Source organism: Amblyomma maculatum, chromosome 6 (genome assembly GCF_055883805.1).
Source record: "Amblyomma maculatum isolate TAMU_Amacu chromosome 6, ASM5588380v1, whole genome shotgun sequence".
Taxonomy (NCBI): domain Eukaryota; kingdom Metazoa; phylum Arthropoda; class Arachnida; order Ixodida; family Ixodidae; genus Amblyomma; species Amblyomma maculatum.
In genome coordinates, this window is record NC_139349.1 from 141,037,614 (window position 1) to 141,181,792 (window position 144,179).

The 144,179-nt window shown below is 46.3% G+C and overlaps 2 protein-coding genes and 1 pseudogene across 5 annotated transcripts; 1 reads left to right on the forward strand and 2 right to left on the reverse strand.

Moving 5' to 3' along the window:
- Positions 1-20,873: 20,873 nt before the first annotated feature.
- Positions 20,874-29,767, reverse strand: LOC146186901 (uncharacterized). The gene is made up of 12 exons (XM_084608141.1): positions 29,702-29,767; positions 27,519-27,587; positions 27,251-27,319; positions 25,704-26,023; positions 24,906-25,086; positions 24,341-24,514; positions 24,161-24,263; positions 23,813-23,896; positions 23,516-23,752; positions 22,844-23,015; positions 22,638-22,786; positions 20,874-21,052 (listed from the first exon to the last, which is right to left on the reverse strand). The coding sequence occupies exons 1-12, from the start codon at positions 29,765-29,767 to the stop codon at positions 20,874-20,876; spliced, it is 1,803 nt and encodes a 600-aa protein (XP_084464267.1).
- Positions 29,768-44,317: 14,550 nt separating this feature from the next.
- On the reverse strand, positions 44,318-97,629 carry LOC146186902 (E3 ubiquitin-protein ligase MARCHF11-like). Of its 4 annotated transcripts, XM_084607487.1 has the most exons (4): positions 97,472-97,629; positions 96,446-96,799; positions 59,283-59,638; positions 44,318-45,107 (listed from the first exon to the last, which is right to left on the reverse strand). In XM_084607487.1, the coding sequence occupies exons 2-4, from the start codon at positions 96,549-96,551 to the stop codon at positions 44,946-44,948; spliced, it is 624 nt and encodes a 207-aa protein (XP_084463613.1). In that variant the 5' UTR covers positions 96,552-96,799; positions 97,472-97,629; the 3' UTR covers positions 44,318-44,945. The 4 variants fall into 4 exon arrangements, with proteins under 4 accessions (XP_084463613.1, XP_084463617.1, XP_084463615.1 ...); XM_084607491.1 differs by lacking the exon at positions 96,446-96,799; XM_084607489.1 differs by lacking the exons at positions 96,446-96,799; positions 97,472-97,629 and adding an exon at positions 68,992-69,584.
- Positions 85,364-88,176, forward strand: LOC146186903 (uncharacterized; annotated as a pseudogene).
- Positions 97,630-144,179: the final 46,550 nt, after the last annotated feature.

The following is a 144,179-nucleotide window of genomic DNA, read 5'->3' on the forward strand; positions in this document are numbered from 1 at the left end:
GTTTAACTGAAACTGTATAGTTTCATTTGCAACAATTTTAGATACGATGGTGCGTGCGCCATTATCATCATCATCGCCCCCTCCGCTAAATTATTTTGAGTTGCGGCGCGTTACATGAAACGTTTTGAAAACATGTTTGACGCGTTATTGACTCTGGTTATTCTCCTTCCAGTGCTTTGCGGAGCCTGTGTTGCGCTTTATCTATTTGTTGCTAATGCTAACGAACCATAAAATGGCTGTGTTCTGTGTTTATACAGCACAGGCGACGCACTTCGCGATGCACGACGCGCTTCTGTCCTTTTGTGTCTTTCTTCCTGTGGTGTTTCTTCAGCGCTATAAGAATCAAGATCATGTACCAACTAACCCGTCAAAAGGTCCTACTTCGCACGGTGAGCATCACTTTGGTAAGTTGAGTAGAAAGCCCGCTGATTGCTTTTTGGAAGGAAATGAGTTAATATATTTGAGTGCCATGTTGGTAAGCACGGTGCCTGTGCTAGAACCGCGATTCTTCCGCGAATCGCTGTGTGAAATTAGCTGGGAACGATTTGTTTCAGGACGTTTAACTGTGTATAACTAGGTTACTTTCTTGCTGCACTTGAGGTTGTCTGAGCGAAGTTCTGAGCTTGCCTGCGCAGAAATAAATAAAGCGCTCCGCTAAAAGTGTTTAGGCATTGTGACTACAGAGACATCGAAGGCTTACGTTTGTGTCAGAAGTGCTTTGAATTAATTTTTAGTGTGACTGTGAGGCATGTAGCTTTCCCTAGCAGTCGTAAGATCATCGAGGCAAACGTCAGTTTTGCACTTGCATCGGACGCGCCTTTTCAGCACATGCTGCATGTATGCGCCTGTTGTTGCTTTTATGCATGAAGACTGTGGTAATAGTTTGCAGACTGCAAACTATAACTGAATATAGAACTGTTTCAAGTGTGTTGACCGCTACTTAATAGTGTGTCATGTTGATTTACTAGAAATTATGCTTCGCTTTTTTTGGCAAATGATAAGGGCCTGACACGCTGTCCGTCAGCCCCAGACGAGTGGTACGCTGTACAGCAAAGTAAATGTACTGCATTACCGAACGGGGTCGCGTACTCGTTAGCTATGATTTTTATTTTTATAACTGTAGTGCACAACGTAGATGTAATGTGGGATCGCTTGGTTCTTTCCTAGTGTATTCTTGTAAAACAAATAAACTGGTCAGAACAGCATAGAGATATGACTTTAGGGAATGCATCGAAACAGGCTTGCCAAATGGCTTGCCTCTGTTCTCATTCTTGCTCAGATCCAAAGGCAGTACATTTCATTTATCAACATAATTTTTTTTGTAAATTCAGTGTTTGACTTTACTGTAGTTGTCTGCATGTTAGGTAATCTGCCCAAGTATAGATGACTTGCAGCACTGTCACATTGCTGGTGGACCAGAGCCATGGACGAACCTTGTTTGCCTGCCTAGCCTGCTACTAGCTACCTGTCCCATGGAAGATACCTATACCTGATTTACTATCATGGAGTATGTGTGACAGCCACCTGATAGCTCGAAACTGCAGCCATGTTGTTTTTATGTTCTACACCTGTGCACTGCAGTGTAACGCTCTATCACGCATTTTAAAAAGGACAGTATTTAATGGCTACATTTTCAACTACAATAATCTGTCACGGTTCCATCCACCAAGGCTGCATGACATTCATAGGTGCCCTTGTGAGGCTCAGAGGAGTTTTGAAAATTCTTGTGCAATATTGTTGTATTATTACTTACAAAATATTGTCCAGTGAACCAGTTATAACTGTGAATGTATTTATTTTTTTCTAAATTACTATCCACGCAATGTTATTACGGCATTGCGAATGCACAAGATTGTTAGTCTGCTAGAGTTTCCAGTTTGTACAACCCATAGCCATTTAAACAAGAATTGCAATGGTGGCGCTGAATGGCAGCACTTATCTGCGAGATGGCTGATGCATTGTGAGGGCACCAGACATTCCCCTCATCATCTGCGGCGACTGTCATTGATACTACGAAATCACAGTGGTTGCCAGTGTTCACGTGCGAACTGCTCGGGGTCGCAGTCGTCAACAATTTCAAGCCACTACAAAAAGTGTGAATTGCATTGATTACATCTTTGCATGACAGCCGATGTAACCAGCACGAACTATGTCTTATTACAGGTACCATATGCTGTTACTTGCTGTGATGTACGACAGCACAGAGCGCATGTGTGATTAGTGGGGTAAATAAAATAAATAAATCCTCTCTCCTCTGGGAATCAAACCTCCATCCCTTGTATTCCTCACATACTTTACTTTGTTTATGGCAACAGAACATGAGTCAGCACATATGCATTCTTGCAGTGGAATTATCTAGGCATAGCACTGCTAGTTTTTGTTCTAATGTGGCACCTTTTATGGAGTTCACCGATTTTTTTTTTGCACTGTTCATATAATAAACACATAAAAACCCTGCAGCACCATGAAAATTTACCCGGAGCATTCAACTCGTGTTACAGTATGTGCAGTAAAGCTACCTTTGTCTTTGTGTGCAAAATGAAAATTTTTACGAAAGATTTAGATTTTGCATGTTGATTTGATCAGAATATATTGGTTTTGAACATGATTGGAAGAGGCTTTTCAATATCTGAGCTGTTTCATGTGCATGGTTGTTAACTACCATGCTGAACTTTGTAGTCAAGTAAAATATGTGCATAGTGCCTATATGCATACAATATATGGATAGAGGCAGGTAGAGTGATTGTTTAGGTGTACTGTAATTATCAGGCTGTGCTAGTATCGTTACAGCTATGATATAAAAATTCGCATCAGGTTTGTAGAACTTGTATTGCGAACAGTGGTTATATGGTGTCTGTGTATTTTATTTTAGTATAGCCGTAATATTGGTGCAAGTTCTGTCAAGTTTGGTTTTGTTTTGATTTTAACAACTTTGTTTATTGCCACTTGTGGACAGCCTTATCACACAGCGCTACTCAGATTCTACTAGTGTCGAAGATCATTGATTTCACTTTCTTTAATAGACACTGAGGGTTCACTGACAGATACGCTACCAATTTTTTTTGTTTCAACTGCTTCAATTGTTTTCCTTCCCAGTGGTGTTGCACATTTTCACAAAAATTTGCTTTCGAAGTGCAGTTGTCGACTTTCTTCCAAGTTGTGTGATATGCTGTGAAAAATGGCATGCATGTCATAAAACTTGTTCCAGATTTTTTTATCTCATTCTGCATGTACGAGTTTTTTCAACCTTCTATGAATGCTTTGTCTAAAAAATATTAAGTATGCAGGCTAACGTAGGATTAGGTTGCATTCTGGGTTCTGTTGGGCCGGGTAGCAGCTCAGAAGTCAGATTCTTTTACTGGACTTGCCTGAGGGTACGCGTTGTGTGAAGCCTGCACAGACCCATATCATGCCATTTGACGCAAACTTTACGTTCGACCGCCTTCAGTTCAGAAAAGGACTGTATTGGGTTACTACGACAAACATTACCTCAGCTTGTTATAGGCGGAAAAAAAAAGTTTTTGCCATGGTCGCCATCTTGCATGTTCTCATACACTTTAATCTCAAATTTGTAAAATTTGCTGTTCTCATCATAGGTGTTCCAATAATATCCCAAGTTTTCTAGAAGTAAATGAACCCAAGAAAATTGTTTTGGAGATTAGAGAATATAAGCCATGCCAGAATAAAATTCTCAAGTTTAGAAAATTTGCTTTTTGCAGCATCTACAGCTGTCAAATACAGAGTAAGGTTGTTCTAGTAAGGGTAGATACTTGGGCTTGTTGGTACATGATCGAAGGGAACAAAATGTAGCGCACCAAGACAAGGACAGAGAAAGAAGACACACACAGCGCTGTGTGTGTCTTCTTTCTCTGTCCTTGTCTTGGTGCGCTACATTTTGTTCCCTTTGTTCTAGTAAATGTATGACCTGTATTAAGAAAAAGTACCACTCGGTGGTATTTATTTTGGGAAGTTAAATCACAGCACTCAGTTCCTTGCTCGTGTACAGCCGCCCAAATCTTTAACTAGACTGCACAACGCCCACTTTCAACAGTGATGCTGTTTAAGCTGGAGGTTGTTTCATCTATTGTGCGCAGCTTAATGTGTTCGCAGTAATGTCACCATGACTGGATGTGACATCATCATGACGTCACATCCAGTCATGTCTACTAAACAGAACTGAGGTCACCACATGACATCACGTCCAGTCATGACCGATGACTTCACCGTGCGATTTACGCATATATGAAGCTAACCTTGCCAGGCATCCAATCCAGGCATCCGTGCTGCGCCTTTAATTTGTCGCTTCCTCAAACGCCGTACCACACAGGAATCAGCGGTGTTTTAAATTGGTTTACAGGAAAGAAAAGGCATTATATCTGTCACACTTGTCCGCCGACAACAGATAGCCACGATGAGTCTCGAAGTATAATCACGGATAACTTGAGGCAAACAGAAACAACATCATTGTGTCATCAGTTTTATAAACGAGTGCAATCTGCCTTTATTTTTTTCTTTACCCCTGTGCCTTGGCAGGGATCAAACTTACAGAGAGGTAAGAATAAGGCAAGGCCTCTTGAGCCTCTGGTTAGACTTAATCTTTTCGCAAGTTAGCTCTTTTTCAATGTGCAGAAGAGAAAAGGCGGCCATTGTGCACATTAGTAAAGAGTTCGGCAGCTATACATGCACTCTCCTAATCACTAATCCCTTACTTTGTACAATCTTTGCCAAAAGTAACCAGCTTTTAGCTTGTATCCTAAGGTCAACATGAATTCCTAAAGGATCACAACTTGAGCAGTGAGGACTGCAGCTTGCCTTTACTACTTTGCACAGATTTACAGTTTCAGAAGTGGTACGAATTATCTGGTACTTGGCTGAAAAGTGGAACATGCAGCCTGGTTATTTTCGGCAAAGGTTGTACCTCCATTATCTTATACATACTCTTTAGCATAGAGTCATGAACAACCACATTATATGAAAGACTGCCTGACACTAATATAAAGCCTCCCTTAACCTAGCCGTATGAAGTGCCTTTGTGGCCTACGGGTAGCATGTCTGACTTGAAATGCAAGTCCTGGGGGGTTCGATTCCTTTCACCCATCCATCTGATTCGAGAAGCTTGAGTTGGCAGCTCCTGCCAAATCTGCCATATCATATGATCAAGTGACATTGCACAACCCTGCAACCAATCAATTCCCGGCTATCACCTGCCGGCTATCACCCACAATTTTTCATTCACAACCCTGATACCAAATTTTCTGGTGAATGGCAGCCTTTAACGCTGTCATATTAAAATGTAACCAAAATTTGGTGTCCTTCAAGTGGTGGCTTTAGACAGCTTGTGCTGTTCGTCCCTTTGAGACACTGATTGGCAGGTGGCAAAGTAGAGACAAGAGGGATGATGAAGAGAAGGTAGGAGGCAGAGGGTGGAGAACGGGTACAATGTGGCGCACTGTGATTTGTAGATTAGGTGGCACAACCTGCTTGCATGGTCGTAACCCAGCAGTGGCATTGAGAACAGCAATGCTAACTCCTAGCACATACTCCCCTGCACAGATCGTATTGATTGTCTGTACTTTTTCCTGGACAAGTTTTTCTGAATATCTCGTAGGAGGTCACTGTTAAGATTTTTGCACGACCCCTGAAGACTAGGTATTGCTGCAAAGCACCTTCTCCAGAAAACGGAAACATAGAATGACCAGCTTGTTCAGCTTGTTTCTGCAATGGACACAAAACTGGACTCCATTCCACTCGTGAAATATGGAGGAGTCTCTATGACCGGTTATCATTGTACAGTAGAACCCTGCTATAGTAAAGTAAAACAGAAGTCCCATCATAGTAAAGGTGTTCTTGGTAAAACTAGGTTATACTAAACAACGTCTGGCCGCGGCGTCGACTTCCCACGAAATGACATTGCAGCACACGCATTACTTAGAATCGCGAGGAAATGTTTTTCTTAACAAAAAAAATAAGTGGGGCTTTTTTTTATGGTTTTACCGCTAGGCTCATCATCCCTGAGAAGAAGCCAACTTTAGGCCTTGGAGCCGTGAGGGAAAGCATGCAGCGCGTAGGGGGAAAAATGTAAAGCTGACTACAAACACAAAAAGAAGACGGCCGGTCACTTAAATATAGAGTAAAAGTGCAGCAAGAAAAAGGGAAGCTAAGAAACGGCCGAACATTCACACAACACTGTTCAGCACGAAGGAGTAGTGGCAAGAATTGGAGGCGTGGCTTATGCGGTTTTGCAGTGCTGGACTGTTGCGCATTTCTCATCTATTGCCTCTTAAAAGATGGAAACAGCGGAAGATGATGCCGCGCTCACGCAATACTTTGGTTCTCAGCTGAAATCAAGCTCGGCTGTATTCGTATCCATGTTGCATTCATGCTAAACAGGTACTTCTACAAGCTGTAAAAAAAATGAAAAAGGAAATGGCACAAAGACGATGAGAGAGATGGAAGTCATTTTAGAGTGTTCTTTTCATAAAGCAACAAGATGTGCTTAGTAAGCAGACTTTAATTACAAGATAGTATCTTCAGGACCATGTCATCACTAACTGATATAGTAAGCTTTTGGCCGGCCCCGGTGACTTTACTATAATGGGGTTCTACTGTACTTATCAGTTCGCAAAGAGCACTTCCTGGCAGAAGGGCAGCTCAACACTGTTAATGTGGAAAACTCTGCTTGTGCTCAAACTGAAACCCACATCTGAATTTGATTATGCTTCCTGCAGGAACGACCTTTAGTCTGCATCTCAAGTGAGCATGCGGGGTATCTTGATGCTTATTTTTATTTTTTGTAACCACAACCTCGAGCAGACTAATTCGCCAAAGCTGGCAGCGCTGGTTATGTATACGTTTGCTGCTGGCTCAAGCCTGCACTGCAGTGAAGTGCAGGCACAGAGCAACGCTGGAGAAGAGCATAGGCGTTCAAATTGCGAAACTTTCCTGCCCGAGTCAAAAAGAATTCCATTTAAGCTTCCGGGAAAAAAATATGCTAGAGTGGCCCTGCGCAATATAATACCATTTACCATATACCAGCTAGTACCACATCACTACTCTCTACAGTGACTTTCTGTTAGCTAGAGCAAAGTTACTGTATATCTGGCAGAACCACATGAATGGTTTGTGTTGTTTAACGTTCCAAAGCGACTCACGCTATGAGAGACGCTGTAGTGGAGGACTCCGGAAATTTCGACCACCTGGGGTTGTTTAACGTGCACTGACATTCCACAGCGCACAGTCTCCTTGCTTTTCGCCTCCATCGAAAAGCGGTCGCCGAGGCCAGGATTCGATCCCGCATCCTTAGGAAGTGAACCACTGCGCCACCCCGGCGGGTAACACATTAATGTGTCATGACAAACACAAAATAACATAAAAGTAACAAAGGTCGTAATGAGCGACTGCAGGTGACAAATGCATCGGTCCCTGGTACTCGTGCTTTTTTAACATCACACTATGCAGCACTGAACTGAATGCTCATATGAGCAAAAAGAAAAACTCTAGGGGCACTTTGGACCACTAAAGAGCAATGACGTGAAAGCCTTTATTGCACGGTAGTCTGATGCCCTCCACTATGGCACCTCCTTCCTAGTTTTCCTTATGGCTCGATTCAGGTGTTCGCAGAGAAGTGTGAGATACGCCTTTTCTTTCCTGTAAGCCAATTTGAAATGCCGCTGATGCTTGCTGTACTGCGTCTGCTTTTGTATGCTGTGTCATGTGGCGTTTGAGCAAACGCCAAATGAAAGGCGCTGCACTGACTGGATCGGGTTAACCTTCACATATGCTCAAGTCGCCTGGTAACGTCATGACTGAATGTGATGTCACCATGGTGTGTTTCGGCCATGACATCATTGTAATCTCTGTTATTATCATCACTGTCACTATCATTATCAATCAGTATCTATCACTAAGTTCTTCACTGACAGATTTAAAGGTAAACAGCACAACCATGCAACTGCTCGCAAGATTCCAATGACAGCTCTCGCATGTTGGAATGGGGACGGAGGAAAGCAGTGGCAATGTGAGGTGCAAGTACGTATTTCCTGGGGCGGCTGTGCTGGGCAGACAGAGCGGGAACATACGTGAAGACACGGGTGCCTTCACGGCCGGTCAAGCTCAAGCAGTGGTGGCATGACTGCACAATTTCCCAGGTGAGGTGTCTCTGGCCACCCTCCTCACACCTCTCATAACCATGTTGCGCGAAATTCAGCGGAGATGGTGGAGGCTGCTGCCACAGTTGCCCTATCAGTGCAATTGCAAAATGTTTTTTCCCAAGTTTATGACTACGAGAAATAGGGGTTTGCTGTAAACATTCCCACGGTGATTTCACTTATATGTACTCCTTATTTTGGTTTCCACTCTTCTTTACGCAAAAATTTCGCAGAACCAAGAAGTAAAACTGCAGACCTGTCTTAGTTAGGTTATAACTGGGTTTAAATGTATTCAATGAGGTAATCACCGATAGATTAAGAGGAAACCTAGACCTTAGTGAACAAAAAGGCCAGGCTGGATTTCAGGCACACCACCTGACCACAGCCGATGTTCACGGCATTAATCAGGTGTAAGAGGAACCACAGAATATACTGTATATACAGGTAAACAATTCCGTAATGAATATATGATGCGAGGGAAGAGTTTGTGTCGAGAATAAAAAGAAAAAAATTCTGTCACCATTCCAACACAAGCTCACAATTATAACATGAAATGGTAACATTAAAAGGCAACCATAGCTGGGGATGTGACAATAAAGGAGACTGCATTTAAAAATCCAAAAGAAAAGTATCAGAGTGGTTTATTCACTGTCACTACTCACTTTCTTATCGCTGTTCATGAACATGCCCCCACTCGTTTTCCCTTCTCTTGATTAGACAAGATTTGCTAAGCACTACATGATTTCTTCTCTCGCTTAGAGCCCCGCATCGCTCCCTGCATGTTTTGCCCATTGGCCATGATCTAATGATATTAAACAGGAGAATTCGAGCCCTCAATAACTACACCTTTTTATTATTTTCTTTTTCACTTCCACCTTCTGCTCATTCTCCATGGGTACCTTTTTTTTAACCTTGCCTCATTTTACAGCCTCGAAGTTGCCAGAAATTTGCCTTCTCCTCGCAACTGGCTTACCTGGTGGTAAAGCTATCTTGATGACCAGCAAAAAAAGAAAAGTGTTAAATTCAGATATTGCTTCTAAACATAGCATGAAGTGCCGTTTTAGTTATGCAATTTCTAAAAAAGTAACTCGTGCTATAATCGTATAACTACGGTAAGCAACCCCTACATACAACCTGCTTATATTACAAGCATTTGATTCAGTCTAAGCATCAATCATGCATGCATTACATAACCATGGCATAGGAAAGGCATATGTAGAAATGCTGTTAATAGTATATGAAAACCGCACAGCAGCCACAAGCCTTCTGCAGAAAACGCTAACCCTGATCAGGAATGGTGGTAGTTCCCCCCAACCCCATAGTTCATCCTGTGTTTTTTGCACCCCTAATCCCGCGAATTTAGCGGTGAGGGGCAGGGCAGAAGAGTTCAGGATTTCGTGACAGAATGGCTATTCAGCTCTAACCGAGGATGGCGACATTACCGTAGAAGCAAGGAACAATAATTTCAGAGATATCATTACTGAGTGCACGTTAGAAGTAGGCGGTAGGATAAGAGAGGATACCGGTAAGCTGTCTAAGGAGACGAAAGATTTCATTAAGAAACGCCAGACTATGAAAGCTTTCAATCAAACAGAACAGATCGAATTGGCTGAGATATCAAAGCTAATCAATAAGCGCAAGGTGGCCGATATAAGGAAGTATAACATGGAGAAAATTGAGCATGCTGTAAAGAACGGGGGAAGCCTTAAAGCGGTAAAGAAGAAATTGGGCATAGGCAAAAACCAGATGTATGCGATAAGGGAAAAGGCGGGCAACGTCATCACGAACATGGACAAGATATTCAAAGTAGCCGAGGAGTTCTATACAGATCTCTACAGTAGCCAAAGTAGTCAGGACCGTAATGAGATTGGTAGTAGGGAAAACAGTCAGACGTTCCATCAGTGATGAAGGTCGAGGTCTAGAAAGCACTAAATACTATGAAAAGGGGGAAATCAGCTAGAGAGGATCAGATAACTACAGATTTGCTGAAGGACGGGGGGGGATATCGTGCTAGAAAAACTGGCCACCCTGTATACGCAGTGCCTGGTGTCATCAACGGTACCGGAACCATGGAAGAATGCAAACATTATCCTCATTCATAGGAAAGGGAAGGACCTTAAAAATTACAGACCAATCAGCTTTCTCTCTGTTACGTATAAGGTGTTTAATAAGGTAATCGCTAATAGAATCAGGGCAACCTTAGACTGCAATCAAGCAAAAGATCAAGCAGGGTTTCGGAAACGGTACTCTACTATCGATCATATCCATACCATCAATCAGGTGATAGAAAAATGCTCGGAACATAACCAGCCCTTATACATAGCATTCATTGATTACGAAAAAGCATTTGACTCATTTGAAACCTCGGCGGTGATGTAGGCATTGCGAAATCAGGGGGTAGACGAGCCGTACGTGAAAGTGCTGGAAGATCTAGTGGCTGCACAGCAACCATAGTTCTGCATAAAGAAAGTAACAAAATTCCGATAAAGAAAGGTGTTAGGCAAGGAGACACAATCTCCCCAGTACTATTCACAGCTTGCTTAGAGGAAGTATTCAGAGACTTGGAATGGGAGCAGTTATGGATAAGGGTAGATGGAGAATACCTCAGTAAACTGCGATTTGCTGATGACATTGCCTTGCTAAGCAACTCGGGGATGAACTTCAAATAATGATGACCTAGACAGGAAAAGTAGAAAGGTGAGCTTGAAAATCAATATGCAGAAGACTCCCAAGTGCAGCTACCGGCTATAGCTGTTAACAATGTTGCGTCATACGCTTAAACGCAGAGCTTATGTGTATCCCTGACATATATCGCACTAAGTAGTGACACACAAGCGATCTTTATCTGATGAATGGTGGCAGTTTAGATGGAGAAATGTTCATGTCAGGCCGCTCAACAAAAAAACACTGAAATTGTGTGATTCGGCAACTTCAGCTACAGAATTTTGTTATCGCACTAGCAGCAAAGAAGCCAGAAGAGTCAGTCAGAAGCAGCTCTGATTTCAGCCTTTAGCGATTCAGGTACTACAACCACCTGTAATGCCAACTAGTGGCCAAAGGTGCACACAGTTTCCGTACCCACTTGCTTTTGAGTATGTACACATGATCGCTGCATGTTCTCAGTTTTATCTCTGTTTAGGAGGGTGTCCACAATCGTTAGCAACGATCTGCTGACACTGGCACACAAGCGTGTAGTTTTCACGTAGATAGGAACGTAGTGTATACTTGAGTGAAGGCTCTCCAGCTCATTATACAAACTATTTGTAAAAATAAAAATAAATATGATTGTACAGGGATTTTGGGGAAACCCAACAGGTTGCTTGTTTTGACGGATGTTTGGAAGAAATGACTAAGTGAAATACTCAAGTTCATAGGCCTCCTGTTCGTCCAACACGGGCATCGTGAAACTTCACTGGCTGAAGCTGCATTGGAATGAGGGAAACATCTACAGTGGTTTGCTTCCACCAGGAACAATGCTGTGAATCTGCTTCATAGCAGTGCTGGTGCTCCTCAAAGTGGCAGTCCTGTACAATGTAGACCAGCTGCCACAAGTAAAGCGCCGGTAAATCAATCAAGTGCGAAGCCCTCAAGCCACATTAGGCAGGATTTGCATGTAGCTTTCCGAGAAGAATTCAATAAACATGTTTAACCTTCGTGGCACACCAGCTCCAATTTTGTCACCCTCTGCAAAATGTGCCAACTATAAACCACAAAAAGTTGACAAATGCACGAAATGAGTTGTGCTATGAGCAAAAAAAGACCAGGCTTAAAAATAATGTTTCTAGCAATTTGGCAAAGTTACGAGAATGGCAAGCCTTCACAATGAACCACATGACACATTGGTTCCTGGTATTTGGCTTCACTGCATTTTATTGGTGTAGTCGGGAGAATAGGAATTTCCAACTCGCAACAACCATCCCCTCTTGATACATCAAGGCAACTGCTGCAGACATACAACAGATCCGAAGGCATGTCGCCTACCACACATTACAATAGATGCTGTCAAGAGAGTGCAAGAAGTGGCCGATTCCATGCAAAGTTACTTAAGACAATGCCATGTTTCGGACACCATCACAAACAGAGAACTTTTGCTCAGATAACCACAGCTGTGGTATCCCCGCAAGGGTCAAGTGTTGTTGTATATGACAAACTCTTTAATCCATGCCAGGCCTGTTCACATACCAATCTGTTGCTTTAATTGTAAAGGCTGAAAACTAGAGAGGCAAAAAATTGCAGTCACACATTTGTGCTTCTCCACCTCCCGCCACGGCAAATCATGCGTCCAAAATCACTCCGAATGCTTTCCAAATAATAACATATCAGCAAATGCAAGGGTGACAATATTCCACAACAAGATTAAATACATTGCAAGCAAGGTATTTTAAACTTAAATAGGAGCACGCTCTAAACCAGTAGAAGGAGTGAAAGTATTCATTTGGTCACATCAGTCGCAGCTCACTGCACTACCGAGGTAGCAGAGGAATCCAACTGGTGCAAGAAACTCGTACGTCGGCCCCGAGTATTCCTTGCCTCTGCAAATGTAAATAAATGAGAGCAATACTGCAATTACATTTAGTTTGCATAAATTCAGCAAACTCACTCACAGTAGAATTTGATACGAGTAAAGCAAGTGAGAGTGCCTGCCGCAGAAGGAAAAATGCAGCAACAAGACTGGCAGTCAATGCTAGCACAAATACAAATATTTAGGACACTTGCAAAACACTGAAATAGCAACAAAGAGACTAAGTTAAATCATGTGTGCAGTAAGTGCGGAATATGCTGCGGCTTGCATGGAATTGTAATGAAGAGTGCTTACAGCAACTTACAAGCTCTTTGACAGGATTACGAGGTAGTACATGCAACGGTGCCTCACTCTTCTCAACAAAACGTACCACCTCATGTTAATTATTGCTTTGTTTTCAAATAAGCTGTCAATGGCCTTGACAGGAGCTTGAAGCGAAGCACTGCCCACTATTTATGGGGGCATTATTTCTGCTATCATTCCCAGTTTTCTCAAAGTGATGACGCTGTTGGAGCAGGCAAAAGATATATATTAGGGAACTCGGCGGTAGCGAGAGCGAGTTCTACCAATGCAGTTATTTTGGTAGTAAAAGGGCAGATACTCTCATGGGCAAGAACCTATGATAGCCGAACAGTCACCCTCATTGCTGCATGCACCCATGTGAGTACTCGACAGTTAACGTGTGAGCATATAAGCACAATAAATTCGTGCGGGTATACGCCCGTATCTTGTAACCATTTCGTGCTGAGCAGTAGGCTCGTTTCACTCCGGGCCTCATTTCGCACTGGGCCAGTTTACATTTATACTATCTCTCAGCTGGCCAGCAACTCCCCTTCTTTAGCACTTTGTCGACACTGCAAAGAAGCTGACCTCTTGCACTGCAGCACCACGTATGGGCCGCATGGATGAATACCTTACGAGTTTTTAGACAGAAGCACGACCGTTTCCCTGGAACCAGCCACTCTATCTGCTGAAGCTGCGAGGAAGGCAATAAAACCTCCTGATCATAAACCAGCGCTTTCACGCTGGCGCACACCAAAATGCCTGCTACTGCCCAAACAAACTAGTCCACAAACGAAGAATCTTAAAAAAAAAAGCAAATTACGAACTTCCGTGACTATCGACTCACAAATAGTTTCACATCATCTGTAAGTCGCCGCGTACGTCCCAATACCCCAGTGCAACCCGAAGACAATAGCAACCGGCGACCGATCGGTGCACAGCAGCAGGTATGCAACGATTGTTTCAAGCGCGAAGAAACGGAATCGACGCCATTATGCAGTCTCCACATGCCTTCGCCCGGAGACTGTCGCGTGATTACGCCTCAGTAATTGTGACTACCGCATAGCTGCACTGCCGTGTAAAAACTCGTTAAAAAAGCTGCGAGACGGTAGCAGAACGCCGACAAATGCTTTACCTAGAGCTCGCGGGCATGTACGAAACACCATCATTCGCGTACGACTCACCGTAGTCGGAGGCTGCAGGCAGAACAGGGACAGGACCGAAGGCTGCGCTGTTCAATTTAGGGCAACAATCCACGAACTGAATCAGATTTTCACCGAATTTGCATCTATCGGGATGATTCCCCGCAAACTACAACAAGTCGACGCATGAAAAGCTACCTAGGGCTCGCAAGGCGCGAGCACCCGTTGCCCAAAAGCGCGCCAGCTTTTGCTCGGGTGGCTCGGGCGCTGCGGCCGCTGTGAAACGGGGTAATTGGCATCTGGGTTTGAGGTTTATTTCCAGAAAAAAGCAAATACTAAAAAATATTGGACGATCCGTCGAGAGAATCAACGCATTCTCCTTTCCACATTGGTTTTGGGCGCGCATGCGCAGTTCGCGGAGCCGGCTCTCTGGAAGTTCAGGTGGGCAGGACTATCGAGAAAAATGGCGGAAGACGGCAGCGGTGGCGTTCGGCCGGCGGATACGGGCAACGCAAGCACGGGAAAAGTTTGATCACATGACGCCTGATGTAACGCGCTCCGCCTCGGTACGCTGCTCTCCGAGCAGCGTGAATGTTCCATTGGGGAGACGAGAACGCGCGTCCCCAGTGCTTTCGTACGCTGCTCTGGCTGCTCGTTGCTCCTGTTCGCCCAATGGAAACCGGTATTAAAGGGACCAAGTAACGCGTAAAACGGTGTTGACAAAATCAGACGAGCGATAGGTACTCCCTCAGTAATCAACCTATCGCAAGAATTTTTGAGCTAGCTTCATTAACACCGGAGATATCAGCGATTAAAAATGGCGATCCTCCTCTCTCCCCTCAACTCAACACTCCGAGGCACCAAACAAAAATAAAGAAAACATATAGAGGGCTGCGCCCCGCCATGGCCCCACCCATGAAGTGTCATCTGATGACGTTTCAATGCCAACTTCCGGTTGTCGCCGGGAGTAGGGAAGCAGCGGCAAGCCGGCCGAAGCCCATGCGGAGCCGATTTCCTTTCTCTCTTTCGCAGTCCGTCCGTCGTTGCCTTTCCTTCTCATCTACATAGTCACTGTACAACAATGGATCCTGATCTAGAAGCGCGATTGATCGCGATTACCGCTGCCATGGGCATTGAGCCCTATAAATTCACCCCGTACCAGGGGAACGGCGGCGACGACAACGGCGATGACAGCAGCGACTCGTCGGCGGGCTCACCGTAGTCTCCTGGCAGCGGCGGAGACGACGGCCTCCCGTGGTGAGTGACAGATGCATGATTATATTCTCCACCGTAATTTGTTATTTCGCGGGCCAAGGCTGATAGCAGTTCTTGCAACTGTCAACTTGAACTATCATTTAATATCTGCAAGTCTGCGCGGTGGAAGATTGGACAGAGCAGACACGATCCATGGCCTTCGCTTATTGTGCATACGTAGGTGCAGTTGCGGCCGCTGTGAGGAGATGCCGACGCAGGAAGAGCGACTCTGCTGTCGTGGCGTGCCAGAGGCCGTACAAGAACAGGCAAACGGCTGTATAACAGCCAATGCCACATTCCTTAGTATGTGCTGCAATGCACAGGTACTCAATGTTGTATATATGGAGTTCATCGACGGAGTAGAAGTTGAGCAGGACGACGATTTGAACAGGTAGTAGCGCAGAAGCGTCACGCGACAGAAGCGCGCTTTCACGTTCTACCGAGTGTTTACGCAGTGGATCTGGGGAAAACTCGGAAGAGGAAACCGAGTGGTGCTGCCAGCATGCGTCATTGCACGCATTATACGCCATTTCCCGTCTGCCAGCTATGTAGGCTTCAGGCACCCTCCTTTTTAATTCTAGGTGATTATCGGTTTTCTGTGTGTTAGCATCTATATTTCATCACATGTGCTCGGCGTCCAGCATATAGCGGTACATGTTGGCGCTTTTTATTTTTATGATGCCCCAAGAACGAGAAATTCAGATTTTCTTCATAAACTGGTCTTCAGTGTTTTTTTTAAGCATAGATATACAAGAGTTTAATTTCTTAAAGTGCCACAATACATTGTGGGACTGTCACAGAATAGAGGTAGAACGAGAGAAAGAAGATGGTTTACACAGTATGAAGGAGCACTGAACAAGGGTGAACGGGGTATGCTTCTGTTCGCAGTTCGAGCCAACGCTTCGATCTTCGTCTGGGCCACAAGTCCACTTGTCAAAACGTTGACTCGTCCAGCGAACTGACGCGTACCCCATTTACCCTTGTTCAGTGCTCCTTCATACCGTGTCACAGAATAGGTACTACTCGTTTCGGTGTGGATGCTTATAAATTTGTCTCTCTTCACCGCCGTTGCCAAGGCAGTTGAGGAGCAGCAACATCTTTTGCTATCAACTCCGGGATTTGATTAACCACTTACTACTTCTGTGATGGATCGTCCCAAAGCAGACATTGTCTACGAGTAAAAAATTTAGTCTAGAAATTTCTTACTCGTATTTATTTTTTACTTGTTATGCGTAACTGGAAAATTTCAGTTTATTTGCAGTCTGGTGCAGCTGCACTTGCTGTACACAACTCTTGTGATTTCGGATAGTAAATGCAGGGGAAATGAGGGGCTCGTTTGAGATACATACGAAGCCGACCAACAGTCATTGACACCATGGAAACATAGCGGAATATTATTTGTTGTTTATCAATGGCAAGCAGTAATGTAACAATGGAGATAATTAGAAAGTAGTAGAAGAAGAGTAACATTTAACTGGTATGTGTTTTTTTTGTCTACTTTGTAATTATCTCCATGATTACCATACTGTTTCCATTGCTCAAAACCAAATAAAAATTACCTTATTCTTTCTGTGATGTCAGTGGCTGTTTGTTGCCTTTACATATATTCTCATCTCTGTGTGAGAAAATGGGTTTTGATTGCAATGAAAGGCACAGTGATTGTCTTACTTTTCAGTGAGCTCTTCAACTATGCGAGAAGGGAGGAAGACGCGAGGGAAAAATTGAGTGTAGAGCTGCGGGAAAAATTTTAACCAGCTCAGGATCTTAAATGTGCACTGACATTGCACAGCACACTGGTGCCTTTTATTTTCACCTCCATCAAAAGGTGGCCACTGCAGCACGGTAGCCGTATTTTGAAGGAGTTAAAACATACTAACGGCCTGTGTGCTGTTCAATGTCAGTGCATATTTAAGATCCCGAGCTGGTTAAAAGTTTTTTTCAGTCCTACACTCCATCTTTCCCTCCTCCCTTCTTGCAAGGTTGAAGAGTTCACTGAGAAGTAAGACAGTTACTGGGCACTCCAGCTCAGTAGCCAAGTGCTCTAACCACTGAACCGAAGCAGTGGGTCTGAGTGGGAGTAGCTGGAACTTTGTAGCTGCATTCTCAGTGTAGGAACATAACTGCAGGCTTTCAAAGCGATTTATTTTTGCTGCTACCTTGACTGCCGCCCATGTACTAGCTGCCTCTTCTGGCTGTCACACCCTAGTATCCTTCCTCAACTGCCAACTCTACTTCTGCTGGGTGCTTGTAGTGGTGCATTGGCCTTTGCTTCATCTTTTGAGGCCCACGCTAAACAATGAGTTGGCTGCGTTCAGTGCCAGGGACCTTTCGTCGCTTAGGTGCTTGGTCCTGAGATAACCAGTGCATCTTGTTCTGTCACTTCGTTACACGGGGCTCTGTGGCAGTCTCTCTTTGAATGTTTTCTGTTCAATATGCCGACAGTCCACTTGTTTCTTGGGCAAGATTGCCTTCAGAGGCAGATCACTGTTGACCCCAGAGGCTTTTTGATGTGTCATACATGTTTTGGTACCATTCAATCCAGCTTACCAGGATCCCCATTATCATTATCTCTGCTGGCAGTAGTGCTGTAATGCTATTGCCTTCCCCCTTTGTAATTTCTAGAAGCTGAGGCCTGAATACTTCTGATAGCTCAGTCAGTTTGCTCTGTTACACGAGCACCTGGTCACCCATGGAGAGGTTTTGCATCCTCTTTTTTGTCTGGTGTTCATATTCATTCCTGGTTTCCTTTCATAATCCCTATTTGCAGTTTTGGTGTCACTTTCCCCCTTTGCAGTGATGAAGCCATCAGTTTTGTTGTTCTCAATGCTGTCTCCTTTTTATTACTTCAGCCTTGATCGCTTGTAGTACAGCTGCATGCCTGCCAACTCTTCTGACCTTCTTATAAAAGGTACAAATATAGACCTGTCTGAGGGTTTCGCCAATGTTGCCCCAATTTTGCTTAAGGTACTTTCTGTTTACGAGAAATTATTCGAATTATACTAACAGAACACCTCCCTAATGGTATCGTTTGCCAGCACAAAAGCACACTGCGAACCATCTGTGAAATCACTATCAGCAGCCGTAGCGTTGCAGTGACTTTCACCATGTATCCTTGGGGGCACAATACGTCATCTAAAACTCGATAGCTGTTCGCGGAATTATTGAAGTATTAATGTCACTGCATGGCGGCCACTTTTGCTAGCCTTTTGATTTCGGGTTCGGGCTTTCGGATTAGTCTTGCCTTCTTTCTCTTCTGTGACCAGCTGCTGTGTCTGATGCAATGCGACTCTTGTGTTTCGCAGCCATATAGCAGCTTCATGGCTGCTCAAAGCCTGGACAGCACTTTCAAGTGTTTTTAAAAGCTGTGCACTCCAAAATTTCAGTTCTTCGTGCGATTAGAGAAGGGGTATAATTTCCGGTTCTGAGCCACGCATATCTGTGATGTAAACATTTTGCATGGTAGCAAGGATGGCATCGAGGTTTACATCACATTGAATACATATGCCGGGGATATGAGCAAGCAGCGGATAACTAGACAAGCCTGGCGCTTACGGTTGTAAAAGCACAGGCATTCTTGTCACAAAAACGTATAACTTTGGAATTTAAAAAAGAAAATGAATGATTGAAAGCAACCCCCCCCCCAGCCAGCCAGGGTTAACAAACTTCAAAAAGGTCGTGTTGGCAAGTATGCTGGTGTACAGTACGGTCCACTGCTAAAAGGACCGTGAGATTACGTGGCCTAAACACTTTGCAAAGTGCCACCGCCGGCTTGAATAGATAGCATCAAGTGCATAGGCGGCGGGAAGAGCGGTCGGCTGTGATTGCTGCACAATAACTTTGTACGATCGTTTATTGCTGGCTCTCGTGGGATTGCTTTGTAAAGAACGGCAGCAACGCATTGTCTTGCAGAGCATTTTTGGCAGAGCATCAACAGCATTTGAAGGACTTTTTTTTTTCGGTACCACGTTGTGGTGGACTAAAGGCGGCAGTTTCCTCCTCTGACGTTCTCAATGTCAGAAAATGACTTGCCTTATGGTGACTCCCATTTTTTATTCTTGCTTGCGGCTTGACTCATACGCCTATGAAAAAGTGGGGAGCTTGGTTAAGTTTGGATCCTTTTTCTGCGTTGTTGTTGTTGTTGTTGTTGTTGTTGTTGTTGTTGTTGCTGCTGCTGCTGCTGCTGCTGCTGCTGCTGCTGCTGCTGCTGCTGCTGCTGCTGCTGCTGCTGCTGCTGCTGCTGCTGCTGCTGCTGCTGCTGCTGCTGCTGCTGCTGCTGCTGCTGCTGCTGCTGCTGCTGCTGCTGCTGCTGCTGCTGCTGCTGCTGCTGCTGCTGCTGCTGCTGCTGCTGCTGCTGCTGCTGCTGCTGCTGCTGCTGCTGCTGCTGCTGCTGCTGCTGCTGCTGCTGCTGCTGCTGCTGCTGCTGCTGCTGCTGCTGCTGCTGCTGCTGCTGCTGCTGCTGCTGCTGCTGCTGCTGCTGCTGCTGCTGCTGCTGCTGCTGCTGCTGCTGCTGCTGCTGCTGCTGCTGCTGCTGCTGCTGCTGCTGCTGCTGCTGCTGCTGCTGCTGCTGCTGCTGCTGCTGCTGCTGCTGCTGCTGCTGCTGCTGCTGCTGCTGCTGCTGCTGCTGCTGCTGCTGCTGCTGCTGCTGCTGCTGCTGCTGCTGCTGCTGCTGCTGCTGCTGCTGCTGCTGCTGCTGCTGCTGCTGCTGCTGCTGCTGCTGCTGCTGCTGCTGCTGCTGCTGCTGCTGCTGCTGCTGCTGCTGCTGCTGCTGCTGCTGCTGCTGCTGCTGCTGCTGCTGCTGCTGCTGCTGCTGCTGCTGCTGCTGCTGCTGCTGCTGCTGCTGCTGCTGCTGCTGCTGCTGCTGCTGCTGCTGCTGCTGCTGCTGCTGCTGCTGCTGCTGCTGCTGCTGCTGCTGCTGCTGCTGCTGCTGCTGCTGCTGCTGCTGCTGCTGCTGCTGCTGCTGCTGCTGCTGCTGCTGCTGCTGCTGCTGCTGCTGCTGCTGCTGCTGCTGCTGCTGCTGCTGCTGCTGCTGCTGCTGCTGCTGCTGCTGCTGCTGCTGCTGCTGCTGCTGCTGCTGCTGCTGCTGCTGCTGCTGCTGCTGCTGCTGCTGCTGCTGCTGCTGCTGCTGCTGCTGCTGCTGCTGCTGCTGCTGCTGCTGCTGCTGCTGCTGCTGCTGCTGCTGCTGCTGCTGCTGCTGCTGCTGCTGCTGCTGCTGCTGCTGCTGCTGCTGCTGCTGCTGCTGCTGCTGCAATTTCTTTTCCTTTATAATTTGGCTCCTAATCTTTTCTTCATGAATATCGCCAATCACTACAAGGTTCACTGGATTCGGTGAATTTTGTGCGAGAGTTTTTCTCAACTCAGTCATGTACGGCTCATCTTGTTCTGGGGTGCTATAAAACTGAAATTGTGTGTCAAACATCCCTCATCATGAAAAACTTCCAGGTACAGACAAGGGATTTTGTAGGTTCAAGGTTTCCCTGGGGCTGGTGTTTCGCTTCCCTCGGCCTTGGTGGAATGCGTGAATTACACTCAGCTTCGGGGGCCTTTCAAGCGACTCTGGTGCTCATTGATGAGGTCTTCCTTTGTCGGTCTCTCGTAGCTGCTCGACATATGCTTGGATGGTAGGCTTTCATAGCTGTCAAAGCTCTCTTTATAGGTGTAATTCTTACACCATGCCGCAGAGCTCTGCAGCCAGGCATCGACATAATCTGCAAGGAGATAAGTGCACTTCAGCATTAATATGCATTTCTATTTTATTTCCATGTCCCCCTATAATTGTAAAAGGGCTTGAAGTTCAACGCTAACGACCAGCAGTTTTGTTTCTTATCACAAGCAATTATGTGGACATTTTAACCTGCGAGTAATCCATTGTAGCCTGGTTTTATTACCTGCCTAGAAGCTCAGCGAACGTTTCTAATTGGGCTAGTTTGTTATTGGAATCAGACATTGGGGCTAGTGCAAAAAAAAACAAGAAGAGATTACACGCCACACCCTAGACTTGATGGAATCTTCTGGAGGAAGAAGGTATTTGTGCAGATTTTTCTCTTCGTTCTCCTCCTTTCTTGTATTCTGCTGCCACCGCCTATACTTGCAGTCTCATTGAGAGGTGCTAATGGAGCCACCAGGAGCATTGTAGTAAAAAAATAAAAAATCTAACACAGCTGTGGCTCTTTAAACCAATGATAAGGATCTTTTACGAACGTGGATATTTCTTATGAGTGACAGCTGTACTGGATGTACCGGTCCCATGTACCAGAAAGGAATGTACCGGAAAGGAAATTTCACCGTAAAGTCGACCCATTTGAAATTAGTCAATAGAAGCATTATGCCGAAATGCATTTATGGTGCTCTGAGCGCTCTTGCACTCACAATTCTGGGCATTAGGTGGCACGGCTGAGAAATTCTATACTGGATAAATGTTTGTGTCCGTAGCCAAGAGCCTCGTGAGAGAAGTCTATAAAGAGGCTAACCTTAAGGACACAAAAAACTTTCTTCATAAGCAGTCATGTTCATCTCATCTGCCTTTTTGCCTGCTCCTGAGTACTTGTGTGAGTGTTTTCCTGCATCTTTATTTGCATTTGTTACTCTTACAGAAGGGTAAAACATAGGTTGTGTCGCTCCTTCCTTTTTACTCTTGTTCTTATCACAAATGCTCTTCCAGCTATAAGTTTTAGTGGCGGTTCTGTTTGGTGTTCCATGGTTTTCATGCTTTTAACACTTTCACTCCATGATCTAGTATGTTAGCAAACTATACCTTGCCCTTTGGAAGCTTTCTTCATTGCCGTAGTGACTTGCTCGTGGTTGAAGCCCTTCCTTTTTTTATTTCTTTGGAATCTAATATCTTGTGTTTACCTTTCTCTTGTTAAGCATCATTTGTTTTTCATTTTGGCCCTTATCAGGTTTAGTCCTTTTCGCGATTTTTTTAACATGGTGTTTTTGGTGGCTTCAATACCTCTTGGTGTGACTGCAACTGAAGACAGAGCAGCGGCACAAGAAAAATGAGATGGAAGGAAAAATGGTGTGCATAAACACTTCCTCTTTATGTAGTAAATTTTAGTTGCAAATCTAGTTAATGCCCTGTTGGCTCTTTTTCTTTGTATATATTCCTTTTGCACTAGCCACAATGTCTGAATCTAGAAGCTCAGGGCTCTATTTATAGAGCAAAAACAGCTTCTTTCAACCAATATATTTATTGAGTGCCCCAAAGTTGTGTCCTGGCTGAAACTGTTTCCTACATTGCATGTTCTAAGTGAAAATTAAGTTTTGTTTCGCTGTCACCTGTTGTTTACTTACCATAAGTGGGCTGCTCTTTCACGGAGCAGACAGTGAAGTGCCCCTTTCTTGCTTTGGAGGACTTCACCTTCCACTGTTTCTCTCCTTCCTTGGTTTCAGCTTGTTCTCGGCTAGCATTCTCATTGAAGTGCAGTACAGCGAGCCGGGTCCTGAAATGGTTTAAGGGAATGATATGTTTGCATACTACCTCTTAAGGCTATTAGTACCTTGTTTGCATCATATCTGGTGAAAAAGCATTTGCTTTGGAAGCAAAATGTATCAGCACGCTGTTGAAGGACTCCAGTGAGAATGTTCGAGCCTCTGGAGAGAGCTGGTGAAGGTCATGTAGTAGCAAAGGGGCTTCCACAACTGCTTTTAGGCTCTTGAAGGCATCCGAATCTGCACAAAGGGAATTGGAAGTGAAACTTGACAAATTAATTTTGCAGCACAAAACACTGCTCACGGTATGCACTAAGACCATGAATGCAGTGCATATAAAAACTTCTTAACATTTAGGAGTGTACCAATCAAGAGTGCCTGATTTCATCATTAAACAAGCAAATTCATAATAGTGGTATTTTATGGTGTTCACATTGCATTATATTGGTATGAGAGCAAGCAGCCAGAATTAGTTACCTACAATATCCAGGTAATTTTGAGTCGGAGCTCCTTGAATCTGGAGATTGTTGACTATAGTGGCTCATTGTTATAATAAAATATGCATACTTTTGCTGTGGGTATTGTGGTTACATGCATGTTGTATACTTCAGTTTTCATAGTGAATTTGTACAAAGTTCTATTGTTTGTGATGCAGTGTTTAGTGGAAATTATTTTTTTATTGAGATTGTATCCTAAAATTGCAAAATAAAAAGAAATCTTAGTATCTGAGAATCACTCACTTGGCTTCATCCAGTGCCTGTCCCCCATGGGTGCATGTAAGCACTTCTTGTACAGCCCTTCGTGACCCTCGTGGATATTGCAGATGTGGTTCAGCAGACTTATCCACATGCTGACCCCAAGGAACCCATTACCTTGACTGGCAACAGCAATCCAATACAGATGATTAATGATTGCCTGCACCCAGTGTGCAATAACAGGGTACTTCTTGTTGAGAGCCCACAGCTTTTTCTTCAGGCCTAAAATGTATGGAAATATCATTTATAAAAATTGTCACTTTTCTTCACTTAACTACCCACCTTTAGCAACATGCCAAACATCAAACAGGTGTCTTATCTGTGGCCTGCTGACTCTGCAGTAGCGCTTCACGCCTGAGTGCCGATCTGAAAAAGTAATGTCCAATTCACCACATGCACTTTATGCTGGCTAGTAGTTCCTATGTTACCCATAAAACCAAGAATCTTCCACTAACTAAAAAGGTGGTGTTAAAAGGTAAACGAGTTTATTACTTGCCATTCTTTGTATACATTTGCATCTAAAATTAGCTCATGCCATTCACTAAAACCAAACCACTAGCAAATGGGAACATTATGATGCTGGAATGGGTTCATATCAGCCCAACCAAGATTGACAGTAGCAAACTGTACCTGTGGTTAGGAAACTTATCACGATCCCCTTTTGTTCAAGTGCATCCAGGCACTTAATGAGTCCCTGCTTTTCCATGGACATACTGTTTGGGACTGCAGGAGACTGCACAAAGACACACAAATAGCGTTTTATATTGGCTCATCTGAATATGCTTGAAAGATATGGTTTCAGAAATTCACCTCACCGACCTGTACTTGTGCAGTGTGAATAATACGTCCCAGCTGCGCAACGAGCACACTGTATGTCATGTATTTGGCACTGTCGCCTGGTGAGTCGCCCATCCCATTGCCTGCTAGGTCCACCTTCACACCATTCAGGCCAGCCACCAGGAGGGCCTGCTGCTGGTCAAATAGCTGTATGCAAAATTGTGATTCAGTCTTTCTATGGCAAATAAAAGGGGTAATTGAATTTTGGGCTAGTTGATTCATAGTGGATTGAAATTTTGTGCGCACAAGACAGGACAAGAAAGTGTGCACACTAAACCTTGTGTGTCCCCTTTCTTGTCCTGTCATGTCCCCAAAATTTCCATCCAAAATGGGGCCCCTTAACGTGCATATATTAATGAGCTTTCCAAGTATGTATCACTGTTGAAATTACCTGTACCCTATTTCTCAATGTAGCATTCACATTTGCCAGCTTTTGCAGACTAATGCATAACTAACAATATGGGATGTGTATAAAGTGGCTTTTCAAAGCATGCAGCAAGCAAACGGTATAGTATACATAATTAGCAAAAAGCCAAACCTTATTAATAGCAGGCAAAAGGAAGCCCCGCTGGTAGTTGTAGAAGGTGCGCTGTGAGATTGCCTGCACATTTATGAACTGCAGGCAACGGAGTGATGCTGCCACTGGGCAGCCAGAAAACAGGATGCCGGCAGCCAGGAGAAGGTTGCCAGCTGAGTTGCCACCTAAAAATGGCTGGCTCCTTCACTTGAAGCGGTGACCTTGCAAACATGCACCCTCCACTGTCAGTAGGGTGCCCCGTACTTTAAACACACAGCGGTACATGAGGCTGCATTTGCGGCATGCACTCACAAGGTCTCTGAGGCAGCTTTCAAATATGATAAATTTCTTTTCAGCATAAACAGGTGCCTCCGTATCCAGTTCTTGGTCACTGCGAAGAAAAGGCAGTAATTTAGAATTCGTGCATATTGTTTTCACTCCTCTAGGCTCTCTTACGTACATGCAACATTACAATGCCATTTTCCACTTTCTTGCAAATTTGAGTTTGGGCCAGTGTTTTTAACAATAAATGGCATCAAGGTGTCAGATAAGCCTTCACTGATTTCAGGATTCTGATCGGGAAGATACATAGAGAATAAAAAAATGACAATCCTTTGCATCTCATGAGAACTATATGGAGGATGAAAGTCTGAAAGGCATTGGATTTTGGGCTGAAAGCGGGGCGAAATCTATTAATTGCCTATTAGTGCACAATATAGATCTGAAGTCTAACTTTCATATGGATGAGTATATGGCCTGAAAGACCACTCGATCTTGTAACAAGGTTTTAGCTTAAGTGGCAAAAGTACTTTTGCATACCTGCAGAAGCTGTCATTGAATGATGGCATGTATGAGGTGTCCAGTGGTTCTGTCTGTTCTGCATTTTCATGATCCTGGCTGTCGTTCAATGATGCCTCGGGCTCCGGAGACATAGATGGCAAGGCAATCGGGGACATGGGTGCCAATTCGAGGTCAGGTAGAGGTGTTGAAGCAATGGTGGGCAGTGGTGTTGAGGCTCCTTGGAACCTGAAGTGTGTAGGCGACAGTAAGAGTGCCCCGTGCTCTTCAGTGGCATCCTGGAGAGCACATGGCTGAGTCTGAGTCATGGCTGCAACCCGCACCTTCAGGCCCAGGTACACCTGCGTTGCTGCCACAATGCAGAATAATTGTTAGTACATCTAGTAGTGCAGGTTTTTATACATTGTACAGGGCGCCTCTTTTTTTCTACTGCTTACTAGCTTGTGTGTATACAAAACGTATGATGGATATGCCTATGTGGTCTGTGCATGTGGGTTTTACACCTAGGCTGACATTAGGATAGATTTCGATAATTAAACAATTGACTGAACAAATGAAATGCACCTTTTATTAAAGGACAATATAGTGAAATTCATGATCATCAACATCACAGGTGAGCCCTGTTTGTAATTTTTTTTAATCGGAATTGTGGTTGAAATATTGAATGTCAGAATGTTCATTTGAAAACTCATTGCTGGCTGCCTGAAGCTACAGTACTATATAATAATGTCCTTACACACAATAAAGTTGGCAAAATCACCCTAGAAAGTTACATCATCAAACACGCGATCTGTGTTTGCATTTGGTACATAAAAATGCAACAGATGGCATATTCCAAATGTGCAAAGCCAGAAAGACAACTGCAGGCTTTCAAATGTGTATTTTCGATGTAAAATATTTTATTCTCACTGCTGATTAAGCAGTTTTAAAAATGAATCTAGCCTTTGATGTCCATGAGCTTCAGATACCACATTATTGCCTGTTGGTATAAAAAATTATCTTGTGTACATAGTTTTAGTTGTCTAATCATCAAGCTCTGCCGCATGATTTACAGCTTGCTGCAAAGCCCACCCTGCAAAGACTGTGCTGACTTGCATGGTTTTTGAAATGCAAGTTTGTAAACAGTTACAACATCACAAGATACCTTTGAAGTAACAGAATAGTTTATCACGGCAACTACTAATTTTGCTGGTGTTTTTTTTCACTTACCAACAGAGTGGCACTCCTTTGTGCTTTGGCTTGCATGGTAAAGCGCCTGTGTGGTTTGGGTTGCCGCACCTGCACACTGGTTCCTAAAGGAAGGCACATGCAATATACAGAATATTTGCAATGTTGTTTAGTAACCATGGACACAGTGAAGGCAACATCAATCACCTTCAAGCGGTCCAAAACTGTTGATATTCTAAATGCCTTTAGTAGTGTATATCTCCTTATAATAAATGCATCTCTATGCTTGAAAGTGAATGGTGGTAAAATAAAATGCCAGCTCATAAATGTTAATTTGGGTAATGGAAAAAGGAACATGTTGGTGACAATAAGTTCACACATCATGCAAAAGGAATTCTCACCAGGCTAGTGTCAGGTGCAGCAGTAATAGTTGACTGGGTTGTTGCAGGAAGCTGCTGGATGCTGCCCGGCTGGAAAGAAATATGAGAGCATAGGATCACTCAAAGCCCCCAACATGTACATCACACTACCAGCATGAAAAACTGTGCCATCCTTGAGTTACGCAACAAGATTTACAGCAAGCACACACAAAACATAAATGCTAGTCTGTTGTACATGCGCAGAACATGTTGGTGACAAATTCATATGTCATGTAAAAGGAGTTCTCACCAGGCTAGTGTGTGGTGCAGCAGTAAAAGTTGACTGGTTTGTTGCAGGGAGCTGCTGGATGCTGCCCGGCTGAAAAGAAATATGAAAAATATGATCATTCAAAGCACCCAACATGCACATTACACTACCAGCATTCAAAATAGTGACATTCTTCAGTTGTGCTACAAGGTTTACAGCAAGCACACATAAAACATAACTACTAGTCTGTTGTGGAATGTACAGAACATGTTGGTGACAAATTCACGTCATGCAAAATGTGTTCTCACCAGGCTAGTGTGAGGTTCAGCAAGAGTAGTTAATCGAGCTGTTGCAGTTTGCTGCTGGATGGTGCCCGAAATATGAAAGCATATGATCATTTAAAGCACCCAACATACACATCATACTAGCAGCAACAAGTAATGGTATTCGTTAATAACAGTAGATGCTATACAACAGCTGTGCACATCACACAGACACTGGACGTTTCATGTTGCAGGTATGCAAGCAGGAAGCAATTGCAGTTGAGCTGACTGATGCCTGGATTGCACTTTGAATTGAAACACATTTGTAGCTCCTGATCCTGCAGCCAACATATGACAATTTATTTCTCTGGAGCATCTTAATCATCAGTGGAGAGACGTTACTATCAGCCTAAGCAAAGTATGATGTATGCAAATACATCTCGAACCTAGGGCTGCTTATGGTAATGGACAGCTGTTACCGTATAAGATCTAAAATGATACAATTTGGCATATATTAATACTGAGTGAAAAAAACAACAACATAATCACGGAAACTCGATCACATGTGCAGCTAGTTGTTCAGCTTATGCGCATTGTGACACTGTTTTTTGTTAGCGAGAACGTTGCCTTTTAACATACATATGCTGGCGGAATGCTGTAACTGCAATGCATTACTCATATAGGGAATGAACAAGGCCGTACTATATATGCACTAAACCATGCATGCAGTGCTAGAAAGAGCTGCATTGGATTCACTTGTTGGATTCTTGGACGAGTTAAATTTCAGACGCTTCATAAAAACAGAAGGGTTGGTATTTAAAATTGAGTGCGCTATGTTCTCTCGCATCGAATGTGAGCTATTTTAAACGCTTAATTGAAAGTCCAATTTCGGCCTGTACACGGCCGAAAATTAATCTGATGACTGTTGCAACGCCGGGAAATGCTTCTCTGTTAGGGTGGCGGTAGTGGTTTTATTTCATTTTTATACCAAAGAAAGGAAAATATGTTTGCCAGCCCCGGTATCTGCTAGCTTAAGCACCTGAACTTGGGCGGCGGAAATAAAGGGAGAGCGAGGAAGAGGAAATAAAAGAGGTGAGCGATAGGGAGATAGGAAAGGGTAGGTAAAAATAAAAAGAAATATATACACTGTAGAACAATATACAGTAGTTTGCTTGAGGCCCACCCGCAAATGTCTTAGGTCACTGAGCACTCGGCCCATCGGGCGGGCCTCCGCACTAGCTCTGCGTCTATGTAAGTGTTTAAGACGCCCGGAGGTGCAAACTTCAGAAAGCAATGACGGCCGACGGGGGGGGGGGGGGGGGGGGGCGATCGACCGTTATCGTCCAGAATAGCACACGCGCTTTGCTGAAATTTGGCGTACATTCGGCATAAGCGACTGTCTGTATATTTAAGTGCTAGGTTTGGATGAAGTATTTGCCTGATAAGTTGAGAATCAATCATGCAGAAATTCGCGCCGTGTGCGCGCGGCATCGGCGAATCAAAACAACACCGAGGCTGCAGATGACGCGATTTTCTAATTACGTTTCTCGAATCAGACATACGCAATATTCAAAGGGGCCGTTGAAATAGAGAAAGCGAACAGGTCAACTGAAAGAATTTTGCGACTCCCGTTTAGAGTTGCAACAGTTCAGTATACGTGAGCAGAAGGCTCGCTATAAACTATATCATATGCACACATGCGGCAGAATCATTGCAAAAAAAAAAGCCTTTTTGGCGTCCACCTCGATGTGTTTACAAGCAATTTAAGGGGATCGAACCCATGCATCTCGACAGCCGCATACCTGACAATCAGACCACCACACGGCCCTCTGCGGCTAGCGATACCCAGTTTGACATGTGTATAACGTAAATGCATCATATAGCTATATTTCCACTTGCGTGCGTGAATAAAATTATCATTCAGCAATTAGTGGTCCAGCGATCACTAGCCGGGAAACTCACCTTCCTGCTGGGGATAAATAACGTCGGCATGGACTTTGGTCGAAGCTTCAGGTTCTTGATATCCATGCCTGACTGTCGCATAAGCGCTAGGTTGTAGTAATAGGCATCAGCTGCGAAGTGCCGACCACAAACTCGGAGTCTTCGTCTAGCGTCCGACGCTTGCAATCCGATGAGCTTCATCCAGGCAGCTCGCTGATGCTCGTCTTTAGGCAAAACATGCTAGAGTTCAACGCCTCGCCGGTCACTGGCGTTACAGCCGACAACACAGCAACGCGTAGTCATCTTGAGCTGACGCTCAAGACACGGCAAGTGGCCTCGGAGCCACCGAAAAAAGGATGCGGCAGCGGCAAATTGGAACCATATGCGCGAAGGCATTGACCTCGCTCGCGCATGCCTGAGGCATTTTATCTGATGGGTTTGCGAGGAGCGCGCACGAGCAAACGACTTTCGCGGCTACCGGAAGTGTGTCCGTGACGTATCGCCGTTGCGGCTGCAGCCAGTGGGCAGCCTGTCATGGCCTGTCACTCTGTGACTAGTGACGTAGGAAATCACGGCAGAATAGTTCCAAATCTCGCCGCCACACGGAAACGGCGCAGCCCGCGAATTTCAAAACACGCTGTTTTTAAAAATTAATAATAAATCGCTGGATCTTTTCCACGAGTTTTACTTTGGATGAATGCTCGGAAGCATGTGTTCTACGCATTGAAAACGTTTATCAGTGACCTTACTAGCCGTTTCATGCCCCCTTTAAGACTGCTGTGCCAGCGTTGACAGGATTTCTACTGGACCAGTTTGCTGCTGTCCCCCGAGCGCCCTGCAAACCTGGCAAAACACCCTCAAGGAAGTGCAGCATGGTATGAGGAACGTTTCCTGAAAATAACTGCGAGTGAGCCACGAATACTTCCTGTGAAAGCTGGCCCCGATACGTGGGTTGAAAAACACATACACCTAAAATTCTATGGCAACGCCAGCACACGGTAAGATCTCAGAAGTTCTCAGCGGTATGAACATTATTGTGTCCGAGCAGACTCACTGACTGCAGACGTGAAGCGGTATAAATTTGGATACAATCTAAGATCGAAGTGAAGTTGTCCAGTCAATGTTGCTTACTGGTGCAACACCGGTTGTGTTTTTACATCTGCTATCACAATATCACAAAAGGATGGCAGGTGTCCGGGGATTAATCCTGGAATAATCATCTGATCCCAATATCACGGCAGTCTTTCAGCATCACTGCCTCGACAGTCTCCTTTGAAGGTTATGAACATTTTGTTTTTAAGCTGTATCTAGTCATATTTACTATGCATGTCATGCGGAACGCCTAGGTCTTCAACAGTGCTTCATAAATGCTCTGACAAGTTTGATAGCACACAAACTTGGCTAACAATTCACTTGTGACGCTGGCTTTACGTCAGTTACAACACCGTGCTTCCATTATAGATTACATTTCAAGAAGAGCAGCACTATAATAAATTTGTAGCATTTATTTTATGGTGGTACTATGCAAGGTAGCAATACGCAGGCCCCATCCGCATGGAGCAATTATGCACTTACAGTTTGTGGGTAAAATTTTCATTTATATTTTGTATACATTCCGGTATTTCATGGTCGAAGTACTGAACAATTGTTCAAAGCAAAATGTTTCCAATGTGCATTCCTGACACTGTTAAGCTGGATGTTCCTAATGAAATGTTACTGATACCCATGTTTGGCATGCAGGCCTTGAGCGTTTTAGGGTGCTATTGGACAAGGTACTGATGACCATGATTTCTGTTCTCGCACAAAGGCATGGAGGGAGTCAGAAGTGAAACCCCGTGCCTGGTATGAGCAAGAGAAGAACATCCAAGTTACAAAATGCGGCCTTGTTGTCCGGCGTGCCACATCGTGGCTTGATGCCAGTCCCGATAGCATTATTCCGCACCAAGATAGAGTGTTGGAAATAATGTGCCCCACACCCCGGATAATACAAAAGCATGTCAGTCTTGCTGTCCTATTTAAGCGAGAAAGTATGACGTTGTGGAAAACAACAGCCGCTTTACGTTGATCAAGACCGGCAAAAACAAGTACTATCACCAAGTACAGCTGCAGATATTTTGTTGCGAGAAAAGCGAGTGTGACTTTGTGATTTGGCCACCAAATGAAGCGTATATTGTTGAGGTTCCTATTGTTAGGTGCTTGCCACAGCATTCCACTGAGTGTCCACGTGAATGTGTGTATCGCCTGCGACTGCGAGGTTAAGATGGCGCGTGCAAGCTGGTGGTCATCACGTCAGTGACTGTCACTCAGCTCGTAAAGCTCGTCATCCTAAATAGCTTTGCGTGCTTCGCCAGGTGCCTCGCGGCGCCCTCCTGTCTGCACACCACCTGCGGCCACTCCTGCTACGAGAACAAAGAAGAGCTAGGCTGAAAGCCACACACTTTCCCCGACTTCCCTTCTAAATCGTTGTGCCCGTCGGTTCCTTACAAAGAGGAAAGAAGAGAGTCAGAAGAGAACAATCCCATGACTCGCCGGTACAACGACCACGTGGTACAACTTAGCGTTTCGCTTGTATATCCAGGCTTAACCAGAGCTGAGCCACAATCTAAATTTTTGGACGGACTGTGAAGAACTCTGAAGACATGATTCACCTCACTGGACTCGTAGCTGATAGAAGGGGCCCATGTTGGATCGCTACGCTGTACCTGTTGAGCCACCCAGAACTTCTAGCCAAGTAATGATCCAACTGACACTTATGAGGAAAATGACTTTCAATCCGACTGTCTTCCGCTGTTGACCCGGCGTTTACTTTTCCCGTCGTTTCAATTGTATTGTCTCTGAAGACAGTGCAGCGCAGCAAAGGATGAGCGCTTTTTACATTATATATATTGTGAGCCTTCTGTGGACCTTCTTTCATTTGTACATGCCATCATCTTCTTCTTTCATTTATACATACCATCATCATCGTCACGCGGCGTCGGCTCCGGCGCGTGCCTGGGTTCGTGATCGGATTAAAACGCTAGACAAAGCTTCGCTGTCCTTGCCGTCACGACCTCGCCGTCTCGACCTAGCCTTCTTCCACAAGTGGTGGAGGTGAGACTTGATCCCCTTGCTGTTTTTTGCCCTGCCACTCGCTGGAGCTACGTTCCGGTCGCTGTTAACCGCCTGCCACTAACGTTATGTCTACCGAGAGCACCCACCAATCGGGAGGACCCTCTACCTCGGCTGCACCAACCCCTCCGACTGTGCCCACACGACAAAGCGACCCGCCGCTGTTCGCTGCTCGTCGCGATGAAGACAACGATGACTGGCTGGACACCTATGAACGCTGCAGTAACTACAACCGGTGGGACGATGCTCTCAAATTTCTGAATGTTTCTTTCTACCTCACTGAGGTCGCCAGAATCTGGTTTATTAACCGCGAACCCCACACCACTAACTGGACCACATTCAAGCAGCAGTTCCGCCAATATTTCGCGGACCCAGCAGTTCGAACTGAGGTCGCGAAAAACAAGCTCGCCTCCAAGGTCCCGATGAGTCGTACGCGTCTTACATAGAGGCCATACTTGCACTTTGCCGGCGTGTTAGTCCCACCATGCCGGAACCTGAACGCGTACACCACATCTTGAAAGGAATTAATTCTGTGGCTTATAATACCCTAATTGCCCACAATCCTTCTGCTTTTGACGCCATTATTGCGACCTGCCAACGCATCGACCAACTGCAGTCCTCCCGATTGCAGCCCGCCATTGCTACTGGCCCGACTTCTGCTGACCTGGATCTACGGGCACTGATTCGAGCCATCATCCGGGAGTAGCTCCAAGCCCTCAAGCTTGTCTGTCGACACGGGTGCGATCATCCTTCCGTACCTTCTAATGACGCCGGTCTCCGCAACATCATTAAAGATGAGCTGGCAACAATCACGCGACCTATGGCGTCCGACCCTCCTGCACCCCGCCCAGCATCGACTTACGCTTGTCGCAGCATCACCCCCTCCTTTTGTTCCGCCGCCCCAACTGGCATCGCCCTATAACCACATCAACGCCATGACGACGGCTCAGCCTACGCCACCCTATTACGCACCTTGGCGCCCCTCTCGTCCAGTGTGCTACTACTGTGGAATCCGAGGACATATATCCCGCTTCTGTCGTCGACGCATTCAGAACGAGCGGCGTGGTTATGACGCCTTCGAAAATGACGTACCCTCATATCAGCGACGACCTATTCCCAGCCCACCTCGTCGATCCTCTCCACCGCCGGTATCCTCGTTTGAACCAAGTGGTGCCCATGTATCCCGACGCCGGTCCCTTTCCCCATACCGCCGCTCTGTTTTTCCACTTCGACCAGCAACAACTGTTCGTGTCCGTCATACGGAAAACTAAGCGACGCAGTTTCCGGAGATGGAACTGCACTCTGCGAACTTACCAAACGTCCTCCTCATCGCCCGTACAATATGATTTCCGTTTTAGCTGAAGGATTACCGGTCGAAGCTTTGATTGACACAGGGGCTGCAATTTCTCTTATTCGCGCTGATGTGTGCCACCGTTTGCGGAAAGTAACGACACCATATGATGGCCTGAACTTCATGGAGCAAATGACGTCCCTCTACATCCTTCATTAAAGTGTACAGTTCGAATTGTTATAGACGCCGTCCGCCACCATGTGCAGTTTGCTGTGCTTTCACCGTGTGCGCATCAGATGATTTTGATTTTTCGATAGCATTTTTTGTCAACCGCTTCGGCGTTAATTTCTTGTGGCGACCGTGTTATCCATATGGCAGACAGCGATTTTTCATCTGAAGTTTCTGAACGACATCATCCCCTCGTTGCCGCCGCTGATACTGTTCTGCCTCCTCAGTGCGAAAAACTGCTTACCGTTGTTTCTGACCACATCACTGACGGGGACGTATTGATCTTATCGTCATCTTGCACGCGGTATCGCCTCCCCGTCTAGTCTTGTGAGGTTTATGCAACGGCTCAGCGACAGTAGCGGCCACTAACACTTCACGTGAATCCCTCGTGCTCCCAAAATCAACTTCTCTCCCCTGCATGGTGGATGTTCAACCTTTGTCCTTGATGGTGCTCACCGCCCCTCTTCCTCAGCACCGTGTTTCGCCAGACGTCTCTCTTTCTGTTCTCAACAAAGACTATTAATCCTAACCTCACGCCGAACCAACGCCAAGAACTGCAGACATTGCTTCGACAACAGCAATCCATTTTTAATGCCACTTCCCCACCACTGGGACGGACTAGTGTTGCGCACCATCGCATCATTACTGAAGGTAACTCTATCGTTCGCCGACGGCCTTATCGGGTTTCCCTCTCTGAACGAAAAGTAATCGAAGAAAATGTAAATGACATGCTCCATCGCAATATTATTCATCCCTCGACAAGCCCATGGTCCTTCCCAGTAGTGTTAGTTAATAAAAAGGACGGCTCGGTACGCTTTTTTGTTGATTACCGCGCGCTCAACAAAATTACCCCCAAAGATGTATACCCAATGCCAAGAATTGATGACACCCTTGACTCTCTCCAAGGCGCCGAATATTTCTCGACTTTTGACCTCCGCTCAGGTTATTGGCAAATACCTAGGCACGACAACGATAAAGAAAAAACGGCTTTTGCAACTCCCGATGGCCTTTACGAATTTAATGTTATGCCTTTCGGACTTTGTAACGCACCAGCGACATTTGAAAGGATGATCGATACTGTGCTTCGTGGCCTAAAATGGAGAACCTGTTTATTTTACTTGGATGACATTGTCATCTTTTCGTCAGCTTTTAACGACTATCTTACACGCCTGAATGAGATCCTCACGTGTCTCGCTTCAGCGGGCCTTCAGCTCAACACCAGGAAATGCCACTTTGCACAGACGGAAATTAAAATATTGGGACATCCAGTCAGCCATGACGGCATTCGTCCAGACCCTGAAAAAATCATCGCGGTCTTGAAATTTGCTCGTCCACAACGGACTACAGAATTGCGCAGTTTTCACGGCCTGGCGTCTTATTCCGGCGTTTTATAAAGCATTTTGCAAGTATTGCTGCTCCACTTCATCAACTACTTAAAGCACGCAGCCCTTTCGTGTGAACTGAACAGTGTGAACCTGCTTTTAATAACCTGAAGCACGCCCTCACATCAGACCCTGTTCTTGGCCACTTCAGTGACAGCGCTCCAACCATCCTGCACACTGATGCCAGTGGTCTCGGTCTTGGCGCTGTACTTCTGCAGCGCGATGCAACTTCGCGTGAGAAAGTGATTGCCTTCGCCAGTCGGACTACGACTCCAGCTGAGAAAAACTACACCATTACCGAGCAGGAGTGCCTTGCTGTCGTCTGGGCTGTCCAAAAGTTTCGCCCTTACCTATACGGTCGGCACTTCACAGTTGTAACCGATCACCATGCTCTTTGCTGGTTTTCTTCGCTCAAAAATTTGACAGGCCGACTTGGCCGTTGCACTCTACGCCTGCGAGAATACAATTTCGACGTCACTTATAAATCGGGTCACCAACACCAAGACGCCGACGCTCTTTCTCGCTGTCCACTTTCCGAATCGGCTTGCTGTTTTTTTTTTCCCAATGCATTTCCACCTATGCCCACAGCCGACCATCTCTTTCCCCGACGTATATCACAACAGTTTCATTTGACGACTCTGAGAAAAAACACGCTCTCCGCTCACAGCAATTAGCCGATGCCTACTGCCGTCCCATCATCAACCGCCTTATTGGCACTTCGGACCCACCCAATGCTCGGCTTCGCCGACAACTTCGCAATTTCAAGCTCGAAGACGGCATTCTACTCCGCTTCGTGTATTGCCCTGATGGAACTCGCTGGATCCCAGTCGTTCCGCGTGTGCTTCGCCCACGTATACTGGCGGCTCTCCACGATGACGCTACTGCAGGTCACCTTGGTGTTGACAAAACCTACGACCGCGTGAAAAAACGATTCTTTTGGCCTGGCCTATCTTCCAGCGTTGCCAAATAAGTCGCATCCTGCCCTCTGTGCCAACGTCACAAACGGCCGACGTCTTCGCCCGCTGGCCTTCTACAGCCTGATCCCTGTCCCGCCACGCAATTCGACGTAGTCGGCATCGATTTATATGGTCCTCTACCTCTCTCCGATGGGGGTAACCATTGGATTATAACGGCTGTCGACCACCTTACACGCTACGCTGAGACAGCACCTGTACCAACCGGTTCTGCTCAAGAAGTAGCAAATTTATTTTTGCGATCAATTGTATTGCGTCATGGCGCTCCTCGGGTGCTCCTAAGTGACCACGGGACGGCCTTCTTGTCGACAGTCGTTGCCGAAGTTCTTTACGCGTCATCCACCCTTCATAAGACAACCTCAAGCTACCATCCCCAGACTAACGGGCTGACTGAGCGATTTCACCGCACCTTATCGGATATGATCTCCATGTACATCACACCGTATCATCGATATTGGGACACTATTCTACCATTCGTCACTTTCACCTATAACACAGCAGTACAGCGGACTACCGGTTATTCTCCATTTTTCCTCGTTTATGGCCGTCCTCCCACTACAATTCTCGACGCTTCCTTCTTCTCTACGCCCGACTACTCCACATCGGTACCAACCCAGTTCTTATCTCGTGTGGCCAGATGCCATCATCTTGCCCGCCTCAACACAGCAGCGTGCCAGGAAGACCTCAAGAGTCGCTATGATTCTACACATCGAGTGGTATCTTTTCGTCCTGGCGACGAAGTACTGCTTTATACACCCTTGCGCACCCCTGGTCTAAGTGACAAATTCCACCACGGCTACGTAGGTCCCTACGAGATCATCAGCCAAACTTCTCCAGTTAACTACGAAGTCCCGCCTGTTGATTTCCCTGCCGATCGACGCCACCATGGAACTGAAATCGTTCATGTTTCTCGCTTGAAACCGTTTGTGCGTCGCGGTACATAGGTTAGTTAGGAGCGGCCAGGCTGGCCGCTTCCGACCCCCTGGGCAGATTGTGTGAGCCTTCTGCGGACCATCTTTCATTCGTACATGCCATCATCTTTTTCATTTGTACATACCATCATCACCGTCCCGCGGCGCAGGCTCCGGCGCGTGCAGGGTTTCGTGATCGGATTAAAATGCTAGACAAGACTTCGCTGTCCTTGCCGTCACGACCTCGCCGTCTCGACCTAGCCTTCTTCCACAATATATATTGTTACGATGAATGAAGCCTACTAGCCCCCAGGCACCAACGCTTTCTCCTTTTCTTCTCCCATCACAATCCTTCGTCATCGTCACTGGCGTGACTATATATATATATATATATATATATATATATATATATATATATATATATATATATATATTGTAGTGCGGTAATCTTCATCGATATAACCACTGACATGCGTCGCGTGCTGCCGCTCTCAAGGACGAAGAAGTTCGCTGCTTTGCTCTTTCGCCACGCCTGACGCTTCGCTGCGAGTCTTCCCTGAGCGGCTGGAATCATCTGGGTTCACCGAATAAACACACCCCCTACAATTGGTGCAGGTGCTGCTGGGTACGTTCCCGTCCACCCTGGAACTAAGAAGCCGCACGTTACCCTCTGCTTCCAGCATGCCGGACGACACTGCCACGACATCGTCGCCCCTCCCAACCACCGTGCTGTGTTCTGGAGCTCTACGGCAGCGTGATCCGTGCTTCTTCAGTGGCACAGCCGACCAGGAAGTCGACGATTGGTTGGCGGCATATGAGCGCGTCAGTAGCTACAACAGATGGGACGACGCTATCAAGCTAAGCAATGTAATCTTTTATCTGACTGACGTGGCGAACCTCTGGTTTCGCAACCATGAGGCAGACCTGCCATCTTGGTCTGTATTTAAAAAGAATTTTGCAGAAGTGTTCGGCCGCCCTGCTGTTCGCAAGCTCCGGGCAGAACAACGCTTGCGTGAGCGCACTCAGCAAGTCGATGAGTCGTTCACTAGTTATATAGAGGACATCGTGGACCTATGCAAGCGTGTCGATCCGCTAATGACTGAAGCGGATAAGATCGAGAACATCATGAAAGGCATCTCTGACGACGCGTGCCAAATGCTCTGGGTAAAAAATCCTGCCACGGTGAGTGACGTGATCAAGCTTTGCCAGAGCTACGACGTGCTTCGTAAGAAGCGCGCTTCTACCCGGCGGTCCGGTGTTAGAGACGACGCCATCTCTACACTTGCGCTGGGCGGTTCTACCCCATCAGAGGACAGCCCTTTACTTCAGCAAATCAAGGCCTTCGTTCGAGAAGAGGTCGCCCGCCAGCTATCGCTGGTCCCTCAGTTACAGGATAGTGGCCGCCTTGTTCCTGACATGGCTCCGTCTTTGGCCCCTACCATACGGCGTGCCGTTCAAGATCACATCGCTGACGTCCTTCCGCCTAACTCCATGCTCCCGCCCAGCCCTGTGCTGCCGCCCAGCCCCGTGCCGGCGCAAGTAACGACACCACTGACTTACGCCCAAGTTGCGGCCAGGCCGCTCATGCCATCAGCATCTCTTTCCTACCAGGCCGCTCCTTCCAACCTTCCTTCACCTTTGCCTGGGTCTGCATTCCATGTCCCTATTCCAAGGGTACGCCAACGCCCTACGAACCCTTGGCGTACCGCGGACAACCGGCCAATCTGCTACTCTTGCGGGCTGCCGGGCCATGTCGCACGCCTTTGCCGTCAACGCCTTCCACCTTCTCGACCTGAACTATGGAACTACTCCTACAATACAGACCAGCCCTCGCCGAGAAATCCGCCCAGTTCCGAATTTGTATCTCGTGACAATCAAACGTACACAACTCGCCGATCACCTTCCCCTCGTCGCCGTTCCCCGTCCCCACTCCGACGTTCTACCGGCACCGTTGAGGGAAACTAACAGTCGCAGTTCCCGGGGCAAGAACTGCGCTTGGTTCGAACTCTTCAAGTCCTTTGTGTTCTCCCACTAACGTAATTCAATTGTTTGTCGACGGCGTCGCAGTACTCGCTCTAGTCGACACGGGCGCTGCCGTATCAGTCATCAGTGAAGCTCTTTGCCGTCGTCTTCGTAAGGTGACCACCGCACTTTCCGACTTTTCGCTTCGCACCGCCTCATCACAGCGCATTCTTCCCTCAGCGGCGTGCACGGCCCGTGTTCTCATCGAAGACGTCTTATACACCATTGAGTTTATTGTACTGTCTCGTTGCTCACACGACATCATCCTGGGCTACGATTTTCTTTCCACTCATCATGCCGTTATTGACTGCGCCCGCGCGGAAGTTTCCTTTTTACCTCTTTGTGATACCGTCTTGTGTGACGTCCCTACCCGGCCTGCAAAACTCCTCGTCGCCAGTGACACAGACATTCCTCCATTTTCTGCTGCCCTCGTTCCACTCTCCTGTGAAAGCGTTATTAGTTCGACTGTCTTCTTCACACCTTCCGACGCCGCTTCACGCCATCCCTGCCTCCTGCTTCCATTTGCTGTCATCAAGTTCGAAGATGGCCTTAGTGCAATGTACGTCTCAAATCCATTTTCGTGCCCGTCCGTCCTGCTACGCGGCGAGTGTCTCGGTCGTATTGAAGAACTTGATCTCGCGCTTGTAAATACTCTTCCTGCAACGCCTACTTCATTAGACGTTAATGTGCTCAGCTCTTGCGATACAGCGACCGCTTCGACACCACCCGATGTTCTTCAACAAGCTATTGACGCAGATCTCCCACCCGCACAACGCGATCAACTCGCTGCACTTCTACAGAACTTCACTTCCGCCTTCGACCTTCCTCACACTGCTCTGGGTCGCACGTCTGTCGTTACGCACGCAATCGACACTGGTACAAACGCACCTTTACGACAGCGTCCTTATCGCGTGTCGGCCTCTGAGCGCCAAGTCATTGCTGACAACGTGGACGACATGCTTCGCCGGGGCGTCATACAGCCATCTAACAGTCCATGGGCTTCTCCGGTTGTTTTGGTCACCAAGAAAGATGGTTCCATCCGGTTTTGCGTCGATTACCGTAGGCTTAACAAAATCACGCGCAAAGATGTCTATCCTTTGCCGCGAATCGACGACGCCTTGGACTGTTTACAGGGAGCCGAGTATTTCTCCTCTTTGGATTTGCGCTCCGGCTACTGGCAGGTGCCGATGGCTGATAATGACCGCTCGAAAACTGCCTTTATAACACCGGATGGATTATACGAGTTCAACGTTATGCCTTTTGGCCTCTGCAATGCCCCGGCTACTTTCGAGCGCCTGATGGACACTGTTCTTCGTGGACTCAAGTGGCAGACCTGTCTTTGTTATCTGGACGACATCGTAGTTTTTTCTGCCGACTTTTCTTCTCACCTTCTCCGCCTAAAGGATGTCCTCACGTGTCTCGCCGGCGCTGGGCTTCAGCTGAATTTGAAGAAGTGCCACTTTTCCGCTCGAAAACTCACAATTTTAGGCCACGTAGTTTCTAAGGACGGCATTCTTCCCGACCCCACCAAACTTCGCGCAGTTGCAGAGTTCCCGAAGCCAACCTCCCTGAAGCAGCTTCGGAGCTTTATCGGCCTCTGCTCCTACTTTCGACGTTTCATCTTGAACTTCGCCTCTATCATCGCTCCCCTGACCCAGCTCCTTGCCGGCAGCTCCGACCTTTCCGCCTGGACTCCAGCCTGCGATAAAGCCTTCGACACTTTACGCCGCCTTTTGGTTTCGCCGCCCATTCTACGCCACTTTGATCCGGCTGCGCCTACGGAGATCCACACTGATGCCAGCGGTATTGGGCTTGGTGCCGTCCTTACCCAACGTAAGCCTGCTTACAGCGAGTATGTTGTGGCATACGCCAGCCGAACATTGACAAAGGCAGAATCTAATTATTCAGTCACAGAAAGGGAATGTTTGGCCATTATTTGGGCTATCGGAAAATTTCGTCCTTACGTGTATGGTCGACCGTTTTACGTTGTGACCGATCACCACGCTTTGTGCTGGCTTGCCTCTCTGAAAGACCCGTCCGGTTGCCTTGCTCGCTGGGCTCTTCGTCTACAGGAGTTTGACATTCATGTAATTTATCGATCAGGCCTGAAGCATACGGACGCGGATGCTCTTTCCCGCTCGCCATTGCCTAGAGATAATTCGTCTGACCACGTCTGTGCCTACGATTTGTCGACTCTTACAACTATCGACATGGCTACCGAGCAGCGGAATGACCCCTGGATCAATGCACTTTTGGATTTTCTCTCAAGTCCTACTCCCGGTCATTCATCCAAAGCGCTCGTCCGCCAAGCCCACCACTTCTCCATTCGTGACGGTCTTCTCTATCGCCGCAATTATTTGCTTGATGGACGGAAGTGGCTTCTAGTCATCCCGCGTCATCTCCGTGCCGACATTTGTGCTGCGTACCATGGTGACCCACAATGTGCTCACGGTGGCGTATTGAAAACCTACACGCGCCTACGTCTGCGATTTTACAGGCGTGGAATGTACCGCTTCGTAAGACATTTCGTGCGCGCTTGCGAATCTTGTCAACGCCGAAAAACTCCTCAGAAGTCCTCTGTTTCGTTGCAGCCGTTACCCTGCCCTGCTCGTCCGTTTGACCGCGTTGGCATAGATCTCTATGGCCCTCTTCCGACTACTCCTGCTGGAAACCGGTGGATTATTGTGGCAGTAGACCATCTGACTCGCTACACTGAAACATCACCGTTACCCTCTGCCTCTGCAAGAGACGTTGCTTTGTTCATTCTCAACAACTTGATTCTTCGCCACGGGACTCCGAAGGAACTGCTCAGTGACCGCGGACGCGTTTTCTTGTGCGACGCTCTCGAGGCCCTACTGAAAGAATGTCGCATCATTCATCGCACCGCTACTTCTTACCACCCTCAGACGAATGGCCTGACAGAACGCTTCAACCGTACTCTCAGTGACATGCTGGCCATGTACGTCAACGACGCTCATTCCAACTGGGACCACGTTCTTCCCTTCGTAACCTACGCGTACAACACTGCGATACAGACCACCACTGGATTCTCTCCCTTTTTTCTTCTTTACGGGCGCGAGCCAACCTGCACAATGGACGCGCTTTTTCCCTACCGCCCTGATGTTTCTGAATCGACGCCACTCTCGGACGCCGCCCAGTACGCAGAAGAATGCCGTCAGCTCGCTCGTTCGCTTACAAAGGAAAATCAGTGGCAACAAAAACACCATCGTGACACTGGTGAGGCGCCTTCATATGCGCCCAACTCCCTGGTGTGGCTCTGGGTTCCTGCCACAACCGCCGGCCTGTCAAAGAAGCTTCTTGCTCGGTATCACGGTCCATACCGAGTCCTTCAAAAAACATCTCCTGTGAACTACGTAGTTGAGCCCGTTACGCCATCTGCGGACTTGCGTCGCCGTGGACGCGAAATAGTTCATGTGGACCGAATCAAGCCCTACTACGATCCGTCTGTCCTTTCGGCACCATGAGTCGCCAGGATGGCTCCTTCTCTGCCCGGGGGGAAACTGTAGTGTGGTAATCTTCATCGATATAACCACTGACATGCGTCGCGTGCTGCCGCTCTCAAGGACGAAGAAGTTGTTCGCTGCTTTGCTCTTTCGCCACGCCTGACGCTTCGCTGAGAGTCTTCCCTGAGCGGCTGGAATCATCTGGGTTCACCAAATAAACACACCCCCTACAATATATATATATATATATATATATATATATTATATATATATAATGATTCTACGCATATATTAAATACCATGTATGTAAAAAAAAGAGTAATTGACTGAGTGGTTTCGCAAACGGGATGTGCCAAAATCGATTCCTTCGCTATGCAAAGCTTTTTGTACCTTTGCTTTCTGCTGATTTTCACTAACCACAGCGTCGACGCAGGCTTTTCTGCAAGACGGCACCCATAATACTGTGCCATTCAAAAAGGCAAGCACTCACAGATTATGACTAGCAGCTTACCGGTATCGTAAAGAGGAAAGTATATATCAGTTGCATCTTACCTGTACTCACCTATGGGGCTGAAACGTGGAGGCTAACCAAGAGGGTTCTACTGAAGTTGAGGACAACCCAGAGGGCTATGGGACGAAAAATGGTAGGAGTATACCATTAAGAGATAGGAAGCGTGCAGAGTGGATCAGAGAAATAACTCAAGTTACCGACATTCTAGTGGAAATTAAGAAGAAATGGGCATGAGCAGGACATGTAGTGCGAAGAGAGGATAACCGATGGTCGCTTAGGGTAACAAACTGGATTCCAAGGAAAGGAAAGCGTAGCAGGGGGCGGCAGAAAGTTAGGTGGGCGGATGAGTTTAAGAAGTTCGCAGGGGTCAAGTGGAGGCAGCTAGCACAGAACCGGGTTAAGGTGGAGAAATATGGGAGAGGCATTCGCCCTGCAGTAGGTATAGTCAGGCTGATGATTCAAAAAGGACTGATTTTTCTCCTGTGAGGGACTCGGGGAGGCCGTACTGCGCCATAGAAGTGTTTTCACTTCAAATACTACTATAACGCCTATTACGGGCAACAGCAAGCACTGACACGGTGGCCGTATTTCTCACCGATTTATATCTGGGGATGATATTGTTATATCCTTCAAATGGCTGAAGCAGAACAGACGGGTGAGAGATATTTGTTCAGTAAACATTTCCCCGCGGTTGAGTTGCCCAACTTTTTAAGGCCCATTGGGTGGGTGCGCGCGTGTGTGTGAGTGTGTGTGTGCGCGCGCGCGCAGCGTCATTGCTACTTCGATCATATGACAAAAGAAAGGGACACCGATTTCTCGCTGCGTTTTATTCGCAGGCGTTTTTCACGAAACTGTTATGCAAGAAATCACTGCGAGGCTTAGACCTCCACCTTTCAGCTGCAAGGCAAGAACCGCGACGGCTATACGAAAACAGATTCGAAGCGCAAGAGTGAACATTGCTTGGCCGATGCAGTTTCTCCGTCCACTGTCGTTTATTGGAATCATCAGCACTGCCTTGCTCGTGCAGTCAGACGCACTTACACCCCAGGGTGCATTTCAATCAGGTAGATTGTGAGTCCTTCCTCGTCACCTTGGTCTTTGTCGTCTGACTACTGTCGACGGCAGTCGAACAGATAACAGGTGGCGGCACCAAGTCAACATGCTCTCAAGGGGGCGAGGGTAGCCCAGGAAGTAGACTCTTCCCATCTGCCGACGCTCTGAAAAGGGGCAAGCTGTTGAGCAGTACTAAGCTGACGTAGCGGCGCCGCATGGCTAGCGCCTCATAATGGAAACGGACATTTTTGTTCATGTCGTCGAAACAATAGTGGCCTTTTTATACGAAGGTGACACAGTAAGCGAAGCAGATCAGCGTGATCAATATTTTACAAACATCACTACCAACGACAGGCATATCGCGACCAACAGCACCACGGCCCAAACGAGAAGCATGTAGGTCGTCTCCATGATGCACAGGCAGATGTCGAGCCCGATGGGATCGCGGATCCGCTCGAAGACCTCTATGGGCGCCCATTCAACCTGCACAGAGAATGGTCGCGGTGGTAGCTTTGGACTAAAACAGATGTAATGCATTTTACTACATTACATAAAATTCTCAGGACACAAATTCGTGGGGAAAAAAAAACATGCGTCGCCTCCCTATTGAGCCAAGCGGTATTTTTCTACAGCCGTGTCTTTCGCTTCGTTAAGTACATAGTTTTATCGATATCCTTTTTCCTACTACTCAAAATATTTTGTTCGCAAATCCGCATCCAACAAACATTTCTGCATGGCTATACAGGAGCGCAAAAACAATTTCGGAGCATTCTTGTAACGTTTGAAAATTTTCCGCGAGTTCCGTAGAGAAGATGCGATGGTCACTTGTGTCCATACGCGAGCGTACCTGCGGAATGTGCTAAAGCATTTAGAAACTATTTGCTGATATTTCTTTAATTAAAGCCCGAGGAAAGTTATTGTCATCCTAGCATCCTCCGTATTATTATGGCTGGGCTGTAGATGTAACCATGTGTTCTGAAGCATCGCAGCCCAGTTTAATATAGCGAGGAATGCGGATAAAAACATTAGACACCGTTTTTTTATGTAAATACTTCTGCGTCTGCAGATGGTTGACATAAAATATTCTTTTGACGCGTCACAAGTATGCTCTCGGACCATGGAAATATTTGGGTGACAATTATTCTTTGGATGCGTTCGTAAATTGTGATTTCAGTTTCGCATCCAATGGTTATAACTCCCACAAAAAAAAGACGGAGAGTGTATTTCGCTACAGATATTAGGAAAGTGGAAGCGTCCCGGAGTAGGATCTGCGGATATGAAGATTTTGTCTTGTACTTTTATGCCATACGCGAAACACGTGCTCATAGACTTATCGTTGAGAAACTATTGTAGTAGTGGTTACGCCAGTTGAGTGAGAAATGGGCCGCCACCATTATATGCGACGCTGCTACAGGCTTCTGTCACACTGGGCTGAAATGCAAGTTGTAGCCCTGTTTGCTTGTCTTTTTAGCACCTTTAGCAGGTTGTGAATCCAAACTCACTACCGTCGGAGTCATTCAATACTTTTAATGGTTATGAAACTCCCGCTTAAGTTTGGTACTTAAATAAAAGCGGCCGCTATTGGCGCACCACCGATCCAGGGGTCGTGAACTGTGCGCCGCCGCTGCGGCGTATGGTACAGCTGCACCCACAACTCTTATTTTCATGCCCGTGTTACTATTTCACACTTTTATTACTTTACGTGAAATTGAATCGGAAGTAATCTGTTCGCTGCAGATCAGCACATGTAATCTGCTTGCATTTAAACGGCAAGCAGCTTACATGTGCGGATCTGCAGCGGACAGCGCTGCCGGCAGAGCCAAACCTGGCTCCTCTACGCACGCTGGTATAGGTGGGTGTAACTTTCTGACGCGTTGATTGGGACACTGAAACATTACCGAAATAACTGGTGTGCTTATTAACGTACAACTCATGACGTTAAGCGGTGCGCTGTAAACCTGTTAGCGGACCTGGACTGCATTCACGCGCTTAGGTTGTTCGCCCGACCTTCCCCCACGTTTGACGATATGTCCTGTATTTCCTGCTGCATGGTAAGCAATAGTTGGATTGGAATTTTAATGGTAGGTGTTGTGCATGGCTAAGCGTCTGAGACTTCCACCGGCGAACACCCAAAAATGTTGCACAGGGTGCTACCGCAGTACATCCACATTTACTCGTGATGCAATCAATAATCGTGCAGTGTGTCATGTTCATCTTTTCAGAACATTAGTGTCATTCCGTCGGGTATATCCCTACTATTTTGCCATCATTTTTCCACTATTCGCAGAATGAATATGCTAACATGTTGCACCGCTAACTACCCCGGTGCAGACGAAGAACGCGCCCTTATGAATTTCGAAATGCTGAGTTATGAATTAGAACACTGCACCGCTGTCATTACCATTACAATATAAATTATTTTCCTCCACTTAGCCAAAGCTCTGATCGGAACACTCACATACGCAAAACAAAATTAAGCGCCTTTTTAGATACTGGCAGCAGAGTCAAGAACCGAGCAAAAAACTTCCGAAAGCGACATTTTATTGAGCTGACTTGAGCCCGCAAAGAAACGTACAGTCGGTGGCGGCTGTAGCTGCTTGCCGATCAACGAAGGACAGGATGTCTGCCGCTTTTGGCCGCGCGGTTCAAACGCTAGCTCATCGCGATGAGACGAAAACAGTTAAAACAACGTGGAACAATATGGAAGCAAATGTTCGGCCCTGACATCATTCCATATAAAGTGTGTGCTCCACATGCGCGAAAAACAAACTATGCGACGAGGCGAAGACGGCCGTCGCTCGCTTTATATATGCAAACGTCCCGTATAAACGGAGCGACAGTGCATGCATAGCGGTTTCGATATCTGCATCACTCCACGTATTCATAAAATGGCCATGACCTAATTTTTGACCTATATTTTAAAGGTGTATAGGGCTGCTTCTTGCACAGGGCAAACGAAATATTTTCCTGAATGTGTATAGCTATGTACAGCGAAGACCAACGTTCCGGCACTCTTCTGAAGGAGAAAGAAATCATTGGTTCACGGCGGAAGTGCACTACCGTACCGTGCCAGAACTCTCCCGCGTTATTAACGCGCCCTTTACCTGTTCCTTGGTCTGGTTTTGAGATAGCATACTATGGACGTGAGAATATGCACCTAGAGTGATTTTGCACCCACAAATAGAGCTCAGCGACAGAGGGAAATCGAGCAACTGTACCGCTTCAAAACACATACCGCCGCAGTACGTCGCCAAATCTTGAGATCGCCGTTGGCGTTTTCTTTTATTTCAATACTGCGACTGCCTCACAGCTAATGCGAATTCTCTACAGCAATGTTGTAGGAGTAGCGGCCACAATGCGCTTACTAAGGCGAAGACAGAAATCAGGGGAGTATCGATCTACGTCACAAACTGGAAATGGCCAGAGAAAGTCTGATTGGCCTATCGCAAGAGCACTTCTGAGCGATCAGCGAAATTTTCTTTTTGAGCAGATCGAAATCATCCGAACGATGTAGCAATTGACACTTGTATACAAGCAAAGCTCTTCACCCGACGGTGTCGCTGTTGTCACCGTCGCGTTCGCGTGAGTTTTCCCGTATATGGAGCTCACTTTTACCTCAGGTCCAGCGTTCCGTCGCAAAGTAAAGAAGGTGGATGCCGGCTAATTAAGCCCAGGCTCCAGTTGAGCGTTCCACGCTGCATAGACACCTTCCCCTTTCACTTCACTAGGTGCACTACGTAGCCGCGATGCCAAATGTGTCATGATATGCCCCAAGAACACACACATATTAGAGGAATCAAATGCAAAACCATCAACCTCTTTCTCAGAGATGGCTGTCGTAGCTCGCGTGGGTCCGGGATAAAAAAAAAAAAAAACGACACCTTTTCATAAAAAGCAGCGCAAAAAAAAAGTGCCTGGACAAAGACAAGACAAGGGAGGGCGCTGTTGCTAAAGCTTTTAGTGTGGAAGAATTCACTCTTATTACATTCCGTCAGCCCTCGCTATCACTCACAAATGCGAAAAAGGTGAGCTCTTGAGGAGCTCTACCTATGGGAAGCACTCATTACCACCAGTCAGTTACATCAAATTCGGCTAAATGTTTACCCACATAATTACGCAGACTGAAATCAATGTCGATGATTGAGTATAAATTGCAAGGGTTCAACGCTGCTGAACCAAATATTGAGAGAAAGCATTAGCTGCGGGTGACCGAGTGTTCTCTTTTTTTTCTTCCTCAGTCCACATATAAAGCCCCGCTTTAACGAAGCCGTATGAACGTGCCTTAGTGGCCTATAGGGGTAACGTAAATGCCAGGGTCCTAGCAGGCTGATTCTGACATAACCGTCCCATGTGAAACGAGAGACCCAAGTTGGCAGCTCCTGCCAACTGAGCCCCGGCTCCGACCGCGACACGCTGACCGCTTGAGTTGGGAGCCCATCTCTCGCTTGTGTGTCACGTGTGGTGTGACGTCACAGCTCCAAGTTAATAAGACGTGCTAACCGCCGCGATACGCTGACCGCTTGAGCTGGTAGCCTAACTCTCACCCTAGTGTCACGCGGGGTGCAACGCCACAGCGTCAGGTGGGTAAGACGTACGTGGCTACCTCCGCGCTACGCTGAGGGCTTGAAACCGAGAGCAGTATTTCTTTCGCAATAAAAATACGATTTCGAATATTCTAATCTGAGCTGTTAAAATGATGTCTGGAAATCTGGCAGTTTCAATCCTGCGGGTTCCTAACACCTTTTCGCTTGACCACTGATACCTCCTATGGATCAAGTATGTTTTCGAAATGAGTACTCGCCTGAATCATATCCATACCGCCAACCAGGTCATAACCAGCCAATATAACCACTCCTTAACATAACATTCATTGATTACGAAAAAAAAATCGACTCAGTAAAAACCTCGGCAGTCATGCAGTCATGTGAAATCAAGGTGTAGAAGAGCCGTAGGTGAAATTACCGACGCTATCAGTAGTGGCAACAAAGCAACCACAGTTCTGCATAAAAAAAGTAACTAAATTTTTATAAAGAAAGATGTTAGACAAAGGAACACGATCTTCCCGGTATTATTCCCAGCTAGCTTAGAGAAAGAATTCAGAGACTTCGAATAGGAATAGTTAGGGATAAGGGTCGATGGAGAATACCGTCGATGGAGAATACCTAAGTAATATGTGATTCGCTGATAACATTGCCTTCTAAATAACTGCGAAGAATGAATACCTAGACAGGCATAGCAGAAAGGCAGGCTTGAAAATTAATATGCAAGAAACTAAGGTAATGCTCAACAGCCTCGGGAAGGAATAGCAGTTTACAATAGGTAATGAATCACTGGAGGTAGGCGAGTATATCTATTTAAGACAGGTAATAACCGCAGATTCACACCATGAAAGGGAAATAACTAGGAGAATAAGAATGGGGTGGAGCGGATTTGCCAAATATTAGCAGATTATGACTAGCAACTTATCGGTATCGCTAAATGAAAGGGAAATAATTAGAAGAATAAGAATGGGGTGAAGCGGATTTGTCAAATATTCGCAGATTATGACTAGCAGCTTACCGGTATCGCTAAAGAGGAAAGTATACAACAGTTGTATCTTAGCTGTACTCACCTATGGAGCTGAAACGTGGAGGTTAAGGAAAAGGGTTTTACTTCAGTTGAGGACTACGCAGAGAGCTATGGAACCAAAAATGATAGGTGTAACGTTAAGAGATAGGAAGTGCGCAGAGGGGATCAGAAAAATAACTCGAGTTAATGTCATACTAACGGAAATAAAAAAACAAAATGGGCATGGGCAGGGCCTGTACTGCTTAGAGAGGACAACAGATGGTCGCTTAGGGTAACGAATTGTATTCCAAGGGAAAGAAAGGGTATCAGGGGTAGGCAGAAAGTTAGATGGGCGGATGAGATTAAGGAGTTCGCAGGGTGAAGAGGATGCAGCTAGCACAGGACCGGGTTGATTGCAGGAGTATCGGAGAGTCCTTTGGCCTGCAGTGGGTGTAGTCAGGATACTACTGATGATGACGATTTCCTATACAGACTACTTTGGATCTGTGGAAGCAGGCTCTAGCTTTTTGGAGCAAACACAGGAGCGGCAGAAGTCTTAATTGGGCGCAGCTTTATAACAGCAAAAGTTCAATTTGGGAGCAATTTGGAGCATGGTGGAGCCTTATATGGTACTAAGCTCATTTTTCTGTACACAGCTACAGTAAGTTCTTCCGTATTTACTCGATTTTAAGAAACAGCTTTTTTTTCACGAACGCTATGCGGAAGGTTGTGGGGGACAGGTGTTTAGAATCAAAAACATCTAAACTAAGTGAAGTCTTACCGCCCCCTTTTTTTTCGCGCGGATATCTCGACTACACGGGCTCAAGAAAGAAAAATGTATTTGACTAGAAACGTGGCAGACATTTTCAGCAAACGTGATTTCAGTTGGAGCAAACTTCAAGCTGTAGGCAATCATCTAAAATCCCGTTCCGGCCTAGTTGCCGCACATAAACAATTGAAACCAAACCAAAGAACACGCACCCGCGATGCGCTTGAAATCTGTTGAGAATTGCCGGTACCAGACCCACGCAACAACGCCCTCATAGAGTTATCGGTGTTGCTTTTGGCTGTTTTTTAGGTTCTGTGCCACCGTCTGTCATGTGGTGTCGGAACACAGTAACACATGATGCCGCAGATCACGCCTAGAGTACCTTTAATCACGCCGCGGAAGCCGTGCCACCTAGCGACTCTGACAGCTCTGTATTTACGACAACCTGCTTGGCGAACATTGATACATGCCATACATTAAAAGAAGGGCCTGCATAGATTCACATGCAAATATTTTTATTCAACTTTTTTTGCGAGGCCGGCGAGGAGGTGGGGGGGAGGGGGGGGGGAGGAGTGCTTAATTAGGTGGTGCTTAGATTCGCGAAAATACTGCATGCAATTTGGCCTCCACTAAAGCTAAAAAATTGTTCTTAATGTAAAGTTCGAATTCTCATATGAGCTGGAAAAAAATTACGGAAAGCACTTTGCATTACAGTAATTTTATCTAACGAACACCTGCATGACAGCTGTCTGCATTTGAGATAACATCCAAACAAAAACGACAGCTCTTTTTTTTTTTTTTTTGGATTCGCAAGCGTTTTGCTTGTGCACGCGGTCGTCGGGAAGGTTGAAGGATTAGTCCAATTAACGGGGGTCGAAATAAAGGCTTTTCTTTAGTCCAAAAACACCCATGAAATTCCTATTGCATCCCATTGCCTAGAATTATTTAGGAGCGCAACGGTTCTAAAGACTTGCTCGAGTTGGCGAAAGAAAAATGGACAAATGAAATCTACTAAAAACATTAGTGGAATCGATTAGCTGCTATTAATTTCATTTCAGAAAGGCTGGTGCCGCCAGCGTTTTGTGAGAGCCACAGCGATAATAGCCTTAGAAATAACCCTAGGAGTGATTCAAACTGTCTTTGATGTGGATGCGGCTGCCTCCTTTTGTAGTGGGCGCCTACTGTCGCCGAACCGACAATAATACCAGGCTAAATATTGCGTTGTATAGCTTTGATGGACCATTATCACGTAAATTGCATTTTTCGCACATCTTGGCGCAACACGTCAGATTGGCACATAATGGCGCAATTCGCAGCACTTTCACCTAAAAAACTAAGGCACAAACAAGACCACTCATGGGTGTTCATACTATGCTCGTGGCGCAACCTTGCAAACTGTAGGCTGTGTGCTATATTCAAGTATTTATTTATGCCTACAATCATGGTGCACAAGGTCCTATGAGAGTTTATTTGGTTTTTCCCTTTTATTCTTACTTTGTAAGAGCGTAGCAGCTTTATAACGGCATGCATCAAAATTTGTTAATGGATGCAGGCGGTCAAGTTCATTCTTGTAATGCTGTTAGAAGATTCAATATAGCTTTATTCAAAAAGATTATGAAGCTGTTTGACTCCGTACAAATATGGCGCACAAGGTGAACTTTTGAGCCTAGAAGCTGATGAGTTCTGGTGAAAACTTCAGGTTGTTGCTGTGGCATCCGTAAATAGTTGTTTAAGTAATTGGCTAAAAGAGTTCAATGTGGTCAAATCTAGTTCATCGAGCAGCTCTATTTCGCATGTTTTGTCAATGGCTCAGCAATTGTTTAGCTATATTGCGCCCTTCAGTACCTATCCCATGCATGTTTGCATTACAAAATGTACAAATAAATAATAACGCCAATTATTAATAAAACTATCAGATTATACCTGTTTCACCAGTAGTTATACAAGAATATCTTGCACTATGTATTTTAAATTGCATAGTGATTTGACTAATTAATTATCAGTTAATGATTATCAGATTGTAGCCATTATACTTGCTCTCGTAAAATGGCTATACACGTTAAAATACATAGATCAATAAGCTGAATTATAAGTACCTATTGCTTAATTACTTTTATGTACTTCTACTCAACCCTACGGTAGTATCAGTGAAATATACGCCAGCCGCCTAGCGGTTGTTTTCAAAAGCCTTTCCGAGGTACGAGTCGTGGCTGCTAATGCATCGCTGCGAGGACTAGCGATGTTCGCGGGGTTATTTTTTGTAGCGAAAGCTACAATGCGGCAGGTTTTCAAGACGTCGGGTGGCCGCAGCTACCTAGTGAAGAGGTGTATAGCTACGAGAAGAAGATTAGGAACAAGAGCAAGAAAACGACGAAGAAGAAGAGGAAGAAGAAGAAGAGCAGGAAGATGACGAAGAAGAAGAGAAAGAACGAGAACAAGAGCAAGAAGAGGAAGAAGAAGAGGAAGAACAAGAAGAATAAGAAGGCCGCTCGGTCACTCGTAGCTAATGCTTTCGCTCCACATTTTGTTATGCTGCTGGCGATTTTTTTTATGGTGGCCTGAAGCATAAAGTTAAGCTTTGCCTTTGTGTAGATGCGAAAACATTGATGATGTTGCAGCCAACCGGGAGAAACTAGTGTGTACATGCGCCAGCTGCCTACTACATATAAGTGCTAAATGACCAGCTACACTTTAGATCCCTAATTTTCTGTTGGTATGTTGTATCGACTGATCAATTACTTTAACAGAATAATCGCACTTTTTTTCTGTTTCATTTACCCTTTCTTTGCTTTGCAAGCGCTTTAATTTGTATTCATAGCGAAGCGCCTCGATTGAATGTATGAGACATTCTGCGCCACCCGTCGTTGCACCATGCCAACACCGCTTTCTTATAGGCATATCGCTTCATCGGCCGAATTCACACGAGTTTAATGCGATGTCGTTAACAGTCGCGTATCGCAGAAAAATGGCGTCATCGTCATTCGCTGTGACGAAAAAACTCGATATGAAATTCAGGAGCCCGTTGAAATGTTCAGATTAACGCCAAATTTGACAAAGAAGTGCTGTAACTGAAAGAATGTAAATGAGAGGAAAGAATGCTCACAGGTTCAAGCTGAATAAAGGTACACTTACTGAATACGTGATGCGAACGGGGCCCGACAACGTAATCACATTGTGATATAATAGGCCATGCTAAATAAGCTCCCCGATGTTTAGAGCATCCGTCACTGAAGCCAGGTCCGCATGGGCACCATGCATAATTCTTTGAAAAGGGTATTTTTTTCTACCTTTTGAAGGCTTTTTTTAGGTCAACATAGACAATCTTGCTACTCGGACCTTGTCTTCTTTTTCTTTTTGTTATTATTATTATTACTAATATTTCACTGTTTTAGAAAACCTTCTTATCCGTGAACCTTTCCTGCCTTTTATTCATTTTTAAATGGCATCAAAGGCGGTAAAGCTTTGCGGGTACGCGCTCTCTCTCCTTTTTTTGTTTACTTAGTTGTTCGAGAGGAGAAATAAAATGGGCAAAATGGGCTTAGCCGTAACGGTGGATTGGACTTCGGCGATGACACGTTTTATAGCGTATACAGACGGAAATTTGTGAAACGCGGCAAAGCGAGCGTTTAAAATCTTCGCTTCGTAAAGCTTATGCGCTTAGATAAATATACAAAATATTCAGAGGTGCTGCTGTTAGCAAGCACCGCTTTTAGGCCAATAAATGCATGTAACGTGGGCTTGGAGCACCGTGTTTGCTTCAATAAATTTTGTACCTGAGGCTCACAATATTCGTCTTTACTTTGCCCTCAAGACCTGTAAATAACTTCAAAAATCAAGCACCATATAAAAATGTGCAGTACCGCACTAAGTTAATGAACTAATAAAGGTTTACTCAGTACCAAAAATATATTATTTTCCTCTGTACCTAAACGCGAATAATGGCGATGTTCAGAAAATTCACGAGTATGCGCCGGTATTATCTGAAATGCTTTCATATCGAAATATATGGGAGACAGGAATGACGCGCGATTTATTAACGCGAACTCAAATCGAAAACTACGCTCTAGGTTATATTGCTTGAGGAGTTGGGAGGAGTAAATACAATATCCAGTGCATTTTTTATAGTTTTCGAATATTTACCAAAGCGAAAACTACCGCTGGAGATGGCCCATAGTTTGTGTCACAGTGCATTGAAAGCGGATGCTGTTGATACCACGATACAAGTGCTGCGGGAAAACGAATTCATGACGCGGGGACTGCATAGAAACATACGGCTAGCAGACGACGTGGCCAGCTCCGCTCCTGGATATCGCCACTAGTGGCGTGGCCGTCGTTTGCAAGTGGCGTATACATGCAACACACGTGGCTTATGAGAAAGGCCAAGTGCGATGTGACCTATTGCTGGCTTAATGGTCACCGCGTGGGATATGCTATGGATTTCCCAGTTTGTGCCGCTGGAGCAGAACAGCTTGCATTCTAAAGCGAAGCAAGTGCATCCACATTTTATGTACACACTTTGACACTCGCCAGCGATTAGCTTTGCAGTGAAGTTCAGTCGGGCCCTCCCCGCTGGCCCGTTCAGTTAAGATGCAAAGAGTTGACTCATTGCGAAAACGTAAGATGCAGACCTCCAATTTCGCCGTCAGAGAAGAGTGCATTCGCAATGTTAAGCGGTGCGCTTGCTTGTGACCATAGAGTGTAGTTCTGGCAATAGTGACCTCAAATCTACGGCGCTACAACGCAGCACGCGTGAATATTTAGCAGAAATCGCCGACCTGACCCTGTCGGCTGGACAATACTGAAGGCAGTTGGCAGCTGTCAGCGCCGCTTGTCGATAACATATTTAGCTGTTCTATTTTGTCGTAATGTCACCGAGCTTGCTTCCCGATCAACAGGTTAAATATTGCCTATTGCTCAAACGTCAAAAGCAGATGTCGTTATCGGGAAGCAAGTTGATCGCGTAGTAAACATACCCCGACTATTCCCATACCAGGGATTGCATTCTTGGCGCTTCTTAGAATTACATTATAATGTATAAACCAATAAAGCGACATATGGCACTAAACAGAATATAATATGTTCGATAATGAGAGCCTATAGCTTGCGCTTTATGGCGCGAAAACGAGCAGTATACAGCCATTCAGCCATTTGAATACACAAGCTATGTAAACAGGCACGGTAAGTGGGGCGCAGTTTTAAAGGAGTATAGACACCATTTTTTGAAGCGTCGCAAGGAATACGATTGCTCTCCTGGTTATACAGAGATGCTCCCCAAGCAATCCCAACCTCGCACGTTTCCGCGAAGATATTTTAATTTGATTTTATAAACAAGCCAGGCAAGTACTCCGTTTTTCAAAACCCATTGGCATCGACATCTCTGTGACGAAAACGTGTACAGAGGTAAACAACATGACGTCATCAAACAACTCTGACGTGGAGTCGGCAAAGCAAAAAGCGGTGACGACACATGGCCGGACTCGAACAGCGCCGCCGCCGCTTCCGGCCGTGCCCTGAGAAAGAACTCCGCTTCTGCTCGCTTTACTCGATGGCTTCTTCGTTGGTGCATGTTACAATTACCTCACCGGTGTACGTATGGAGACTGCCTGCTAAACTCAGGCCCCACCAGCATGCCTGCACAAGTGCAGGGCTTACGGCAACGGTGCCTGTCGATGGCGCGCCGGGAACATACTGCGCCGCTCCCCGCCTACCCTAGACGTCACTAGCCCTAGCTGGTTTCACATCGAAGCGCCAGCGAAAGGCGCTTTGGAACGAGCTAACGCTTTAAAAAACGTCGGAGTTTAGCGCCGCTTTACTGGCAAGTTCATCTCGTAAAATAATTTCTTGCCTTGCGCGAAGCCTTCAGCAGCGGAGCTAGCTGACTTCAGGTGCGTCGCACCGGGCAGCAGCTGTCGGAAAAAAAAAAGGTTCGCTTGTATCACTGTGAATATTTCTACCAGGACCTCCGTATTGGCCGAATAATCCTCGCAATTTAATCGTGACTGATAGTCCTTTGTACAAATAGCTATGTAAGCGAATGAACAGCGATCTGCGATAGCTAGATTACCGATAGCAGATGCGGAGGCAGCTATGACTTTGGAGCCGATCGCGGCGGCCACGGCTTTACGCACCCAGATTGCCTTGACTTCACCAAATGGCGCCACATGCTTGGACGGCGGCACGCTGGCCTGCCGCGTCGGGACCAATCAGCGCGTGAACAGGCGTGAGCACGGGAGCCATTGGGAGAGCTTACGGGTTACGGTGGCTGATCGCATCATTACTAAAACATTTTTTTAGAACAGCTTGGCTCACACCGTTGGCCAAACGGAGTGATAAAGCAGCATCTTCACGGTTCCTTTGTTCAACATTCCTACCAGTTGACATTTCCTGCGCGTCAACCCACCAAGCTTTCGTGGCTGCTGCTGATTCCTGCTTCGTCGCATGAGTCGCAGGCGAGCGGGTCGGGATTAAAGTGCCCGGCAATGTTAGTAACATCCATGCTACTGGGCAAAACAACGTCGCAGTACTAATTATGCTACGCTGAAGCGCTGCTCGACGACGATATTTTCGTGCACGTGCGACAGCAAGCAGACGAAAAACGCGACCCGAATGCGTCATCAGATTTTGTGTTTACGCGATCACCAACCTTGCCAGTAGGGAGCGCTCGTGTGGCGTTCTCGTATCCTTGACGTCATCGCGCGCTCGTGTCCGGAGAGATCGAAACCGAAACTGGCCCTGATTACTGCACTGATAACAAATTAATTGATCTGTGCTGGGGCGTTTTGGGTCGCAGTCCCTCTGTTTTAGACCACTGTGGATCAATTAAAGCAAAAATACCGGAACAGAAAATGAACGTGTCTATACTCCTTTAATTCGCCCCTCGTGCTGTATGTCCCAAGCGCCATGATGCTCAACACGTGTGGCGAATTCAAGGCAGCGACGAATGCATGACAAAGTAAAGGGATATTACAGCACTTTATCGATTACAGAGAGTACTGACACCCCCGGCATATCACTCATTAGGCACTACGCAAGGAGTTCATGTCGAAACGGCTCCAAAGTTGAAATTCTCAAACCTGGTCCTGGGAAACCGTATATAACGTAATGTATCAGGCCGGTCTGTAAGCTATGGATTGAGAGAGTTGCTCGGCCACACAAATGGGAATGCCCCCGTTCTCCCAAGAGGGTACACAATACAGACAATAAAGAAAGTGAAGCTTTCGATTCCCGTGAGGTTTTACCGTGGCCGGTCTGGAGCGGTAATGGCGGTGCGAAAACGTGGGCTATTTTCGTTTGCGGAAGCATTTCACTGATAAATAGCGATTATAACCGCCACATATTGAATAATATGTTTCCAAATGTGTGCTTAAACTTTAAAGAATGATCCCATAAATGTCGGCTTTCTCGACAATCGCATAACGGAAGCCCAGAACAAGCCCATTTTTCAGAGGCGCATAAGCTCACATACTGTGCTGAAGGCTTGTGATACGAAAAGTAAATATCCAAATGAGCTTTATTTCGCCAAAGTGATATTTTGCAATTGGTCACCACCCACGGTGTCCATAGAAACACTGGAAACATCCCCATGCAGCAAACTTGGAAAAGCAGGTGACATGGGATAATGTGCCCACGTGCCTCAACTGTCCACAGGTGCCATACCAGCAAGCTAGTTTATAGGAAGCTATAATGTTCAATTTCAAAATTTATTCCGCAATAAAGAGCTCAAATTTAGAGATACTATACTCTGAAGTATAAAAATATAAACGAAATAATCCGGTTATATTCAAATGTCAACTGTCATGACACTTTATTTATATAAGAGCAATTTTCTTCAACAGCACTAGGCTAAATTATTATTCAACGGGAGGAGGCCCTAGAAGATAGCTGCTTCGTGACAATACGGACAATACTGACGGAGCTTCGAGGGTGCCCCGGCATTAGTTACGGAGATGACCATATGATAATGATGCTGTAAACATTTATTTCGGCAGCTCGCAAGGGAGCCTCAGGTATAATAGGGCTTCTGCAGTGGTGGCCGCGAGTGTGGCCTGTCTACCAGCTTGAACCGATCATTCACGACCCGCGCCTGGCTAGCACGGCTCAAGATTGGGCATTGATTAGGGGCTCGCACGTCTTGCAGGAGTTAGATGAGCAGATACCACATCGACCTTTTCATCGGGGGCACAAACGCTCTGATAAACTGTTTTTGAACAATGGCAGTCAGTTTAACAGAATTCGCTCCATTTCCTTCACCATGCTCAGGTCTGGTAGACGCAAGAGGCGACCCAGCAATATTAGAACACCGAGAGAACGCCTATTATAGACTGATTTATGCAACTATTTACCTGAAACCGGTACGAGCAAATGCTGCATTTGTCGGTGTTCCAGCGCGACAGCCACTCCTCAAGGCACTCCTTGCGGATGAGCCCGATGGTGCCGCGGCAGTTACAGGGCAATATCAGGTCGCCATATTGGGAGCCGCCGAAGCAGGTGCGGCACACGGCAGACTCATTCTCGTTGTCAGAGTCATCCCCCGTGCTGTGGGCAATGTGTTCTGCAGCCGCAGAACACGCCAAACCCTCTTCGACCGCACCTTCCGACCGCATCAAGGCCGCATCGGTGCTTAGCACAGAGGCGCCCTCCGTCTGCTGGCCCAGGCCTCGTCTTGTCATCATTGTCGCTTTCCGGGCGCCCCGTGGTCCTGCGGGAACACATATATAAAATAATGCGCAGACGGCAGTGGGGAATACAGCGAGGCGGTGAAACGGAGGCATCCTGATCTTGAAAGTAACAGTTCTGTAAGTAATCGATTCTGCTCGCCCGCTTGGTGGTCGCGCTGAACACTGCAAGTTTCAGGCATGCGCGCCGGCCATACGCTATGGCTGGCATTAATCAGCTCGCTGTTGTTTCCGTGCAGGTATTGTTTCAATATAGTAAACAACTGCTAGCAATCGACTAGATCCCCCTTCCCCCCAATCTAACAAGGGAGGAGGTATCTCTGAGACGGCTGAGAGTCCCAGTGACCCTTACGCCCGCCGTTCGACACCAGTGGCAAAGTACTACTATTCCAGTTCCCGACAAATGCCCACACTGCGAAGAACCCGCTTGCGACACCACTGTCCGGCATCTAATATGGACATGCCCAGGAACTTCACATATACGAAAGATCATTTTACAAAAAGCTTGACTTTCACCGAGTAATGACTCTCATTTCCACTTATGGATAACAAACAACATTTACGCACGCAGTTTATGTGACTTCTTGCACATGGCTGCACTCCACGCATTCCTGTGACTCTACCACCACCTTTTACGCCGTGTGGCAAACTCAGCGCCATAAATAAATAAATAAAATCGACTAGATGCTTTTGGTCATACCATAAGCCTCCTTCGCAACCTTTTGCTACGGGCATTGAAGCGGCTAAATATAGAGCTCTACAGAAGCAAAAAATCACTTCACCGCCTCCGTGAACGAATGCAATAATGTTCACTGGATTTGATGTTTAATGAACTATAAACTCCTTAATTACTTTCATATTTTCTTGCTTCGAATGCTGCTTTGGACATTTTAATACACAAACAGTACAATCCGTTTACCTGCTGGCTCTTAGTAATATTTAATTGAATTTGTTCCTTAATACTGCTTCACTTTTATTTTAACGGCCGAATAATGGTGGTGACTCGCAGTTCATATTTAGGGCTGCAATTCAAAACTAACACAAACGTACGATGCAATCGCTAATGCTTAATTTTTGTTCGCTAAGCCGCGGTTAATCCTACTTCACGGACGCACCCGCCATTCCGCTGCGAATCCACGCTATGAGATAAAATGCGACGCGATGAGAACGGGTCGACGGCATTTGGCTGATAATAATAGCACACGAGTCACGTGCCACTTAAAACCTGAGAATGTTGCAGGGATGGAGCGAGTGTGTAGAGCACTCTCCGGAATGCACCGTGCCAGACTGCATAGCATTCTCATAGCATCCTCGACCATCGCGCACTGAGTTTGTTTTATATGCATATACCTTAATGCATATAAAACGCTCGTGAGACCAGCCTTAGAATATGCTGACATTATTTGGAGTCCACGCCAGCAATATTTGATAGCAAACTAGAACGCATTCAAAACTTAGGAGTACGTTTTATATACTCAAACTTTTCCAGACATTCCAGCGTATCTAACCTACTTCACAAAACAAATCTTCACAGCTTGGCACAACGTAGGACAACCTCAAGACTAAACTGTCTGCACTCACTTTATCGCGGTAATTTGAACAGATCGAGAGAAACACAACTGCAGGAACCATTTCGTCACTCTTCGAGAACTAACCATGAGAAAGCACTTCATCAACCGTTAGCCATATAAATGCTCATAAATATTCTTTGTTTCTATCAGCTATTTCTTGCTGGAACGAAGTACCTTCGGCTTCTGTAAACTGCAAATTAGTTGAATCACTCATAGAGCATGTCAATTGCATTGATTCATGTGTAATGCCACCGCGATAAAGTTGTGATGCTTACTTTCATTTTGTATTTTGCGTAGCTATATTTGTTTCCGTGCTGAACCCGCTATTTTCGTTTCCCTGAATTGGCATCATTACCACCACCATGCCGCTATGGTGATGAATTGTTATTTTGTGATATATATTGCCAGGGGGCGCTCAGAGTGAAAGACGTTGAAGTGAATCGGCTCCGGAATCGCAGGACGTATCTAAACCTTGGACCGTGTGATTCTACCTGTACCGGCTCTGTTAATCTACCCCCTGTCGCCAACACCGTGACAAATCTGGTGGAGGTACAAACGACGCAACCACGCACCCGCAACGACGACGAATTGCCGGTGGAACAAACGACGCAACCACGCACCCGCAACGACGACGAATTGCCGGTGGGACACATGACGCAACAAGGCACCCGCAACGACGACGAACTGCCGGTGGAACGGACGCTGCAACAACGCACCTGCAACGACGACGAATTGCAGGTGAAGCAGACCGCGTACACCAACGCAGAGCACTCAAAGACTCAGAAGCCTGACATTCGCGAGCAGATTTCGTTGGACATACCCGTAGTACTGGATGGTCGCCATGTTCGGGCTCTGTTGGATACTGGCGCTGATTATTCTATTTTGAGCAGCCAGTTTGCCGCAGTTCTCAAGAAGGTTTTGACTCCGTGGGCTGGCACAAACGTTCGCACCGCGGGTGGTCATCTGATTACTCCTCTGGGCATGTGCACGGCCAGAGTTCAAATTCAAGAATCAACATTTGTGGTAAGCTGCCTTGTTCTGAAAAGCTGTTCGCGTGACCTGATTCTGGGCGTAGATTTCCTTCGTGAATATGGCGCAATTATTGACCTCCGGAATTCTAAGGTCTCGTTTTCTACTGAAAAAGCAGTGACCCTCAGCGGTGCAAAGCGACCACTCAATGTGCTTCGAGTTTATGAGCACAGTGTCACTCTGCCACCCCGAACCAGCACCTTCGTTAATGTCAAATGCAATGCCCTTAACGATGGTGACGCAATAGCCGAAACTAACGTATCGTTACTGTTGACACAAGGAGTCTGCGTGGCCCGCAGTTTGATACATCTTCACCGTGGTCATTCCAAGGTACTTGTTACAAATTTTTCGCACGAGTATCGGCACCTTTTTCGTGACACTTCCGTAGCTTTCGCCGAACGCATATCTGATTCTCCGAGTGCTTGTCCGCAGAAACCGTGCCACCGCCCACATCCCTCGACAATCTCGATGTCAGCTCAGAGCTATCGGTCAGCCAGCGCGACCAGCTGTTTTCATTGTTACTCGAATTCAAAGAGTGTTTTGCATCGTCGTCAAAAGTGAATCAAACTCCCATCGCCAAGCACCAGATCGTGACGTTCGATAATGTGCGCCCAATCCGCCAGCACCCCTACCGCGTCTCTTCGACCGAGCGCGAAGTTATTAGGTCACAAGTTAAGGAAATGCTCGAAGATGAGGTTATCCAGCCTTCCAATAGCCCGTGGTCCTCCCCGGTCGTTCTAGTTAAAAAGAAAGACGGCACGTTACGTTTTTGCGTCGATTACCGCAAACTGAACGCCGTAACCAAGAATGATGTCTACCCCTTGCCGCGGATTGACGACTCTCTCGACCTTCTTCGGCGTGCAAAGTATTTTTCGTCCATCGATCTAAAAAGTGGCTACTGGCAGATTGAGGTCGATGAGCGAGATCGTGAGAAGACGGCCTTCGTCACACCCGACGGCCTTTACGAATTTAAAGTTCTACCTTTCGGCCTGTGTTCCACGCCGGCCACATTTCAGCGGATGATGGACACTGTCCTCGCCGGCCTTAAATGGCAGTGTTGTCTAGTCTACCTAGATGACGTGGTGGTCTTCGCAGAATCATTTGCACAACATCTTCAGCGCCTGCGGTCAGTACTCGAAGCCCTTCGATCCGCTAACTTGACACTTAAGCCACAGAAATGCCACTTTGGCTACCGAGAGCTTAAATTTCTCGGCCATGTTGTCAGCGCCGCCGGCGTGAAGCCCGACCCTGACAAGGTTGCTGCTGTTGCGGAATTTCCGATTCCACGTGACAAGAAAGCTGTTCGCCGATTTCTCGGCTTGTGCAGTTACTACCGGCGTTTTATCGATAACTTCGCTGATCTCGCTGAACCGCTGACTCAGCTCACCCGGGGAGACACCCCTTTGGTTTGGACGCACGAACAAGAAGCTGCTTTTGCCGAGCTGCGTCTCCGTCTCCAATCGCCGCCTGTTCTGGCCCATTTCGATGAGCAGGGGGAGACAGAAATACACACCGACGCCAGTAACATTGGCCTTGGGGCGGTTCTCGTGCAACGTCAAGAGGGTGTTGAACGAGTCATCGCCCGTACTTTATCCCGCGCCGAGACGAACTATTCAACTACTGAAAAGGAATGCCTCGCCATTATTTGGGCTGCTGCGAAATTTCGCCCCTATCTTTATGGTCGCCCATTTAAAGTTGTCAATGACCACCATTCTTTGTGTTGGCTGGCCAACCTGCGTGACCCATGCGGCCGCCTGGCGCGATGGAGCCTTCGCCTACAGGAGTTCGATCTCACTATTGTTTATAAGTCCGGACTTAAGCATGAAGATGCTGACACGCTCTCCCGCGCGCCTGTCGAGCTCGCTCCACCAGACACGGATGACGCTGACAGTTTCCTCGGAGCTGTTGATGCTTCAGATATGTCACATCAGCAGCGTGCAGATCCAGATTTATGAGCACTGATTGATTATTTAGAAGGTCAGCCAGCCACCATACCTAAGTGCTTTTCTCGGAGCCTCTCAACTTTCTGCCTGAGAGGTGGTGTGCTTTATAAGCAGAACTCTAGATCCGAGTCAAGAACCTACCTCCTCGTGGTACCCACAGCTCTGAGAGAGGAAATCCTTTCCGCGTGCCACGATGAACCAACATCTGGCCACTTGGGCTATTCTCGCACACTTGCTAGGATACGACAGACATTCTACTGGCCCAACCTTGCCACTGTTGTTAAGCGCTATGTCAAGAGCTGTCGGCAATGTCAGCGTCGGAAGGTTCCGCAATCAAAGCCTGCGGGCCTCCTCATGCCCATAATACCACCACGAGCACCATTTGATCAAGTCGGCATGGACCTTCTCGGTCCTTTCCCTCGGTCCTCTGGTGGCAACCGTTGGATAATCATCGCCACAGACTATCTGACTCGCTATGCCGAGACCAAAGCGTTACCTAGTGGTACAGCGTCTGAAGTTGCCCATTTCTTTGTACACCAGATCATACTACGGCACGGTGCTCCTACCTGTATTATTACTGATAGAGGGACTGCCTTTACTTCAAAAATGATGGCCGAAGTCTTTCATCTCAGTGGTACGGCGCATCGAAAAGCTACTGCTTACCATCCGCAGACCAATGGGCTGACGGAAAGGCTTAATAAGACCATCGCGGATATGCTGGCGATGTACGTCGACGCCCAGCACAAGACTTGGGATGCGATCGTACCATATGTGACGTTCGCATACAATACGGCAGTCCAAGAGACTACACGTTTCACGCCGTTTCGCCTCGTTTACGGCAGGGAGCTTCGGACGATGCTGGACGCAATGCTCCCTTACCAAACAGATACCGAAAACGAACTTTGTTCTGACGCCGAGCAGTTTGCCCAAGATGCTGAGCAAGCACGCCAATTAGCACGCGTCCACATCACCCAGCAACAGGACAGGGATTCACGCCGGTACAACCTCCGCCACAGACAAGCTTCCTACAACACCGGGGACCAGGTGTGGGTGTGGACTCCTGTTCGACGCCGCGGCCTTTCAGACAAGCTAATTTGCCGCTACTTCGGACCGTATAAAATCGTGCGACGCATCAGTAACGTCAATTACGAGGTGCTCCCGGATGGATCAGAGCACACAGGCCGTCGGCTACCTCGTCCAGAGACAGTTCATGTCTTGCGACTGAAGCCGTACTTTGCACGGTGACTGACAAACTACATCTACAAACTTTTTTTTGAGGGGGGGGAGGTTGCTTTTGTACGCTTGTGTGCACGTGTAACTGTGTGCGTTACGCTTAAGGAGGGAGGAATGCCAGGGGGCGCTCAGAGTGAAAGACGACGTTGAAGTGAATCGGCTCCGGAATCGCAGGACGTATCTAAACCTTGGACCGTGTGATTCTACCTGTACCGGCTCTGTTAATATACCCCCTGTCGCCAACACCGTGACAATATGCACAGCCTTTGTCAAACGTTTACAGCCCCGGGGATCTACTTTTGAGCCATACTATGTGTCTAGTAATGCATTCCCAGGTTTCCATATTTGCTCAGGGCAAGAAAAGCTTTCGTCCTACCCTCTCCAATGGCTGACTTCACGATTATTACAGAAGTCATAATATATGGCTTAAAAGTAAACCCTTTGTGCTGTAAACTTTCGATAAAGGCTGTACTTAACTTGTTCCCCTGGATTGTCTCCTTTGTATCCGCTCCTGCATGGACCCGAGAAGGCTCTGCAGTATTTGTAAATAAAATTAAAAAAAAAACCGGCGCGGTGCCCTGGGCATCGCGGAGGTGGCACCCTGAGAAGTATCAGCATCGAGGGCAAGATGCACCTCGCGGGTGCATGCTGCAGTGACACCTTTCTTCTGGAGCGAGACTTTGATTGTCTGCTGCAATCTCGTCAAACACCTCCGGTCAACTATGACAGAGTGTACTTTCTGCTACGCCAAATATTACGACTATGGCATGTTCGGTACTTTTGTTTCCCGCATACTATTAGGGAGTTAAATCCAGTCATTACGCACACAATTGTGATTATTTAAAAACAAGAAATGAAAGAACGTATTCTTCAGCCGTCTTCTGTGGGTAAGGGCCCCACTGAGCTTAAGATGGCGGTCCCACTCCAGTGGAGAAGAGATGACCTTTTTGGTGATATTCATACGTCTGCTGTGCCTCACTCGTTTCGTTTATAAATGTGGTTTTAATATCTTTGTAAAGCTTATTTTCTCTGCTTTCGAATGGTGCATTTGGTTTATAAATAGCTGAAAAGAAGTTTAAGTTGTAAAGGAAAACGCAAAGGTAAGAAACGGCTTTTCAGCTCTACTTGTCCCAGGAAATGCAACATTGAGCAAAACCTTTTGCACATAGAAAAAAATTGTTCTAGATGTTTTGAGATTTGATGCTAGCGAACATATTTAAGCATTTTTATTAGATAGTGTTGTTTTGTTTATTAGCCACGCGCCTTTGAAATGTTCCTGAAACAGGAAACTATATATACAATAACTTTCAAGATATGCATTCTGCGGCGGAGATTTTTTGCACAGTTGGAGGCCTTGCAGGAATTGCATTTTCCTGAAAATATCAGCTGTCTGCTTCATTCAGTGTAAACGTTATTTGTGATCAAAGTTTGCGTTTTTTATAAAATGGCTAAAAGAAAATGCTAAATTTCAAGTAGCAAGCTTTTGGCGGTGCTGAGGTTTCGCATGGAAAAATTTCACACTTCGCTGTCAGAGGATAAGCATCGGTTTTGCTCTACGACTCTCGAGGAATGTGCGCGGTCATGATGATTTCAGCTAATTTCTTCGTGGTTCGCTTGAAGCGCGCGAGCTGAAATATTCATGAAATATTTTAAGCCCGATTAAAATGCTCCATGGCTTGTTTTTTTCTGTTAGTTTCGGACTTTCGTTCCTTTATTCAACTGGTAACAATTATCGACTACCAAGTGTACAAAAAACAAATAATAGTAGAATAGCAGAGCCACGCACGATAAATGTAGTAGGTAGCGCCATCTATGAAATTTACGTGCACTAAGAATGTCGCAGTTCAGAAAAATAACGAGGTTGGCACTACAAACACTCTTAATTGAATTTGATTTATAAAGGGAAAGGAGAAACTATGTACATAAAATCCTACAGGCCGATTACATAACATCTGTTATGTACAGGTTGGCCATGCAGGCGGTGAAATTAAAGGTGCAAGCATGGGTAGAAAGATACTCTGAGAACTTCAGAACGGCTTTAGAAATGGCAGGCGCTTAGATGATAGCCTGTTCGTGCTTACCCAATGCATCGAAATTTCTAGAGTCAAAAATAGACCTTTGTATTTGGCCTTCCTGGACAAACGGCGCGTACGACAACTTAAACAGGGAATTCCTGTGGAACATATTAAAAGAAGACGGTATCGGTTATGAGATAATAGAGTTCCCACAGGAAATATACCGGGATAACAAAGTGGAAATTACATGGGAAGGGATAAGAAGTACGGAAGATGTCAAAGTATGCAAAGGACTAAGACAAGGCTGTCCTCTATCACCGCTGCTGTTCATGCTTTATATGATAAACCTTGAACGGAGGATACAAGAAAGTAACCTAGGTTTTACCCTGTCATATAGATTAGGTGGAAAGGCGGTAGAGCAGCGCCTCCGCGGTTAGATGTATGCCGACGATATTGTGCTGCTAGCAGAGAGTCTGGAAGAATTGCAAACTCTAGTTAAGTATTGTGGAGACGAAGGGGACGACGCTCTAGGCTTCAGTTTTTGTTCAGTTAGGTCGGGTCTGATGATTTTCAAGGGCTCAACTGATCAGAGTTTTAAAATACAAGGCCATGAAATACCCAGAGTAGCAGAATATAAATATCTGGGGGTAGGGGTGATCGAAGGATTGGCATAAATTGGAAAGCATGGGCAATCACTTAAGGCCAACGGGCGAAGAAATGCCGGGATAATGAAGCATAGGGCATTGTGGGGATACAAGTATGAGGTTTTGAGGGGTATTTCGAAAATAATTATGGTGCCCGGATTTACTTTTGGAAATGCGCTTTCGTGCCTAAAATCAGAGGTACAGTCGAAATTTCGAGAGCCGTTGGGCGATTAGCTCTAGATGCCCACGGCAAAACCACAAATTAGGCGGTACAGGGAGATATGGGCTGGGCATCTTTCGAAGTACGGGAAGCTCAGAGTAAAATATTATATGAGAAACGCCTGAGGAAATTGGACAGTAACAGATGGGCAGCTAAAGTATTTAAATACCTATACTTAAAAAGCGTTGACTCACAATAGAGAAAAAGAACTAGGAAACTAACTAGTAAGTATGCTAGTCAAAAGGACGGAGAAATGAAAAGCGTTAAGCAACATGTATAAAACACAAAAGGTAAAAATCTAATAAATTCTATGGAAAAGAATTATACCGAAGTAGAAAAGGCAGATCAGGAAGGAAGCTTTCTTTGATAACTAAAGAGGCAATGCCCTAAGTTTTGAAGCTAGATCACGGTGCCTTAGAACATGCAGCTTGAAGGCCTTGCCTTCAAAAATAACGGGTCCGCGAGCCATGGTCTTGCCCAACAAGTGACAAATCCAGTCTCTTAAAAACACCGGTTTATTCCGGATAAACAAAAGAAGCAAAACTAAGAAACATAAGGGGCTACTGCGCTGAGAACAGGCTGTTCATGCGAGCGAAAATAGAACACCAACGGAACGCGGGAAGAATGTCGGGGCTTTACCGCGGCGAAACAAGACCCACTGCGGAGCGAATAAAACGACCAATAGGGCACAAGAAACATTGATCCGCGCATGACAACTCACACGAATAAGCCTTGGCCGTTTCTGTAGGCACTGCTTCCGTCTTCGTGTCAGCGATCTTTCAGTCGTCCGTGCACACCCTGCTGGCCCATGACGCTCGCCTGCTGCTCCGTGCCGGCCTCTTCGCCGGGGCACAAAAGGCCCCGCGTCTTGCTTCCGACGTGCTTATCTACCCTCGTCAGCCCCCGCTAACATCTGGCCTCCCTAGACTATCTACTTGCTCATGCGCACTCGCGCTGCCCGTGCAACCACAATACAAATAGAAAGACGCGTGCGCGGTTTAAAACACTTAAAGGGGCTGCGGAGCCCCACAAGCTACAAAAAGAAATTTAACCATGAAGATGACACATGTGCTGTATGTCTTAATTGCAGTGAAACAAGTGACCATATTATACTCGAATGTAATGGTATCCATCCGGAAGGTGATACAGGCGCAGTCACTGTTTCTGAAGCTCTGGGGTTTTAGAAACGCCAGTGGCCAGGTGAATAAACCGGCGGTGGAAGCTAGTAAAAGCAACTGGAAGATTGGTGGCTTAAAAGCACAGAGGTGAAATAATGTTAGTTATGTAGAAACAAATATTTAATAAATAGAATGATGGTATAGTTAACCAATCTAAAACAATAATTAAGATATAGGGAGAAAAATGGGCATGATAGCTACTGCTACTGCCCCGTTTCAAAGGGGACGCTCCTTTATTCCATCCATCCATCCATCCATCCGTCCATCCATCCATCCATCCATCCATCCATCCATCCGTCCGTCCGTCCGTCCGTCCGTCCGTCCGTCCATCCATCAATCCGCCCATCCATCCATCCGTCCATCCATCCATCCATCCGTCCGTCCGTCTGTCCGTCCATCCATCCAATCTAAAGTCCCTTGATGATTTGAAAGTAGCGACACCTCTCCGCGCCGCGCTTTCCTCCTCAACTCTCCTCGCGCGGCGACGGCGAGCGCTGCGCACGACACGCTTTTTCTCCTTGGCGCCCGCCGGTCGGCCGCAGCAGTGAGTGAAGCGCGAGCTTTTGGGCCAAGTCTGCGCTCCAGGAGTGCACAAAAGTATTGAAAAATTACCAGAAAAGCATTGAGAATGCCGAAAGTAGCGTTCATGAAGAGATTGGTTTGTTCTTAGAACTGTTTGAATGGGGAATACTGATAAACAAAGCTTTCAGGCGAGTTCTGTGCTGCGGACACTTTATAAGTCACACGATAAGGTGTTTTACTTTTTGCGCATAATCTAGTACTGCCTATGACTGTCTGTGTTTGTTTTTTAGAGCGTGAAATCTGTCACCACGGTAAAACTTCGAAAAGCGATCCAGGCTGGTGCTTTGAACTTCTTATACCCCAGTCAAGCGTGGAAATTAAAGTGCACTTACGGGAGTGCACTTCGCAGTTCGAAGGGCACTTTACGCAACGTGGTGCTAAACAAGAAATCTGAGTGCCCTCGTAGATACGAAACTAGCAACCCAACAAAATACTTTTTCTTTGAAATGCGAACATACAGGCGTAAAGTTCCAAATATTGCTTTTAAAGTAGTAGAACACACAAAAAAACTACGTAAAGCTTGATATCAGGTCATGACTGACAAATATTTTAGATGGTAGTAGTGTTTCTAGTCAAGACAAATTGGTAGCATGTCCGGAATCCGCTGTAATCCGGCAACCATCCGACAACGAAGTACAACAGCATGGCAGACGACGGTAGTGAGCCTGTGTCCGGTACTGCAAGCATGGACTAGAAAAAATGTCATATTAGCGTATCAGCACGCGAGAACGCGACGCAGCACGAGGAACATCAATTTCAGATGGTCGTAGAAGCTGCAGAAGCCGTTAAAAAGAATATAGAAAACCTTCTGTTGGCGAACAACTTCACCATCGCGGCAGTAATGGCCGAGTACCTCCCGTGTGGACGGCAGCATTTTGTGAAGAAGGAGCGGTGGTTTGAAGACACCCTGCCTAATCTCAGCGATTTTCATGTTAAACAGGCACTTCGTGTGACACCTACTACGTTTCGGTATCTGGTAGAGTCACTCCGTCCTGTTTTGGAACGACAGACCACCTGCATGATGGAGCTCATTTCAGTCGAGAAGCGCATTGCAGTGGGGCCTTACCGCTTGTGCTCAAGCCCTGAGGACAGAAACATCGCGAACCTGTTTGGAATCGGGCCTTCTACTGTAAGTGTACTGCACAAGCAGTTCTGTGTTGCCGTGATCGACCTGCTGAAAGCCCAGTGGCTGCGAATGGTTCACCCCAAGGAGATGGTCGCTCATATGCGGGAAGTTTTCGCATTCACTGGTTTCCCGCAAGCTGTCGGTGCCCTTGACGGGTGCCACTTTCCTGCTCGCCTCCTAAGGACCACGCCACAGATTATTACAACTACAAGGGCTGGTAGGTGTCTTCTTTCACTTTTTTTTGTTTAGTTAAACGATGGGTTCTCAATAAAGAGAACCCTCACGATGCAATCTCAGGGGCAAACATGCATGTTAAAACGAATGTTTTTTTTTTGTTTTCAATTTTTCGAGGCAGTGGCAATATGTGAATGTGGGCATACCGTATAAAGTTCTCCCAAGACTGATTTGAGTCAGTATTCGGGAACAAGCACATTGCGGCTTTCTACCGTAAAAAAAAGGGAGGGGGGGTAGGGGGTGTGCTGCTTATATATGGTCGTGTTGCAGTAAACATTTCACTGCAGCTTCGCATGCATCGCTTACGGTGGCTTTATTGCTCTGAACTATGGTAAGCACCCCTGAGTCATGCTGCGTGCAATTCTGCGTCAAATTTGAAAACCTTCCTCCATTCAGCAGAAGCAGTTACGGGCAGTCAGGTGCAGTCAACAAAAGTTCACTGCACTTTAACTGCCGATAAGGGCTTCCAATGCATTCGTGCCATGTAGGACTAGTGTTCAGTTCAGCTGCATTTTTTTCGCAACCTTAGCTCCTTTCCCAGCCATTCTCATTGCAACTAGCTGCTTATTGTCATTGCCCACATGTAAATAGACTCAATAGTTTCTCTGAACAGGTACAACGTCATACTCCTTGCCCTAGTTGATCACCGGTATCGATTTGGATGCATAAATGTGGGCTCCCGAGGGAGGTGTCACGACGCCAGCATGTACGGAAGATCAAGACTTCATGAACTCGTCGAAGGAGACACTTTCCGCTCTCCTGCGGCGTTGATAGAGGGCAGCGATATACCCCCTGTGATCCTCTGCGATCAAGCCTTTCCGCTGACTTCCAACTTGCAGAAGCCATTCCCAAATGCTGCAAGCGGCTCTCAAGAGGCAGTTCACAATTATAACCTCTCGAAGACCAGAAGAGTTGTTGAAAATGCTTTTGGCCGACTGAAGGCACGATTTCGGTATGTAATGAAAAGGATGGAATGCCGCATAAAGAAATCAAAAGTGTTCTGCGCAATATACGCGAGGAATTCAGTGACAATGTGGAGCCACATTGGGAGCAAGAACGACATGCACTTGACATGTACGGACAGCCATCCCACAGCAATGAAGTGTGTAGTGGGAGGGGGCATGAGGTAAGGGATGCATTAGCCAGGTACTTAATCAAGAAACAGCGTGCACCCTGACCTAAGCAGACCTGTTTTAACTGCAGTGTGCCAGTGTCATAAATCAAGGAAGTGCAATTGTATGCATGGTTGTAATCAATAAAGCACTAGTTTGTTGTGACAAGAAGAAAAAAGCATTTCAAAGAATACATGTGTGAAACGTTTTACTTTCAATTAGCTTTCAGCACTTGTGAAAAAAAAACAACAACATTTCACTTGAGCATCTGCTTCATGTCAAAGAATTTGTCGTCGCGTTCCTCATTGCGTCTCATGATATCTAAATGCTCCCTCTATAATTGTTGGGATGCAGTCCTCCGCTGCTCTAATGAACAGAGGAGCTGCCGCTGTCCATCTAAAAACTGGAATAACAGCTTAGATGGCATAGCCAGCCACTTCTTTGCTGCAGCACATCCTGGTGATGTGCACGAAGCTGCAGGTTCCACACCAGGCTCCAGGCCGAGTTGTACACTTGATTCTACGGTAGGAGTGGTGGGTGCTTGTTCTTGGTGGGAGTCGCCTACCTTTCGAGGGTCGTCGCATGAGTCCTCGGCAAGTTGCACCCCACCGTGAACCATGCTGTTGAAAATCAGAGAACAGCAAAATGTGCAATTGTCGTGCGAACAGATATGCCAGAGAGAGAAAGCCTCAAAAAAACGCTATTGTAAATATGAAAGTAATCTGCACTAATTTTTCTTTTCTCGGTTTATTTTTCATCCATATTGTTTATATCAACGGGATACCAATGCGAATCAGGTAATGGACTTGCATCAGCTGCTATAAATTGATGGATAAGTACCTCTTCGGGGGAGGCGTTGGTATCCGAGGGAGGGATAGATTCCTCCATGAGGCTGGGATCATTTGCTGGCAGCGATTCGAGAAATCTGTGGATTTCCCAGTAAAACTTCTAGGACATGCCCCCAGACCCCATCCGATTACCAGTCCTTGTCAGCAGCCAGAAATAATTTAAAATAAGATTTGTAACAATACACTCGAAAGAACATAAATCCTGAAATTACTTAACCACTGCTTGAAAATAGCCATGAGAATGTCTCCGAGTAGTGACTGTGCGAATGCTACGGCAGCGGAAAGTAGCTGACGACTAATGAATTAAAAAAATACATTTTCAGAAAACTTCAACCTGTATTTGTTTCCCAAGTTCTGGATTTTTTTTAATCTTCCTTGTCGACCTATATATGCCGACGGCAGGAAGCCGTTCGGCCAAGATGAGGTGTAGGTTTCTTTTGGTTCGGCGGAGGTCCGGTAAGAGGTCCTCCCAAATTCTATTTAACGCCCGCGTTTCTTCATCCCTCCATGTGGTCCTTTCTTTGCATTGGCCGTTCTCCTCATCATCATCATCATCATCAGCCTGATTATACCCACTGCAGGGCGAAGGCCTCTCCCATATTTCTCCACTTAACCCGGTTCTGTGCTAGCTGCATCCACTTGACCGCTGCGAACTTCTTAATCTCATCCGCCCACCCAACTTTCTGCTGCCCCCTGCTGCGCTTTCCTTCCCTTGGAATCCAGTTTGTTACCCTCAGCGACCAGCGGTTATCCTTTCTTCGCACTACATGTCCTGCCCATGTCCATTTCTTCTTAATCTCTACTAGAATGTCGGTAACTTGAGTTATTTCTCTGACCCATTCTGCACGCTTTCTATCTCTCAATGTTACCCCTACCATTTTTCGTTCCATAGCCCTCTGGGTTGTCCTGAACTTAAGTAGAACTCTCTTGGTTAGCCTCCACGTTTCAGCCCCATAGGTGAGTACAGGCAAGATGCAACTGTTGTATACTTTCCTCTTGAGCGATACCGGTAAGCTGCTAGTCATAATCTGTGAGTGCTTGCCAAATGCGCTCCATCCTAATCGTATTCTTCTTGTTATTTTCTTTTCGTGGTCCGGATCTGCGGTTACTACCTGTCCTAAGTAGACATATTCGCCTACTTCTTCCAGTATTTCGCTACCTAATGTAAACTGCTGTTCCTTCCCGAGGCTGTTGAACATTACCTTAGTCTTCTGCATATTGATTTTCAAGCCTACCGGTCTACTTTTCCTGTCTAGGTCATCAATCATTATTTGCAGTTCATCCCCCGAGTTGCTTAGCAAGGCAATTTCCCCTTATCCCTAACTGCTCCCATTCCAAGTCTCTGAATACTTCCTCTAAACAAGCTGTGAATAGTACTGGGGAGATTGTGTCTCCTTGCCTAACACCTTTCTTTATGGGAATTTTGTTACTTTCTTTATGCAGAACTATGGTTGCTGTGCAGCCACTATATATATCTTTCAGCACATCACGTACGGCTCGTCTACCCCATGATTTCGCAATGCCTGCATCACCGCCGAGGTTTCAACTGAGTCAAATGCTTTTTCGTAATCAATGAATGCTATGTATAAGGGCTGGTTATATTCCGAGCATTTTTCTAACACCTGATTGATGGTATGGATATGATCGATAGTAGAGTACCGTTTCCGAAACCCTGCTTGATCCTTTGCTTGATTGCAGTCTAAGGTTGTCCTGATTCTATTACCGATTACCTTTGTAAATACCTTATACGTAACAGACAGAAAGCTGATTGGTCTGTAATTTTTAAGGTCCTTAGAGTCCCCTTTCTTGTGAATGAGGATAATGTTTGCATTCTTACATGGTTCCGGTACCGTCGATGACACCAGGCACTGCGTATACAGGGTGGCCAGTTTTTCTAGCACGATATCCCCCCCGTCCTTCAGCAAATCTGTATTTATCTGATCCTCTCCAGCTGATTTCCCCCTTTTCATAGTTTCTAGTGCTTTCTTGACCTCGTCCTTCGTCACTGGTGAATGTCTTACTGTTTTTCGCTACCGCCAATCTCATTACGGTCCTGACTACTTCGGCTACTGTAGAGATCTGTATAGAACTCCTCGGCTACTTTGACTATCTTTTCCATATTAGTGATGACGTTGCCCGCCTTGTCCCTTATCGTATACATCTGGTGTTTGCCTATGTCCAATTTCTTCTTTACCACTTTAAGGCTTCCCCCGTTCTTTACAGCATGCTCAATTTTCTCCATGTTATGATCCTTATATCGGCCACCTTGCGCTTATTGATTAGCTTTGATATCTCGGCCAATTGGATCTGGTCTTTTGGATTGGAAGCTTTCATACTCTGACGTTTCAATCAAATCTTTCGTCTCCTTAGACAGCTTGCCGGTATCCTCTCTAACTATCCTACCGCCTACTTCTACCGCGCACTCAGTAATGATATCTCTGAAATTATTGTTCCTTGCCTATAGGGTAATGTCGCCATCCTCAGTTAGAGCTGAAAACCTATTCTGTAGCGAGATCCTGAACTCTTCTGCCCTCCCCCTCACCGCTACTTCGTTGATGGGTTTGTTTCTTACTAATCTGTTGCGTTGCTTCTTCAGATTTAGGCTAATTCGGGACCTCACCATCCTGTGGTCACTGCATCGCACTTTCCCGATTACCTCTACATCTTGCATAATGGCGGGGGCTGAACACATTATGAAGTCGATTTCATTTTTAGTCTCTCCGTTAGGGCTTTTCCATGTCCATTTCCAGTTCTTCCGTTTGCTGAAGAAGGTATTCATGATTCGTAAGTTATTGCGCTCTGAAAACTCAACTAGTAAGTCCCACCTGCTATTCCTAGAACCAATGCCATAGTCACGTACTGCGTGGTCTCCTGCCTGCTTTTTCCCTACCTTGGCGTTGACGTCCCCCATTAGTACAGTATACCGCGTCTTTGCTTTTCGCATTGGCTTTTAACAGCCTGGTCATCATAGCTACATGTAGGTGCATAGACCTGTACAACCTTCCGTTTATACCGCTTATTAAGCCTAATTACGATGCCTGCCACCGTCTCATTAATACTATAGAATTCTTCTATATTACCCGCTATATACTTATTGACAACGAAACCTACTCTTAGTTCTCGCCTCTCCGGTAAACCTCGATAACACAGTACATGCCCATCCTTCAGTAGACTATATGCCTCATTCGGCCTCCTAACCTCACTAATCCCTATGAGATCCCATTTCATACCCTCTAGTTCCTCTAACAGCACTGCTAAACTAAGCTACGGTTCTAGAGTTAACCGTTGCCAGGGTCAGTTTCCAATGGCGGCCTGTCTAGCGAAGCCAGGCTTTCTTAGCACCCCCTGCTGCGTCACAGGTCTGACCGCCGCCGTGGTCAGTTGTTCCGCAGCCGCTGGAGACTGAGGGCCGGGGTTTTATGGAGCTTATCATAGGAGGTTGCGGCCAATTACTGCACCAGGGGGGCCAACTCCTGTTATGGTGAGGGAGTGCGTTGCTGGAGGTGTTCACTGGCATCAGGTCGCACCCCAAACCTGTATATGCAATTCCATCAACACGCGGATTTTTTTTTTCATCCGGTGGAGAATTGCGCGGCACCGGGATTTGAACCCCGGTCCTCTTGCATGCGAGGCGGATGTTCTACCGCTACGCCACCGCTGCACCTCGTTCCCTCAGCTGCCATATTTTCCCGGCGCGTTCACTGCAAAGATTGTCACTGTCCACTGCAAAGACTGCACGGCAATTCATGGCATAAAAGATTTCCCGGAAAGCTTTCTGCGGGCAATAATGCAAATAGTATACATTTGGAAAAACACATACCGGCGATGAAACACGATAACGGCAACGATCCTAAGGTGAATGAAGAAGGGAACAGAGCGCAGGAGGATCTCGCACTTCGCACGACGCAAATTATGCTGCAAACAAAGGTAGAACACAGGCCAGCAACAAACCACCACTACCACCAAAAGAAACTACCACCAAAAGAAACTACCACCAATGCGCGCGACGACTTCGCAGCAAAAAGCGCTTGCTTGAGCCATATTTTTCACATTCGCCACGATGGTCGATTGCGAGTACGCTGTTGCCATGTTGGCCCCTGAGGGATGCTACTCCGGCTGACGCCGCAGGCCGCACCGGCTATACTGGGGCACTGGGACCAGTGCGGCTCCAGCGCACGTACAGAGCTTCTCCCAGTGCATCGCGGATGCCAGCGACACACCCAGCGTCAAAAAGCTAGTCCCAGCGTTTTTATCCCATCGTACCAGTGCAACCAGTATCTTCCCTTTACTGCTCCATTCAATATTGCAGGCCTCCAGCGTGACCAGCTGATCCAGTGCAAAACTAGTGCGAAAATCTTACTGGTTTCGCACTGGAAGACACTGGGAGACGCTGGCTTTTGCAATACGGTAACTTTCAAATTATCAAAGGGCTTTACCTTAATCAAGGGGTATTTACGAGAAGATATGATGTTTCCTCAACGTTTTCACTCTGCCGTTTCCTTTCCATCGAGCGAGGAACGTAAACACTGGCGAGTCGGGTCGAGTGGTCAAGTCGAATTCCGGTGCAGGGGTGGTTTGACTCGGCTTGACCACGCTGCAGAAAGCATATAAACGCGGTCGGCGTGAGTCTGGACACAATGGAATGTCTTGCGATGGATTCGTCATGGAGGAGGATATCTGAACAATGGCTGGTGTATTGTTTGGGTCTCCCCCTCCGTGACGAATCGAGTCTCGCGACCACCGCGTCCTTTTTCCAATAGCGCCCTCCTCTTGCGGACGTCAGGCAAAGTACACTGACGGGACGCGTTGCCAAGAATTCGTGCAATCTTCCCAACAGTAGAGTGTAGGGCTGGTCTTGTCTAGCGCATGCGGAGACACGTAAGACATCTGTGAACATACCCCTCTCCCCTACAATAACAGAAAGCTGGTGAATCTGGCCACGTCTTTTTTTTAGGCGAGCTGCGGGAGGCGGGGCCATTACAATTCATCCATTCCAAAGGCCTAGAAGATGCTAGCACTGCATGCAATTATTGTGCAGCAGTTCGTGGCTAGCTAGTTAGTTATATGAGGTTTTATGGCGCAAGAGCAGCTATGGCTATATTGCGCCAAACACAAGGTTAGATGATTTGTCATGTGAAGTGCTTAAGTGTTATGGTTCTATATTCGATTTAAAACATTGGCTTCCTTAAGAAATGTACAAACTAGACAGAAATCGACAAATGCTTGTTCCCCTAAAAGCAATGCAGGATGAAATAGAATGTGTTCATTATAAAACCGTAAAATATTTTTTCGTGAGATTCTCAAGTTGCATGCATGAGATTAAAATGTGATTGACTGTGAGCTCATCTCCGCACAATTCACACACTGGTTTGTCTTTATTTGTGAAGAGAAAATTATGAGTGACGTGTGTGTGTCCTATGCCTAGACGGCATAAAATAACCTCAATAAAACGTTCCTGATATCGGCACGATTTTCATTCCCATAAAAAGGGCTTTACAGAATTTAGTTTCTTCTTCCTTCATTTTCCCAATCAGCTTGCCATCTAGCTCTTAGTTTCCTGTGTACCAACTTTATACAACCCCTGTGTGGTATGTTCTCACGTTTCATTTCTCTGGATCTTGCTTGTGCAGCACATGCGTCTGCCTTCTCATTACCCTTAATCCCGACATGACTGGGGACCCAGCAGAATGGTATATCATGTTTTTGGGACGCTGTCTGTACTATTGTGTGTATTATGTTGCCAATAAGTGCTTCAACAGCAGTTTTAGAGTTTAATGCAGTAAGGACACCTAAAGAGTCTGAGTAAATGATGCAATTTTTAATGTTTTCATTCCTTATTTTTTTTACAGCAGTACAAACAGCATAGCACTCTGCAGTGAAAACTGATGTATAAGGAGGTAGCCTTGTTATTGCTTCTGTTTCATCTTGTACTACTGCACTTTGAACACAGTTACTTGTTTTTGAACCATCTGTGTAAAATGCAATGTAATTCGTATATTTTCTTTTAGGACCAGGAACGCCTGCAATATGTGCTCATTTGGAGTGTGCATTTTTTGAAAGTGGTTCGTGTCTTGGTGCAATACATTCAGTTTTATTCAATATGTCCAGCTCTCGGCATTTTTCTTCGAAGCGCAAGAGCAAAGGCTTAATTGCTTGCGGCTTGTTGTTGAAGAGTATTCGGGAACGCCATTTTGTGACAATAGAGTGACAGAGATGTTAAGGCATAAAACGAATTTTGAGGACGTATGTACAAGTAAGCGCAGTTCTTCGATCTTTTAAAGCAGGTTCATTAGTTTCCACGTAGAGGCTAGCTACTGGAGAAGTTCTACAAGCACCGAATGATAAACGTAAACCAAGATTACGAAGTAGGCTAGCCGTTTTAAGTAGGATCGCCTGGCCGAGCCGTATAATATTGAGCCATAGTCTAACTTAGAGCGTGTTAGAGAACGGTAAATATGTAAAAGACATGACATCGGACACCCAGCGTTTTCTTAGTAATTTCATCACATTGAGGGCTTGGGATGCTTTTTTTTTTAAGTTGTTTCTGTGTGGAAGAAAGGCTAGTTTTTTTGTCAACGGCGACACCTAAATATTTATGTTCTTGTTTAACGGGCAATGGATTCTGGTTCAGGTGAAGTGTAGGGTGGCTTTGCAATCTTCGTTTGAACGAGAATAAAACATCTACCGTTTTTTGTTTGTGGAGAGAACAAATTCGTTGTTGTCTGCCCACGCGGACAACAACGTGATAGTGATTTGTATTTGCATCTCGCAGACTGACAAGTTGGAGGACGTGTATGCTATTTGGACATCGTCTACATAAAGAGAGTACATTATGAACTTTGGGATCACTTTTGCTAAGGAATTTATCTTAATTATGAAGAGTGTGTAGGAAAACGGTGTTCCCCATTTCTGTGTCTTAAGCACCACAAAGTTAGTTGAAAAAGTTGAGCCTAAGCGGACTGTGAATTTACGGTTGGTAATGAAGTCACTGAAGCAGCTTAGCATTCTGCAATGGACACCTAGTTCGGCTAGGTCACGCAGGATGCCAAACCTCCACGTTGTATCGTAGGCCTTCTCCAGGACGAAGAAGACCCCGATACAATGCTGTTTGTGGATGAACGCTTCCCTGACTGTGTTTTCAAGGCGGACGAGGTTATCAGTTGTAGCAGATGACTCGTTAAACCCGCACTGATTTAGTAGTTTCCGGGACTGGAGAACGAAAGTGAGTCGGTTTTTATTATAGTTTCAAACGCTTTTGCGACACAGCTGGTCAAGGGTACTGGTCTGTAACTGGCAGGTTTTGTAGGGGGTTTCCTAGTTTTAAAAACGGTACTATTACTGCTTTTTTCCACGCCCAAGGTATTATTCCAGTGTCCCAAATTTTATTCAAAAATTTCAGCAGGGCCTCTATGGCAGCTTCAAAGAGGTGTGCAAACATAGCATAGTGTATGTTGTCTGGGCCTGGTGCTGTTCTTTTACCGCGGGATAAAACTGTCTTTAGTTCTTGTAATGTGATTGGCCTGTTATATTCTTCATTTGTGCCTGTACGAAATGGAAAGTTTTGTTGCTCTGTTATTACCTTGTGTTTTTGAAATGTGTCTGTATAGTTTGAAGAGCTCGCAACTTTAGAGAAATGTTCGCCTGATCTTCAAGTGTTGTTTGTGTTCCAGGGGTCGTCAACATTGGAAGAGTAAATAGGGTACAATCACAGGTGAACTTTAGAACCTGTTCCCGCATTCTCTTTTCAGGGATTGAGATATTATTGACTAATACATAATTATGCCAAGAGGCTTTCTCGGCATTTCGCCAAACGCATCACGCTCTAGCTTTTGCCTTTTTAAAGGTTATCAAGTTCTCTGCAGTGGGGTATCGACGGAGGATGCCCCAAGCTTTCTTCTGTTTCTTTTTTTTCTGCTTTGCACTCCTCCGTCCACCATATTTTGTGCTTTCTCCTTGCATATTCAGATGTTTGCGGGATTGCTAATAAGGCTGCTGATATTATGCATGTGGAGAACCTTTCATTTATTTCGTCTGTAGTTAATTCTTCAGCGTACTGTTTTTCTAATGTGGTATTTGATTTAAAAACTGACCATTCAGCGAGGTGAAGCTTCCAACGCGGTGGCCGTGATTGGATGATGGGGTAGAGGATGATAGTTTTAAAATAGCGGGTAAATGGTCACTCCCCCTAAGGTCAACTAAAAGATCCCTGTTAAAATCATTAATGGATGATGATGAAATAGCTAAATTAAGGCAGCTCATGTTGCCTGAGCTGGGGCAGCAATATATCGGATTTTCAATGTTCAATAGACATATGTTATTAGACAAAATAAAATCTATAATTTGCCCTCTCGAGTCGGTTCGTTCACTCCCCCAAAAGGAAGAGTGCCCGTTAAAATCCCCAACTACCACGAATGGATCCGGTAACTGTTGAATGAGTTCTCCTAGGTCATTTACTGTAAAGGTTAGGTGTGGTGGTAAGTATATAGAACATATTGGTATTGTTTTGTGGCTGATTATGTTAACTGCCACTGCTTCAAACTTAGTCTTCAGTGGTACTTCTGTGGCAGGGACGTCGCTTTGTGCTATGATCGCAACGCCCCCTGAGAGTCTGTTTGCCTGTTCTCGGTCTCTTCGGAAGGTTTTATATTTCCTAAGGATATTTGTGTTCTTTGGATCAATGTTTGTCTCTTGGCGGCACAAAGCTGTAGGTGCCATTAATGTAAGTATATCTGTGATGTCTGTACAATTTCGGAGTAAACCCCTAGAATTCCATTGTACTATATAGGCCATATTTTGATGTGTTGGGGGATAAAAGTTATTTAGGTTCGGGAGGAGTCACCCTCGGTTTTCCCTTTTTTCGAATGAGTTCCGCCTCCCTGCAAAACAACCGTGTTGATGATGACGCCATCGCCTCACTGGAGGCGCTGGAGGCCCGCGGCAATTCCCCGGACGAACTAGCTAGCGGCCACCCTCTGGATTGGGAAACCTTGTGGATTCCCGGCTCAGAGGTTGCCAGGCCCTCTTTCGGAGCTGGCAGAGGAGCCTTGGCTGCATCTGCCAGGGCGGCATGGATGACCCTTCCATAGGGTCCGAAGACGCCTTGGTAGGTGCCAGGTTACGGTCTGGCGCTCCGCCTCTGCGCGCCATTTCCGCGAAGTGTGTCTTAGCGGTGAAGATCAATGGATTGTTTTTTTTTCTAGCCGTTTTCTTGCCTCCGTGAACGATATGTTTTCTTTGGTCTTTATCGTGATAATTTTTTTTTCTTCCAAGCTGGACAAGATCGTGAATATGATGGATGTTCTCCTTCACAGTTGGCGCAGTGTGGTACTGGGGCATCACATTCTTCCGCAAGGTGTTCTTTAGAAGCACATTAAGTACAAGTTTTCTGTCCACGACAGCTTTGTGATACATGACCATATTTCTGCAGTTGAAGCATCTTCGGGGATTCGGTATGTACGGAAGAACCTCGACTTTAAGGTATCCTACTTCAATTGTCTTTGGCAGTGAGCTGGAATTGAAGGTCAAGATCAGATGCTTTGTTACGATTTCTCTGTTGTCCTTTCTAATTTTGATTCTATGGACATTCACGACATTTTGGTCAGTGAGGCCATCTAGCATTTCTTCAGTTATTTCAAGGAACTCAGAATCAGATATTACTCCTCGAATGGTGTTTAGGGATCTATGTGGGGTCACGGTCACCGGGACATCCCCAAGAGATTGGATGTTGGCCAGTTTCCCTTGTTGATCTTCCTGGCATAGCTCTAGAAGCAAGTCTCCATTTGCTGTTTTAGACACTTTATACTTTGGGACTAAGGCATTTGTTAAACATTTTGGTACTAAGAATGGGGACAATATTCGGGCTGGTTTTTCTTCAAGTTCGGAGTGAATGAAACAGTACTTAGCATAGCTTTTCTTTCGTTTTCCGAGGAAGTCTGCTGCAATTTCGGTCCGCCTCCGTTTGTCGGGGCGATCAGGTTTAGAGGATTTGGAAGCCATAAAGGTAAGTTCGTTGTTCGGTCAGGGTGGTGGCCGCCCACCACGGAGCCCAACGAGGGGACGGGACATTAACGTGCAAGGCAGGCCTGCCCACCCCAGTCGTACACCCCTACTATAACCAAATATGGCTTAACACAGCGTTAACCCTAGCTGCCAGGAAAAATGGGAAAAGCAGGAAAGGAAGAGGAGACAGGACTATTCCAAGATATAAGATAGGAAAGCGAAATATGTAAGGGAGGGTAGGAAAGGGCGACTGCCGCGACTTCCCCCGGTCGGGTCAGGCCGGAGGTGCCGTCTATGGGAAGCGTGGGCCAAAGTGGTGTGTGGTCCCACGGTAGCCTTGGTATTAGTTCAAATTCTACCACCAGGCTACACCACTGATTGAGGACTGAGAAAGTGCCTACCGGCCTTGCCACCAGTTGGCCGAGCGACCCAACCTTGGCTTTGTAGAGAAGCTTTCTTTTGTTCGAGGGTGGGTTTTCAAAGCCACATTCTTCTCCCCGCCGTGCGCAGGGGAAAGCGTTCACATGTTCTTAGCTTGACTACAGCGGATAGCAGGACTACGGGGTGCTAGCTTGCCTTACCATGGCTGAACTTGAGCGGCGACGCACACCGCCGCAGCTCGATTCGGCAATGACCGAATGTGCGTAACGTAAATGAAAAGTACGTTGATCGTCACCTGGTTTTGTTTTTGTTCACTGTTCTTGATAGAGTGGAAGCTTGAACGAGTTGATAATAAATGGTCGACATACATTCACGATAGCTCAAGTAGATACCAAAAATGGTAAGGTGCGACATGATGGAAAATATTTGTGGCCCTTATATACTATACTTTGACTCACAACAGATGTGCACCACTGCGAAAGGCAGGGGCTCCCTGGCCCATTCAAATGTGAACTGTAATGAATAATTGTGCTCCGACGCACCCCTCGAATCGACAAGGACGACAGTGGAAGCACAATTGCCTATTATAGGTTGTGTGGGTGGTGGTTATTTAAACAAAAGGACGGAAAAGAGTGCTGCCGGCCGCTTCAACTGCTATCTAAAATCTGAAGCACCCGAGCTGCAGCCGGCGGGAAAGCAAATCATGGGTAGAGGATAGCAAAGGGAAGTGCAGAGCGGAGCTATTCGCAACTGTCACCTCCTATAGGGGGCGGCACTCATTCAATATGGCTGTCGTTGAGGGGATACCGGCTGCCGGATAGTGTACCCGGCGAACGTGTCGTGTCGCGTTGCAGCCACCGCGGCTTTCGCGCCACTGCGGCGACGCCATTTGCAGCTAGGCAGCAGTGGTGGTCATAGAGTTTCTTGTGGTGGTAGTGGTTGTTTGTTGCTGGCCTGTGTTCTACCTGTGTTTGCAGTATAGTTTGCGTTGCGAAATCCTCCTGCGCCCTGTAACCTTCGTTCACCATGGGATCGTTGCCGTCATCGTGTTTCATCGCCGGTATGTGTTTTTCCACACGTATACTCTGCATTATTGCTCGCAGAAAGCTTTCCGGGAGATCTTTTATGCCTGGAATTGCCGTGCAGTCTTTTCAGTGTGCAGTAAAAACCTTTGCAGTGAACGCGCCGGGAAAATATGGCAGCTGAGAAGAACGGCCAATGCAAAGAAAGTAGTACATGGATGGATGAAGAAACGGGAGCGTTAGATAGAATTTGGGAGGACCTCTTATCGGACCTCCGCCGAACCGAAAGAAACCTACATCTCATCATGGCCGAACGGCTCGTGCCGTCGGCATATATAGGTCGACAAGGGAGATTAAAAAAAAATCCAGAACTTGGGAAACAAATACAGGTTGAAGTTTTTTGAAAATCTATTTTAATTCATTAGTCGTCAGCTACTTTCCGCTGCCGTAGCATTCGCACAGTCACTACTTGGAGATATCCTCATGGCTATTTTTAAGCAGTGGCTAAGTAATTTCAGGATTTATGTTCTTTGGATTGTATTGGTACAAATCTTATTTTAATATATTTCAGGTTGCTGGCAAGGAGTGGTACTCGGACGGGGTCCGGGGGCATGCCCTGGAAGTTTTACTGGCAAATCCACAGATTTCTCGGATCGCTGCCAGCAAATGATCCCAGCCTCATGGAGGAATCTATTCCTCCTTCGGATACCAACGCCTCCCCCGAAGAGGTACTTATCAGATCAATTTATAGTAGCTGTTGCAAGTGCATTACCTGATCCGCATTGGTATCCCGTTGATATAAACAATGTGCAAGAAAAATCAGCCCAGAAAAAAAATGAGTGCAGATTGCTTTCATATTTACAGGAACAGGTGAACGCGTCCACCTGCGCATGGCGGGGAGAAGAATGGGGCTCTGAAGACCCACCCTCCAACGAAAGAAAGCTTCTCTACATAGCCAAGGTTGGGCCGCTCAGCCACTGCGGGCGAGACCGGCAGGCACTTTCTCAGTCGTGAATCAGTGGCGTAGCCTGGTGGCAGAATTTTAATTATTACCAAGATGGCCGCCGTGGTACCCTCGCCTTAAATGTTGGCATGTCTTTATTTAAAAGACCACTGACACTAGGAAGCATTATGTCCCACATCGGATGAGCAGAAACGCGTGTTCGGTGTCTTGTAGGAGAAGAAGTTTTAAACGCAGGGCATATTATTTGCGCCGTTGTGAAGGAATGTACAGCCTCCTCGTATACCGTCTAAGCATTATGCCCACAAACCTCACACGTACGGCAAAGCCCGCACATACTGTGCTTGGAGTATGGAAGCGACGAATCTATAAATGTGGGTGCATGCGCTATTTACTAGCTGAATTTGTTGTCCTTGTTTGCTATGTCACGCCGTTGTTGACCAACGAGGGAATTCCCGTTGACTTGCCTCAACAAAGTAGGCCATTCTTCGCGTCTGCTGTTCAGGTGTAGAAATATCTTTTGGGCAGTGGGCCTAAATACGCCGTGCAAAAGAAGTGCGCCTGAGGTTATGCAAGGTGTGGCAGCAGGCTAAGCTACGCCAACCTGAACTGTGCTTGAACTCTTCCATTGCGTTGCAAACAAAAACAGGCCCCGTTTGTACGCGCTTGTAAAGAAATGCATTTGCTTGCATGTGATCACTAAAGCGGGATTTGTCGTACAGTACACGTCGAAGGTTCACTCTTGCACGCATTCCAGAAAGCAGATTTTAATGCAGTGCGAGCATTGCTTTGGTCTGTTCATCGTTTGGTGAACCATATCTGCGAAACGCCCCTTAGCGCAAATGTTGCATTCATTACTAACTCGTCGTTTTAATATTTTCTCGCGGGCGTTCAGTCATTTTTCAATACTTTAATAGCGCGTATTGTGGAGATTAGCTATGCTGTTTACTCCAAATATGAAATATATGCACGTTGCTGGAAGCATACTGGAGAGTAATGGATCATAACATGAAAATGCTTTTCCTGAAATCTAGGGAGTGAATGTTTTGGTGTTTCTTTACAGGGCCACTGCTTGTGCAAAGCAGGGAATCCTTCCTGCTGCAAGCACATGATTACACTGTTGCTTTTTACCCACAGGTAAGGATGCGCAGCGATAATCCCAGAGCCGAATAGGATCTTTTCACATAAATCTGCCTATGTTGTTATTTTCCAACATTTTTGCCACAGTTTGGTGGGCTGTATCTTGTCTATGTGTGAATGTAGTACTCTTTTCAAACAAAATTCCAGAGTTGCTGTTGCAAATGCTTTATTACTATGCAATGCCATCTATTCACTGCTGCAGAACTGGCATCCAGAACTTGGACGTACTCACTTCCACAGATGTAAAGCAATCATGAGGGAAGCTGAAAGCAAAGAATATTGATCAGCCAAGAAAAGTTAAGGACTTGTGTCATGTGGTCTCGAAAGCGAGGATCCGGTTGGGGCCTCAAAAACTTGCTGACATCCGAGAGCGGCTTATTGCTGCTGCTCCACGAAGCGCCCTAGCAAGGCTTGTTAAGGGCCGCTGCCTTCAGAGTCACAATGTCGAAGAAAGTGCTGCGGGCATGTGTGACACAAACACACCATGTGAGCCCAGTTTATGATTGCAGCACATCCTTGCCAGCCAACATGCCCAGATGTTTGAGGAACTTCAGTTCCACGAAATTGCATTTCAGGATTGAAACAAATGCACAATTTATAGAGCGCTAAAGACAGACCTGTGTCCTCGTCTGTCAAAATTTTATGCCGACATGGTTGCTGTGAGTTCAGCACAGGCAATAAACATTTGTGATCAGACAGCTGGCCAGAACAGCACACAATGGCAAAGGGAGCAAATGCTCCAGATAACTGGAAGCAAGGCACACACATTCTACAGATTTGTGACATCACCAGATCAGAGCTGGGAAGTCAAGGTCAGAAAAATGCTGCCACAGAACTTTGCAGGCAACGACGCCACGAGATATGGGAAGGCTTGTGAAAAGCCAGCTATGGATGAGTGTATGTTGAACACAGGCAATGCAATGTCATCAATGGGCCTTGTTGTGAACCCTCTAGTTCCATGACTCGGCTTCAGCCCAGACAGCATTGTCTTTAAAAATCGAAAGCCAGCCATCTTGCTAGAGATGAAAAGTCCAACTCTAGGCAAAACAAAAAATTTCTGACCTTGTGAGGCAAAAGAAAGTGCCGTATATTTTACCTGAAGGTGAAAATTATGCCTTGAGGCCCACACATTGCTACTACACACAAGTTCAATTGTGACTATTTCTCCTGCATTTAGAATAAGTCCACCTTATCGCCTACAGCAAGTTGGAGTCCTTAGCAATAACTGTAAGGAAATGTGTGCAGTTTATTGATGCATTAATTCCAAGACTGCAGTATGTATATTTGAAACATTATTTGCCACAGCGCGTAGAAATGCATTGAAAAATAAACACTTATCACTGTGTAGAAATATGTGATGTTATCACTATATCATACTTCATCTCTAACAGAAAGACCATCAAACGCATTCCACCGGAAATTCACACCCATTAACCTGAGACAAAGAGGCACCTTTATACATTTTGTTTATTTGTCATATCATCGGACCAACTTGGTCCAAGCAGGACCAAATTGGCCAGTGCTTCAACACTTGTAGGTGGGCTGTCCCAGAGGATTGACGACGCCAAGTATTGAATGTTGCAGGCTAACTGATTACCCATATCATTTCCGACAATACCTTATGGCCAGGAATTCACCTAAGAGTGATGGGTTATGAATAGAGAGCCGACAGTGCTTTTTATAGACCCCTCTTAAGTCTAGGGTAACATACTATTTCGATTATAACGGAGGGCAGCTTGTGAATCGCTGTAGAAAACATAAATGAGAGTTTGAGGTAATTGAGGGAGCGACTGAAGTTTGATGGTTATGGCACTGCAAGGATGGATGTATTATCATGTTCGCTATCCACACCTAAAGCTGAGGAAGACAGCTAGACATTAGGAGAGCAGTCAAAGCGGTACTATGACATCCACTTTACATGTCAATGGATAGGCTCATGTGACTCGGCATTCAAAATATGTTTGAAGAACGTAACGAGGAGTGCCGAATGAACCAAATAATGAGGCTGCCTATGTCAAAACCTTCAAAGGCTGAAGATCACCATATCATATCGAGTAGTTGGCAAGAAAGAACTACCTGTGCACCAGCGTATCAAAAAAGATCCACCCAGTCCTGTGCAAAGGAGTGATAGAAAAAGAAAATGTATATCCAGTTGCTAGGATACAGTACACGTAGATGCTGAATTAAATAGCCACAATAAGGATGGCAATGCCATAAAGCTCTTTCATTAAAAGCGAAGTAATAAGCGTACAGAACGCAATGGAAGTGGGAGAAATAGCCATAGATATCCCTTGTCATCCATTGCAGTGAAACAAAACAGTAATGTCTGTCTCTCAAGCAGCAGTGCTGATCTCTTCGGAGCGTGAGTAAGGAAACCCTGCTGGAACACACCAAACAATGCACTGGTCCTCCGGACCTCAGGGCGCGCAAACACGTCCAGTAGTAGGCAGCTGACTGTATGCAGCCATCATACTCTCCCGTGAACTCGTCGAGCCCACTAATAGGCGATGGGGATACCACAGACTATTATGGGGTCAACAGAAGTTTTTCCATACCTAGTAAGAATATAAATAAGGAAGAACACATAACCAACAAAGTATGAACTCTCACTCTGCCAAATACAGTAGCTTGAACAAAAAGCGTCACACGATGTATAATCTGGCCTACTACTTAGGCGGGGAACCAAGCACAATGTTACACATGACGTGACTTTTCCAAAGTAACTACTTTTGGAGAAACACTTGACACAACTAGGAATGTTGAGAGGGCGGAATGTTGAAAGGGCGCCCTGCACAGCAGAGACTGTCCAGAAGCACCTGGCGGGAAAGGGAAAAGCAGTTGTTTAGGCCATTGGACCTAAACATCCGAGCCTGAAGTGCCTAGCGAAATATGAATGCGTGAGGGAAAACGTACCGGGCCAGAAGTATATTTAGAAAAGCACAAAACAGCGCAAATCCCCTCAGTAATTGGGCTGAAGGTTATCGGCTTAGCACTGCAGGCGAGCGCCCACTGTTCGCACACAATGCAGGGGTGCAAAGGGTGATGCGGTGACCTAGTTCAGGATCTTCGTGCGCCCGAATAGACCCCGCATAAACCACAGTGTATGCGCGCAAAACACGTGCACGCACGCAGCGTGCGTTTCATGTCTTGTCACCTAAAAAAACTCACTCCGCGGTCCTTCCCTAATGAACGGTTTGTGTTTCCACTTTGAGTGGATGCGTCTCCTTGTGCTAAGAACCAGTGTCTCGGGCTTTTCGCACCACGTCCTAGATCGAGTGGTGCCTTCAGGTATTCATTCCTTTCACTCGACTGACACTCTCTGCTTTTCTCTAGATCATGAATTGTAGGCTCTGCATCAGGTGAGAGAGTTGTCAAAATTCTTCCTCTATGGAGTGTTTGAAACCCGATCTGCTGCCGAAAGAAGTTGTTCCAACAAGCAATGAATTTTCGAAAAGTGTGTACAGCGTCTCCATTACCCCCGCGAGCTCCTTCCGTAAAATTTTTGGAGGCTAGGCGAGAGCAACCATGCACTGAACCACTGTTTGGAAAACGAATTTGTGCGCATTTTCTCGGTAACCCGTCCTGTCAAACATACTCTTCTTGACGGTCACAAGACAGTTGCGCTACTGCAATAATGTCAATTGTAGCTTTTACATGGGGCGAGGGAGTAGTCCAAATTCATCCTTTTTGGACAATAGACGATTTGCAGAAATCTGTAAGTCAGCTTCTCTGCAAGGCTTGTTTTCCAACCGAAAGGCCCTGTTCCAAGACGCCACTCTCGCAGTCTTAGTTGAAACGAAAAGAGGCAGACGCCTTTCAATGGCGCATTCATGCTGGCGATTGGCGAAAGTGAGACAAGGAGAGAGTGAGGAGGGAGTGAGTGTGACGAATGGGCCGAAACCAGTCACACTGGAGCAGCAAGGGGCTTGACAATCTCCACCCCTTTAATCCTCTTTTTTACATATGAAAGGGTGGCATTCAACCATTGTACCTTTTTGGTGCGTCTCCCTGAGTCATCTTGAAGTCAACTGCACATTCCACAGTTTACTTAGAAAGGGAAGTTTGCCTCTGCTCACTTCTTCAAATAATGCGAGTGCGGCGTCTGGGAACTAGACATTTTAGTTGGAAAACAAGCCTTGAAGAGAACCTGACTTACCCCTGTCAGATAAGCAAGTTTAGTGTCACTTTCAACGAGTGCACTCGCCTTTAGTGTCATTCGTATCGTGTCAGATGATGAACTTTAATGACACTCGCTGCTGAATGTACTCAGCGCTGAGTGATTTTGGGGAACTCACTACACTTTGTCTGGCAGGCGAGTGTGTAGACCCGATAGTAGCTGTCCAAAAATAAAATGCAACGTTGCCGAGAAAACATTTTTTTCGTCTAATGTTTTTACTTTTCTGACCTTTTAAATTTAATTTACGCTAACTGTAGGGTATATATATATATATATATATATATATAGCAAAAATTGCAATCAATATTCTTTCATTTAGCTGCAATAGTCGTCAGGGGAGCCGCATTGACATTGCTACGATGGCTGATTGCTCTCATGGCGGCGACCGTGAACGGTTATGTTGCGGCAGTGTTGCTCCGTCTGCTGTCCAGGCAGCGTGTTTCTAGCAGAGTACAAGATGGCATTCTGCCCAGCGGCCTAGGAAAAAAGAAAGCGGAAATCATGGTCGGAGTCGGAGACATATATATGCCTTGATAAGGCTTTGGGAAGACAGCCCCGGCGACCTCCGGCGTACGAAGCGCAATGCAAAGGTATACGCAGCCATCGCCGAGAAACTGCAAGCCGCCGGCATTGTGAAAACAACAAAGGAAGTGAAAAAAATTGAAAACTTGGGCAACAAATATAGGTGAGTTTTATATTTTGAACGCTCTCATAAAATGGCATGATTTGCATCGCCTCTGCTGAACGGAATGACCAAACGGCGCTGACAGATGGGGACGAGGGCGAAGAGAAGCACATGTGTCTGTCTCCTCTCGCATCCCGTCTGTCAGCAGTTTCGTCGTTCCGTTCAATATGAACAAACCAGCCCGACTAAGCCCTATTCCTGGATCGCTCTCGCGTAGACTGCTGTGTTGTTTTGAGCAGTCTTGCCTCCATGTTTGTTGATGCAACCTCGCGCGCTGCACGTGCAAGCCAGATAAATGCATCAGCTAACTTATTTTCTCGCCTAGATTGACATGATATGCAATGCTCCCGCGTGTTCTTTTGCGTGATTTTGAACAAGCTGCACATCTCGCATGTTGCAGGTGCACACCACAGACTGTGGTCAGCTAGCCTATTTTCTATATTCTGTCATGGTCATATTCACGCTCAGGCATACTCAACATCGATTACGGCTTTGAAATGCTCCATTGCTCTTGGGCTTAGCAACCCACTGCTACAGGTACCGAGTGACCGCGGCAAATAGAAGTGCTTCACGCCTGCTTGTATGTACAACTTATCTAAGGTGTTTCTGCGTGTATATGCATTCATAAATTTCCCTCCACATAGAATTTCTGGAAATCTTTGCCATGCAAATGTTCCTTCCCGTGTTCACACGTTACGTTGCCGCAATATCTTCAATTCAGAAATTAATAGCCGACAATAAGAGCAGTCCATGCATTAAGGTTGCGACATTTCCGTATTTTTCTAACACTTCATTTACAATAAAGTCCATGAGGTCAAGCGGTGTAGATCACAGTTCATGCTTTTTTCTTTACAGATTTCTCAGCCGTGGGAAAACTACCGGGTTAGGAGGTATTTCCTGGCCTTATTATTGGGACATTCACAGGTTCCTGGGCTCCCTGCCAGTCAATGACTGCAGCCTGATGGAGGAATCAGGCCGCGCAGTCAGAAGGAGAACGAATCTGCTGAGCTGGTGTGTAGTTGTGGTGACTTTTTGTTTCTAGTAAGTGTGAAAAATCGCTAATAAAACATTTCTCTGTATGCGTCCGTGCTTGAAGTAACAGCATGCAATACCTGGGGAAACCCCATTACGGCGTAATTCAAAGTTTTTTTTAAATTACAGTACCCGTCAGCTGCATGTAGAACCATATCTGCTACTTAACGCAGAACATGTGTATTGTTTCAGATCTTCTTCAGCATGCTGGAGGGAGCAGAAATGGGGTCCGCGGAACCAAATGCGGTATTTAATGAAAATGAAGACACTCCTTCTCCAGCTGCGACTCCAGAAGTGCCTGAACCCTTCCCATGCTCGACGGCTTCGCCGCTGCCTTCAGCAGTGGAGAGCCCCAACGCGGCAAGCTTGCCTCATGCACCTAAAAGGCAGAGGGCAGCTGCTGCAAAGGGGCTGGCAGCCCAAACTGCCCTGCAGCAGCTGCTTGAATAGCAACGGCAGCTACGCTGTGCAGCAGAAAAACAGAGAACCAAGGATCGAGCGCTCAAGGAGCGCCACCCATACAAAAATCGTCTATGTACTTCAACGGTAAAGTTTATGGTCAGCTATGTCTATCTATGGACTTTTATAGTCGGCTATAAAGTGCCATTGAAATATTTATAGGCAGCTATAGAAAGTTCTATACCACTTTGTCTACAGCTTCTGGACCATACAAAATCTCTTTAGCTAACTATAGAAAACCATATGTCCATGAAGCTATATACTTTGTCATACAGTTATATCTTTGGCTGTCTGTAGAAATTTGGCTCTAAAGCTACAGACTGCAAGCTATAGAATCAGTTTTAGCAAACTAAAGAAAGGTTTATGCTCCTGGAGCTATAGATTATTAGTCATACAGTTACCTTTAGCGGTCTATTGAAATGTGAATGTCTCTGAAACTACAGACTACAAGTCATATAAGCTGCTAGCTGGCTATGGAACAGTGTATGCTCCTAAAGCTATATACTATTTGTCATACAGTTATCTTTAGCTGTCTATAGAAATTTTAATGGCTCTAAAGCTACAGACTGATAGCCATATAAGCTTTTTTAGCTGGCTATAGAAAAGTGTATGCTCCTGAAGCTATAGACTAGTAGTCATACAGTTATCTTTAGCTGTCTATAGAAATGTCAATGCCTCTAAAGCTAGACTGCAAGTCATATAAGCTGCTTTAACTGGCTATAGAAAAGTGCATGTTCTCGAAGCTATAGACTAGTAGCCATACAGTTATCTTTAGCCGTCTATAGAAATGTCAATGCTTCTAAAGCTACAGACTGCAAGTCATATAACCGGTTTTAGCTGGCTATAGAATATTGTATATACCAAAAGCTATAGACCAGTAGGCGTACACCCTTATATGAAAGTACATATATCGTTGGCTCGAATCCCTCGCGCGACTTGTACTCTAGCTTGATTAAGAGTTGTGTGCTGTATGAAACGAGAAACGGTATGTCATCAACTACAACTCTGTACGACAAAAGGATTACGTCACAATCTTGGTATAACTGGTGGGAGCACTGTCGCCGCATGGAAGTATACGCCTGCAGTGAGTACCTCCGACACATGATGGTTTCAATCATGGGGGCTGCTCCCCAATGTTTAGTTATTTATTAATCCATTTGAAAATAAAACCGAAGATATAGAGCATGACACACATGCACATACACACTTGCGCATACAGAAACATACGCACGCACATACATACATACACGCGCGCGCTCACGCGCGCAAATTTTCTATAGCTGACATAGAAAATACTAAAGACTGCCAATACTTAAATTAGGACACCAGAATGAGTCCATAGGTTATAGAATTCTATAGCAGGCTGTAGCTTTTTAGGCCAAATATCTATAGCCGATGATACACAGGATTTTATATAGCTGGCCATAAACGTTTGTATGCGACCATAGAAACCGCTAAAAACTGCAGTACATAGGGAGCCATAAGTCTATAGAACAGGTTAAAGACTTCTATGGAACAGACTATAGAAAAACCTAAAGACAGAGCCATAGAAGCGGCTATAGAATTTGGGCCAAATTTCTATAGCCGACCATACAAAGGATTTTCTATAGCTGACCATAGGAAATTTTTGTATGGGCAGTTAGCTCTGGAAGAACGTGCTGCCATTCGTGAAAACCGGCTCATCGATATCCTTGAAAAACTTGTAAACAAATAAAATAAATTAATGTAGCCGGCTGTAACGGAGCAAATCATTTCAAATGTTTATTACACTAGGGAGCTTCACGCTACTATTTTCGGATGCAGCTCAAGAATGAAGCTACTTTTCCTGGCTTTGACCGATTCTAATGACCCTGCGAACGGGACAATGCAGGGAGTGGCATGACATTACACAGAGAGGACTGTCCTGAGGCAGCTTCATGTGCCATCTCCTGAATTGTCATGCAAGCACTCATGAGAACCTGCCAACACCATTATCTGGAGGAGGTCCTTGGAAAAGAGGGCTCGCAGCATATTTGTGTATTCGTGCGCATCGTCACTTTCAACACAGAGCCTTGCAGTTAGCCGTCGACAAACAAGCGGACAGAATAAGCGACATTGAGCAACAACTGCAAGTGAACACATTCTGCATCGTCGCTCTTGCCGCTGGCAGCTCGCCACAATACAGAGGAAGCGATGGGCCTTCATCCTTGACTTCTATCCTAGTATACATTTCTACACAGAAAACAGTATTGCACATCACTAAAACAATGAACGGTCAGACAAGTTACAGGGGTATTTCGTGCGGACTGTAGAAAAGTGACAAAAACGTGAATGTGCCTTTAGGCAAACCTGTGCATCGCCGAAGCACACATAGGCATCACTGACTACCCGCACGTTAAGTTGTGAACTGCGCTTGCTTCCAGAAAAAACAGGCCAGAGCATCTCGCACCACTTCGCCTTGCACATCACCTACTGTGGTAATGTGAGATTGTTGCCCATTGGCGGCATCATGTCCACTCGCTTCCTGCTCCCACTGCAGCTCAATACTGTCCTTGAACATTTCACAAATATTGTGAAACAAGCAGGCAGCCCGGATCGCTTGCTTTGCGTTTTGAAGTCTACATTCATTTCTTTTGAGAGCAAAACGTGAACGAGCTTTCAACAGTCCAAAAACATTTTCTCAAGTCGCCTAGTTCTAGAGAGGTTATAGTTAAATGCTGCTTCAGGAGTGCCGTTTCCTGCATTTGCATAAGGCTTAAGCAAGTTGGCTGTGAGCGTAAATGCTTAGTCACACAAGATTATTGGTTTCACAGGTGTGTTTCTTATCAGCACCCCAGGAGAACGAAACAGATCCCCTTCAACCACTTTGCTGAACTGCGAACGGCCGTACACATGGGCGTCGTGGCACCTGCCTGGGCTTCCGACATTTATGCAACGGAAGCGGTGGTGGTGGTCAACCAGTGCCAGGAGGATAATACTGTGCCTGAATGGAAATAAAAAAAAATAAGCTTCACCGTGTACACAGACATCTTTTCTACAACCAAATCAATAACCAAGAAATTTATGTTGCAGAGAGAATTTCTACATTTTGATGAAATTTCGATAAAATAACTAGTTAGGGAACTGACTGCATAGGTAAAATTTTCTTCCGGAAGTTAAGAACCTGACACGAAAGATTATGCAACTGGCTCTTTTTTTATCTCTGAAAATCTAAATCGAACTGGTTGAAAATAAGGGATCATATTTGAAAAAAAACTTACCACCCCTTGTAGTTGAAGTAGTCGGCAGCATGCTCTTTTGGTGGCGATATCGCGAAGTTGCAGCCGTCAAGGGTACCGACGGCGGGCGGGAAACCGTGGGCAGCATGGAACTGTTGCACGTGCTCCGCAATCTCGTCGCGACGTACTATGCGTAGCCATTTGGCCTCCAGATTCTCGAGGAGGACCTTGAAAAACTCCCTGTAGATCTCGTTTACGGTTGACCGGCCGAGAGCAAATAGATGCGCAATAGTTCTATCTTCTGCGGTTGACCCCAGACGGTACAGTCCGACGGTTACTCGCTTCTCGACTGAGATTGCAGCCCGCATGTTCGTGTCCTGTCGAGACGAGTCACGCCTGCACAATTCCACCAAGAATTTCAAGGTTCTCTGCGACACACGAAAGCACTGTTTTAAGTGGAATTCGCCTAAGTTGGGCAATGTTCTCCCGAGCCCGCGGTAAGTACCCTTATTTTCATCAACATTTTTCGTCAGCTCCCTGCTGTTCAAGCCACGTTAAAAATTCAGTCTTCTTTTTAATTTTCTGATGCAGATGTTTCAAAACAATCCCACTTCGCTACACCATCATCAATTAATTGGGGATAGTACGTTGATGCGTTTAGCATAGCAGGTTTCTGGCCTGAGGCACAGAAACATCGGTAAGAATGCTTTCTGTTTACGTCTTCCATGCGCAGAAGTGTAAATTACGGTTCTCTACTGAAGGCCTCGCCTTCAAAAAACGGGTCCGCGAACCATGGTCTCGCCCGACGGGTGACAAATCCAGTCTCTTAAAAACACCGGTTTATTCGAATAAACAAAAAAAAGCAGAGCAAAGAAACTTAAGGCGCTACTTCGCTAAGAACAGGCTGTTCATGCGCGCAACAATAGAACAGCAACGGAAAGCGGGAAAAATGTCATGGGCCTTACCGCGGCGAAACTAAACACACTGCGGAGCGAATAAAACGAGCAACGGGGCCAAAGCGCTAACGACGGCACAAGAAAGATTGCTCCTCGCGGGACAGCAACTCACAGGAATACGCCTAAGTGCCTCCATCTTCGAGTCGGCGATCTTCTTTCAGTCGTCCGTGCACACCCTGCTGGCCCATGACGCTCGCCGGTTACCCCGCGCCGGCCTCTCCGCCGGGGCAGAGAAGCCCCGCGCCTGGCTTCCGGCGCGCTTATCTACCCTCGTCTGTCGCCGCTAACATCACGCCCCCCAAGGTTATCTGCTTGCTCATGCGCACTCGCGCTGTCCGTGCAAACACAATACAAATAGAAAGACGCGCGCGCGGTTTAAAACACCTAAAGGGGCTGCGGAGCCCCACACTACGTACCGAACCTGCATTGTCTTCTTAACACTTGCACCGCACAGAAATCCTACTCTTATTCCGGGCGCCAGAGCAGAGCAGATCCTCAATCGGCTGCGCAGGGTGGCCCCAGTAAAGCCCATGATCGTCGTCCTGGTCGAGGCTAACGACCTTACCAGGGTACGCTTTTGTGGATGAGTAACATTTGTGCATGCGTTTTCATATCTGTGTTTATTTACTTGCAGGTGCGGACCATGGGCGATGCCGACAGGTTTGTTGCCACCCTGGCACTTTCTGTGGAGTGGCTGCGTGGGCGCTGTACGGCCGTCGTGTTGTTGACGTTGCCGCCAGTTGCCCGCGCAACCTCCAATACCATGAACTGGCGAATTCTCAATTTTGTCAATCGATGGATTCTAGAACAAAGCAGAGGTAAGCTCGGGATCATGAGCGTTTAATCCAGCAAATGTTAATGATCGCTTTCATTCCTTCGCAGGCAGCATGCTGGCGTGGAGATTCATCGCCTCTTTTTGCGCGGCAAGCGGCGCGTGAATTATTGGTTTTTTGAGAGGTATGCAAGAGCTTATATAGCGTGCTGTTGGGCGAGTGATTGGTTCGACATTCTTCAAAGAACTGGAGCAAAAAAACAAAACGAAGAATACGGATGTAAGGCGCTTCGGCCAAGCGATAAACAAGAAAAAAAGGTTCGCCTTATGCACAACGCGTGAGAACACATGTCATATTATTGCCGTTCTTGCGCTGAACCGATGAAATGTCAGCTCCTGAGCTGATAACGAAACTGCGCTAGGGACTACTAATGCAGGAGTCGCCATGCTTTCCAATTTGCACAGCAATTGTTTTGTCGTTTGGTTCTCCGCACGTTTCAGAAAGCATGCACATGTTGTTGAAGTCAGGTTATTGTCCATGTTTTTTGCAGTGTTCTGATATATAGCCTTTTTTTTTTTCAGGAGGATCGGCGCCGACAGGCGAACTGACGGCGTTCATCGTAGAGCCGTAGGGATCGGCGCCGTCTTCAATGTTTTCGTCACAGTAGCAACTAAATAAATTGTATTGTTTGGAAACAGTGATGTCTCACGCCGTAGTCCCTAAGCAAGCAGAGCTGTCATCCTGAGGGAGTCATTGCCGTGTAACGCTTCACGTGCTACATTCGTGTTCCATGTTGACATGCGTGCATAGGGCTCTCTGACTGCCACTGCTTACCTGATTCGGAAAATATCTTGTGAGGACTGTCAAGGATGTGTAAAACCGGGGAAATTTTTTCAATGTAATTGTTTTCTCTACAAAAGTGGAGACGGGCGAAATTATCTTGCTTGAGATGGGGACATGTCAATTATGTCTATCCAACCAAGTGGTATGTGTGTTTTTCAATGTGCATCTGTTTTGGCTAGCGGTCAGATACACCAGACTCGCGCCAAGAATATCGCCCGGCTTATGCGACCTTGAAACAATGAGAGCCGGTGGGTGGACAACAATGCAGGAACGGCGCTTTGAGAGGCGACTGAACGTTCGACTATTTTCTAGGCTCTTTCCGAGCGCTTTCTGACAGCGCGTGTGGACACTGTACATCACAGTGGGTATTCCCGCCAATCCCAGTGCGGCGTTTCACGACAGCGATATGCGATGGGACGGTCGGCGGGGGAAAGGAGAGGGCGTCGTCGGCAGCGGGAGGGGATGCGGCTCGTAGACAGTATTTGTTCTTGCAGTCAATTGCTGCACATGGATTGGCGAGGGCCGAAGCGTCGACGGAGTGCATAGCGGAGGAAACAATAGATGCGATGTATTTCGGTAGTTCATGACATCGTGGTTCCTGTCCTTCTTTTCCTCAATAAATTTAATTTGGATTTGTTTCACAATGCTTTGTTAAGACAGGCGTAACTCTCATCTTGTGTGATCGACTGTTAGGCTACGCTAAGCTGTGAATATCGTGTGGCAATATGTGCAGTGTTCTCTACTATATTATGCCACCTAGGTCTTCTCATTGCAGTGCAGTGCTCATGGTCTATAAGGTGCTCGGTGTAATCCCGACAAATCTTACAAAGTTCTTATGGCCACGGGGTAGTGCGTGCACCTGTGAGCGAACGATGGTGAGCCTTTGATTGTATTTCGAGCAGATGACCTCCATACCCTGACTGCTCCTTGCCAGATAGTCCCGCGTAGTGCCGCCCCACGTGCGTTACCAAGGAATGTATTCAATAACCCTCCTCCCTCTTCCTGGCATCCAGGGTTGCTGTGTTTAGTGCTCTGAGCGGTTTTTTTTTAGGTGACAAGACGTGACACGCATGCTCGTGCAAGCACTGCTTATGTGTGCATGTGTTTTACGTCCAGGTACACTGTCGTTTATGCGGGGGTTATTCGCGCGCATGAAGGCCCTGAACATGGTCATCGAATCACCATTTGTACCCCTGCATTGTGTGCTAACAGTGGACGCTCGCCTGTAGTGCTAAGCCCCTGACCTTCACGCGCAATCGCTGGGGGGCTTCGCGCCGTTTTGTGCTTTTCTGAATATACTTCTGGCCCTGTACTTTCTCCCTCACGTATTCATATTTCGCTGGGCGCTTCAGGCTCGCATAGCAAGTGACACGGCTAGCAAAAACAGAACAGAATGTGCAGAATCTTCCGGTAAATTTACATGTCTCGGACGTTCTTTTCGGCTGGCGACAAAGTTGCATTTTTATCAAAATGAAGACATGCCTTGACAGATTGCAGGTGTCTTAGACGACATGTTCCCAGTACACCTAGATCTTTCAGGCGAGCTCATCTCAGATGCGTACAGTCAAACAGTAGAAGAACACTGCCCTGCAGTCTGGCTGATAAAGTGAGGTTCTTCATTTGTGCGCGCTTAGTAGCTAGTGGTATTTCTCGCAAAATCTAGAGATTGTGTTTGACAGCGAGTGCTACGGATGTCGCCACATTGTGCTGCATGGTGTGCTGGCAAAAGGCTCGCACGTGACATCACGATACGCCAGCTGGCGTGCCACGCATATGATCCATCGTTTAGATGCTGTTTGCGTCAGGCGACTCTCAAATATTGGTCGAAAAAGGAATAGGCCAGTGGACGTCAAGAAATAGTTTCGGCCGGCGGTATCCAGCGTTTGTCCCGTTCACATCTCCGTTGGTGCATGCTCTGTTCCCCAGAGCTTGCAGCGGCACACGTGCGCCTGTAGCTGTCCTCTCGGAAAGCACCGTTTTGAATATAGCTTCTCAACCGCTACAAGAAACTCGACTGCAAAAAGGACGACGTCGCATAAGGGGTACAGATGAAAAAAAAAGGTTCGATTACGACGGGCCGATGGGTATGTTACGCTGGGCTAGATTCGCCAAAACCCGCGGACATCAGAGATATTTAGCTTGCGGGAGATGTGTAAACATACACGTGTATCGGTTTAAAGGCCACTGTACGGTTGCTGTTTAGACCCGCTCTGCACATATGCGGGCGCGCCGAGACGACCGGTCCGGAGGGGCATACAATAGCGCACACCCGCATCCTTCGTCCGCAGAAACGTTGACTCAATCTCAACTTTTTGCCCGTACGTGATGATCAGCAAGGCGACCGGATTGCAGCTATTGGTTGCGTTGTAGGCGACGTCCCGGCTCCTCCTCCCCGATCTCGCCAGGGCAACATGGCCGCCAGCGGTGCGAAGCGAAGCGTAGATTGTGGTTGTTTCTTTGCTGCAAAAACCAATATACTTAGCGCGCATTTCTAATACTAGTGTTGCTATCGATAGTGATTTCCCCTCAAGTCGGATCATATGGGCTACTGTCATCTGCGCTGAGCTGAAGACAGTGATCTTCCAACCGGCGAAGTGTATTAGGTCGCACCGCTGTCACGTTGTGTTTATGATTATCGCTAGCAGCGAGGATCTTCACAGCCGACGGCCAGCACGGTGATTTTCATGCGCACGAATTGACTCCTCCGCGCATCGAAAAGTGCCCGTGCATGTGTTGTGAAAGTGTTTACGACTTGAGCGACTGCCTCCTAGCAAGGAAGAAGACTGTACATGTTTGCAAAATTCGTCACACACTGTGCTTTCCTAATGCTGAAATTAACTTGGTGACAGCTAGTCTGGCACCCCTTCCGTTGGTCGCAGTGACCGCCACATAAACGAGCGCACGACATTGTTTCCGCCACGTGTCGATCACCTGTGTTGATCGTCGTCCGTGTATGTGCTGCGCTTGCCGAGCCCTTCCCGTTAGCTGCACGGCTTTCGAGCTACTAATATGCCACTATTCCGCGGTTTGCGCTTTGTGCTGATATGGGTACTCGACGGCACTGTGTAAACTGTGAAAATATCGTGTACTTTCGCGGCAGCTGTCACTTTGAGAGTACCTTCCGGTTTATTTTTATTTCCTGCTAGCTATGTGCACCTATGTCTGCAATAAATATCTGTGCGATGAATCGGTCGACTGAACACTTCTGTATGTGATGGGCTAAACACTTTATCACCATATCAGGTCTTTAAAAAACATTATTTAGACGCGATACCAATACAAAATGTACAGTATGGCGGGAGGTTATGCTTATGAAAAAAGGCACACCATATGCATTTGTGCCTCATGATATGGACACTTTGGTGTACCTAAGGCATGTTGAGCATGAAAACATATTTGGTTAAAACAAAAAAAAACATTTGAAGAAATCATTGTAATTTGCTTTCTTCCTGCGTAACTTGGATGACTTAATTTCATTGGATAACTGTTTAGACAAATGATGTGATGTACGCTCTATACTGACATGATGCTGTTATGGAGTTGCACACATCACATCCCATACTTGTTGTTTTTACAGCTCTACTCTCGCCAGACTGTATGCCAACTCAGTTTCATTGGTATTGAGTAGCTATTCTGCTGCATTTCTTTGCTAAGGGGTACCAATTGTGATATTTTCGATGCCTTCAAAATCAGATGTCGTCGATGCTCATGTCCGTGCCTATTTGCTGCTTTCATTTTGCTGGGACGCATATGATTACTTGCCTACTGAGTGATATCGATGATGTACGTGTGCGAACCTTACAACAATGTAGAATGCATTATAGTTTTTTTCAGTCCTTGTTGCATTTGCTGCTCGCCTAAACGTTTTTGCACCTTGCAAAGTGATCAACTGTGTATTCTCACTTATTAGTTTACATTTGCTGTATGGCCACCACTGTGCATGGTCTCATACCACATTTGCACAGATTAATTACCTTATCTTTTCATCGTGTGTTGAGCATTATCACATAGGTATTGGTTCTATGTTTGTTATCCACTATGAAAGCTCTGAGACATGGATGTTACACCTGACTTGTTGACACTAAGGTCACATGTAACTTAATCTGAATTCATTCTTTTTCTGCTTGGATTGGATTTGCTGTTTGCATTCACAGATTCACTACTCTGCTTTGCACCTATGTAGAGTGTTACCTTAGCTTTCAGCATAAGGTTATAACAGAATGATTACAATCTAAGCGGGCAGCGTAAGTCATTTTGTACAATGACTAGCAAATGAGCTGCCAAGCATTGCAGTGGTGACTTACAGCTAACTATTTTAACATAAGAAAAAGTGATTTCGGAAGCAGAGTGTGTGAGCTGAAGGTCTTAGTGTGCCTCACAGTTCATGAATTCACAAAAACATTGTACACCGTGCAATGAACGGTATGATGGCAGTTTCACAGAGTAACAGCCATGTAATTCAGTCTGTTTTACTTTCCTACGCAAATACAAAGAACCTTAAAAGCCCTCACACACTATAACAGAAACCTTGGTACCACAGTGGCAGTTTTGTTTGCAAGCATTGCTGTGCTTATTAATGAAAAATACATGGGTGATAAACATACATTTAACGAGGTGCAGCTGTATATGTGAACTTATTTCTTTTTTAGTTACGGTAATGACACAAACAGCCAGGCTGTGTGTTTTTAAACTGTGGGACTCAAGACGGACATTTCTCTTTGGAAAGTGTGCAAGATATATACAACGCTGTGTTTCATGGAACAAACATTTGTTCAGTGGAAAATATGTCGGCTTAACTTGCTCTTAAAACTTTTACACAACGCATTAAAATGGGTCTTGTGGAGCTGGCAAAAACACTGCTAAAGGTCAAGGACAGTAGGAAAGAATAAATGCAATTGTACTATGTAGCAATTCTTGTTCTCCTTGTTTCTTCATGCAGTTTCCTCTTTTCTTTTCCCACGAGCTATCCCTACAGTGCACTGGCATCAAGCCCTTTGGAATTTACTCAAAATCACGACAGGAGAAAGTACAGGAAGCAGTGTGTATGTGCACTTGTAATGCACATTCTAGTTAGCTATCTCATATACATTGGCCTCAAAGTCCCCGCTGGGGTGGCGCAGTGGTTACGGCGCTCGACTGCCGTTTTCAAGGATGCGGGATCGAATCCCGGCCTTGGCGGCCGCTTTTGGATAGAGGCGAAAAGCAAGACACCCGTGTGCTGTGTGATATCACTGCACGTTAAAGAACCCCAGGTGGTCTAAATTTCCGGAGTCCACCTCTACGGTGTTTCTCATAGCCCGAGTTGCTTTGGGACGTTAAACCCCACAAGCCAAACCAAACGATGGGACTCAAAGTACTGCTTATTCTCAGCATGAGCCCAGAAGCATGCACCCCCTTACAATATAAAGCATCTGATGAGAGACTACAGGACAGCTTCCACCATATCAGTTAAGACCACCGCTGCGTCATGACCGTTTCACTTGAAGCTGACCCCAAGAGATGCCAAAAAAACCATGCATACAAAGTATCCCGGCTAAACTTAATCAAAGCTTGACTGGTCTAGGCTAGTGAAATCAACCGAGAACTATTCAGAGTTGATTGCTCTAGTCTCCAGTGGCTTCCCATTTGCCATGCTTTTTCTGCAGGTAGTAAAAACTAATTAGTGACTTATTTATTGGCCCCAGGAGCAAACCTTTAGTTCTAAAGTTGCAGATAGTGCTGAAAAACAGCTGTCCGCAATGTTTGCTTCATGGTATGATTTCCATAGCTTGCTTCTAAATCGAGCTACCATATGACTAGCTGCTCACACATATCTCTCACCCACATTATGCAAAGCCACACCATAGAAAGCACTTCTAACAAAAGACAATTTTGTTGTCTGAGCCACGTTTCGGGACATTGAAGAGGAATTGCTGTCATGGAGACACTTTATTTATTGGGTATGTTGCCGTTCAAAACAGGGAAACAGAAATCATGCAAAGTAGAAGGCACCTTGGTGCAAACATTTCTGTCAGCTGTTTTGGAAGACAGTTTACTACTTGCTTATTGATACTAATTGTTCTTGAAGCCAATAATTTAAATGTTGACTATAAAGCCCTAATCATTTTAAGGTTAAATAATGAAACACCAGCCTAGGCCAGGCAACTCTCAACAGCCCGCAGCTGGATTAATTCACTGGGCTAGGGCACATCCATTCTCTGAAAGCTAGGACACCTGGTATATATCACACTGCATGGTCTTTTTTTCTCATTTAGTTGTTGTAATGTCGTCGACACCTTCTGCTTTAAGTAAATCACAGAATATGTTAAGTATTGATTTCAGGAACTCTAGGATTAAAATATTGTGTTGTATTGCAAAAACATTTCTCAAATGAAAAAAAAACTGCATTTAACCGACATCAATGCTTTCACAAAGCAGCAGCATGAAGAGAGCCCTGTGCAAAAAACATGTAGTAACAACATGGCAAACTGCAGCTAATGTAAATACTTTAATTTCCGTCCTGGGCACTAATTACCCTGGCTCTATTCCCACATAGCAATTGCCAAAAGCTGTACATGTTTCATGCCGAAACCCTCATGCTTTAGATTGCATGTTACAGCACTGAACTGTATCCAAGAAATCAATCAGTTGTGAGTGAACTGTTTTTCTCTTCAGGTAACACCTTGAGTCTCTATTTCCTTCTCACACATCTGTCCCATATTTAATTTTAATTTTCCTTTAAGGGAATGTGGTGGAAGGCAAAAGAGAGCTTGCATTTGTTTGAGGCTAATCATTGGTAGACCCTCTCCCATAATTGTTATCTTTCCCCGGTTGCGCTGGTTCAGGCTCCATTAGATTTTTTGTACTCCTTTTCTGTATTGTATACATGCCCGAACCATCATATAAATCCTTTTTGAATGTTTCTTTCAGCATTCATAATATTGCCACGTGCCTAGCGCCGCGCGACAGCCGTTTTTGGGGCCGACGACGACGAAGCGGTGGTTGGCACGAGCGGCACGCTGGTGCTGGACTCTGTGACTCTGTGTTCGGAACGACAAGCCGACCTTATTCTCGGGTCCTCGGCTACGTGTACTCTCACGGCTTCCTCTGACTTCAGTCGTGACACTGGTGGAGGTGCCATCGATGATCCCTTCTCCTGCGGACGACCCTACGCGGCCGCCTCTCGTGACCACTCCTGTTCACCGTACCAACCGACGGCTCCGAGGCTTGTCCCCGAGGCCTTCCCTCTTGAAGAAGAGACTCTGGCTGTGGCAACGACACCGCCCGCCCGTACCATGAGTGTCCCTTCCACCCCTTCGTCCTGTCTCATCCTTCAGACCCCACGTACCCCTAAACCATTTCACGGTGAGCAGTTTGAAGACGCCGGGGACTGGCTGGCTCACTATGAAAGGGTCGCGACGTTTAACGGCTGGGACGACGCTACGAAAATGCGGAACGTCTACTTCAGCCTTGAAGACGCTGCTCGGACATGGTTCGAGAACCGCGAGGCCACATTCTCTACGTGGCCGGCCTTCCGAAGTCAGCTCCTCGGTACGTACGCCAACAGTGACCGCCGAGAGAATGCCGAGCGTGCCCTGACCTCTCGAGTTCAGCGTCAGAACGAGGGGATCGCAATGTACGTTGAAGACGTTATGCGCCTTTGCCATCGCGCCGACCCGTCTATGAGAGTGGAGGAGAAGGTTCGGCACCTGATGCACGGCGTCAAAGAACAGCTTTTTTCCGGCCTCGTGCGGAACCCGCCCACCACCGTCGCGGCGTTTCTGGCTGAAGCTGTGACCATGGAGAAACTGCTACAGCAGCGATGCAGCCAGTACGGTTGGCTGAATTCCATCTCCACACTACCGCCGTCTGACCGAACCGACTACAATCCCGGGGCAGATATGAGCTCCCTTCGCGACCTCATTCGCACCGTTGTTCGCGAGGAGCTCCAGAAAGTTCATGGATCATTTACTCCTGGCGTAGCTTCCCTGGCCAGCATCATCCGTGAGGAGGTCCAGAACGCACTCACGCCACCAACAAGCACAGTCGTTCCACCACCACCCCCGGGCCCCACCGAGCGGATGACTTATGCTGATGTCACACGCCGCCCAGCCCAGCTACCTACCCCTTCGCCTTACACGCAACCTCAGGTCGCTGTGCACGCTGCGGCACCGCTGCCCCTTCGGGCAGATCCGCCCCAGGCGCCCCGGAAAACTGATCTCTGGCGCGCTCCAGATAACCGCCCTCTCTGCTACCACTGTGGCGAGGCAGGTCACCTGTACCGGCAGTGCCCTTATCGTTAGATGGGCCTTAGGGGATTTTCCCCCGACAGCCCTCGTCCACGGCCTGGTCAGCGGCCTCAGGACATCGCCGAGTACGTCACCCGCCAGCGTACGTCACCCGCCAGTCTGCCACATTCTCCTCGTCGCGAGTCGCGCTCGCCTTCGCCTCGTCGCTCTTCACCCTCTGGGTCACGGTATACCGCTGGACGCCATGGTTCCTCGAGCCCTCATCGGGAAAACTAGCTCCGGCGACCTTTGGGGGCGAAGCCGCCGCACACCGATTCGCTGTAAAGCTTCCACCGCCGCACCGCTCGATTCGCCCCGACGTCGAACGCCGAATTCCTGTCCAGTTTTCGCCGCACAGACCAGATCGCCCCGACGTCGTCCGCATCGCCAACCAGTTATCACCGCCGTGTCGCTTAAATCGCCCCGACGCAGACCACACAACTGCCGCCCAGCTTCCGTCGCCGCACCGCTTGCTTCACTCCGACCTGCCGTCGACATTGAATTGTCCCGACGCCGACCACCCAACCGCCGTCCAGCTTCCGCCACCACACCGATCACTTCACTCCGAACCGACGTCGACAGGCCCTGGTCTTGGCCGGGTCTCCCTGGACATCCCTATTATCGTCGACACGAAGGAGGTCAGCGCTTTAGTTGATACGGGAGCCGATTATTCTATCCTTAGCGGGCGGCTTACAAGGACACTGAAAAAGGTGATGACGCCATGGAACGGACCAGACATACGTACGGCAGGCGGACATGTGGTTGCACCACTGGGTATGTGTACAGCCCGGGTTACGGTGCGATGCTGCACATTTGTTGCGACTTTTCTCGTTCTACGCGAATGCTCTCGTGATGTTATTCTTGGCATCGACTTCCTTCGTGAGCACGGTGCCACTATAGATCTACCGAACCGCTTGATGACGTTTTCCGCCAAACTGGCCACTGAAAGGCATGAGTACCGCGGGTCCCACTCCACGCTGCGAGTCGCCGATGATAGCCTCACAGTGCCGCCACGCGCCAGCATCCTCGCCAGAGTTACTTGTGACGAGCCATATCACGGCCTCCGGGTTGTTGAGCCTAATGTCTCCCTCTCACTCGCCTTGGGAGTTTCTGTGGCAAGAGGTCTTTGTTTCCATCGTGGAAGAGAGACGGAGGTACTTGTCACCTATTTCTCCAATGAACATTGACATCTGTTCCGTGGCACTGTCATTGCTTACGTCGACCATCTGCACGAAGTCGCCGAATGTTTTGCTTCAGAGGAAGCTGCGCCTAGCACTGAACCGGATGATGCCGTACACGCTGTCGACATCAATTCTAGCCTTTCCTCCGTTGAAAAGAGGCAACTCCGAGATCTATTGCTGGAGTTTCGTGTGTGCTTCACGTCTTCATCTAAAGTGCAGCAAACGTCGGTCATTAAACACCGGATTATCACGCATGAAGGCACTCGACCCATCCATCAGCAGCCCTATCGTGTGTCGCCACGGGAGAGAGACGCTATCCAACAGCAAGTCAAGGAAATGCTCGCCGATGGCGTCATTCAACCTTCAAGCAGCCCATAGTCGTCGCCTGTAGTCCTCGTTAAAAAGAAAGACGGAACACTTCGTTTCTGCGTTGACTATCGGAAACTTAACAGTATGACAAAAAAAGACGTCCATCCGTTGCCACGGATTGATGACTCTCTCGACCGACTTCGCCGAGCCAAGTACTTCTCCTCCATTGACCTCAGGAGTGGTTATTGGCAAATTGAAGTTGATGAGAGGGACCGTGAAAAAACTGCCTTCGTAACACCAGATGGGCTCTATGAATTCCGCGTCCTCCCGTTCGGGCTCTGCTGTGCTCCTGCCACCTTCCAGCGGATGATGGACACTGTGCCCACAGGTCTTAAGTGGCAGACGTGCCTTGTTTATCTCGACGACGTGATAATTTTTTCACCGACGTTCACGGAACACCTGCGCCGCCTGAGAACTGTTCTCGAAGCTGTCCGGTCTGCCAACCTTTCTCTCAAGCCTCAAAAGTGCCACTTCGGGTTCACCGAATTGAAGTTTCTTGGGCACATCGTGAGTGCTGATGGCATCCGAGCTGACCCTGAGAAACTTGCTGCCGTTGCTGCCTTTCCCGTCCCCGTCCACAAAAAAGCAGTCCGACGGTTTTTGGGGTGTGCTCCTATTATCGTCGCTTTATCAAAAGCTTTGCACAGATGGCCAGCCCTCTGACTCTCCTGACTCGAGATGACGCATCATTTTCCTGGGGCGCCGAGCAGCAGATGGCTTTCGACGAGTTACGACGCCAGCTCCAGTCACCCCCGATCCTGGCACATTTCGATGATGATGCCGACACAGAATTACACACGGATGCGAGCAACGTCGGCCTTGGTGCCGTTCTAGTTCAGCACCAAGACGGGGTCGAGAAAGTAATTGCCTACGCCAGCCGTGCACTTTCCCGTGCTGAGTGTAACTATTCCACCACTGAAAAAGAATGTTTGGCGGTAGTATGGGCCGCTGCCAAGTTCCGCCCGTACCTATATGGCCGACCGTTTCGCGTCATCACTGACCATCACTCGTTGTGTTGGCTGAAAAACTTAAAGGATCCTTGTGGCCGCTTAGCACGTTGGGCATTGCACCTACAGGAGTTCGATTTTGATGTTATTTATAAGTCTGGTCGGAAGCACACCGATGCTGATAGCCTGTCCCGCGCGCCCGTCTTCCCTCCTTCGTCAGATGCCACCGACGACGATAGCTTCCTCGGAGCAGTCACTACGTCCGATCTCGCCTCCAAACAGCGTGCCGACGGCGAGCTGCGACTGATTATTGACCATCTTGAAGGTGGGCATCCTACAATACCCCGGTACCTTGCTCGGGGGTTGTCGTCGTGTTGCCTCCGCAATGGGGTGCTTTATAAGAAGAATTCTATGTCGAGTGCGAAAACATACCTGCTAGTCACACCAGCTGATCTAAGGCACGAAATCCTCCTGGCCTGCCACGACGAACCAACTTCAGGGCATCTTGGCTTTATACGCACCCTAAACCGAGTCCGGCAGAACTACTACTGGCCACATCTTTCACCGAGCGTTAGACGTTACGTACAGACTTGTCGACAGTGCCAGCGGCGAAAAAAACCCAAGCTCAAGCCATCCGGAATGTTACAATCTATTGAACCACCCCTCACACCCTTCGAGCAAGTGGGCATGGACCTTTTAGGCCCATTTCCTTTATCCTCGAACGGACACAAGTGCATCGTAGTCGCCACAGACTACTTAACATGCTACGCTGAAACGAAGGCCCTTGCCCGAGGTACCGCCGGCGAAGTTGCTCGATTCTTTATGAGCGACATTGTGCTCAGACACGGTGCACCGTCGACCATCATTACTGACCGCGGAAAGGCGTTTACAGCTCGGCTACTGCGGGACACCTTAACTCTCAGCCACACCGAGCATCGCACAACAACAGCGTATCACCCTCAGACAAATGGATTAACGGAACGACTAAACAAAACTTTGGCGGACATGATTTCAATGTACATCGACGTTGAGCATAAAATGTGGGACGAGATCCTGGCGTATGTCAGCTTCGCCTACAATACGGCACCGCAGGAAACCACGAAGTTTACGCCATTCCGTCTCGTATATGGCAGAGAGGCCCGCACGATGCTGGACGCGATGCTCCCGTGCGGGGAAGAAGCGGTCGAACCCGACGCCGCCCATTTCGCAGAACAGGCCGAGCAAGCCCGTCAGCTGGCCCGCTTGCACATCAAGGAGCAGCATGCCACCGATGCTCGACACTATAACCTTCGGCACAGGGAGGCCCACTACGAACCAGGGACCAAGTGTGGGTGTGGACCCCCGTGCGCCACAAAGGCTTGAGCGAGAAACTACTCCACCGCTATTTCGGACCCTATAAAGTCCTGCGCCGCTTAAACAACATCAATTACTAAGTCATTCCAGATGGAACTCTGACCGTCAGTGTTCGACGCCAGCGGCCTGAAATTGTGCATGTGGCGCGCTTAAAGCCGTACTTTTCGCGTGACTGAGCGTTCCCTGCAAGTGAAATTTAGCGTTATTGTACAGTTCACCTCACGCCTAACTTTTTTTTCTCCTCTAACCTTGTCATCGGGACGATGTTTTCTTTCACGGGGGGGAATATTGCCACGTGCCTAGCGCCGCGTGACAGCCGTTTTTGGGGCCGACGACGACGAAGCGGTGGTTGGCACGAGCGGCGCGCTGGTGCTGGACTCTGTGACTCTGTGTTCGGAACGACAAGCCGACCTTATTCTCGGGTCCTCGGCTACGTGTACTCTCACGGCTTCCTCTGACTTCAGTCGTGACAATATTAACGCCTAGTGAATGTCGCCAATACAGATTCTTGTCTTTTATCCTCACTGCACTCATATACCTTGGCATCAATGGGACTGGAGCGTGCTACTTTTGAAACTAATAGCTATTTATTGGGCAGACTTGCGCCCACAAAACAATAAAGCAAAACGGCTTCGTCTATAGTAGCAATCGTGCTCATCGGTCGTCGAACTATGAATGCGCGTTCATTCGACAGTGCTCAATTTAAATTCGGCGTAGAAACATCTAGATAATTCCGCGAAGGCATACTAGAAAAGTTAGAAAAGTGGACAGACAATGCGGCGGCAGCTACGAACCATGCGAGCAAAGGCCAATTCAAATTTACGGTGGTGGCCATGTAAGGACTCAAGAACTCTACTGAAGCCCTACTCATTTTGTAGCTGACGAGACCCCATGAGCATGACAAAACACTACGCCATGATGATCCGAGGCATGCAAACTGTGCCTAGGTTAAAAGTGATTCGGGAGCCAGACAGGGTGATCGGAAGAATTCAACGTGCCTCCCAGTTCATGGGTTCAGAAAATATTGTGCACAGTGGAACAGTATGATGAAAGTTTCACAGAGTAACAGCCGATGTGATTCATTCTGTTTTACTTTCCAACTGAAACGAAAGAGCCTTGAAAGACCTCACACTCACAATATAAACCTCGCTACCACAGTGCCGATTTTGTTTGCAAGCATTGCCGTGCACATTAATGAAGAATACATGGGTCACAGGGCTCCAATAGACTCTTGTTTATTGTCCAAGTACCAAACTTCCATGTCAATGAAGCGTAAATGCATTGAAAGTTTCAGCTGCAGGAAAACTGCTCGTATTAAGAGTCATTCAGGTTTATATTAACAGGGTCTATGTTAGCGAGGCATAGCTGTATATGCGGACTTTTTATTTAGTTATGGAAATGAGACAAACAGTCAAGCTGTGTGTTTTTAAACTGTGGGACTCAAGAAGGGCATTTCTCTCTGGAAAGTCTCCAAGACGATTACAACACTGCGTTGCATGGAACAGAAATTGTTGATTGCAAAATAAGTCGACTTAACCTGCCGTGAATCTTTTTACACAACACATTGCCATATGTCCTGTGGAGCTGGCAAAAAAATACTGCTAAAGGAGAAGGTCAGTAGGAAAGAATAAATGCCACTGCACAGGGAAGCAATTCTTATTTTTCTTTCTCCCCACACAGTTTCCTCTTTTGTTTAGCCACCAGGTATCCCTACAGTGCACTTGCATCAAGATCTTTGAAAATTACCCAAGGTGATGACAGGACAAAGTACAGGAAGCAGTGTGTATGTATACTTGTAATGCACACTGTATAATCACCCACATCATCATACATTGGCCTCAAAGTGTGTCTTGCTAATAGTCCCCCAGTTACTTGGCGAATTGAACACAGGCAAGAATGCATACAGAGTTAAGTAAAATGAAAAGAGGCAAACTTCAGTACACAGCAAAGGATGCGAGTGAAAGATGCAAGCCACAGCTGCCCTTTCTTTTTCCTCGGTGTTCTTTCGTATAACTTCAACATGGCCTTTTCCAAGTTTCTGATGCTTGTTGATACATTGCATTTCGTTCTTAGAAAAGCAAACTAACAACAAAAGAAGCTATATTAGGCTGAAAATGTTACTAGTCGGCAACCAAAATCACTTTCTGAAAGTTTTAGTTGTAAAAGGTAATAACACTACTAAGTACTCAGCAATATTATTTATTGCCTTGTGGTTTTGAAAAGAGAATCACCATTACATTCACCCTCATTATTTTACTTGTCAGGAAAATGCCAGAAATATCACTGTTAAGCTATGTGCGAACATACGCATGCATGCTGCGCACACACTTAAACAGCTTACCATTTCATCTTATTTTGTGGCATCATAGGTTTCGTCCTGGAAATGTGTTTTTGCAAATTCATCTTGAGATTACAGGTTTGCTTGTAGTAACCACAAAGCACGGCTACTGTATATTCTAAACGCTTGCCACCCATATGCCATATTTTCTTGGTGCTAAAATGAACTTGTGCTAGTCGTGTCTCGTTCCCATGGCTGCAGTGATTGCTGCCAATGTTAGCGCAGAACACGTAGTGCTAAAATGAACTTGTGCTAGTCGTGTCTCGTTCCCATGGCTGCAGTGATTGCTGCCAGTGTTAGCGCAGAACACTATGTGTAGGCAAAGGTTGCTGACCTCCTCAACTTTCGTTTCATTATACATTACTCACTTCCTCCTGTGCAGTGTAAAAAATTAGATAACAAATATTGCCACATAATCTGTGCTTTTATACCTATCATAGGCCGTTCATATTGTCAGCGGGGCTTTTAGTTACAATCGCAGCTATGCAGTATAGAGTTTTGTTTTATACTGGACTGCCTACATGCAGTTTCTTAAGGATGCTTCTGTATTTTGCTCTTTTCATTGCAGTTTGCATACATTGCTTACTATTCTGTAGAGTTAGTCCTTCTTTATGCCAGCTTTTCATTTTGTGGTTTATTAGAAGGACTTAAAAAATTAGCTGTAGATTCGGTGCACAGTCCTATTCAAGTAATAGTTTTCACCCGCGTTGCCGTTTCAAGATTGTGCGCACATCTAGAAGAAATAAATTGAATTCAATTGACTGCAATAGAATAACTTGTACCTATAGTACCTGTAAAATGAATATCATTGGCAGCCTTGTTTCTTTGCTTACAGGCAGCAATGGAAAGAATTTTTTAGGCCATTGAGCACAGAGTGGAAGGGAGACTTTTTTGCATTTGTTAAAATCTGTGCTCAAAGTGGAACTGGAAAGCGGAACTTGTTATTCACTTGAAGAAGTGGATAACCGGCGGTAGCAACTAGATATGACTGAAAATTTGAATATTACGGCTTTGTAAAAACTTTTCATCAAATCTCAGGCCTCAACCAGTCAACACCTGAAGGCTTTGTAGAAACATAGCGTCCAATCTTATGTCTCAGCCAATGAGCACCTGAAAATAGAGCCAATTGTAAAGCCAGTCTATGAGGGCTAATTTAGACTAAAGAAATGCCTGAACACATTTCAAGATGTTAGTAAAGTCACAATCAGGAAGCACCAGGTTTACTTTCGTTTGGGTGCTTCACAGTGTTCTCTGACATTTGCAACAGATTTCGGTCCAAAATATTGAATATGCCTCTCCAACGGTTCCACCTTATACTGTGGCCTTCCAGAGCAAAGGCACATAACCACTTGGTTTTTCGTACGCCTCATAAGCAAACAGTAAACAGCCATGGCACATATAGCATTCCGTGCTGCCTGTCCTCATCATGATTCTAAGGGCATACAAACTCCAATATCATGCATCTGAATTGAGCACTGCATATATGCCACTGACATTATTTATACTGGCTCAGTCTATGCACTTGGTCTCAATATAGCCTGTCCTGTAAAGAATGTATTGGCAATCAAGAAGGATACTTCACTTCATATTGAAGACGATGTATTTTGTCCAGCTGATTTCTAGACACAAAATTACAACTGGCACATCTCGTGAATCTGTCTAACAGCACTAAAAAATGTAATACACATTCTTCAACATGTCAATGAAAAGGTATATTGACTAGTGGAACGCTAAATAGTAATCATGGGGCCTGTTCTTTAGGCACATCTCTAGAGTGCAAGCAGATGTTGGAAGCAAAGCATCTGTCTTTGTAGGTAAAAAGGTTGCAGAATTTCTGCCTGTTTGTTCAGCAGAGCACTGTTACATGCTATTGTATGCATTTCCAATGTGCAATGTGAAAAAAGCTGATGTCTCTTTTCTTTGCACAGTAACCTTCAAGCTAGTCACTATGATCTGGCTAAGCATGACATAGTCCATGTCATGCATACATCTTAAATGTACTAGTAATCAATCCCTTACATGTCACGGCAGCGGCAGCCCCAGCGTTTGGTTCTAGGGGAAGCGAAAAGACTGCCTTTGTCTGTGAAATGCTTGTGCTCTGTTTTTAAACAATAAATGGTGAACAACCAAAAGTTTTTACTTTAACTTATTCTTTTCATGCAACTGTTATACTGTCGCGTAAACAGCGACCCTTACAGTTGCGTCCGAGGTCCAAGGCGTGGCAAAGGTTCTACGAACAGCGTGAGAGTTCAGACTCGAGGTTAGCATACTTCTTCTTCCTCTCACACTTTTGCGCTTCTTTGTCGTCAACGCATGCTACATTAGCCCCCCCGTGCGAAAAGCATCGTCCCGATGCTAGATTGAAAGAGGGACAGAGTAAAAGGGGCTGCTATCTGGCATGAAAAGGCTTGAAGCGGACCACGTGGACCACTTCAGAACACATGGGACGCCGGGGCTCTGGTTCCTCGTGCGGAACGACTTCATAGTCCAGTTCACTAACGCGTCGAAGAACGCGGTAGGGGCCGAAATAATGGCGCAAGAGTTTTTCGCTGAGTCCGCGTCGTCGAATGGGGTACCAAACCCAGACAAGGTCACCTGGCAGATAGTCTGCAGTCCGCCGCCGCAGGTTGTAGCGTTGTGCATCTCGGCCTTGCTGCTGCTGTATGCGCACCCGTGCAAGTTGACGGGCCTCTTCGGCACGCTGTAGAAAAGAGGCGACATCATCATTTGGACTTTCGTCTATGTGGGGCAGCATGGCGTCGAGCGTGGTCGTCACTTGTCGGCCGTAAACTAGGCTGAATGGAGTCATGTTGGTAGTTTCCTGAACGGCGGTACTGTATGCAAATGTTACATACGGCAATACTTCGTCCCATGTCTTGTGATGGACGTCCACCTACATTGACAGCATATCGGCAATGGTCTTGTTCAAACGTTCTGTCAGGCCGTTTGTTTGCGGGTGGTATGCAGTCGTGCGACGATGATTGGTGCGACTAAGAACAAGGATATGCTGGATGAGCTCTGCAGAAAATGCAGCTCCTCTGTCAGTAATGAGTACTTCTGGTGCGCCATGTCTCAGGACAATTTGAAGAACGAAAAATTTCGCAACTTCAAAAGCGGTAACACAAGGAAGAGCAGCGGTTTCTGCGTAGCGGGTCAGGTAGTAAGTAGCTACTATAATACACCTGTTCCCACAAGTGGAAGTAGGGAACGGTCCGAGCAAGTCCATCCCTATTAGCTGGAATGGTCTGGACGGTGGCGTAATGGGCTTTGAAAGACCGGCTGGCCTCAGAGGCGGAACCTTTCGACGTTGGCAGTCACGCAAGTTCGAACATAATGCGTTACATCGCTTGACAAACGAGGCCATTAATACCGTTCTTTAATTCTGGATATCGTCCGAGTGACTCCCAGGTGGCCGGATGTGGGTTCGTCGTGGCAGGCTTGAAAAATCTCATCCCTTAAGCTTGCTGGTACAACGAGGAGGTATTGGCGACTGTTGGCTGTAAAATTCTTCTTGACGAGAACGCCATCACGGAGACACAGAGAAGACAAAGTACGACGGAAAGGGCTAGGGACCATGCTGCCGGCACCTTGAAGAAAGTCGATTACCTGGCGAAGTTCGGGATCATTCCGTTGGTCATCGGCAAAATTGTCTGAACTAATTGCACTCAGAAATGCGTCGTCGTCACCTGAGGCATCCGAAGCTGGTTGTACAGGAGCACGAGACAGGCAGTCAGCGTCTAAATGCTTACGACCTGACTTGTAGGTTACAGTGATGTCGTATTCTTGAAGTCATAGGCTCCACCTGGCGAGACGCGCAGAAGGGTCTTTAAGGCTTGTCAGCCAGCAAAGCGCGTGATGGTCGGTCACCACTTTGAAGGGTCTGCCGTACAGGTATGGTCGAAACTTCGAAATAGACCACACGATGGCCAGGCATTCCTTTTCAGTGGCAGAGTAGTTTGTCTCAGCCGTCGACATAGCCCGACTAGCGTAGGCGATCACACGTTGTTCACTGTTCCGTATCTGTACTAGGACAGCGCCCAAACCGACATTGCTTGCATCCGTGTGGAGTGCGGTGTCTGCGGTTTCATCGAACTGTGCTAGAACTGGAGGTGACTGCAGGCGATGTTGAAGCTCCTGAAATGCGTCCATTTGCTGGTCGCCCCATGTGAACGGTATATCAGCCTTAGTAAGAAGTGTAAGGGGGGCGGCTATTTTAGAAGTTTTTCACGAAACGTCGATAATATGCACGTAGCCCAAGAAAGCGTCGCACTTCTTTCTGGTCCCACGGCGGCGGAAAATTTGCGGTGGCAACTGTTTTTTCAGGATCCGGCAGAACTCCCGCCTGGTTCACGACATGGCCCAAAAACTTCAGCTCTTCATAAGCAAAATGGCATTTTTCGGCTTTCAGAGTGAGGCCCGACGATTGGATGGCGTCTAGTACTGCGTCTAGGCGACGAAGGTGCTCCTCGAAATTCGGGGCAAATACAGTTACGTCGTCCAAGTATACAAGACATGTCGTCCACTTCAGATCTCCGAGAACGCTGTCCATGAGTCTCTGAAAGGTTGCGGGCGCGGAGCAAAGGCCGAAGGGCATGACCTGGAATTCGTATAGCCCGTCAGGTGTAATGAGAGCAGTCTTTTCGCGGTCCCTCTCATCGACCTCGATCTGCCAGTATCCAGACTTGAGATCTATGGAGGAGAAGTATCTTGTGTTGCACAGACGATCTAAGGCGTCATCTATTCTGGGCAAAGGGTAAACATCTTTTTTCGTAACGTTGTTCAGTCGGCGATAGTCTACGCAGAAACGAAGTGTGCCATCTTTTTTCTTCATAAGTACCACAGGTGCAGCCCAGGGGCTGCGGGAAGAGCGAATGATATCGTTATAGAGCATTTCCTTCACTTGGTCTCGGATGGCAGTACGTTCTTTAGGGCAAACTCGATAAGGCGACTGGCGGAGTGGTCGAACAGCTTCGTCTGTAATGACGCGGTGCTTTGGAAGGTAGGTTCGACCGACGCGTGATGATCTGGCAAATGCATTAGAGTAGCGACGGAGCAGGTGCCGTAGTTTCTCTTGATACTTTCGAGGTAAGGCCGGGTTTATATCGTACAGAGGTTCAGTGTTGTCGGAGGGTTCTGTTGCTGAAGCGCTGGTGAAACTGCATTCATAACTAGTGTCAGTTATGGCGTCGAGATATGCGACAGTTGTCCCTCTGTTCAGATGTTGATGTTCATTGCTGAAGTTCGTGAGAAGACCCTCAACTTTGCCATTTTCAACAAAAACAACTGCCATGGCAACGGCGATGCCTCTTTCAATAAGCAGTTTCTGTTTTGTCTCGACGACACCTTCTGTATCTTGCATTGGGAGGGAACCCACGGAGACCATGATGCTTGAACGTGGGGGCACACTAACATGGTCATCAATAATGTGGAGTGCAGCGGGGAGCGGGGAGCATGCTGTTGGATTCGATAGCATTCTCAACTGAAAATCTTACGGACTTATTCTGCAGATCGATAATGGCGCCATTTTCGGTTAAAAAGTCCATACCGAGGATGAAGTCACGGGAACACTGAGCCAGTACGATGAACGTCGCCAGAAAGGTTTGCCCTTGTACAGTGATCCTCGACGTGCACACTCCCGTGGGCATAATTAAATGTCCGCCAGCGGTGCGTATTTGCGGGCCACCCATGATGTTGTGACCTTTCTGAGAGCTTTGGCGAAGTGTGCACTTAGAATTGAATAATCGGCGCCAGTGTCGACTAGAGCAGTGACGTCTACGCCATCAACGGAGATCTGCAGGTCGGCAGTTTGTTGTGTCGGGCAGCGACAGCTTCGTGGGGTTCGGTCTCGACTTCGATGCTATGAAGGAGTGGTGGGGCGAATGTCGGCGTCGTGGTTACGTTGAGGATCAGCGGAATTTCGTAGCGGCATCGATTCTACTGGTGGCCGTATGTAACGAACTGTAGTTTGCAGTGAAGAACTGTCGTGGGTCTGTGGAGGATCTTGAAATTTTCGCACTGTAGCAGCCGCACCTCCAGAGGCTGCTGCATCTAGTTTCCCCTACGGGGACTTTGGAGTTGCTCCTGGCGTCCAGGAGAGCTGTAACGGCGAGGCGACGGCGATCGGAAGCGGCTTGGGCCTGAGTCGGAACGCGAAATGTATTCTGCGATTTCGCGTGGCTGCTGGCCAGGTAACGGACGACGGGCATCAAAAGAAAACCCACGGAGGCCGAGTTCCCTGTAGGGGCAGCGGCGATACAGGTGTCCAGCTTCGCCGCAGTGGCAGCACAACGGTTGGTGATCGCGCGTTCGCCAGATATCGGTCCTTCGGCGGCGTACGCTCGGCCGGGAAGACACATGGGCGACCGGTGCGCGAGGCTCGTAGGATGCTGTCGAAGGCGGCAGGTAGCAGCTGGTGACCGCGGCGTAGCTCAGGGTCTGGGGCAGCGGTGTAGCTACGACGGGTTCAGGCGCGGCGACGGGTGCGGGCCCGGTGACGGGTGCGGGAACACCCAGCGCCTGTTGTACTTCCTCACGGATGATATCGGAAACTGTGACAACCTGTGGCTGTGGAGGCATCCGCAGGTATTTGGCCACCTCTTCCCGGACTATCGCCCGGATCGTATCACGCAACGATTCTGACGAAAACTGTATCGCTTCACCTGTACTCGCGGCGTTCATAGACACTGTAGTGCGCTGGTATTGCCGGCCGCGCATGTCAAGTGCCTTTTCGATGGTAGACGCCTCACTTATGAATTCGGCGACAGTTGTTGGTGGACTTCGCACCAGGCCTGCAAATAACTGCTCTTTAACACCTTGCATCAAAAGGCGCACTTTTTTCTCTTCCGACATGGTTGGGTCCGCGCGTCGAAAGAGTCGCTTCATCTCTTCGGCGTAGGCCGTAACAGTTTCATTCGGATGTTGTATACGGCTATTTAAAAGCAGTTGCGCTTTTTCCTTGCGAAGCGTGCTGGTAAACATACGCAAGAATTCTGCCTTGAATGTGTCCCACGTTCGGAGTCCGGCTTCTTGATTTTCGAACCATGTAATCGCAGAATCCTCCAGTGCGAAGTAGATATGGCGAAGCTTCGAGTCAGCGTTCCAGGCGTTGAAGGCAGCCACCCGGTCGAACTGCTCCAGCCAGTCTTCAGCGTCCTCATGGGGCAGGCCGTGGAAATGTGGTGGCTCCCGCTGGTGGTGGAGCAGGACAGGAGTTATCGATGCCGGGGGATTCATCGCGCTGACAGAAACGCTCCTTGTTGGTCTGTGGTCAGGGAGAGGACCACACTTGGGAGCCAGACCTTGCAGTCGGCGGCTGCTCTGGTGTACTGGGGTCTACACCTTAGGGGTGCGTCCTGGGCTTGTAGGGGGCGTCCGGCTCATGAAAATCGTACCCGGCAGCTCCACCAGATGTCGCGTAAACAGCGACCCTTACAGTTGCGTCCGAGGTCCAAGGCGTGGCAAAGGTTCTACGAACAGCGTCAGAGTTCAGACTCGAGGTTAGCACACTTCTTCCTCTCACACTTCTGCGCTTCTTTGTCGTCAACGCATGCTACAATACATACATGAGCGATATTCATATATGTAATCATTTTTACATTTATCTTAAAATATTGCAGCTTGAATAATACTGTGCTGCTTCCAAGGTCATTGTCTCGATTTCAAAATATAAACAGCAGGAAATTTTGTTTGTTACAAAATGCTTTTTAAGAGAAAAAATAGGGGTACATCGGTCTCATGGGACCGCCACTGTGTAATGACCATTTCATTTGAAGGTGACACCGAGAGGAAAGCTTAAATGCACTCAAACCTTTAAATAAGACAGAGTGGCCTAGGCTAGTGAAAGCAACTGAAAACTGTTCAGTTGTCTGTCCAAATTAAGGATAGAGGCGCTTTAGTCTGCCATACCTCCAGTGGCTTTTCATTTGCCGTAGTTATCCTATTAGCAAAAACACAGTCTGCAGTTTTTATTTATTGGCCTGAGGAACAAAGCATCAATTCTAAAGTCGTAAGTAGACTTGAAATAGAGTTACGTGCAATGTGTGCATCAAGGAACGATTTACATAACTTTATTTACTAACCTCCAAACAGAGCTATTATTTCACTAGCTTCTCATGCATATCTCTCACACAGGGCACATGAAAAACATCATGCAGAGCATTTCAGTGTCGGGACATTGCAGTGGAATTGCTGTTATGCAGAAATTTTCGTCTTGTGCTTCTTCCCATTTAAGATTATGAAAAAAAAAGTGCAAAATAAAGGGCACCTGGGTGCGAACATTTCTGTCAGCTGTTTTTTTTTTAAGATTGTTTACTGCTTCCCAGGCAACCCTCAACAGCCACAGCTGGTGCGCCTAGCTAGTGGGCTAGCTATAGGCACACAAGCTCTAGGACAACTGGTGTTAAAACACTCCAATGCTCTCCTTTAGTTCTGTTAATGTCATGTCAGCTTTTGTTTTAAACACATTACACAATATGCTTTCATTTTGTTTCTGCAATTCTTGAATTAAAATAATGTGTTTAGTTGCACAGTAATTTCTCAGCAGAAAATAAAGCATTTACCCGACAACTAGTGCTTTCGTAAAGCAGCACAAATGCCTTGTGGAACAAATATACAGCAGCAATAGGGGCAAGCTCCAGGTGATGTAAGCCTTGGCAACTATCCAGCCTTTATTCCCACATAGGAATTGCTATACATATAGCTGAAATTCTGATGCTTTAGCTTGAACGTATCATAAATGAACTGCATCCAAGTAATCAGTCAGTTGGGAATAAGCTGTTTGCCCATGCGTGCTGCCTCTTTAGGTAGTGTCCTTGGGTCTGCCAATTTCCTTTTTACACCCCTGTTCCATATTGTACTTTTTGTCCTCATGAAGAACGGGGGAAGGAAGGGGGAAAGAGAGTTTGCACTTGTTCACACTTGAGGCTATTCACCAGTAGATCCCTCTCCATACCTTGCTACCTTTCCCGGCTGTATCTGGGCCGGTTCATGCTGACTACATTGTGTTTGTTGCCCTTTCGTTTATATGTTTAACTGTCACAGCATTCTTCTTCAGCTGTCACTTTAAGAGTACCTTTCTGTAGCTTATTTATTTCCTGCTGGATATACACCTAAAAAATGTTTCTTTGATAGACGACTGAGCGCAACTTCTGTATGTGATAGGCTAAACATGTCACCACATAAGGGTTTTTTGTAAAGATTTCATTTGACGTGATCCCCCCCAAGAAAATACTATATGCCGGGAGGCTACACTTGCGAAAGCAGGCAAACCACACACTATTGTGCTTCATGATATGAACGCTTTGGTTCATAGTAAAGTGTATGTAAATATGTCGCGCATAGAAACATACTTGGTTAAACCCAAGGGAAAAAAATTTAGGAAACCACTTTATTTACATTCCAATTTTTTTGTGCCTAATTTTGTGCAGTTGAAGTGTATATTACACAACTACATCAAATGATGTGATGTAGGATTTATACTGATATGATACTGTTATCGAGTTGCATGCATTACCTCTCAATATTATAGCATTGATGCCTCTACATTTACCAGACCCCATGCCAACTCGGCTTTATTGATATCAAGTAGCTATTCAGCTGCGTTTCTTTGCTAAGGTGCTCCAATTGAGGTATCTCTGATGCCATTAGGTTCATCGATGGGCATGAACGTACTGTTTGCTGCTTTCATTTTGATGCGACTACCTGTAACTCCCACGATTACTTGTTTGCTGGGTGATAATGATAGTGCGAATACACAAGCGTTGCATCTTCAAGCAGTGTAGAAGGCATTTCACATGTCTCTAGTCCTTTACGCATTTCCCTCACGCCTGAAACTGTTTGCTCAAACTTGAAAGCATGCGTGCACTTTGCACAGCGATTAACTGGGTTTTCTGGTGCACATATCAGTTCACAATTTTTCTATGGCCCCACGACAGGATCATATTGTCACGTGTGGTGACAAGGCCACACACGCCAAAAGAAGACACAGGCGTGATGGTACTGAAATAACTCTTTATTGGTGCTGACTTGCGCCCGCAAAAGAACTAAGCAACTCGGCGGCGGCGATAGCAACAAACGTGCTCGTCGGTCGTCGGACAAAGAATGCCCGTCACACTCGTCAACGCTCAATCTAAAGGCTGCACAGAACAATCTAAATAACGTCGCAAACAGCTACCAGCACGGGCTGGAACATTGTGGAAAGACACACGAGTGGCCGGAATCTTCGAGATAGATCTCGGTGCATCTTGCGCTACAATGAAACTGATAAAGGTGTGACTCGCGACATCGAGCATTAACAAACAAAGATTACGGAACTGATACGCGATCCAGAATCAGAGTGATAAGCCTGTGTGCCGGCGGCTGTTGAAAAACAACAAATACAGTTTTGAATGTTTCGCGGCAATATCTGTGCATTGCCTGATGCCACATTACCAAAGAAAGAATAACTGGAAGCAGTGCTGGATTAAGGTCAGCACTAAGGAGGCTGCAGACGAGAGTCTTGTCGCCGAGTCTTTAAGGAGGGGGGCCCATATCTATTGCAACTTGCTTCATATATGCAACCCCAATAACGGAAAGAGAGAAAACCTGAATGAATGGACGGGACCTCCGGCTAATCTGACTTCATTTAGATTTTGGGAAGACCTTCTTGATCTTCAAAAAACCATAATTCCCCACCGCACTTGCTTAGAGATTGAAAAATATTACTTTTTATGGTCTATTGTGAACTCCTCCCTCCTTGAACAGTGAGCAACAGGAACAATAGATGACATAAGGAGGAAAATCTTTTTCCGCCTCCATCATTACCATCGCCTTACATCTCTGAAATTACCCACTGCGGGAGAGGAAAATAGGCCGTGTCAGAGGGTATATCTGACTAGTCTCTTAATTATTATTTACCTCCTTGTTTGAGCTTTTATGCATAGCTACGGTTGTGCTCTGTATGTGTGTTGCCAAACTAATACATCACTCTTGTACTGAACACAGTGATCACATCTTCTTATTCTTTTAGTTCGTTATAGTTAAATTGAAACAGGGCATATTGCAAGTGTTATGAGAAGGGATAGCTATGCAGGGGAGGGGGGGGGGATTTGTTTGCTCTGTACAGTCCAGGGCCCCCATTCCTGCCCTATGCATGAAGTGATAAAGCTGCATATTGACAACATGAAACCTGTTCAAAGGGTATCATTTAAAAATGGCGTTGGCACAGCATACTTTTTTCACCGCATCATCTCACAGCCCCACCATTTTCTTTGTTTGCTTTCCATGCTGCTCCAAGTATTTAGAAGGTTCCAGCAGTCTAGCCATGTGATCTCGCTCCATTTACAATGAAGCTGTTGTTGCAATCTACAAGCATTTCCGTACGCCACAGGCATAGCACGTAGCGCTAATATATGGCCATATCTTTCCACCGCAAAAACGCGTGTTACATGCACGTCTATATAAAATGTGGCGACGCAGTTTTCAAGCTTCACTTCGACGAGCCGGCATACTTTAGCAACCAGCATGTGACACACGCGTGATGCCGAAATTTGTTATCATTTCATCTCATAGCAATGCAGGCTCTAGCTAGTGCCCTGCCCTTTCCACGCCGAGAAGAAAACGCTCTTCCGCTGGACAGCTCTCCCGCTGTTCCGCGCGACTTTGCATTGAAGCCGTCTGGGGTAAGAAGGGGGCTATCTGTAGTAAAATAAAAATTAATAAGCTAGATGGGGGGAGAGAGAAGGAGGTGGGGGCTTTATGCGCAGGAGCACGCAGAAGTTTTTTTTACCTCTCATTGCCATTTCCTCGTGTATACCTCGTATGAGCCATGCGGGCTACCCCGGTTCGCAATCGGCGCGAACGTTTATCTTAATCGAAATAGACGGCGTTTCATTCGAAGCATTCTTATTTTTACGTCGAGTCCGAAACAACGCGCCTCACATACGCTTAACATAGCAAACATCTTAATTCACAGGTGTGCATAATAACGTAAAAGAAAGGGCAGCAGATGCAAAACCTTCTCTCAGCATGTGAAGACAATCTAGAGCAATATAAGTAGTTTTTTGTGATACTATATGAATTGAAAGTGAGCAAAGGTTCGAGAACGATACGTGCCGCAGTCTAGGCTACACGACTCTCAACAGCCCTCAGTTGTTTTAGCAACATTAGCTGGAACACATTTGATCAGAGAAAGAACACTGGCAGACGACGGACCGGGAAGAGGAGGACACACACAAATGCGCTCACTAACAAGTTTTTTTTGGAAAACAGCCGATCCGATATACACACAAAGACTAAATTTGCGCATGAGCACGGTTATCAGAGCTAAAGCATCCGAGCAACGGCATCTGATATGGAACGCAAATTAACGCTGTGACACGGAAAGTATGGAGCGGGGCAGATGCAAAGAACGGAACTGGGGCGCACGTGAAGAAGAGATGAAACGATAATTGCAGAGAACCAACAAATAACATAGCTAAAAGCGAAAATGAAGCATGAGAACAATAATAAAAACAACAAAACAGCGCGGGCATAAGCTCAGTCTAAAAGGCAAGGCTGTATAAGTCAGCGAAGGTAAAGACGATAAAGTAGGAAAAAGGATGGAAAACATGAATAACAGCTAAAAGACGCTAAATGAAAACTCAGAAATCTAATCAGAAAAACCGAAAAAGGCAAGTAAAAGGACACTAAAAAAAAAAAACATCATACGCCTAGAATGAGAGGAATATTAGAGGGCGTTTGCCGTGCTGTGGTTATAGTTTCGATGTTGATGATGATGGCTCTCAAAACCGCACCTAAATGGGTCGTCTTGCACCTTCCAGAATCTGTAGAATAATACAGGACATTAGCAGAAGCAGTGTAATGCAAGCCTCAGTCATATGCCAGTTAAGAGTGAAGCATGGTTGTGGCACTTATGCTGCACCTTTAAAGGTGTGATGCAGCACCAATAATGAGCCCGATATGCGACTACTTTTGCGGGTCCTCATGTGCACGTGCTCACCCCTCAACATGCACTTTATTACTCGCCTCATGATTAATCAATAATTTTGGGCCTCTGTTACGTTACACATACTCATTAGCATGCATACAAAGGAGCCAACAGCCAGCTGTTGCCATAATATGCCATATTACGTGAAATACCACCGAGCACAAATATAAACCCCTGCTTTAATGAAGCTGTAAAAACTTGCCTGCATGCCTTAGGGGTAGTACATCTGACTTCCGATCCAAGGGCCCTGGTCTGACCCCTCATCTTACCCTCCATAATTAGCTGTTGTCAATGCGGCCATGTGAACTGCTCTTTTAACAACACAAAAACCGCCAAATTAAGTGTATGGTCATGTCACCTGCCAACCACCACCTGCCAGAGATATGCTCATGAAGAACGGAAGCGTTAACACACTGTTGTATTCAAACGTCTCAGAAAATGGTACGAACCATGATTAGCACGTCCTAGAGGACCCACTATTAAAAGAAAAACAGGGACAGTACTGGCCGGAAGAGATGTTGCCCAGCATGTGCGTTACTTGTGGCCTCGTGGAAGAATATCATAAACGTCACATTACGACTGTAAAAAATATAGCACAAATGACACTTCATTTTTATCCTCCACTGCAGTAGTTACAGTGCCGATGCAATGTACCTCGGTCTGATCATGTACTACATATCGAAATAGCCTTTTAAGACTCAGAAACATTGCATTGTCAGCGCAATGTTCATAACTTAAGGCCATAAGTGGCAAACATACCTTTATGCCATGAATGGTGAACACTGCCCGTCTGAATGGCCTTTGGCGATGCATTTCCGCAGCCGCCAAACTTGGCGACGGTTGTGGCTGGTGTGCGTGGCGTGGCAGCAGTCCGAAAACATGGCCCGCACAGCCAATGAAAGGGCTCCTGCCAACGCCTTCACACCGCAACCTTTCGACATGTGGTACCCATCGGCACCATACATGGCCTTCTTATTTCCCCTATTGGAAACAAAACGGTCCTGAAAAGCACAAATTCAATCAGCAACCATATCAACGTTTAGCATAATGATGATAAGGTCAAATCCGTGCACAATGATCAGAAATTTGATGCGCAATCATTGTATCTTTCGAAGTGAGACGCTACATTATATATATATATATATATATATATATATATATATATATATATATATATATATATATATATATATATATATGTATGAATCCTGTACCTCTCATATGTACACTCACTTGTCATCCCGACAGTAAACTACTTTATGTAATGTAACATATGTAATGTTATGCATCACATTGTACACTTTTGCTCGCATAGTGAAATGAAGGTAACTGGCACGTAGCAGTCGCTCATGTTGTAACACGATGAAAGCAGTAAAATTTTGAATTAGGTCTAACAGCAAAGTATGCATGCTGCAAGATAACGCCTGCGAAATTCTTACCTCGACTCCTACCAGCCCCACGTTCTCCACGCCTGCAAAAGCATGGACAGTTAACCTGTCCAGTTCTTTTCGCTTCTTTTTTTCCTTTGAGGACTCAGAAAGCCGCGATAGTAGCCTGAATATGAACACGCACCTGGCCAAGCAGGCTGCATGCTGGACAATGTTCTGCGTAGAAAAAAAAAAAAAAGACCATTTCATATAGAGTGCAAAAGTGTAATTTAAGCAAGGAATGGCATAGAAACGACAGCATTTTATCCATTTGTCACGGTGATAATTGTGATTTTAGAGAAATTCTTTGTCATTCCTGGCAGCGTGCGCTGAGCAAAGCACTTGACGAATTCAAGAAAATTTGTTGCCGCATACAGCTTTCATCTCAAATGTACGTACTATCGCGCTCAGTATCAGCTACACCGTGCGAACGCGTGGCCGAGCGATCTGCAAGGTTATACAGTGGCGGCGATTTCACCTCGTTTTTGGGTTATCTGGAGAGGGTGTAGCTGTTCGAGCATGCGCGCTAGAACCCCTCGGTACGCCACTCTACAACCTTGCACATCGCTTGCACACGCGCTCGCGCGGTGTAGCTTATACTGAGTGCGATAGTACGCATATATTCCAAGTGTCATCATTATATAGAATTGCTGTGACACGAACAGTTTTCGGATTTTTTAAAGGGCGATTCGATAAATATAAATGTCAGATAATGCGGGAACTTTTTCTGAGGGCCAAATTAACGAGATTTTGCTGTATTAAAAAAGAAGAGCCTCGGAGCCGTCTAGCGTAGTTTTTTTTTTTTTGCCTCAAAGCATTTTCTGCGCTGTCATTATTCAAAATATAACATATAGCCGCTCCCCATCTTTTGTCAAATGTCCATCTCTGAAAACTTTCTGAGAAGAACACTGAACATGATCGTGCGCAATCGTGTCATCGATCGTGCGGCCCATCGCACGCAATCAATTCCGCGCGAAGCACGCCCTCATTGCAAGGAAATACACATCTAACACATTGCAACCGCCACTCATAATAATCGTAGTTCCTCGCCACATACCTTGATGTCAACCAGAATCTGTGCAGGAGTCCTTTCAGTGGCGAGGGCATTCCCTCCAACATTTACTGTAAGGAATTGCAGGTCGCAGAAGCGCATATACTTCAGCGTAGTGAGCAAGCGCAGCCCGTCGGCCCCGTCGTAGCTGAAAATACAAGTCTCAATGTTCCCTGGGAAGTAAAACCGCGAACTTGACAGGAATTTCACTTCGCTGTCACCGATAATAATGCCGCGAAACGTGGAGCTCATAGCGATGGATCGACCGTCTCGCAGTCGCACAAGCGAAAGGCCCGCCGGCCCACCGGCACAAGCCGGCTACCGACCGCGCGAACGCCACAATCGCATACCACGTGACATGTTGCCTCCCAACGTATTATCTCTACGGTGTAGGTAAAACAGTTTGTAAATTGGGCACAATTCTACGAAACTGAAGCAAGTTTGATGTTGTTAACGCTAAAGCTGCATTCATAACAATGATTTTAATTTGAGTTCTGGTTTCGAATTTGCAAGGAGACAGGCGTCAGCTCCAAAGGTGACACCATGGGTGACACCTGTGTCCTTGCCAAATTACAGCCCACCTTGGGTTATGTAACTGCGTATTTAGCGCCTGAAAACATCTGTTTAAAATACTGTAAAGCTGATACAGAGCCAATTCAAACGTTGACAGTTCTCGGTGGTTGTCCTCTACAGCTCTGCTTGTAATGTATTCCGCCATTCCAAATTTCCTTTTCGAATCAAAATGTTTACATTCATTTAGAATGTTGTTTTGTCGAGGTTAAGCTAGGGCCTATTCCATAATCTCTGTCACTGAGTCGAGTTCAATTTCCTGATCTATTTATGATGGTACGCAATCCTCCAGTTAATGCAAAGCCTCGGATTACTGAAAAAAGCCAACAAACTCAATACCTGGCGGCCCATAAATTACTCACAGTCCCTAACCACTGGATTGATGGATAATAGGCCAAGCTGTGTATGCATATAATGCAACCAACATAGGAACCTACATATCAGTCATACGCGATATAGGCAAGCAGGAGGACAAGTGAGCTGGATCCAAAATTGCACCATGGTTTAAATTTAGTGGTGGTGGTAAAAATTTTATTCAGTGAAGGCCGAAAAAAATAAATAAAATTATGTTGCCGCCGTTTCGTAGGTGGCCTGCCGGCTGCTGGTCGTGGCCTCCAGGTCACGCCTGGCGGCGACTTCCATTGCCCAGGTCGTAACATTACGGCCATTGCCACACATTTATGTAGTTCCGCACTAGTACCTCGATCTGTAAAGCTTCAACTGGCGCGATTGCACTGGCAAGTGACCAGCTAGCATCCCAAAAGCAAAAACAGGTTCATGTATTTTCAAGGCCCATACAGACTGTTGAAAAGGCGCAGTCAATGGGAACGCCACTGTTGGAAAGGCGTAGTCAATGGGAACGCCGCTCCCGAGTGATGCACCTGACAGCGTAGCCAGGCCAAAAGTAGTTCGAGCTTCGGATTGAAATATGTCAACACAGGGGCTGCGCAAAGAGCCTTTTTCGACAGTTCGAATGCTGCTTGTTCTTTATCGCTCCACATCCACCTGGCTCCTTTCGTCAGTAGCTTATACAAAGGCGCAAGTAAGGTGGACAGGTTAGGGAGAAACTTATGGTAGAAGGGATAAACCCAAGAAAGGCACGCAACTCTGTAACATTACGCGGAGAAGGGGCTAGTCTGATAGTGTCGATGTTCTTTTCAACAGGGTGCAACCCGTTTTAGAGCGCAGCTCTTTGGCGTCCGTTCCTGGGTTTCGCGTCGGCGTCGGCCTCGTAACCTGTTCCGCCCCCCTTTCATCCCCTCAGCGCTAGCAGCGACCGACTGATACCGCTGGATGCCGCTGACGCCGCTAGAGAGTCAAGATAACGTGACTGCATAGAACACCGTCGCCGCCATGCAGAAAGAGGAGGGGAAGGTCCCCCCCCCCCCTGTTCCTGTGTGGCGGATAGGGTGCTCTTCAGTTGCCGACGCGCCGGTTATTTCACGTAGGCTCCGGCACGTCGACGAATACGTGACCACCTTCCCACGGCTAGACCTGTTTCTTGGCGCTGCGGAAGCGAGGGTATCATATTGTTTACGTCGGCATCGGCGGCGTTGTCCCTGAAACCAACTCCGCAGCTGGGGTTGACTCACTATCGGCGTCAGCAGCATCAGTCAGTCGCTGCTATCTCTTCCCTCCTCCCTTTATCGCGTTGTCCGCTTGCTGCGCGCGCTTCTGCCCCCATCGTTTGCCGCTGGGTGTACACGCCGCCCCCCTCCCCCCTCTTCCTGCGAGTCTCCGGTTGTCAAAGCGCCGGCTCGAACTTAATTCCTTTCTTCGCTCCTCCTCCAATGCAACCCCTGTGCGGTGGCAATCAGAGAGCCAGATCTGTGGCGGCGGATCTGTATATGTGCACCGCCCGAGCCGAAATTGCCGCTGCCGTTCGCCACTGCGAAATTATCTGCCAGTTCTTTCTGAGCCATGAGCGAGACGACCAGTGGATTTGCTGCGCTCAAATTTCGCATTAGGAAGTAACGTAATCGTCGGTAATTTTTTTATCAGTGCGGTGACCGAGATATGTTACTGCTTGCTCTGCGAAGCGACATTTGTCAGCGATGTTCTTTTCAACCGGGTTGCACCCGGTTGAAAAGAACATCGACGCTATCACAAACCTCCCCAGTCAAGATTTGAGCACCCTGAACACGGCTGATGTTTCATATCCATTTGTGGGCGTACGAAACGTGTTTGCCAAGGGATTGCGTGCCTGAATTGAATGCTGTTATTTCAGCACATGCCTGCTACAAGAACCGTTTACTAGATAATATGTTCACACAACATGCAACAGAACACAGGTTTCAATAAAGCGAAGCACAACATGCAAGACCACATGCATAAAAAAAATAGGAGACAGAGGCAAGAAAGTGCTGTCTTCGATTCCATGTTTATTGAAACTGTAAGTAGAATGGGTTCCCGATATTGCTGCTTGCGGTGCTCCTATGGGAAAGCATCACCCTGTTGGTCTGCGATGCACCACTACTTTAGCATGCAGCTCATCAGTGCACAGCATTACCGTATGCCCCCTATCCGCCACCTGGGAACCGCGCTATCTAGCAGGCAGTTTCTGCCGAGAGTGCCACTGCAATGGTCTGGCTTCCCAGCCGTTCAAAGGGTGGCAAGGTAGGGACACAAAGCCCACAATTATATAATAAAGGGACAGTGCAGGCCAAGAATGCACTTGACACAGCCCAGGCATGGGTAGAAAGAATAAGAACTAGAAACGCAATGCGAGCAAAATCAGAAAAAGGGTATACACATGACTGCACTGCAGGCTGCAACGCCCCTGTAAACTTCACAGCTGCCTTTTCCACAAGTCTGAAGTCGCCTGAAAAGAAACATAGAACAAAAACATAAAACCACAAGAATAAGCCGGCAACGGAATGAAAGAAAAATAAATGAAGCAACTGCTATAAATGTCTAAGGCCACCCACTTACACTAGTGCAGCACAGTGAAAGCTCTGAAGCGAAGCCAGTACATAAAACGTCACTGGCTGGTCTGGGCCTGGATCAAACGGACCGCTATGAGAGAGCCCGCTGAACCAGATGCAGACTAGAACCTGGCAGCGGTAGCAGAGGAGCAGCACTGTTAGGCATTCAAGAGATTTTCACCCAGCATCCAAATGGTCAACACATGTCGCGTCCTAGTGCTGTGCTGCCACTGAAAGCCGGAAATTGCTTGAATTCCTAAATGCAGCACACGGATCACTTGCAGGAAGCCACTCACAATGCAGTGCGAGCTGTGGTGCCGTGCCATTACATGAAAAGTCACCAGCTGGTCTGAGCCTGGATCAAACGGACCGCTATGAGAGGGCCCGCTGAACCAGACGCAGACAAGAACCTGGCATCGGCAGCAGAATAGCAGCACTGTTAGGCATTCAAGAGATTCTCACCCAGCATACAAATGGTCAACACATGTAACGTCCTAGCGCTGTGCTGCCACTGCAAGCGGTAAATTGCTTTAATTCCTAAATGCAGCACATGAACCAGTTGCAGGAAGCCACTCACTGCAGTGCAAGCTGTGGTGTCAGGTCTTAATTCTTCTGTCTAGCTTTAACGTGAGCTAACCGAGCACACCTGAAAGTGCCCATTGAATCAAATGCAGGCTGTAATTCGACACTGGCTACACCACGTTCACGTTCAAGGTAAATGTAACTTGCTATTTTGGAAATACAATGCTAGCATCAAGTACTTTGTCCTGCCATGACACACGTCCAGCTTCAGAGAGAAAGTACTGCATGAACTTTTCTCGCACTGCCTTTGCCTGAGCTCCATAGTTGTTGCTGCTGCACCTGCGAACAGGTGTAAAGCCAGGACCTGTGCGCTCATCAGCTCTCCATTTACTATCAATTACTCGCCCATCCTCTCCCACCCTGTCAACATCTGCTGGGGAACAATACTGAAAAATGGTGTCCTCTTCGTCATCAAGTGTCCTCAGATAGTTATGCAAAAGCACAGTGGCCCATACTATTGTCCCCTCCGTTTTTGTAGAGGCTCTGATTTTCTGACGAAGGATCCTCCACAGGTTAGCCAAAATACCAAAGGCATTCTCTACGATACGCCTTGCTCAACAAAGCCTATAGTTAAAAATCCTCCTTTCTAGGTTGCGGCTTGCTCCTGGGAAGGGTCTCATGAGATTTGAAGACAGTGCAAAGGCCTCATCCCCATCTATGACATAAGGAAGTTCTACAGAGGTGCCTGGGAGCAGCCTTGGTTCTGGTATGGACCAAGAGCCCGCTCTGAATTCCCTCCCCAGTTCACAGCTGTTGAAGAGGCCAGCATCCCCACGAGAACCGCATTCCCCAATGTCTGCTTTAATGAATCGATTTCTGGCATCACACATAGCAAGTAGAACTGTGCTGAAGCCACCCATGTAGTTGTGGAACATTGTTCCAGAGTTAGCAGGCGCCTCTAAATGTGCTTCCCATCAATTGCCCCAATATAATTTGGAAAATTACAAAGGTCTTCAAATTCAAAACCTATTTGTCTCCAGTCAGCTGTGGTTGGCCTTGGGAGATACAAGGGTTGAAGAACTTGCCGCAAGGCAATGCATGCTTGCCTCACAATACGGCCTGCTATAGATTCAGAGATCCTGTATGACTTTGCTATAATCCTTCACGTGGAACCGTGTGCCAGGTACCTGCAAAAATAGGAAACCCAGGGAGTAGGACCAATGCAAAGCACTATTTGTACATGGAACAATCTTTTAGACGCAGATGTCATTCAGTGAAGCCGTTTATGATTTGGTTTACGGGTTTAACATTGCAAAGTGAACCAAGGTTATGAGGGATGCTGTTAATGGAGGGTCCGAAAATCTTGATTTCTTGGGGCTCGCTAATGTGCGCTATAGCATTGCAATGTACACACGTGCCTTGCTTTTTGCCTCAACTGAAAAGCAGGCACCACAGCCTGGATCAAATACACATCCTTGAGCTCAAGAGTAAGTGTCTACCACCGAGCTGATATGGTGGTGAGATACTAGTTCATATTGTTACGCCACGTAGCGGCGCATTGAAAAGCAGCAGGAGCAGAAGAAGAAGAAGCGGAGGAAGCGAATCGCGCGCAGACTGATCCGGGTTTTCTGAGCCGTGTGCGTTCGTCCTTCATACGAAGTTCACCTGTATGAAAACCATTTCATCCGTTACAATATTGTTGAAAGCATGAAATGCAAGCACAATCTCAAACAGGCAATGCATAGGCATGGCACCACTCTTTGATTAAGAATGAAGTACTTAGTACAAGCATGAAGAATGTTGGAAGTATTATTCTAGTACTCAGCAGATCACTACATCAGCAACCAATCATTAGCTGTAATAAAAGAATTGGCGTAGTCGGCTTCTTACTACACCTGCCTAATTTGCTTTATATCTCAGAGCTGATCTGATGTCATAAAAGTCCTTAAGGGCAATGAGCAGTAGTCGAAGAACGAGACTATGCAAGGCTTGGCAGTGGTATTTTATGCATTTGGGATCAAGACCTTTCGTATAGGTTGTACCTACTTTGAACACGAAATGCAGTGCCACTGGACATTCACACCACTAATGTTTCTGTCAATTAAAGAAGGGAACATGCAAACAAATCTCGGAACACACTTGCTGCAATGCCTGAAGTCAAAGGCACTTAGGCAATGAGGTTCCTCTGTGCCGAGCCAGGTCATTGAGCTCTTGTTCCCTTGTACTGTTTGGTTTCGGTTTTTAGGATTTAAACATCCCAAAACGACTCAGATTATAGAAGTAAAAAAATTATGACATGTATTCTAGCTTTCAGTTAGTTCTTCACTGACTGAGGCTGATAAAACTTTATTCACAATAAGTGGGAGGAATAGGGGAAGTCAGCTAGCGTGCCGCAGGCCGTGAAGACTTTTGGCAACGCCGGCCCATTCGACGGCCTTGAACTGACTGAATGCTTGGTTGATGCAAATACAAACATTATCTCACCCATCCATAAGCTTGATAATGTGAGCTAAGCCAGTATATGTGATATGCTCTGCCAATATTGGTACACGAGAGACGGAATCATGTGCCTTGTAAAAAGCCAACAGAGTGTATACAACTTTACACTTGGTAAATATAAAAGTGCACATTCTCCCTAAGGTCGGGCATCTAAATATCTGATCAATGAGGATCCAAAGAAAATTAATGTGTGGACATTTGAGTGTGAAACCTTGTAAAAGGAAGTAATGTAAATGTGCTGGATGCATGCAAGTCCCCAACAGAAAACTCAAACTCCATAATTATTAGTTTTTCACCATCTTAAACTGAAATAACAGTATCAAGACCTGTTGCTCTCTTACGACAACGCAAATTTGCAATGCACTATCATGAGATATTTTATTATCGGACTGTTTTTTAGACTTACACAGTTCCTCTACATGCTATGTAAATATAAGGCCTTTTGTTTTGCTTGTATTCAGTATCTATATATTCGATGCTGGACGAGCCATGCACAAAACATTTCAGTATGTTTGCAAAAAAAGTAATCAATAGACCCTGAGAGTCAAGGCATGCAATCAAGCCAGGGAGATGTAATTTACTTATGATCATCACACCTAAATCAAAATTCAAGCAAGCCTACATGTTCACTTTGCAGCTGGGAGCCCTTTGTGTCAATAGGCCATGGTCAACATTCTTCTAGGAGTATGCTTAAATATTAGTTCAGCATGATATGGTGGCCTGAAATTTTTATACCTTTTTTAGCCTAAGATAATAAGATAAGTCTGGGAGCTGACTACTTTCCTGTGTTTGTTGATAAGTATAATTGCTGCAGCATTACTCTGCTGTGAAATTTTGTCAGTGTACAGCATTTACTCTTCAGCAGCTTTGGAACCGCTTCACTACAAAATACTGACAGCAAGCTAAACAGTGAAGCAAATATTAACAATATTCTAACATATTTTCACATTTTACTTAACACTGGTCGATGGATGTCTTGCATTGTTTGTAAAATAAGGTACGTGCAATCAAGAGACAAACTGGGAGATCTCACGAAAAGTAAGACACATGGTGTACTAGACATGGCAATACTTGACAATAAATAATTGACCACAAATGTAAAGAAATGTTTACAGCCCCGATAAAATATTAGTATAATCAAAAATGACATTATTGCCTTCTTGATTGAGCAGATGTTGTTGAAATGCTGAAAGGATGATTAAACGCAGGAGCTAACCATAAGCACTTAAAAAGCTTACTAGTACAGCTGCAACTATGCACACAAGTAGAAGAAAGCCTGTGAGGCGCTTTGCACTGTGAATTACAAGTGAACAATACATTTCTTTTTTCATACATGCGGTACAATAACTAAAGAGCTTAAAATGTGGATGCACATTAAACAGATGACAGCATTGCACCTCCTGCATATGGTATATGCTGCTTACACGTCACGGCACTGGATTGTAAAAAAAAGAAAACAAGAGCTTACCTTGATGTGAATGCCAGGTTCGCCCAGCTGACAAACTGGCCACTGAGGCTTTGAGTGGATAAATCAGAGGTCTAACTAACTCTAGGAGACTGTCAAACCTTCACAATAACAACAGCATAATGAAACATATTTGTCTATTGAAAAAAAAAAAGTGTTAGACAACCCCACGTTTCCTGTACGCAAAAAAGCACAGCAGATGCATGTAGGCTGAGTAACAAGGGCGATATGCTACAGCGGCCCCGGATAAAATTAAAATTAGTTGATGCTTTTTACTGATGGAGAAATGCATCAATGTGATGTTGGCTGTACCCCTTCGTATCGGTTGAACCTAGGTAATTACCGCGAAGCTGAGGCAAAAAAAACACACATCAAAAAAACAATAATAATAGAACCAACTATGCAAGAAATTGATGTCCATACTTTATTTCTTTCATTGACGAGCACTTCCACGCCTTTGGCTCGCTTCGTTGAAGTTAATAATGCACAAATGTAACCGCGTTTGCATTCCTAGTCTCTTTCATAGTTATGAATAAAACAAACTTGGTAATAAAGTTTTCACACGCTTTATGCTCTGACGGATGAAAACGCACTTCCCATCTTATGCATCCTTGACGCGAGCACGCTACCTGCTCCGGCATACTGCGCTCAAGAAACTCACGAAACACAGGCAAGGATGATATGAACATGTACTACTTTACCTTTCCACAGACATGCGGATGTACTGGAAGAAGTCTGTGCCGTCTCCACTCCTCATGTCCCGCATCAACGTAAAATACTCGTCAAGTCGACGCCGATCCCTCAAAAGACGTTTTATAGGCTTACGCCTTTTACGTTGCTGGTGGTCAATTACGTCGGCGGCGATTAACTGCGCAACTAAAGACCAATTCACATTGCTTCTGGCGGCCACGTAGGTAGTAAGGCGCTCTGCTGAACTGCTATTGATGTGGCAGCTGACGAGAGCCATCGACCACACCAAACGCCTCGACAAAAACCACGCCATGGTGATTCCGACATGCAGCACGCTAGAAAGGAAGATGTGAAAGAGCTCCGCGGTAGTCACGCAGCAGTTGGAGTATGATGGTATTGTACAGAGGGCGACGCCCGAACGCGCCAATCGGGACGCTGGAACCGTCCGGTTGACCGGCAGTCAGCAAAATGATCGTACAACACCCTGTCTGCATCACGTCCGCTTGAGACAGAAAACGTGCGGACCGCATGCTTGCGGAGCGGGTGTAAAAAGCAACCGGACCACTCCTGCTCACGCTCACTCATCGACAGGGGTGGAGACAATAGGGAGTTTTAGAATAGGGGGACCCTATCGGTTAGGGGGATAGGGTAATAGCGGGGCGTGAGTGCGCATGCGCAGAACCTAAGCGTGCCTTGGGTTTTTGGGTCAGCGGACGACGGCGACCCTATCTCGGCAAAATAGCGTGGACCCTATCGCCGGATAGGGTATGGCAACATGGCGGCGTCCGTCGAAGCAGAGACTTCTCGTCTCATACCACATTCGCCGTGGATTCGTCCCTGTAAGCTGTATATATTGCAAATAAACCAAGCAGCCTGATTTCGCTTCGTTTCAACTTGCCTTGACCGTAAAGATTAAACGATGAAATGCTCGTTTTGTTAAGATCGCTTCTCGACACTCGCCGTGGAAAGGCTTAACGAGAGGAGTCTGCTGTTGTCACGGGAACGTCAGGAACGGGAAGTTGTTGAAACACAAACAAAAAAAGGAACGTAAAAAGTCGAGTCTGGTCAAGCCAGGGTCAAGCAGTGTTTGACATGGCGGCAGCGAAGGTGGCCGCAGTAGCCACGGCTTCGCGATTGCGGTTCACAATCACTGATGACCTGTATGTGCTGCGCGAGGTCTTAGCAGTAAACCCCTTCGGAGAGTCGTGTCGATGGTCCGTTGTTGCATATAACCTTAACTCGGCTCTGAAAAAAAAATTTACGCCGCACGCAATACGCGCCCGATGCGATCTGCTGCTGGGGAAATTTCAACACAACGACCGGGCCAACCTGCGCAAGTAAGTACCGCTTCCATCATTTTCTTCAAACCTTACATAATTTTTACTTCGTGATGTGAGCTTTGTATGATCGCGAGCTGACAGCAGTGCGTAAGGATGGTGTTTACACGTGCAGGTCAGGCACAGAAGAGCAGTATGATCAAAAAGAGAAGCTGCTGAAAGAAATATCTGATATCGCCAAAGAACACGGCCACATAGTAAAAACGGCAGCTACCAGAACGATTGTCCGTGCCCGTCCACTGCCAGCGCTCACACCGGCTGCGGAGCGGAACTCTGCGGGATTGGCCAGGGATGCAGTTGTCACAGCCTACACTGCAGCCGTGGACGCAGATCCCTGCACCTCAGACCTGACATGTTCAGCGGCAAACGCATGTGAAACCATTTCGTGGTAAACGCGCACCGCGAGGACATGAATATCTATAGGACAGCCATACACGCGAGTCTTGTCGGAGTTCCTGATAGACAGCCGTACCAAAAGCCAGTGTTCCATAATTCGAACTTCAAGCAAAAAAATGCTATTTTGTTATCTATGCCTTTTGCATTTTTAAATGTTGAGTGAATTGCATTATATACAGTTGGCAGTGCTAAACAGTTATGAATTCAGGTTACACATAACACTTTTAACGTTTATTGTAAAAGAAAAGTAACATTTTGCTGCATCTTGTTCAATACCATGCTTTAATACATCTTCAAACTGCACAGGCCACATCAGCATCACAAAGTGTGGTATTAAGCAAAATCATCATGCAGGATGAAAAATTGCAATACTGAGAGCTCAATAGGGAAACGTTGCTGTCTATATACCACCATTTTTTAGGGGACTCGTCTGATGAGCCATCAGCAGCAGCAGACTTGTTCAAAAACATGTACTGTAGCCAAAATTCGCAAGATGCGCCATCAACGAGGAACGACACAGCTGCCGATGGCCCATTGAGCTCCAATTTACAACTGCCTGCAGCTAGCTCTAGAGTAGCAAGCCCTGGCCAATGCAGCACAGGTGCACAGCCTGAACCTCAAAGGCGAGGCAAGTTGACTACAGTACATATCATATCGGCATGGAACCACTACAGGGGATTGTTTAGTGTTATCACTGTGCGGAAGAAACCTTGCAAAGTACTATTCTGGTGAGCCGCAAGGCGAATTTTTTCAGTTGTCTGCGCGTCATCTCTTGTGTAGACAATTGAAGGGGAATAAGGGGCTCGTTATTATGGAATTTAAAGGAGCCAAAAATCTAAAAGTTGAAAGCAAAGGTTGGGAATAATTTTTTTTTATATTTTTGTTGTTAGTATCGACAAGAATTAGTCTTATGATGATTTAGGGATAAAGAATATTAAATGTAAAGCTGTTTGTCCCTAAAATCATCACGACTAATTCCTGTCAATACAAAAAAAAAATGTCCAATGTTTGCCTCTAACTTTAGATTGTTGGCTCCTTTAAAATATTTTGTATAGGCATTTTATGCAATGCAGGCATATTTGTGGCTTGGTATTATTGTGGAGTTATATGTCTTCAGCTTTAATACATTCGTGCAACTGACCATACAAGACTACAGAAAACAAAGCTTCTTACGGCCAGAGGAGCATATAACGTCTGCGATTTGTCTCTTTCAACAGGGAAGGTATTGTGAGAGTTAGGTACTAATATTTTTCGACCTCTAAAATTACATTGTTATTAATGCGGCACGCCAGACTTCAGTTGGTTAATTTTTTGTACTGATGCAGATAGCAACAGTTTTTCAAAGTTAATAACCATTTCCCATTTGTCGCACTAATTTTCTGGCAGTTGTAGCTTAGCATTCAATACAAACCACCAACTGATTTGAGTGAAAAATATGCTGTCGTCACCAAAAAGCTTAACGCACACAGACACTTCAAGAGTTTTTACGAGGTCATATATGTAAATATTCAATGGTACTGCACCTAAAACCGAACCCTGAGGCGCACGCCAGCTGAGTAGACTGGTAAGAAACTAGGATTTGCCCCATCATGTCGACAAACTGTTTCCAGTTTCATATATATGATGCAATCTAGTTAGTTATTTGGAATGGGGTGCCTATCATCTGTGTCAATATTTTGTAGTAAACAGCACATCACCATTACCGTGTACACTTTTCCTGTGACGGAAACGGCATAACTTGTTCAAACGTGGGGGTGGAAAGATACTCGTGCATATTACAATATGCATTTTATGGAATACAGTGAATCTTTGTGCATTTATCTTTTTTGGTTACTTCTTACTCTATTATTGCATCCTCCTGCATTCCTTATTTGCACTATGTTTGCTGTTGGCAGTCAGTGACTAATTTATGAATACTACACATCAGCAGCATCACTGTTGTTACATAATTTCTTACATTCAGGTACAAAAAGGCGACAGCCTCAAAACTTGGCCTTTATTGAAAAAAGGCTTCAGTTTGAGAAGATCGCAAAAAATCAAGAGCGGACCATTGAAGAGGTGGTTGGCATTTGAACGCGATCGCCTAACTTTAGAGCGCGAAAAGCTGCTTCAGCATGTAAGAGAATGGGAGGCAGCTTGCAAAGAGCGAGCTGAGGACAGAGCTTCGTTTCCAAGAAGCTGCCATACAGCGGCGCCTTCATGAAATGGACCTGCAAGACAGGGCTGAGGAAAGGAAGCTACAGCCCCAGGAAGCTGCAGACCGACAAAATTAAAGGGAAGTCGAGCTGCGGGAGCGTAGCGAAGAGCGCTGCATATTCATTGAGCAGCAACAGGCACTCATACAACCTGTATCCAAGATGCTGTCGAAAGAAGACAATTAAAATCTGCAAAGTGGTGATTAGTGCCATTTAAGTGCACTGTTTCGAAGTCTAACTGTGAAGCTCAGTTCTGTCTTGAGTAAACAGTTGCAAACACCCTTAATATTGCTTTTCCACATCCACATCGTCAAAAAAATACTACCTTGAACTATTCAATGTATTCACATACATCAGTGTGCGCTGCAGCCAAATGTAAACCGACGGCCACAAGAAACACTGACATAATAACTGACAGCAGGACTGAAAAGGAAACAGACTGTCTGTGCAGGTGTTCACGCAGCCTGGCAAAGACCTGACTGAATTGCAGATTCTGTTTCATATGACATACACATATCCACTCTCTGCACCTTAAACACAAGATTGACTATTTAGTGCCATCAGGGTTGTATGTAAACTTTTGCAAACACTGGTCATACAGACATGTACCTATGTGCATTTCACAAAATCGTGTTTTGCGCAACAAACTGCTGCCTATCCACATGCCATAATTGCTGTGTTCATCAGTGAAACATCAACACACATTAGTCATACACACAGTCTTTGTGCAGCAGAAAAGATAATCAACAAGAAAATCCGCAAGCGCAGCTGCTTCTGCCGTTCAGGGCCTATGTTTAGGGATTCATAGTCATGTGGTACAAGTCATAGAAACAAAATGTTCATTTGGTACCCACCAATTCTATGTGCCAATATGTGAGAATGATTGCGTGCGGACACAAGTTATTCTTGCTGAACACTTTACGTTATTACCCGAGAGCCGAACATTTTGCTGTCCTGCACTGACCAACCATTAGGCTCGCATTTAAGTGCACATCCTACTGCATATTCCCTTATTGATTCCGAAACGCACGTACGCATGCCTAGCTAATGTGGAAACTGTAAATATGAAACAACAAAATTATGTTTTAGAGACGAAATAACCATTTTAATTCAATTATATGCTCTGTTAGTATGGAGACCGTTCAAACAATGAACAGTGTGACTATGTACACCTCCCATAGGTATCTGCTGCTGACAACAATGTTGCAGATAACCAGCGCATGCGTAGATAGTCCCTCTTTCCTTCTTTCCCTCCTTTCTTTCCTTCTCTATATATTTCCGTGCCGGAAATAAAGCGTCGTCTTTTCGCTCTGTGAATCTGCCTGGTTTTCATCGCGTACCTGCCGGCCTTTGGCCGGTAGAACGCAACAGTGGCGACGAGGATTCTGCTGCAGCAAGGAAACCAGCAATGCGCCCAAGCACGGCAGTCATGCAGAAGAAACCCACCGCCAAGAATCAGCCATGGCACACAGGCTACCGGAATTCGAAGACGAAAAAGATAAGTGGCAGCCGTACCTTGTCAAGGTTCAAGCTTATTTCGAAGCGAATGATCTGATAGACGATGCTAAGAAAAGAGCCCTGCTGGTAGCGGCGCTTGGAACAAGGACAATAGAAATTTTGAACGCGAAGGTAGCACCGCGAAAGCCTAACGACCTTACCTACAAAGATGTTGTGGAGACGCTAAGCAGCTACTACGACCCGGTACAGAATGAAATCTCTGAAAGTTTCAAGTTCTTCCATCGCTGCCAGCAAGAAAGGGAATCTGTACATGCATTCATTGTGGCAATACGGCAGATGGCACACAATTGTAATTTTGGAACGATGCTCGACAGAATGATAAGGTACCGTATTGTGTGTGGTGTCAGATCCAAGAATCTGCAAAGCAGCTGTTAGCGAAGAAAAATCTGAATCTCGAAGAAGCCGAAACTCTTGCCTTCGCCGCAGAGAACGCTGAACGCGATTCGCAAGGGATTGTTACTGACCAAGAACAAGCGAGATTGCTAAAGCTCTCTGGCCAATACGAATCGCGCACGAAGTCGCAGGGCGTGCAACAATGCAAATGTTGCAGTAAGCGTGGTCATAATACAAAGGCTTGTCGACTAATCAAGCGCAAATGTTTTAAGTGTGCACGGCCAGGGCATTTAGCGCGAATGTGTGCGGCAAATGAGACAAGCAGGACGCTATCACTAACAGCACAGACGCCAGAAACCGAAGAGAGTGATAGTAGCGCGTCCCAAATCTGGTCCTTGACCACCACGCGCTCTCTTATACCTCCCATCAGAAAATCGTTTGCATGGAATGGCATCGAAATAATGATGGATATTGATACCGGCTCCCCTGTTTGCGTCATTCCCAAAAGCATTTACCAAGTGCACTCCCATCAATGGCCGCAGCTGCAAAAGTCGGAAGTTCAGCTTTCATGCTATCTCGGAAAGTTGCCACTCCTCGGTACACTGACCATGCCAGTTTCCTATGAAGGTACCACAGTACAATGCAGTCTGGCGGTTTTAGACTGCAATGGCCCCAGTCTTTGCGGTCGGGACCTGCTGAAAAAATTGACAGACGAACGCATTCAGGCGCTGACCATGTATTCGAAGCCTTCCGTATCAAAGAAAGCCAGGGAGGACGTGCCTATGCTGCTCCATCAAAACTGCGACCTGTTCACTGAAGGCGCTGGTCTCATGAAAGGTCCGCCAGCCCGACTGCACG

Bases quoted from the DNA above. Each gene is read 5' to 3' on its own strand.
- LOC146186901 (XM_084608141.1), bottom strand. From the start codon at position 29,767: ATGGATATCAAGAACCTGAAGCTTCGACCAAAGTCCATGCCGACGTTA. The intron at 27,320-27,518 runs GTGAGAACTCCT...ATTTCTTTCCAG, and splicing joins CTGCACCACACACTAGCCTG to CCGGGCAGCATCCAGCAGCT. The intron at 23,897-24,160 runs GTACAGTTTGCT...TTACTTTTTCAG, and splicing joins GATAAGTTTCCTAACCACAG to ATCGGCACTCAGGCGTGAAG.
- LOC146186902 (XM_084607487.1), bottom strand. From the start codon at position 96,551: ATGCTGCCCACGGTTTCCCGCCCGCCGTCGGTACCCTTGACGGCTGCA. The intron at 59,639-96,445 runs GTAAGTTTTTTT...GTGTTCCCGCAG, and splicing joins TACTTCAACTACAAGGGGTG to GACCACGGGGCGCCCGGAAA. The intron at 45,108-59,282 runs GTAAATAGTTGC...TTCTCTGTGCAG, and splicing joins TTTGCTCGTACCGGTTTCAG to GTTGAATGGGCGCCCATAGA.